The sequence below is a fragment of the Alexandromys fortis genome, unplaced genomic scaffold (assembly GCF_014885135.2).
Source record: "Alexandromys fortis isolate MF-2015 unplaced genomic scaffold, M_Fortis_MF-2015_v1.1 scaffold_127, whole genome shotgun sequence".
Lineage (NCBI taxonomy): Eukaryota > Metazoa > Chordata > Mammalia > Rodentia > Cricetidae > Alexandromys > Alexandromys fortis.
This window is the reverse complement of record NW_026068006.1, coordinates 2,194,118-2,323,530: the sequence shown is the minus strand read 5'-3', so window position 1 is coordinate 2,323,530 and position 129,413 is coordinate 2,194,118. Positions and strand designations below refer to the sequence as shown.

Genomic DNA, 129,413 nt, shown 5'->3' with positions numbered 1-129,413 from the left:
TCTCTCTCTCTCTTCCAGCAGCTATGACTTGCCAGGAGCTCCTTAGCTAGAGATGGGACTCCCTGTCCACCTCCCCTCTCCATGCTGGGATTATTGGTCCTCATCGGGTCTCATATGGGTTGTCACACTGCTATGATGTCACATGTGCACACATGTGTGTCCAGGAAAGCTTCAGTGGGTCTCACATGGGCTGTCACAGCGGCTGAAGGTCACGTGTGCACACTTGTGTGTCCAGGAAAGCTTCAGTGGGTCTCACATGGGCTGTCACAACGGCTGTGAGGTCACGTGTGCACACTTGTGTGTCCAGGAAAGCTTCAGTGGGTCTCACATGGGCTGTCACAACGGCTGTGAGGTCACCCACTACCTCTCTCTTACCATCTTTCCTCCGCATGTTTCTGCAATGATCGCTGAGCCTTGGAAGGTGAAGGTGTGATATGGACGCCCCAGTGAAGACGAACATCCCATAGCTCCCTCTTCTTGCTCCTCTCCCAGTTGAGAGTCTTGGTTGTTCTGCTGTCACTGCAAACAGAAGCCTCTCTGGTGAGGACTAAAAGACACACTAAACAGGGACAACACTAAGTCCTTGGGAGCCAGTAAGGGTTTTATCTTGTGTATTGGGACTTAAGCCCAACCAGAAGGTAGTTGGTTGCTACACAAATGTTTGAGTCAATATTGTACCAGTGTGCGTGCCTTGCAGCTCAATCATTATTTAGTTCTCAGAGTTCACAGCTAAGCGCACGATGCTTGGTTTTTCTCCTCCAGTAGCGTGAATAGCAATTCCCCACCTAGAAAGGCTAGCCAGTAGGGAATGAAGCTTCTGGATGAGCACCAGCTTGACTTCTCCGTGTTCTTGGATATAAGTGTATGGTGTCTTCAGCAATAGGTCTTACTGCAACATTTTTGAGAGTAACCAAGAACATCATCAATACATTTTAATGCTGGGGGTAGGGTCTATGAGATCTCATTGGCCAATAACTATAAAAATGTAACCCATTCCTGACACTGGGCTTTTTGTTTGTTAGCCTATTGTATATGGTAGGGGCATTGCTACTGCATTAAAGGTTAACTTCATTTTGACCCTTTTATTGCTGTGTATGCATATATTTTAAGGAGCTTCTTCCATAATAGTTTTCTATATGACTAATGTTGTCTGTTCCTCGCGGTATTCCCATCTAATCCTTCCCCCTATCCCCAACTCCATTTGAACCCTTCTTATTCCGTTATTCCCCTTAACCCTTTATAACAGTGAGATTTTCCTCCCCCCAATGGTTCCCACACAAGGCCCCTTTAATAATTTCCTGACCCCTGAGGAATTTCAAATGAAATACATGTATCTGAAGATAAAGGCTAATGTCTCCAGACAAAGCAAATGCTCACTCAGCATTTGTCTTCTCGGGTCTGCACTACCTCACTCAATAATTTCCAGTCCCACCCGTTCACCTGCAAATTTCATGATTCCCTTTTTCTTAACTGCGCAATAATATTCCACTTTGTAAATATAAAATATTTACATTGTCCCTTCATCAATTGATTTATCAGCTATACATATTATAATTAGTAGCTAGATTATACAAAAAGGAAGAAAGGAAGGAAGAGGAAGGAAAGGGAAGAGAAAGGAAAGAAAGGAAGAAAAGAAGGGAGGAAGGGAAGGATGGAAGAAGTGCAAGAGGAAGGAAGGAAAGGAAGACAGACAGAATGAGAAAAAGAAAGAGAAGGAAAAAAGAAAGAGAAGGAGAAAAAGAAAGAGAAGGAGAAAAAGAAAGAGAAGGAAATGAAGGAAGAAAGAGAGAGAGGAAAGAAGGAAGGAAGGAAGGAAAGAAGACCAACTCCCAAAAGATTCTGAAGCCCTGTCAGTTTCCCTGTAATTCACTATGTGGAAATAGCATCTTCACAGATTATTAACATATGAGTATTATTAGGATGGACACTAACATAACTAATGTTCACACAAGATGAAGAAATATGGATATAAATAAACCCACCCACAAGTGACACAGAGAGCTCACTACCTGCAAATGGGGGGAGGGGAGGGGTGATGGAAGTTACCAGAAGCTAGAGAAAAGCCCAGGCAGTTAAAAGGAACCGATCCTGGACATCAGATTCATAATGGATTTCTAGCCCCAAAACTCAGAGACAGTAAATTTCTGTTGTTTTAAGATCTTAGTTTGTAGCGTTAATGGAAACATTAAGGAAGTCATTCTTCTGGACAGGGTTAAATGGCTAGTCTCCAGCCTCTGCCAGAATTCCCATAATCCATTTCACCACCTTGGAGGGGTGAGCACTGACTAATGGACAGTCTGTCCCCACAGCTCGCGGCTCTCCCTGCTTCCTCATCTCTGATGATGCAGTGCACCGGGACATGGCTCCTTCTGCTTCCGTGTCGCCTTTTGGGCCATGACTTCTGCTTCCTTGTCCCGTTTTGGGACATGGCTCCTTCTGCTTCCGTGTCGCCTTTTGGGCCATGACCCGACTCCTCTTGCTTCCGAGTCCCCTTTATACTTTCCAGGTCTCTGATACTCGTTTACTCAATTGCATACTTTTAATAAAATTGCAGTTTATTTCCGAAAAGACCGCTGGCTGGAGCTGGGCATATTCTTTAGTGGTAGAGCGCTTGCCTACCCTAGCAGAGGTATCTGATTAAGAGGTGAAACTTCAGAGATCTTAGACAATCTGGGACCTGGCTACTTCATGATGCTGCACATTCTTGTCATTCACTGGTGTCTACTCTTGAGAGCTGAGCCTCTGTTAAACCTCGGGCACACCAAGCTTGCCTACTTCACTCAGTTGGCTTTCCTGCTCCTAAGGCCCTGCGACCACGTGGCTCACTGCTCTAATCTTCTAAATGGTCGTTCCTCTTGAGGCCTGTGCCTTCCTTTCTCATGGACGTCTGGTACAATCTGTATCCCGCTGTTATCTGCCTCCCCCATTAGAGGAAGTTCCAGAGCAGAGTTTGACACACAGGTACTGATTTAAACAGTGTGTGTGTGTGTGTGTGTGTGCGCGCGCGCGTGTGCATGCACGCGTGTGCACGCACACACATGCCAATGAATGCTGTGGTACCTGTGTGACTTTAATAGGACAACTTGTGGGAGATGGTTCTCTTCTGTCCTTCAGGTCTCAGGGACCAAACTCAAGTTATCAGACGTGGGGGCAAGGCTCTCTATCTGCTAAGCCATTTTACTGGCCCAGGGACTAACTGTGACAAGAAAGATTGAATAAATCCAGCTGGCTACCCTGCCATTGTGCCAGGCCCTGTAGCTGAACTAACACTCATCTATAACTGTTAAATGATGTGTGGTCTTTCTCTGCGGAGTCACACTGTAGTCTGCCATTTCATTTGAAAAGATCTTTTAATTCATTGGAAACCTCTAAAAAAAAGTGTCAGGTCAAGTGAGATGGCCAGTGCGTAACACTTATTGAGAGTGGTGGTCACAGTAACGTACACAAGACCAAATTAGACTCAGTCGGGGTGATCAAAAAGAGAAGCGTCTAATTCCCGGGTCTGGCGCTTATTGCTCATTCACACATGATAAAATTTCTGATGGCTATCAACAATGCATGGATGAAAATCAATGCAGCGTGTTCACACTTCTTAAACAAGGCATAAGGGCTGAAAGTGAGCCTTCCGACTTGTCTAGGTATGCAAAGGGCTCTGCTCCCCTGCCGCAACCTCCAATGAGGCTTTGATCTTAGGAAACACCCCAGTGTTGATCCTTGACTCCTAAGAAATTAGATTGCTGTTGAATATTACTTTAAGATGTGTTACATTCGTTCATGCTGTGAAACATTTGTTTAATGATGCAAAAAAATGTGTTGCATTCTTTTATGTTGCATTTGTTTAACTCTGTGAAGCTGTGTTACTTTGCTGTCTAAAACACCTGCTTGGTCTACTAAAGAGCTGAATGGCTAATAACAAGGCAGGAGAAAAGAAACACAGGACTGACAGACAGAATAAATAGAAGGAGCAATCTGGGGAGGGGAGGGATGGAGGAGTGAGAAGAGGAGGAGAGGAGGACTTCAGGGGTCAGCCACTCAGCTATACAGCAAACCCATGCAGTAAAGTAAAGAAATAAAGAAAGGTATACAAAAATATAGAAAGATAAAAGCCCAGAGGCAAAAGGTAGTTGGGATAATTTAAGGAAAGTTGGATAGAAACATACTACTGTATAAGAAAGAATAAGCCTCCTTGCAACTTATTTGGGAGCTGGGTAGCGGGCCCCCAAAAGAACAAAGATTAAAAACAACCAAACACATTAGATGGTTGATTTGCTGGGAGCAAAGTTTTTAATTTGTCTTCTGAGGGAAACTATCAGAAGTTAGTCCACCTGTGAAACAACAGTCAGGTACTGTTTAGAAATTGCATCATGCCGGGCGGTGGCGGTACATGCCCTTAATCCCAGCACTCAGGAGACAGAAGGAGGCAGATTTCTGTGAGTTCATGACCAGTGTGGTCTACAAAGTGAGTTCCAGGACAGCCAGGGCTGTTACACAGAGAAAGCCTGTCTTGAAAACAACAACAAAACAAAACCAAAAACATCCCTACCACCACCAAAAAAAAGAAAGAAATTGTATCAGTGACACAAGGAATAAGCCCAGTGTCCTATAAGGAACCTGATTACTTGCCTTTTGTGATGAATTGCTCATGGGTCAGTTCCAGGTGCATGTGTCAGCATGGAACAAGGGAAGGAATGGAGCTCAATTGTAAAGTGTTTGCATGTATGAAGCCCTGCAATTTTTAAAAATGATTTCCTCTCATACAATATATCCTGACCACAGCTTTCCCTCCTTCTACTCCTTCCGGTTCCCCCCCCCCCCCCCCCCCATCTCTCCCAGATTCGCTCCCATGGCCCATCTCCTCCCAGAAAAGAGCAGGTCTCACAGGGACATCAACTTAACAGGGCACAGCAAGATACAATAAGACCAGGCACAAACCCTCATATCAAGGCTGGGCAAGGCCACCCATTAGGAGGAAAAGGGTCCCAAGAGCAGGCAAAGGAGTCAGAGACACCCCCACTTCCACTGTCAGTTCCCCAAAACACCAAACCGACAACCATAGAGGACCTAGTGCAGACCCATGCGGGCTTTGCAATTGCTGCCTCGGTGTCTGCGAGTCCCCATGAGCACTGTTCAGTTGATTCCAAAGGTCTTGCTCTCCCCTCTGGCTCCTACAATTCCTCTCCCCCATCATGTGTGAAAGGCGGCCTGTCTGATGACAGCTGAGGCCTCAGTCTATAAGAACAGCAGAACCCATTAGGAATCACTTCGTTGTGTGTTGTTTTGTTGTTTTTGTTTTTATTTTGGCCACTTCTGTGTTTGATTCTATCCTGAGTCTCTGGAAGCCCTGAGATTGTACTCTGAGCACTGCCTCAGGCAGGTGTGATGGGTCTTCATTTGTAATCCCAACATTAAGGAAGTAGATGCAGAAGGATCCGTAGTCACTGTTATCCTTAAAGTATACAACCATCCTGAGGTGCATGATACTTTGTCCCAAAAGGAAAAGAAGGAAAAAATGCCTGTCTCCTTTTGATCATTTATAAGTGATCAGCATTTTGACATTTAGGATCTTAGCCTATAACAGAGGCATCATTTTGTAAAACCCAGTACTAATTCACTCTAGGTGCCCTTACCCTGGGAGCGCACTGCACAGGAAGGCCTGCCTGACACTACTTACATCAGTTTATCGTTTCAGAGTGGGCGTGCCAATCACTGAGATATGATTTTAGAGGGATCTTCATTTTAGGGTAAGACATTAAACTAAAATTTAGGAATAAATCCCTAAACACATTCTAGACAAGGTTCTGGGATCCAGATCATATGGAATTGTGCCAGTGGCTTGATCATGACAGAACTCATCTCAGGAACTCCTAGTGGGAGAGCTTAAAACCCATGTGGGATTTAGTTTATCATCAATGATTTCTAAGCAGGAAGAATGTTAGATAAACCATGTGGAAGCTTAGGGTATGTTCACTATAATAATATGTACACCATAGTGCTTGACAGTGTCCGTGTACACAGTGGTGCATAACAGTGTCCGTGTACACAGTAGTGCATGACAGTGTCCGTGTGCACAGTGGTGCATGACAGTGTCCGTGTATACAGTGGTGCATGACAGTGCCCATGTATACAGTGGTGCATGACAGTGTCCATGTATACAGTGGTGCGTGACAGTGCCCATGTATACAGTGGTGCGTGACAGTGTCCATGTATACAGTGGTGCGTGACAGTGCCCATGTATACAGTGGTGCATGACAGTGTCCATGTATACAGTGGTGCATGACAGTGTCTATGTGCACCATAGTGCATGACGATGGTGCCCATGTACACAATAGTGCATGACAGTATCTGGAAAAGGGGTTAAGTTTGGCTCCAGGGCATTTGCTTTAGCTGAGGGGTAGGCCAAATGTCTCAGTGGACTCTAGGTTTATTCTAACAGGTCATTTGTGTTGCTTAGAAACTCTAACTTCACATATAAACTGTAATTAAGAATTCAGGGGTTGAAAGGAGCAAGGCTCACCTAGCCACTGATACCACTTCCTAAGGAGTCAGTTACCAGCCTCAACCACCACCAACTTTCACGGGAGCTGGCGAAATATGTGTCCAAATATGGTGAACATTCCCCTATTGCCAAAATGGGAAAACAGCCTTATCTCCTCATCACGTCATCCACCAGGAAATCAACTTCCCTGTTTAGTAACCAAATAGACAAAAAGCACATTTCGTGTGTGGCTCCTGGGAGGCTTATCCCAGTGACAACTTGCGAGCCTCCAGTAAACATGAAATCACAGCTCTTGGTAATGTCAACATCGCTCTAGGCAGAACTTGTCCTCTTAGGGGAAAGGTGATTTTATTCGTACACAGAGCTACGTGGGATTGTGCTTCTGCACTTTGCTTCAAAGACTAAACTCTTCCTCCTCTGTATTTACACACCAGAAAGTTTGTGCGTGTGTGTGTGTGTGTGTGTGTACACGCACGCATGTACTTTATAAATGCACACAAAGCTACAGGTATCTCCCAGGCGACTTAGTCTGGGGTTACAGGTGGTCCCTCAAGATTGTCCTACCTAAGTCCGCTTGGAGAAGGATTCAGTTGTAGCCTGCTCTGGGATACCGAACCCTACTAGTACAGTAGCTCCAGGAACTTCAATTAGGACCCGTGGGTGGCCCCTCAACCTATACAAAAACCTACAACATCTGGGTTCCTCTCTTGTCTTCAAATCTCGGGGATCGTTGGGGATCAGCTGCGACTGTCATGCCTGCAGGAGAAGGAAAGGACAAGCTCCCAGCAGCGGTCTCCAGCCCACGGAGTCCATCTCTTTCTGGGCTAGGTAACCAAACCAAGACCAGCGTGGGCGAAGCCAGGGAAAGATCCCTCCCTTCTCACCTTGCGTGGTGCCTTCTTACTCACAGGGTCCCGGAGCCTCAGCCCGGTCGCCCTGAGCGGCAGCGAGGCCCCCAGGCACTTTCGGCCCAGGCTGGGCAGTGCGACTGGGCCACCCCCACCCCGGCACGGTGGCGCTCTGGGTTCCGAAGCCCGGAGGCTGGCTCTGAGGGCTCCCCGCCCCCCTCGCCCGTCCCCTATCCTGCCTCCGGCCCCCCACCCCTCGGTCCCCGCCCCGTCGCAGCTCGAGGCCACCCTGGGTCCCAGCAAGCGCTAGCTCCCGGGCCGGCTGCCCCCTCCTCTCTCCCCCACCCCGCGCGGGGGCGCGCGAGCGGTGGTGACGTCAAGGGGCGCGCGGTGGCAGCACCTCCCCGCGCGCTAGTTAAAAAGAAGAAGAAAAGAGGGAGCGAAACATGAGAGGCTGTGTGAGAAGCAGCAGCCGCCGACCGAGGAGACCTCAGCATCCTCGGGAGCCCAGCTCTGGCCCTGCCTCCGCCCGGCCCGCCGCCGCCGCCGCCGCCCTTTCGGTTCCTGCTACTGTCTCACCTAAACAACTCCCATTGAGTGGACCAGCGAAGTTCCATGACTGTCTTCTTCTCTCCTTCCTCCTCCTCTTCCAACTCCTTCTCCTCCCACTTCCCAGCCGCTGCGGAAAGCCCCTAACCCAACTGACGCTGGCAAGGCTGCGGACAGTGTCATCTGCACTTTATCTCGCGGCTCCGGCTGCCCTAGGGCAAAGTTGCAGCGCTCCGCATCTTTCTCCCCTGCCACCTCCCTCGGCCTCTGGAGCGTCCCGCCGCCCCGCTGCACTCCCCTGGAGCTGCGCCCTAGTGCCCTTGCTGGGCAGTGGCCTTCCCCCCTCGCCTCCCCATCCTCCCGCGTCCTGCCACTGCTGCTCCGGGTAGACGATGCTGAAGATGCTCTCGTTTAAGCTGCTACTGCTGGCCGTGGCTCTGGGCTTTTTTGAAGGAGATGCCAAGTTTGGGGAAAGGAGCGAAGGGAGTGGAGCGAGGAGGAGAAGGTGCCTGAATGGGAACCCCCCGAAGCGCCTAAAGAGGAGAGACAGGCGGATGATGACCCAGCTGGAGCTGCTGAGTGGAGGAGAGATCCTGTGTGGTGGCTTCTACCCCAGAGTATCCTGCTGCCTGCAGAGTGACAGTATTGCATTGGGGCGTCTGGAGAACAAGGTAGGCGCTCGCAGAGGTGGCTCGCTGAGATGCTGGTAGCTGCAAGAGAGGCTAAACTCGTTTCCATAGCTTCTATAACTTTTCTACGATGGTTAGGCGTTCTCCGTGTGTGTTCCTGGGAGGTGTGCAGATAGCTCTCCCTCTCCTGGAGTCTGTTGTGGGGATGTTGGTCAAACTTGCCTATCTCAAGAGAGACGTTTCTGAGGTACCCGCGTCCTGGGCTGGGTGAATATGTTTTTTTTTTTTTAAATCGGGATTAACAGTATAGTTTGGATCAAATCGAGCTCTTGGTGAGGTGGAACTGTAAATTAGGGTAGCTGTGGTTTCCGGTTTATTTTTCTGGGGTAGAAAAGATTTGTTCTGTTTTCTCCACGTGCTCTAACTAGTGAGCGGCTTGGATTCTAAAGGTTATCGAGGCACTGTTGGTTTATGATCCCCAAGCCCGGGCTGCTGAAGAGTCTAGCTTGAATGACAATGGTTAAACCAGCGGAAGGGAACTCCTGGTGTGTTAAGAACTGGGAGATTTTGTTGGAGCCTCCTGCTCAGTGGTTTCTCCGTCTTGTAGCATTAGAAATCCAGGTTTTCGCCGGTACAGCGTTGTCTAGAAGGATCTTGTCTAGAAATTCATTTTTTATGAGTGATGGACATATGCACTTCCCATGCGTTGATTAGTTTAGCCATGAAGTGTCTGCCCAGTGCGAGATGTCGTTGGTCTTGATTCTGCATGAGATTTTTTTTTTTTTAACAGGGATTGGCTGTGTGCCGTCTGTGGGATCCTGTCATTAGCAATCACTTCACGGGGGATAGACAATCAGGTGTCTCTGCTCCCCCTGTCTTTGCCCATTTTAACTTTAATTAAGAATTCCTCTGTTACAACCCTGCAGTTGTCAAGGTCTGAGAGACTCGGAAAACTTGTGCTCCACTCTTGCTGGCTCAGGCTTTTTTTAAAAAAATGCCCAGGCTGAATCTAATTTTTATGCTCAGTTCACGGTAGACTTCACCCTATTATCATGTAAACAGCTCCTGCGAATCAACATATGTGTCTGGGTGGTACCTCTCACTTTGTTTTGTAACAAAAAGCCATATTGCATCATTTAATTTGCTCAAGTCATGCAAATAGGGAAAAAATCAATAGGACAAAAAGGGGTCGACTTATCCTCCTCCCCACTAAACTGCTGCCCACACACAGCGTCCTGTTGCTTATGGCCAAAGACTAACAACACCACCATTGTATTTGTTAGTTGGTTCACTAATGGGTGAAACTAGAGAACATCATTCTCTTTCAGTCCCCAGCTCTGTCCAAATGTTCATGCCTTTTGAGGGAGCGTTTGTCTAACTCACTCTATTCCCAGATGAGCGGGAGCTGTCTTGCTGCAGGTTTCAGCTGCAGCCCGCTCTTTATTCTTACCATATGCAGCAGTAGCCTGAGATGCGGGAACAGATACGCCAGCATTTTATCCGCAACAATGTCATTAAGCCCCAGCCTCCTAATTGAATGAAGCTACAGAAACAGCTCAGTCAGAGCATCTTAAAGACTTCACCAGGAGTCCCCACCCCCACCCCCAAGGGGAAGCTCGGAGAAAGGTGTAGAAATATTTACTCACCGTGGAGTGTTCCTGTGTTAGTGTATGCTGTGATTATAATGAGGATCCGGAGACTACTGACCTCTTCCAGAAATGTGGAATGCAAACTTTGCTCTTACTATAGTGGAGAGAAGGGACAAAGGGGCAGACAGGAGAGTTAATAATCCTTCAGAGAAGCTACAATTTAAAAAAAAAAAAAAAACAATTCTTTAGGAAAGATCTGCCATGTTAGCTGTGCATATTCTTGTCTAAGCTTTTCCAGTCTCCTGCAAATTCCAGTTCCTTTGGAAAATGTGTCTGTATCAGGCTGGATTCTGCAGGCTCTGCCCCTCTATTGCAAGTGACTCACAAGCAAACAGTACCCCAGGTACCCAAGGCAAGAGACTTGCTACAGTCATGCCCATGGGTTCTTGACCTGTGTTCTCAAACTTTCACAGTTTAAATACAAGTGTTTCCCTTTCCCCCATAAGTCTTCCTAAATTATAACATCTGTTAGGGTTCATTTCATAAATGTGTGTGCCAGAGGGATGATGGCACACACCAGCTGAGTCATTTGTTGTTGTTGTTTACAAAAAATTCCAGAAAAGATATTTGCATTTCTGCAACTTTTCAGGAAAAGTACTACAGTAGCTTTTCATCAGAGAAGAGATTTCAAAGACAAATAGTAAGAAAAAGGTCAGAAGACTGAGCATGCTCTGCTAAGAAGTTAAATCCAGTTGGTAGGCTAACAGACTTTCTTTGGTGAGCTAAAATTAAGTTCAATTCCTTAGGCTCCATACTAGGTTCTTATGTTTGAGTTTCCTGTAGGTTTTAATAATGTTAAGAAATGTAATGAGATTATTAACTATGATGAGACATGAGTGATACCAACATCTAGTAGGTTATGTTGTCTTAGAAATTTTGCTGCAGATTCTAAATATAGCATGCTAAAAGAATCTATTTCTCATTAGCCAAGCTGAGTCTACAGCCCACCAAAATACCCCATTTCTAAAACTTAACTTGCAGAGTCTCTCCCCCCCCCTCTCTCCCTGCCTTGGTGGTTTCACAGCCAAAGCTGTCAAGGAATGGGTGAAGAGTAACTGTTTTCAAGTGTGCCTTTTACAATCATTTGTTTGCTCAGGCTCTCCCCGGGACAAAGGCTATTGTTGAACACATCCAACTAAACAAATAACTCATCCTGGGGTCCCTTTAACAGCTGCCTTCGTACAATGATCTATTTACATATTAGCCTAAAATTGAAACTGAACTCTTTAATGACATAATCCAGCACTATAATCCAGAGGCGCGTGTGTTCTGCCCTACAGCTGAACAGTCTTGGAGGCATGGGATATTTTAGAGATAGCTTTTCTGTGGACCAAGTGATCTTAAGGCAGCATCTGAATATACTGCCGCGTATTTTATACTTTTATCCCTTCATGAAACCCATGTGGGTGCCTCTTTGTGCTGATTTCTCTGTTGATGCGCTGTAGCTGTGGGCTTTCTTCTGTCCCAGCACTTACCTTTCTTCCACAGATTTTACTTTCTCGTGGCTGAAGATTAAAGGACAAGCTGCCAAACATTACAGACGAGTCCTAGCCACAGCTTCAGTCCTTCCTGGGCTGGCTGTAATCATGTTTGCAAGTTTTACACGATTTCCAAAGTATATTTAGCTAAACCACTAGAACTTGATGACTTTGTATTTGGCTTTTAAAAATTGAAACAGGAAATTAACTTAAATTTCTTCTTAAGATTCATGGCAATGTGAGGTATTAAGTTAAGAACCTGTGTGCTTGGCATACACGTGTGGGAGGGGAGAAAGAAAGAAAAGACGGGGGGGGGGGGTATCACCACCCCCCACCCAACACACACACCAGAACTCATCTGCCTAAACCAACGCTGTTGCTTGGGCTGAGTCAGTTTAATTGACTTCAGCAAGACTATTGGTTCATTGAAACCAAAGCCAGAATGATGGCTCTATCTATCTTCAAATAGGTGTTTATATTGCAGACCTCACACAGAGTAAAATGTTACCATCCTGCTGGGCCGGAACAGCGGCAAACCTTAACAAGAATACTATTCTACTTGATTTCAGATAATTTATTGAATCCTATTTGTGAAACTTTTGATGAGGAATCTTGTGGGCAGGACACATTCCAAAAATTGTAAAAGACAGAATTCTTTAGGAACTAAGAGCAAGCTCTTCCCAAAGAACAGCTGGGAGAGAACATGGGACCATTCTGTGTCAACTATTTAAAAAAAAAAAAAAAAAAAAAAAGAAAGAAAAACAAAAAACTAGAAGCACGAATAGTCTCCATAAAAGCAAAAGGTAATTGCAGCCTAGTTTTCAGGCAGCAGGAGTTGGCTTCGGGTCCCCACAGTTGTTTAGGTCTTGGAGGGCTGCTGTATGTGAAATAAACAGAGCCAAGCGGAGCACTATTCATATTGAATAGATCTGGTGAGGATTCCAGGCTGGACAATAAAAGACATTGAAAACATTCTTGGAATGCAAACCCTAAGTATCTGGTGGATGTTTTCTTTTACAAAACTTGGACCATTTAAGCAATTGTCACTTAAACACACTGATAAAAATTAAAATATAAATGCAACCATGATTAATAACTTTTGAATACTCTAAGTAGTTATAATACACATTTTTTTTCTGAACTTGGGCAGCCTCTTTAAACTGTTGAATACTTACCTCCATGCAATTTGTTTTTTAGGTTACCTTGTCCTTTTGATCTAGGGCTTTTATGACCCTGTGATATCATAATCCAGAAAAACAGAGGCTAGATTCTTTACTCAAATCAGCTCGACTTATAAAAGAAATACTTATTTTAGAGAACTAAACAATTTTCTAAAATTTCAAACTTTTAATTTTAATACATTGTTCCAGAGAAATATTCAAGCAGATGCCTAGCTGAAAACGGTATAAAATTCATACATGTTATGGCATTTTAGAGTGTGGCTGGGAGGGAGATCAGTGATTGATTTAGATAGCGTTAATTTTATTTCCCAGATATTAGGCTGATATTGTCCTCTATATTTATTGAAGGGTTCCTCAAGTCAGCTTTCTAAGTGAATACTGATGCTAAGATCTAGTCTTCCTACAACTTATTAATTTGAAGGAATCATCAATCCTCCAGAATTAATCTTACTAAAATAAAGGACATATCATTGTAAGAATAGTAATAAAAGTCTTCTTTTTCATGAAAATTCACTACCTACTATACAAAAGCACTTTCATTAAACCCTGTGTTTATTCATGCATATAAAATGTCTAAGGAACTAGCTAGAAAGTTTTTCCTGGCTAAGATATAATGAATATTAAAAATGGGTCTTAAGCCCATTTGGTTCAGTTTGGAATATTTTTATAGAACACGCAAGTGTAGGAACTTGCGTGGTACCAAATGCAGATTGGGAACAAGCAGAAATTTACCAAAATGCTATTTAAGTACAGTTTTGAAAGCCTGTTAGAGGCTTTAGGAATTAAATGGATTTTTTTTTAACCCATGACACAAAATAAGCCACATCTTTAAATTACACTTTGGACACAGTTGGATAACAGTGTAGAATTTTCAAGGTAAATATGATTCAATATATGCTCTGGGGTAGAATAAATGAATCAAACATTCAACAGTCCATAAACATCTCAATTTTAACAGCACAAGGACAGGATCACACACTTGGATCTGCAAAGGCAAGAAGTGCTTCCGTGTGTTCCCTTCTGACCTTTGTCTTTCCACCCTGGCCTCAAAGATAACGTGTGTTCTTTTGAAAGACTTTATATTGTGACGTAGTCATTCTTTTTTTTTTCTCCCTGAATTAGACTTTTCTACTCACATGATCAAAGGGGTGGGGGCTAAGAAAACCCAACAAAGCTCATTTTTCTCATGACTAACAAGATGTGTTTCTGATTTGTGGCTTTCAGATCTTTTCTGCCACCAACAACACAGAATGTGGCAAATTACTGGAGGAGATCAAATGCGCTCCTTGCTCCCCACACTCTCAAAGCCTGTTCTCCTCACCCAAGAGAGACGTCCTGGATGGAGATCTAGTACTTCCGCTCCTCTGCAAAGACTATTGCAAAGAATTCTTTTATACTTGTCGGGGCCATATTCCAGGTAAAAGGAAAAATACATAAGTTCAAACATTGCCAAGCCTTATAAGATAACTCCTCTTTAAGGCTTGTTTACAGGAGTTGTAAGTTGTGCTTCACGTTCCTATTTTACTTAATAGTTGACTTTTCCAAAGTCTTATGTTTTATTACTGTGAAAGAAAGTATTACAATTTCAGATGACAAAGAGCACACTAACTTCGTTCTAAGTTAATATCTTGTTAAATACTAATACAAATGGTAAGTTTTTTGCACATTGGATTATCAGTATAACTTTATACATGCTGAGTTATTATCAGTAAAACCTCCTTTTCTTTTTCTCCCTCTGAATTATACCCCATCACCAACAGATATTTCTTGTTGGAACCTTTTTTAGCTATCAAGGCCACTGCTTCCAATACACAGCAAGTATGGGATAAGAGGGTGCCCACTGGCTTTAAGATATATCATTAGATAAAGTGTGACTAAGAATGCCCCAAATAACATGGAACCAAGCAAGTATTTTCACATCAAATGACTAATTGACACCTTAATAGCACGATAAAATGGTGTTTTCTGGACAGAGGAGAAAAACTGAGCCCCGGAAGAACTCTCCTGCTTTAGCCAAGCTGTATAAAGAGAAGACGACAGAATGACCGTAGAAACTCTTCTGCACGAGGTGACAGAAAGATACCTGGTCACCATCACATTTTAGACTCTAAGAAAGAGAGAGATCCCAACATGGGCATCATCAGAAGTTTGTAACCTGGGGAAGGGAAGCTCAGTTGTAAACTACCTGCCATACCATCATAAAGACCTGAGTTCAAATCCTCAACACCCATGTGAGGGGGGAAAAAAGACGGACATAGACATACACTCATTTAACCCAGGGCAGGGATCGTAGAGACAGGCCAATCCCAGGAGTTTGCTTCAGAGTCAGTTTGGTTCCTTGCAGCTGAGAGTGACTGAGGACGATAACCTGTGTCAGTCTCTGGCCTTTACATTTATGAGTACACACACACACATACCCTATACACCAACAGACACACACACCCATACACATCAGCAGACACACACACCCTACACACGAACAAACACATACATACCCTACATACCAACACACACACACATACCACACACACCAACAGACACACACATCCATACACATACCATACATACCAACAAACACACACACCCTACATATGAACAAACACACACATATCCTACATACCAACAGACACACACATATACCACACACACCAACAGACACACACACCCATACACATACCATACACACCAACAGACACACATACCATACACATACCATACACACCAACAGACACACACACATAACCTACACACCAACAGACACACACACATACCACACACACTAACAGACACACACACACATACCCTAAACACCAACAGACACACACATATACCTACGCACGAATATACATACACATACCCTACATACCAACAAACACACACACACATCCTACCCACAGATAGACACAGACACGCATACAAATACCCTACACATGAACACACACACATGCACCCTACACTCCAACAGACAACACACACACCCTACACACAAACAAACACACACATACCCTACATACCAACAAACACATACACACACACCCTGCACATGAACAGATACACACACATGCACCCTACACACAGACAGACACACACATTTATAAATTGTGTAGTTGTAATCATGGAGGAAGAACATCATTTAACAAGACAGATTATTTTTAGCTAGTCCAAGTTCACACATCAATCACTGCAGTGAACCATTTATAAAACTAAATAGTATTTAAGAAAGAGATAAGCTTTAAGTACAGTAGGATGTGACTCAGATAATTCTTTGAAAGTGCTGTATACATCTTAAAATTTTTTGGCCCACAAAAATATAGACAAAAAAATAAAACTTCCTTATAAATAATAAACACTTTAGGTCTGCTTGATCCCTCTGCATATAGCATGACACGTACCTAGACGAAATGGATGTGAAAATATTATTGTTTTTATAAACTGTAGCTGTGTTTCTGACTTTTCTTAAACTAGCTGTCCCCCTCCCCCCTTTATCACATTCCTCGATGCAAAGTGGAGCAGCTCCCAGTAGCCTCAGTGGCCCACAGAGACCAATAACAGATTGGAGAGCTTGGGGTGGGGGCTAGCTTAGACCTCTGCCTTCACAACCTTAGTTACAAGTGATCCCAGAACTTGGCCTCTTCATTTCCTTTATTACTGCGCTCACAGACTCTTCCACGGTGGCCTTTATATATGCAAAGTTATTTAGCATCCCAAAGAACAAAACAGGTCTACAAGATCAACTGAATGAGGCCAGCAAACAGCTCAGAGCCCGAACTGCAAGCGCATCACTTCCCAGATCAGCATATGTGGTGATGAATGACAAATTTATTTTTCTACAAAGTTTGTGTATGTGTAAAACTGCTGAAGTGCATCAAGATGTCAAGTGCTCTTCGTGGCCACCCAGGCTGCCTGGAAAGATAACCACATGAAAGCTGCACTCCTGAGGTAGAAAAGGCAATTAGGATGCTGTCTAAAGACCCAGAGAGACTTTCGCAACAAACCAAAGGGACCGCCCTTCCTAGGTCACATGCTGATAATCATTTTAAATATTTGTGTCAGAAGTGAGCTGTAATAGCCCACTTTTTGGAGCATTTATGCTCATTGATTTAGTAGGCAGCTAGAGCCCTGGGAGGGAGGCCCACCCTCCCTGATGAGCAAAGCCGGAGCCCACCCATCAACCTTGCCGGAAGCCCAGCAGTGTGTCTGTTGTTCTAGAACACCAGGGCTCTAGAAATGGTCGCAAGAACAACTGGGTAATCATGTCACCTTAAGTCTGTTTTATGCTCTACCCTTCTCAGAAATGCAAACCTGTGGGAAACAGCTACTTGGAGATTCCATTTCATAGGAAGTGTGGTCAAGGCCGGTCAGCTGCTCTCTTCTCTCTACAGACCAAAACCCTGGAGAGGAGGAGCCCAGAGAATGCGTTTTGTAAAAAGAAGGAGAATTCTGAGTGGGATCCTGAGAAGGCAATTTCAGAGATTCCTTTCCTTCTCCTGTACTGCTCAAACCACGATACAAAGTACTTCATTGCCTTGGCTTTAAGAAAGCATGACCATGTTAGAACATTCCTGGAAACTGGAAGAGAGTTCATTTCTAGAAATTTAAATTCAGAAATGATCAGGTTCTACTTATTAGAAAGAGATTCAAAAGTAGTCAAATTGAGTATACTCTAGACTGTTAATCAAAATGTTCTCCATTCGTGGACTTTCTGAGAAAGATAACTGCCTAAAATTTCTCCAGTGCCAAGTTGCATACTTTTATGGACCTTTTCCTTAGTCTGAATGAGCAGAGTAGATCCTTTTGATTCAGGAAAGCTGGTATAATACACTCTGAGAAAGGCACCAGAGACACCCACCGGCATAGCTTTATACTTTGTACCTGTTTAGCATAATAATTTTTATCACTTTAAGACAGTCCTGCCCCAGCAGTAGGTTCCAGTTGTTGGGAAAGGTCTGCACCCAATTAGTTCAATTGGTTTAATCCTGTGGCTAATGAGGCCAAGGTCAAGGGTTTGAGTCCATTGAGTTTCTCCAGCCCTGATTCCATCAGATACCTAACACGTGTATCTTATTAGTCCCAGGGAGAGAAAGCTAGAGGGACGAGATGGATATATTGAAAGCCTTCCTTCCAGGGACTCAGGGGTTCTTCTCCTATTCAGTAGCATGATGGATGAACCCAGGGACACTATCGCTGCTCTTGAGTACATCATGAGAAATGAAGCTAAGACATACAACACACTCTGGACAGTGTTTTTTTTTTTCCGAGTCAGTGTTTTTACATGGTTCTCTGTGGGACAGCAGCACCGCTGGATTCACCATCCTGGAAAATGGCTACAGACCTGAACACTTAATTATTTAAGTGTTATTTAACCAAGGGTTTAACAAATACAGCAGTTGCAAGGATACTCTGCGTTTGTAGACCCGCTGGGCTAAACACACATCTTCAGTAAGAGTCTCTCCAGTGACTTCTTAGAAACTAAAGGTGTGTGTTTGGTCAAGAGTCCATGCATCTGGATACACAAAGTTTACGAAGATGCATTCTAGTTTAAAATTAATATAGTCGCTTCAAAAATGAGTTCTCGTGTCCTGCTATTTATCTGCAGCTTGCAGTGCTCTTAGAAGTGAAACCAGCCATGGTTCCATTCATTCCCTTCCAAGATGGTCCCAGTTTGCAGATACGCAATCGCTTTTAAAGCAAACTTGAATTTTCCTTTTGTTATTTTTGCTCAAATAGATTTGTTTTTAGCACGTTAGCTTTCAGCTGGGTGCTTTTTTGCCACTGAAGAATGAGGAGAGAGCGGTTATCTTTTGTAGTGATTTTCCAACGAGGAGTGAACTCTGTGTTCCTTTCCGTGTCTGATTGATGCCGGTGGATCTTCAAAGGAAGGACACCTCCTCATTGCCTCTCCTGAGGAGGATCCTTGAACTGCTATGCCTCTTTTCCCATACCCTGCATCCCTGTGCACAACCCCTGAGGGCACACACAGCTCCACGCACCCCTGCGTGCACAGCCCCCTGGAGCTACACACAGTATACCGTTTTCCTGTGTGCACATGCTCCCCAGGGCACACCCAGTGCACACTGCACACCCCCTGAGGTCACACACAGTACCCTGCACCTCTGTGTGCACACCCCCTGAGGGCACACACAGTACACACTGGACCCCTGTGTGCACACATTCCTGAGAGCATACACTCCTGAGGGCACTCACTTTTTCTGGCCTTCTTCCCCAACTTAAGATATTTCCCAACACACTAGACAGAAATTGCTCTTGAAGTCTCTGTTGGCAATTTAAGGGTCATACATCTTACCCAAAAGTGAGATCAAAATGTATCCCAAGCTTTATGGTGTGGGACTCTTATACCCTAAGGCTGGTTTGTTTTGAGGTTTGGGCTGACCCAGGTCAAGCTCCCTGGAAATGAGCTTTGAGTGTCTTGCAAACTCCATCGATAAGCCTTGCTTGGCCGAGCTCCAAATCTTGTTCTTAGAAATTCTTGCAAAACCTGAATTTGTTAAATAGTTTTCAAACTCAGACTAAGTTACCCGATACTTTTATCCCAAGACTAGTAGGCATAATGAAAAGTCCAATTTGTTATGTAAAAACCGAAACTTCACTATGGTGCACATAGGAGGTGAGAGGCATCCTTCCTCCAGGCAAACAAAGGCTCTCACCTGATTTGACTCTGGGAAGCACAGATCAAGCAGGGGTTTGTGCTACTTGCTTCTTGTTTGTTTGCAGTGATCAAGCCTGGACTTTGAGTTGCTGGACAGGTACTCCAGCAGTTATTTCCCCTGCCCAGATCCTGATGGAAACATACTCAGAAAGCAGAAGTCTCCAGGATACAGAAGAGACCTTATTGACAAGCACAATAAAGCCAGCATCTTATTACCTCAAACTACAGTTTTCAATTTTTTTTCTATAGTTTTCCTCAGGTCTAAAGCTTTTAATTTTACATTCAAGGAGAGGTGTACTTTCAAAAACATCTTTGTGGGCTTAGGGAATGGCTCCGTCAGTGAAGTGCTTGCGGTACAAACCTAACAACTGAGTTCAATCCCCAAAACTCGTGGAAACAGTTGAGCATAGAGAAGTGGGCCTATGACCCTCTTGGTAGGGAGACTGAAAGAGGAGTCTCCTTGGGCCTCCCTGGCTGGTCAGTATCATGGAACCAGTGAGCTTCACATTCGATGAGAGACTGTGTCTCAAAATCTAAGGAGGAGGAAAAAACCAGATGTTTTTTCTACATCTGTGTTCACATACACAGGCACATGAACACACACACATCCATACATCCACATGTTCACCTACACATATACACACATGCACACACACAAGCATACAGATACACCAACAATTTAAACACGAAAGAGAAGAACTATTTTTATTTTGTCACCCGTTCAGTACACCATGTGATTTTGTTTTGGTTCAGGGGTGTGTCCGATTTTCTCCTTAAAGAGACAGAAAAATCATTTAAATATATTTTATCATTGTCCCTTAGAGAAAATAAAAGTACAGTAAAAAGGTTCAAAGTATTTGGGATAAGAGGATTTCTCTTAGCAACAATTCCTTGCTTGAAGACTGCACAGCACGTCATTAATTTCATGTGGGGGTATTTGTTACATCCATCAGTGCATTGTGTTTAGACAACCGGCGGACAACAGACTATCGCTTTTCTAGTTGTCATGGGTTCTCTTTAGGAGAGTATTTAGAACTGTAGGAAAATTAGACTAATTAGTGATGGGATGAGCTCATATATACTTCCTGTGATCAGTGAGGCGGCTTGAGAAAAGTAAGTGCAGTGAGAGTAACCGTGGCTTTGACAATGTGCCCATCATGAGCCTTTCAAGTGGTTAGCCCAGGGGCTGGAGAGAAGCTCGCTGGTTAAGATCCCTCATTGGAAAGATCTTTCAGAGGTTCTAGGTTCAGTTCCCAGCACCTACATTGGCAGCTCCCACCTGTCTATAAACTCCGTTTCCAGGGGATCTGATGCCCTCCTGACTGCCTCAGGCTCCTGCACACACATGGCACGTGTAAGCTCATGAGGGAACACACATACGCATCATACGAATGGATAGGTCAATCTTTTTAACTTACCCCGCGAAAGGAGATTGCACTTTACTGGAATTCTTAAATGTGTTTAAAGGAGAAAAGGGAACCCCAGCCCTTCCCCGGTGCCCTTTCATAGTGTCACACCTGGTTTTCTCCTGTGAATATTCACATGCTTTCTCAAAGCCCTCTTAGGGCCAGATGCCCAAATGAGCTGGTTTGACTAGAACACTTCATGGTTCTAATGAGTCTTTCTCCGTGTCTGTTTAAAGGGCTTCTTCAAACAACTGCTGATGAGTTTTGCTTTTACTATTCGAGAAAAGATGGAGGCTTGTGCTTTCCAGATTTCCCAAGAAAGCAAGTCAGAGGGCCAGCATCTAACTACCTGGACCAGATGGAGGAATACGAGAAGGTGGAGGAGCTCAGCAGGTCCATACACTTCGACGGTCCTCTCTCTCTCTCTCTCTCTCTCTCTCTCTCTCTCTCTCTCTCTCTCTCTCTCTCTCTCTCTCTGTGTGTGTGTGTGTGTGTGTGTGTGTCTCAATGCTCTTTACTCCTAGAGAAAAAATGAACAGATAGATGATTTTGATGCTCACGCCCGGGATCCACAGACTGCACACACATTAACTTCCCTCTCCCTCTTAGTACTTTGTTCCTCTAGCATCACAGCTCAAATGCACTTAATACTCAGACTCCTAATCCTATGTTATGAGCTTGGCTTCTCCATGACTCATGGGAATTTTATGGGCACAGTGTTCAACTTGGATTTTATGATTGTTGTTAGCTTTATCGCACCATGGAAATATTCAGCACGTTTATCATTAGCAAATCAGTTTTTCTTTATATAAATGGATCTTAGAACTTTCTCCTTAAATGCCTTCTCATAAGAACTCATTATTGTGAGGAAAAGCAAATTTTACTTATAGTCACTGAAAGATGAGCTAAGGCCATTTCAGAATAGACCGTTGGGGTTTTCACTTTTCTTTCTGAGAACAGGATAGCTTGCTATTTTCCATTGAAAAGATAATACAAATTAACCAAAATAATCCTATTACAGGATGCCTGTCTTAGCAGCCCTTTCTCATTTCTCAAAGAAACCATTGGTTCTTTGAGGAAGTGAATGCATTTGGGGAAATACACTGTGCACATCTGTTTGAGGAAATGAATACATTTGGGGAAGTATATTGTACACATCTGTTTGCACCTCCATCAGGAGAGCTGACTGGTCTTCTCTGATTTGTTTAGAAAATACAAACACAACTGCTTCTGCGTGCAGGAAGTCGTGAGTGGGCTGCGGCAGCCTGTGGGCGCTGTACACAGTGGGGATGGCTCCCATCGCCTCTTCATTCTAGAGAAGGAAGGCTACGTGAAGATCCTGACCCCAGAAGGAGAGCTTTTCAAGGAGCCTTACTTGGACATTCACAAACTTGTTCAAAGTGGAATAAAGGTTGGCTTTTTCTATTTCTTTATCTTGTTCTGATTGTGTGGGGGTTATCTTAAATGCTTTCTTCTTCACTGGAGGTTTATATTTGTAATAAAATAAAGACTATCTGAAAGAGAAAATAAGGAGGTACCTTAAGAGATCAATAATTACAACTCAGGGACAATGACATCTTTGTTTGATCTACTGACTATTGAGAAATATAATCAGGTGGTATTTTGTCCCTATATAGTGTTTACATTGAAAATAACTTTTGCTTTTAGGTCTTCATTATTGGGCATAAAATTGCATATTACATATTCACATTTCTGAGTACAACAAAGATGTAATTTTGGACATTGTAGTTGATTCTTTTATTATGCCTTTTATTTGTTTGGGCCATGAAAAAAAATGTTTCTTGTACTGACTTCTTTGTACAATGTTTTTTGCAGGTAAGTCAGACATTTTTACTCTAAGCATACCCATCACTTTCTTTCCCTCTCCTAGTTTGAATTCTCCAGTCAAATCCCCTAGGTCTGTAAGGAAACTGTCCTGAAGCCCACATGATGCGACTAGCAGACACTGTTGGCAGGCAGAGGCAGCGCATCAGCTACAGCTATCCAGACTGAGACACACACACCAGCTTGGGGGTGTCAGTGACACAAAAGTCCTGAGTTTCGGAAAGAACTGCTCGTGCTTTTCACTGTTCACCTGGAAATAGAACTCGAGGTTTACATTCTGAGACTCAGAGATATGGATTCCTTGATCTGCGTCTCATTCTCAGTGGGGAGACCACACTCCCAATATCTGCTCAGTAAATATTGGGTTAAAAAACAAAATGAGCCAATGAGGACCCGGTAATGCTAAGGTCAGTGAGGTCACAGTGATGCTGGGGTCAGTGAGGACATGGTGATGCTGGAGTCAGTGAGGACATGGTGATGCTGGGGTCAGTGAGAACACGGTGATGCTGGTGTCAGTGAGAACACGGTGATGCTGGGGTCAGTGAGAACACAGTGATGCTGGGGTCAGTGAGAACACAGTGATGCTGGGGTCAGTGAGAACACGGTGATGCTGGGGTCAGTGAGAACACGGTGATGCTGGGGTCAGTGAGGACACGGTGATGCTGGGGTCACGGTGATGCTAAGGAGAGTGAGGACACGGTGATGCTGAGTCACGGTGATGCTGGGGTCAGTGAGGACACGGTGATGCTGGGGTCACGGTGATGCTGGGGTCAGTGAGGACATGGTGATGCTGGAGTCAGTGAGAACACAGTGATGCTGGGGTCAGTGGGAACATGGTGATGCTGGGGTCAATGAGAACACAGTGATGCTGGGGTCACGGTGATGCTGGGGTCAGTGAGAACACGGTGATGCTGGGATCACGGTGATGCTAGGGTCAGTGGGAACACAGTGATGCTGGGGTCAGTGAGAAGATGGTGATGCTGAGTCACGGTGATGCTGGGGTCAGTGAGAACACGGTGATGCTGGGATCACGGTGATGCTAGGGTCAGTGGGAACACAGTGATGCTGGGGTCAGTGAGAAGATGGTGATGCTGAGTCACGGTGATGCTGGGGTCAGTGAGGACACGGTGATGCTGGGGTCACAGTGATGCTGGGATCAGTGAGAACACAGTGATGCTGGAGTCATGGTGATGCTGGGGTCAGTGGGAACACGGTGATGCTGGGGTCATGGTGATGCTGGGGTCAGTGAGAAGATGGTTATGCTGGGGCCACGGTGATGCTGGGGTCAGTGAGGACACGATACTGGGATCACAGTGATGCTGGGGTCAGTGAGGTCACGGTGATGCTGTGGTCAGTGAGAAGATGGTGATGCTGGGGTCAGTGAGAACACGGTGATGCTGGGGTCAGTGAGGACACGGTGATTCTGGGGTCAGTGAGATCACGGTGATCCTGTACATGAAGGAACTATGTGGACTTGTGATGTGCTGATCATTTGAGACATACTTGGTGGAATAAGTAAACCTTAAGCTGGCATCTAGATCAGTAGGCACACCCTTGCTTAGCATATGTGAAGTCCTGGGTTTAATCTCCAATACCATAAAAATGAAGCAAAAGAAAACAGACAAATCACCTTACCAGCAAGATGCCTTCTCAGGCAATGTCATACAAGCCCTGAACCCCAGAGTGGGAAGAACAAACTCCTGGACATTGTCCTTTGCCTTCCTATCTGTACCAGTGCACATCCACACCCACGTCCACGCCCACAGATTAATAGCAAATGATGTATCTAATATGATATACATGTATCTCCTTTGCCCTGGGGCTATCGTTCTGTATAGATGGCTAACGTAGTATTATGAGGTCGCTGGTTCAATCCTTAGTACTGGGGAGGGAGATGAAACCCTTCCTTTCAAGCGCTCCTGTGATTGCAGCGTTTGGGCGGCCAAGTCAGGAAGATCATAAATTCAAGGCTGGTCTGCATTAGACGGCGAAGTCCCGTGGTTGTCCTTGTTTATCATTTGTATTATTTTTCTCAATTTTTGTTATTTTTAAAGTTTCTTATTATTCTGTATGTATGGGTGATTCGCCCGCGTGTATGTCTGTGTACCACATGCATATGCATGCCTGGTGTCTGTGTAAGCCACCACCTGAGTGCTGGGAATCAACCTGGATCTTTTGACAAAGTGACCATAACTGCTGAGCCATCTCTCCAGCTGCCACTCCTATCACACCATTCCCACACGTGCGCATGTGTTTGTGCATGTGTGTTTGTGCATATGTGTGTGTGTTTGTGCATGCATGTGCGTGTGTGTGTTTGTGAGAGTGTGTGTATGCATGCATGTGTGCACGTGTGTGTGTGCGCGCGTGCATGTGTGCGTGCGAGTCTGTGTGTGCATGTGCGTGCATGTGTGCGTGCATGTGTGCGTGCGAGTGTGTGTGCGTGCAAGTGTGTGTGCGTGTGTGTTTGTGCATGCCTGTCTTTGTGCGTGCACGCGCGTGATGAAGGGGGGGGGAAGGTGGAGCCTTTTGATAGGAAACAGCTTGGACACCAGGGCAGACTGTCTGAATAAACTATTGTTTGGACTTTGATAGTTTCAACTTTTCCCCAAAGGAAACATCCCTAGATTTTACAGCAGACAATCTAAAGCAAGCATTAATGGGTTAATAGCTTGTGTTCAATCAATATTCTCTGAAATGGGTCTTGGTAGCTCTCTGAGGTGTCACTGCAGAGCAAAGACAAAGAGTGACTAGGATGCTTGCTATTCACCGTGGTGGCTTTTCCTCCCATGAGTAAAATGCGCACTTGCTCAGGAGACATGCAGCAAACATGCTAGAGCCATCCTTCGTCCCTCTGCTGATTAGAATCAACTGCAGTTTAGGTTCATACACACCTCCTTCTGTTTTTTTTTTTTAATTATTAAAATTAAGTGATCTTTTTCTTAGAAACAATTTTTAGCTTTTATTCAAAGCAACTTTTAAATAACATTAAAACCAAATCACACACACACATTTTCCTCTACTGTATTTTGGGACTTTCCTAAGATTTGTGAGCTTTTCTCAAAACCTTGCCTTTGGGGGCTGGAGTGGCAACTCAGTGGTTAAAAGCACTTGTTGCCCTTCCAGAGAACACGAGTTTTGATCTCATCAGGTCAGTTGTCTCAATACCATCTGTAAGTCTAGCTTCAGAGGACCTGACGCCCAGGTCCGGCCTCCTTGGTCACAGGGACACAGTGCACGTGCACACATACACACTTTGTAAATTTCATTAAAAACTTCCTTTTAGATGTTCTATGGAAATTAGATGGAATCTAATTAGTCTTTTAGGATGGCTCCATCATTCTAGTTTCAACACTGTAAGCAAAGTCGTGTATCACTCCGGCCGATGATTATTCTCTTTTTGATTCATTCATCAAAAAATGTTTCCGAGTAGAATATATGCCATAAATATACATTCTCCGTTTTGCTGTAAAACATACTTTCTAATATTTAAAGGTATAGTACATTGCTTTCTCACACTATTTCAATAAAACGTTGAGCTTAAAAGATACATATGATCAAAAGTAGCTATAAAAAGGGCTCGGAACCCCGGAAACATTGCTGCACAGAGTAGTAAAAGTGATCATCTTATTTCTACTTCAAGTTAACTGCCCAGAGAACAGATGGCTGCCTTTAAAGTCGCAATTACTTTGAAGTCTTCCTATTTCAAATGACACGCGTTCATTGGGATAGTGAATGGAAGATCCAGTGGGCTATTCTACTCTGGCAGGGAGACATTTCATATTGCAATAAAATTGCCCAAGGCAGGGCATCCCAGCCCAGGGGTCTGCAGTGTGTTTGTACTGGAAGTCTCCAGGAATTTTGCGGAGCATGAAGAAATCCTGTTGACTTTGGCATCTGAGTTTCCTGAGGAGCCCCAGAACTTCTGGGGTTTTAACATAAACTTCGGACTCCATTATGCCAGCGAATGGCTAGGACATGACGTAAAGGGTGGCGTCTTCAATTCTGTTAGGGTTTGTTACTAATGATACCACAGGGATAAGCAGTCTGTCCCTGAGAGATTTGAGTGTGTTTAGTGAGGAGTGAGACCACACTCTGATAAAGCAATTCGTGCTGCATGTGCCTCTATCTTTCTCTCTGGGGCTGAAAGTGTTAAAAGGAGGCAGCTACTGGTATAATGGGGTGGACGCCACCACATTCATGAATGGATCATGAATTATACCACTACTTGTTCTTGTGAGTCTCTCAGACACTTAGGAAACAAAGATATTTCGCAGCTACTTCTCAGGCTTCTTTGATAACAGGGATAGTTAGCAAACTTAGGTGTGAATTTTGTGTTTGTTTACAATTATTCCACATAAATGATACAAGAAGGCTTTCCACAAGTCACTTGACATGCTGTTTCTTTTCTGTTCCTTCAGTGAAGTCCTGCGTGGTGGCAGACAGTCATTTAACTACAACACTCAGATCTCAGAATTAATAATACATTCTAACCCAGCCTCCACCAGCCCAATTACATGAAAATTAGAGAAACTGCAGTGGAGAGCTAAGCCACATGACATCAATTAATGACCCGTGGGAGTCAATCAAATTAGACATAAAGAAGAATTCCTGATTACAAGACTTTCTGAGAGTTAGTGCTGGCTACGAGAACTCTGGAATATTCTCTCTTCTAATTATCAGTTTAGAATGGATAGTGATTTCTAACCCTACAATTAGTCAATAACTGAGATGCTAGGGACCACCCTTCTCCACTTGGGTCCTGGTGTGTGTGGTGTGTGTGTGTGTGGTGTGTACACTCGTGCCACACAGGTGCACATGCACAGGTGTGCATGTCCAGCGGCTAGAGGGCATTGGGTATCTTCTTTGATCACTTTTCACATTGGTTTTTTGAGACCAGAGCTCTCACCCAGCACAGCGATCACTGATTGGCTAGGCTTGCTGGCCAATGAGCTCTAGGGATCCACCTGTCTCTGCTCACACAGCTCTAAGGGCACAGATGGGTGCCGCTGTGCTTGTATGTAGAAGCTTTGTGGACAGCAAGAGTGAGATCAAAGCCTCCTGGGGGGCTGACTACGTCCGGTTCACATGAAGGTGATCTGTGAATACACAAAGCCCAAGCTAAGGAAGAAAGTTTTCTGTGGGAAATAATCCTGGAAGGTACAGTGAAAGACTCAGTCTGAAATGCAGTTTCTAAGCCCGTCACTCGTCCTAACACGAGAGAGCTGGGGAGCAGACACGGAACTCTGCATTGTCTGACCTTGTGCACACACTCTGTTACTGTTGGTCCCATGGACAAGTACACTCTGTTCCAAAAAGACAGACCTTTAAATGGCCGGCCTGTGGAGTGTTTAAGCTGCTTCTCTCTAACTTGAGCCAGAGCTTCTGAAGCTCAAAAGCAGCTTCCCCTGTCTGAACTCAGAGATGACAGACAGCAGGTCTCGAGACATACTGACCCAAGAGCTTTCAAATTTCTGACCCCAAATCACAATGATTAGAGTCAGGCTCAGGCAGAATGCTTTCCTGCATTGTTTTAATGGTTGGCCAGTTTCACAAAGGGTGAGACTCAGTTTCTCTACCTGGTCGACACCCAGGTTCTTCGTCCGCCAGGATCACTGAGAGCAAATGGCAGAGCGCCAGTTGTCTTTCCCCTGTGTCTTTTGTTACTCATGCTGTGCGTGTGGGTCGTCCTGTTAAAGAGAGGGGAAGTGTTAACTACGGTCGTGTAAAACACTTGACATGGAGTTTTGAGAAATGGTATTTTTTTGTAATTTGTGTGTGCATGTTTGTGTTCATGTGTGTGCATGGACACATGCATATATATGTGGAGGTCAAAGGACAACTTGCAAAAGTTAGTTCTTTCTTTTTGTCACGTGGGCCCTGAAGATTGAGCTCAGGTCATCAAGCTCGGCAGCAAGCGCCCTGATTCGCTGAACCATCTCATGGGCTGACATCCAGCTTTGAAAAGAGTACTTTTTAAAAAGTGCTATTTTTAAAAGATCCACTATGTTCTTATTTTTATTTATTTTCTCCATGTTAGAATCTGATGCTTGAATAGTTGCAAAATTATTATCATTAGTGTTCATGTGGTTTGCTGTTGCCTATGTAAATCCTACTTGCAAAGGACCTGGACCCTGGAAAGTACCCTAACATAATCTCACCAGAGTAGCTTACACTTCTGGGGAACCAGAAGTCAGCCACGGCCTTGCAAATGTGCAGAAGGAAGGAGCAGTCTGCACCTGACCCCTGCAGGGACCTGGCAGGCATCACTCACCATGTGGCTGTCATGAGCGGTCAGTGGACAGAGAGGGCCACATCCTCAGCCCGCAGCTTGCAGCATGCATCGGAGCTGAAAGACTTGTCTGTCACTGGAGCAAGTGTCATTGGACCCCTGTCCCTCTCTGTCTACTTGGATCCTCCCTTCAAAAGATGCTTTTGGAAGCGATCCTTTGATGGGGGAGGGAGGACATAAGGCTGATAACTGCTGATTGTCCGGGTGACTGAACCCATTGAGGTAGGGCTCTTGAGATACCCAGTCCTAGTGCCCGGCAGTCCCAGGAACATGTGGAGGATGACAGAGGGTGTTTTTGGGGCCAGCCCTGCCTGCGTCGCTCCTACCTTGGAACTCACGCTCAGAATCCCCAGCATTTGGAGTTTGCTGAAATTTTCATGTTTTCTGTCATTGAGTTGGAATCTTATGGCAGCCCCTGAAACGTTGGTGTATCATTGCTTGTGTGATAGAATTCAAAGCAGAAGAGAAAAAGGCTCTGCTTTTGCCAGTAGCGTTGTGAACATAACTCATCTGCCTGTGCCCACGCAGCAGTGACTGGGCCATGCGTAGAAAGCATCAGTTCCCATGTTTCAGTTCAAGGGAAAGCACACATCCCGCTGAAAGAGGGCAGCAAATTATATTGTAAAACATTACAATGGGGGCATTACTATTCTGAGAGGTCTTTGTATACTGCCTGTTATTTAAAGAGTTTGCATTTTTTTTATATGTTTTTAAGATAGGGTTTCTGTAGCCCAGGCTAGCCTCAAACTTGTACCTCTCCTGCATCTGTCTTCCAAGGTGTTGAGATTACAGATATCAGCCAACACATCCGACTTCATATTAAAAGTTTTTGACATATCAATTACTACCTATAAGTTATTAAACTGCACCAGGAAGAGAATTGCTATGGTGGCAGAAATAAACATATTTTTAATAACCATAAAAGTGGTAGACAGGCCGGGCGATGGTGGCGCAAGCCTTTAATCCCAGCACTCGGGAGGCAGAGGCAGGCGGATCTCTGTGAGTTCGAGACCAGCCTGTTCTATAGAGCTAGTTCCAGGACAGGCTCCAAAGCCACAGAAAAACCCTGTCTCGAAAAACCAAAAAAAAAAAAAAAAAAAGTGGTAGACATTGTCTTCCCCAAAGACTCACTTTTAAGCACCTTCTTTTTTCATTATTTAGAAATCTGGTCCCAGACCTGATTTAATTTGTTTAAAATGGAAACAAAGTCTTTACTACCGTGGGTTTTGTTTTGTTTTTGTTTTTTAATCAAGGCAGTGTCTTTACCTTATTGGGTATTGCTGGTACTTTGCATCAGAATGCTCTGAACCCTATGAATAAAATGCTGTTTTCATTTTTTAAGTGTTTAATTTAATCTCATTTGAAATCTAGTACCTAGTATTTTTCATAAAACAAAAAGACCCTTGTTCCAAATTGAGCATCTCAGATCCAAAAATCTGAAATCTGAAATGGTTCAGAATCGGAGACTTTGTGAGCTCTTACACACTAGGAAGTCTCAGACTCTGAAACTTTTTCCTGCACAACATGTTTGTGTTCATGTGTGTGCATGTACACATGCATATGTATATATGTGTACATGTTGCAGTAAAATTACCTTTTATGAGGTGCTGTGGAGATAGCTCAGTGGATAAGCACTCGCTGGGAAAGCATAGGAACCTGAATTCAAATACTGGAAGCCCCGTGTAGAACCGGACAGAGAGCAGAGACGTCTCTGAGAACTTCTGTAAAGAGGAAGAGGTGGTGGTTCCTGTGAGCTCAGGGATGGCTAGCCTGGCAGGCAAAGCAGGAAAATGGGGCAAGGCATGAACTACCTGTCCCATTGAGAGGACCTTTGTAGCTAGAAGAACGTGTGCTGTGGTTTATGCCTGCTTGAGTCAGTTTCATCTGTAAATTCTGGCTCCTCATGCATCCTGTCTTAAGCTAGAGTGTCTCCTTGGTGACTGAGTAGAGAAGGTATGCTTTCTCCTATGCGTTAGATGAGGCAAGTTTTTTTTGTGAACGTCTTCCTATTTACTCAAGATTTCAAGAGTCAATCACGAATCTGATAACTCCTAGAGTAATCAGGTGAAATGAGGAAATTCCAAGAAATATGGACTCTAGACACAGCCTCTGTCACCTTTGAAAGGTATCAGCTCCGAGCATGGGTCTGCTGTCTCCTCTAGACTCTTGACTAGAACCAGCAGAGCAGAACGCTCAGAGATGTTGGGTGTCAGCCTCCCACGGCCTATGACCTCATGAAGAAGACACAACACCAGAGCCGTTGTAAATGGTAGATGATAGCGTGCCTTTCCCTCTTATAGCTAGCCAGTGCATTTGTATGTTGTGTGTGTGTGAGACCTAAGATCTACCCTTGCAGCAAGCATCAAGTACACAGTGTAGCCTGACACTGTAATCCGCCAGCAAACCCTGATGTCTACACAGATACTCAGTTCTTTCCTTTTAAGCACTTTTTTCCCTAAGTCATTACACAGATTACCTCTGCTGTCCCTACAGGACCCCTGTGGGGAGCTATTAATATGCCGTCTCCCGGATAAAGACACTGGGCCCCAAAAGTAAACGATGTGAGATAACACAGCTCCAGGCACCATCGCCAGATTTTAGCAGCGATGGAACACTGTTGAGTTCCAACCATGACCCTGAGCTGCTCTCCTGGCTTTGATGAGCCAGAAGTAGGGCTGGAGCAGGTCCGCTGATGGTCGGCTGCGGGGCTGAGGGCCTAGGACCTAGAATCAGGCAGTAGGTTTGGCTTTTGGCTGTTGCGCTGGACAGGCTGAGCATGCCCCCCGTTGGTTCAGTGTCTTCACAAAGTACCCGGGAACAGCTGCATGCACAACTCATAGAAACACGAAGTGCTTTGTAAGCCTGAGCTAGTACCATGATCTGCGATATTACCATGAAAAGAGGGCCCGGGAAGAAAGGATGGCAGCCCCTGCCATGACTTGGGGCTCTAGTGACCGCTGATAACTCTGCTTTGTGGTTTTAAAACAACTCTCCCTTAAAAGATGTTCGATTGATATGTATGGAAAGTTTCCAATGGTGTTATCATTTGTGTCAAAAAAATGATGGTTCTACACAGATACATATGGAGTTTTTCCTTACCAAAAAAAATAATAAGCCTGGGATGTGTCTTCTGAGAAAAAATGTCTTTTGAATGTGACTCTAGGAGCTGGATCAATAGCTCAGTGGTTACTCACATCTGCTGCTCCTCCAGAGGCCCCGAGCTCAGATCCCAGCACCCACTTCTGGCTGCTCCCAGCAGTCTAACTCCAGCTCCCAAGGATATGGCACATGCTCTTTTGGACTCCGGGGCAGCTGCACTGATGTGCCCATACCCACATACAGACATACTGATTCATACATAGTTAAAAAAATAATCTTTAAAATTCAGAAGAGAACTATGACACTAGAGAAAAAAACGCCCTCATTTCTGTAGGCTCTCATTTGGACTCTAGATGATGGAGAGGCAGACCCTGCATGCTGGGATCCTCAGAGCACATGTGTGGTGGGGACAAAGCACTGTGCAGCTGACCCAGGAGCCTGACCTGTCATCGGGACCTGCTGCTTTCACAGGTTTTCCTCGACCTGGCTAGTCTAGTAGTGTAGGATCTTTCCTGTCTTTACTTTGGAGCAGGCTTTGTGTCCGTCTGCCTTAGAGTCAATAAATCATGGGATTTGCGAAGGAAACACTGAGACTGAAAACTAAGAAGCACATACTTTTGCCCTTGAGTAAATACTGCTCGGAGCACAGGTTTAGGCTGTCAGAAAGGGTGGGGTCGTTGGCTCTAGCTGCTTTAAAATGAACGTATAATGTCATGTTACAATGACTGTTTTACTCAACTGGTTGGGGTCTTAAAGAAGGTCAATAAAACCCTTTAAAAGAATGTTTTACAGCCAAGCAATAGAGACAAATATCAGTAACTGCAATGAAATGGGCTGGATGCCCAGTAGAAGAATGTACAAAAAGAACGGCCTTAGCTACTCCCTCTCCAGACCTTGACCGTAGAAGCTGCTGTTCCCATCACTCTCACTCAGTGTGTTAAAAGCCACCCCAGTCTATAAGCAAATCCTCACTTTGATGTTTCTGCACTCCTGTGATCATCTTTTGAGTTTGCATCTCTGGCATGTGGCTTCTCAGGGCTCTCTCTTGTATGTGTATATACACACACATATATATGTATATATGAACATTTTATCAGTGTATTTGCTATCTTCACCAAGCATGTACAAAATATTTTCGATTATTGCAATGTTGCCTTAATTAATGTAATTATTAATGATCTCTATCAATTAATTAGTTTTTAGTTTTTTTTAAGATCGTAAAATCTGAGATTCTGCCAAACTATCATAATATTGAAATTGTCAGATGTGGGGGTGTATCTGAAGTATTTTTAAAAACCTGATTATTGGTTAGAAATAAAAATCATCTTTCCCGTTTTCAATCAACATGTGCTTTAAGAGTTCAGGTACCTGTTTATGAGGATTGTTTTACAGTGATAATCGTGCAGGAGGTCTCTGAAAAGCGTGTCTGAACCATGCCATTTTCTATCCACATGTGACTTCATGACAAGGCACCTAGTTACAGTTGTGCTCAAAGTTACCACCACAAAGGAGTTCAAACGTCAATCCTCTTATCTAACAAGTTTCCATTTCACTCTGCTTGGGCATGCTGCATCCAGTTTAATCATTAACCTCATCTACTCGCATACAGACTGAGGCTTCAAATCACAGGAAAACTCTGAAAAATAATTTAAGGTAGTATTCATTACCCTGTTTGTTATCCCTGATACATGGCTGAGCAAGGAAAAGAGCTGACCCGCGTTCATTCACTCACTGCTAGCAACTGAAACTGTTTAATTGGATTAGAGAACTGAACCTAAAAAGCTGAAGCTAACACAGAAATAAAGCTGTGTCCAGCTTCATCCATGGCTCCAGAATTCCCAAGAAAAGAACATTCAGTTCAAATATTCAACTGTGGCTATGTTGTCTTTCTCTTCAAGACTAGCCAAATTGTTTACTTTTTCTTTTTAATTCTAATAAACTGTTTTTAAACCACCCTCTTAGCCTAAAGCACCTTTGATCCAAACAGGATCAGGAACTTAAATCAGAGACATCTGTCCTCGGGCTATTTCTAGGTAGGGCCCACATCTGCGCAGCAGCCCCGGGAGCCAGCAGTTGGAAGCTGCATGAAGGATGTCTGAAGGCGGGTGGGGGCTGCATCCATGGCAGAGGGTAAGATACCCAAGATTGGAGATAAAATCAGGGAGAGGTGCTGCTCTTCAGAGGGTTAAAAGGGGAGCCCATTTATTCCTGTTAAATGCTAGACTTCCTGAGAAAGATGCAGGGAGGAAGCAACCATCTTTTGTGCGCAAGTGTGAACACACCTGTTCAGGAAAAGTGAGGCAGAACTTGAGCCCACTTCTCCCCCAACCCCCAGGCGCACACAGGTCACCAAACATCTGTCACAAGTCATCAACAACTGTCCTGGACTGAATTCAGCCGCTCTCTCCTCCCTGGCCTGGGTCACAATTACAGCTTCTCTTTATGTCTCCAGGAACTTGAAAGGTCAGATCACCTCAGGATGCTAATAACGTATTTATACCCATCACCCTGGGGCTGACCTCAGGTTTCTGTGAGATCCACCATAGTTTGGATAGTTCCTTAATTGCAACCTACAAGGTGGCCTCTCTTTCTCGGATTTCTTTTCTTCAGTTTCTTGGCTTTGAGCGTGTGTGTGTGTGTGTGTGTGTGTGTGTGTGTGTGTGTGTGATCTTCTGGGCAAAATAATAGATAAATGGAAAAAAAAAACAGTCTCGTAGACGTGATGACGAGATGTTCATCTTTCCTTGGGATCAATTATTAGAATTTCTTCTAAAGAGACGCCTCAGTTGATAAAGGGCTTGCTAAACAAGCACAGGACCTGAGATGGATCCCCAGAATCCACGTTAAAAAGCCAGCTTGTAGCAGGCATGGTATAGTGACTCGAGCTTGTCAATCTCAATGCTGGGGGGGGCAGAGACAAGTAGACACCCGAAGCTCACTGGCCAGCCTGGCTAGCCAGCGATGCGACACCACAGATGGTTCTTGGCTCTAAAATACTGTAAGGAAGAAAGCCGTACAAGTTACAAGAGAATTAAGGCCAAGAGATATGACCTATGTGATCCACGTTGGCCTGGCCTCAGAGAAGGTAGTTTCTTTCTTCTGATTTAATGATCCAGAAGAGAAACCTAAGGCAACACTCCCTCAGGCAGAGCTCACTGGGCACCTCACATGCTGTCGGATAGCACATACCACCTTTCTGTGTGCTCATTGTTGCTCAGGGTGCTTCTCAAAGCCCGGGTACCTCAGCCCGGCCTGAGGCTTCAAGTTTCAACTAACAATAGGGTCATGTCTTAAGTGTTCAGGATAGCAACACAATGATTGTCCAAACCTGGATTTGAAGGTGAAGACACTCCATGACCTTTCCATGGACAGGGTTTAGCGTGCTGGGGGAAGGGACTGCGAGGAGAGCGAGAGAGTTTGCAGAGCCAAGCAGCTATGGGCTGGCGGGCGGGGTAGGAAACACACGGTAGATCACCCTGGGTCTTATTGTGAAAGTCTTGGGCTTTTTGCTTACAGTGAAAAGGGGAATTGCTTCAGGCTTTCCACAGAAGAATGGCATGATCTGAATTGATCTTTTTTTTTTTTTTTTTAAGACAAGATCGGTAACAATCATGTTGGGAGGAGACAGAGAAGGGCAAGAGTGAAAACAGGCCTTGGGGTCAAATGCCAGCTTCTATCTACTTCCAGCTCTGTTCAAAGGGCTTTGTGTCCATGGCTTCACCAGCTTGCCCCTGCCAGCCTCAGTGATTAACCTGGGAAATGGAGTCATTAATAACTATGGTTCTTGTCAGTTTCTCCAGTTATGGGGTTAGTACATAGAGAAATATTCAGATACTTTTCCTGTTAAGCATTTGATGCATTGCACTTCCTGAATTTCTATTTCCTTCCTAAGACTCTTAAGGTGCAATTTTTAAACTGACTGTTTTAGCAACCTAAAATGTTTGCTGGGATCCAGGAAGATGTTTTAGATCACAGGGAAATATCAGTTGTTCAGTGTTTCCCTCTTGTCAATGCTAACTCATAAAAACACTGACTGGTACCCACAACAGGCTGAGATACCCGTGCCCATACTCCTCTGGGGGAAGAAAGGTACAGTTAAAGACAGAAGAGTGTCCCAAGCCCAGATACACCGAAGATTAAGTGATAATCAAATCCGGAAGTATACATTTCTCATAAGGAAGATGCAAACAAGCTGCTGTTGGGAGTTTCTGACTTTTTAAATTGCCCAATAATGCAATTGTTTCTGAAAAACCTATAATTCACTCTCAAAAGTAGAGTATTTCCAAATATTCTCAGTAGACTCCCAACTCACTGGCATTTGAACAAATAATCTCAGCTTAACAAACCAGTTTTTTAAATCGTTTGTCTGTTAACCTACCAGGAGCAGTTTCTTCTCCTACCTGCTTGGCGTCTACAGAAGTTACTTGGGCTGGGGACAGAGGAAATGAGTTGTGGAAGCTGAATGTGCTTGAGGGTGCTGCTTGCTGACTTTGCTTACACACTTACGGGTTTCTGTGCTCAGCGTTGCTTTGAGAGGATTCCCCTGGTGCCAATTGACCTGACTTATTCCAAAACAATTCTTTGTTTGGAAAGAATAATTTTCATTGTGGGTGTTCCTTGAAATTGTGCGCCGAGGCCCTGTTATTACAGAGAGGAGGACTGTGCTCTCTGCACTTCCATTCCCTGGCTAGATTAGCACTGTATCTCACACGCAGAGTCAAATAATCTGTTTTAATTTCATCCCATGCACATATAGTTCAACTTGAAACAGTTTTTTTTAATGTGCAAAATCCTTCTCTGCCTAATATTAAACCAAAATTTTCATATTTAACTTATTTTTTAAAACTGAAGGCAGGAGACTTGTTTCAGTCACAAAACAGCTTTTCTTGCAAATATTCTTTTAAGTTGGTTTTCTTGGATTGCGTTAAATGGCATCTCCACTCTCCTTTGAAATCATGTGTATGCACTTTTCCCTGGAGTGAGAGGGGAAGAGACTGGAACAGGAAAGTTCAAAAAGGCTTTAATAAACTTAGCCACTGCATTCTTTTTATTAGGCAGTGTTGTCTGTTGGGATTTCTGCAGTGTTTTTTTTAACCCCAATAAATCAATTAACCAATATTCATTCTAAGATTTAATTTGGTGAATAGAATATATGTGCTTTTCATCAGGGGACACATCTTTTTAAGTCTGGAACCACCACACACAAAGAATTTAATTCTGACAGACATTCATTCTCAACATAAATACTTTGGGGCCAATGGTGGTCCCCACTTAATCATACCTCTTAAAAGTAAATTCCAGAAAACTTGAAGCTCCCAGTGACCCCTGGTAAGGTGAGTTGTCAGTAAATTACTTTTATGATGTGCCCTAGGGAAGCAGGTCTGCCAGGATTTGGGGGGGGTCTTCTTGCCTAGAGGGGGTTTGGCCTTTTACACTGTCTGACCTTCCCACTACTAATTCCACACTGCTGGCTGTTAGCTGCTTTGTTGGTTATCATAGAAGAAGAGACTTACATACCAGGAGACGCGTTCACTGCACGCTACTTACTCCACCTCCAGATGGAACTTGATAGTGAACATCTGATTCTGTGATTAAATTTGAATACTGAACATTGAATGATCTGAAATTAGAATTGAGCTGGGAACAGATTGGGGTAAATTGTGACTGCCTTGGGTGACAACAGGAGACAGCGGCCTTGAAGTCTGTCCCTCTCGTTTTTCCCAATTTGAAGTTTTTGTGATGATCGATCATTGATAATGGTCCTGACCTTCCTAGACATCTCACCACTGAGCTCCTGGGCTTTCTTCTAAGGCTTAGCTTAGCAAATCTAAGGTTGCAGCGCGACCCACTAAAGCATTCAGTTGGTGCGTTGCAGCGCGACCCACTAAAGCATTCAGTTGGTGCAGGATGTCTGACTCTGCGTTTTCTCGGTGTGTATCCAGTACTCATTCTTAACTCATCTTTAATCTGCCTTATGGTTAACATCATGTAGTCGAGACGCCCACATCTGATGCACAGTATAACATGCACAAGAAAGCATCGCTGAACCTCCAAGTGCCATACAGTCAAAAGCTTCTCAGCTGCAGAAAATGGGCCATCGCCAGAATTAAGGGGGCTGAAGTCTTGATAAAGCATATCTATACCGCCCAAAGGCTTCTCGCTTTGGAAGGCATTCATGACATGTCTAGTTTCCCTCTGTCTATTAACCATATTTATTAGTGAGTCACTATGGTGTTTGCAGTCAAACCTCCAGGAAAAATGGGGGAGTGTAAAGAGCTGTCCCCAAAAGGCTTTCATAGAGAACAAGAACCATTCGGGGGGGGGGGATGTAGTATTGTAACATAGTTTTGGTATTTTTTTTGTACCCTGTGGCTTGGAGGTTCCCATTTTCTAACTAATGATACTGGGTTCCATCATGTGCAATTCAATTAACTTTGGCAAACCAGTTTGACACGTTTTAATTTGTCTTTAGTTGTAATGGGATGATTAATGCGCTGCGAGCTACTCTGAGTGTAATGTGCTCGTTACTTCTTTACGTTTTGAAATATGATGGGTGGTTCTGATCCCCGGAGTCAGTTAGCATGCCTTTGCTAGACAGCTAATGTTCTTAGTAAAATCTGTTCTTATTTACTCGGCTAAGTGAAAACAAGAGAAAGTTTGAAAAGCACGAATCTTGACTCTCTACCCGGGAGATGTGTGTTTTCATTTACTCTCTAACCATTAGGGAAAATATTTCAATTATTCATTTGTTTTTTGAGTAATAGTCTTTGTCACATTCAAGCATGTTCTCGAAATTAATGCTAAATCTACTTAAAAAACAAAAACATTCAAAACCAAAAATCTATTTTTTTTGTTTAGTGACTATGTATGTGTGTATACGGGTGTGTGCATATTCTTGGGTAGTTAATTGTGTATGTGTGTGCATGCATATTCCTGTGTGTGAGAGTGGTTATATGCATGTCATAGCGTTCATACAAAGGTCAGAGAACAGCATCCGGTATCAGTTCTCCCCTTGCACCTTTCTGAGCCAGGGTCTCTGTTGTTCACAGACTTCCCTGCCTGTGGGTATCCATGATGTCCCTGTCTTGGGGTCCCTGTTGGTCATTGCTGCACACAGGCTATACCTGTGGGTGTCCAGGATGTCCCTGTCCCTGCCCTTTTATCTCACTGAGGAAGACTGGGATTACAGGCACAGGTTACCACATCTGAATTTTGCTTGGGTCCTGGAGAATTGCATTCAGGTATTCACACTTGGACAACACACACTTTATCCACTGAGCCCTCTTCCCAGCCCTTATGTGGATGAGTTCTAAATAGGACTAGTGTTTATTTTTTTTTTTAATGTAGGCAGTGGATCTTTTTTTTTCCTTTATGGATCTTTCTTCCTGAAAGCAAGCCTGTATTGTCAATATGACTTTCTGAAAGCATTTTTCTATTTCTGTCGGCATACGTGATATAAGTTATCTGTCACATCCGTTCCTTCTAAGGGAGATGGTTAATTTGTTCCCATGGAAAGCTGAAGGAACTGGACCTTCAACTTTATTGTCATGGCTGTGACTCCTTGTCACAGTCTTCCCCTTGATCATATCAAATGACAAGATAACTTTCTTTAAAATTATCTTCTTATCCATGGACGCTGTAGTGAGATACAGAAGATTGTTAGCAGATGGTGGCTGGAAAGCCACTTTCTGTTTGAGAAAAAATTCAACAAGAGCTATGGCATTCAGCTTAGTTGGATAGTTTGTTTTCTAGAGGTTTCTGTGTAGGGACTTACTAGATATTGTCCATGTGTTCTATAGCTCTGCAGAAAGTAGCTTGGTACAGGGTTGTCACTCAGTGGCTCATTGCTTTGTTCATTGGTAGAGTTGGTGAACAACTGACTTACTTAGCATCTGATAAATGAGCCAGTAACACTGGGGAGAGCCCAGAAAACGTGTCTGTATTTAGTGATACATTGTGATGAGTTAGGTGTGAGACTTTTGGTAAAGATGTGAATACTGGGAAGAGAAAGGGAGGAAGGCAATGGGATCATTTAAAGTTGTGTCCCAGGATTGCTTTAGGAACAGATCCAAGTATCTCCCCATTTGCCTGTTTCTTAAAGACAGCAAGATTGTCTCATTGTTCCCTGTATTAACCTGGAAAATAGTAACATACATAAAATTTCCATCTGCCTTTAAGAATGGGAACTTCTCATTAACTGAATGGTTTGATTAAAACTGATAAATTGAAAGATGCATGGTGAAAAATGTCACAACTTTGTGACGGAATCAGGAGATGTCCAAACAATGTCCTGTGTTTTTTAGTTACCTTTCATTGCTATGATCAAGGCAACTTATTGGGAGCTTCCAGGTTCAGAGAGTGAGCTCGTGGCCATCACTGGGAGTGTGGCAACAGTGGGCAGACATGGTGCTGAAGCAGAAGTTGCAACAACCATCATAAGGCAGAGACAGCTACCTTGGAACGGTGTGGGTTTGTGAAATCTCAAAGTCCACTCACAACGATACACCTCCTCCTTTTGGCTACTTCTGAGGCGTTTCTGAACTTGAAACTTTGGACTTTAAAACACTGATGTCAGTTATGCATTTCTCTTGCTCTAGGGATGTCCAAGAATTACCAAAACATGGTTACAATGGTCGGTTCTTGGAAATTAGGACTATAGTCCAACAATTAAATAAGATTTGTCATAAATTATGCCAGCTACTTCCACATGTGTGGACCAGTGTGAAGGATGTTTAAGATGGAGTGTGTGGTAACGACTTCAATTAGGAGTCAACAGACAACAGATGGAATCTGACTCACTGCTTGCCTTTCTAAATAAAGTTTCATTGGGACACTTACATGATACCCATGGCAACTTCTGTTCTCAACAACAAAGCTGAGTAGTTTCCATAGAGATTCAGTACCTTCTGAGGAAATCCTCAATCCTAAACATTCACTTTCTGGCCCTTTAAGGAAGTAGTCACAAATACACTCTTCTTTGAAGTGATGTTGTCATAAATCTTTGAAGACACTAAAATAACATTTTAAGGGATATTTGAACAAAATTATAGAAACTATAAAAATGGTAGCATTTCTCTACAAATTTTAGTATGATCAGAAAGAATCCAAATTTCTTTATGGACTATATTCTTAGGGCTCTGAAAATTTTAGAACATCATTACCATGGGTTTTTATTTTTTAATTTATTTATTAATTAATTAAAGATTTCTGTCTCTTCCCCACCGCTGCCTCCCCTTTCTCTCATCCTCCCCCAATCAAGTCCCCCTCCCTCATCAGCCCAAAGAGCCATCAGGGTTCCCTGCCCTGTGTTTTTTTTTAACTTGCAGGCAGTTGTAGTGATGGTTCTCCTTTAAGCCCAGCACTTGAGAGGCAGAGGCAGACAGATCTCTCTGAGTTCAACACCAGCCCGGACTGCATGGTGAATTCCAGGACAGTCGGAGATACATAGTAAGATTCTGTCTCAAAAAAAAAAATTAATGAACTTATTTATTTTGGTCGCACATGTCATGGTGCATTGTGAGGTCAGAGCACATGTGGGTCCTGGGGCAGCAGGGAATTTACCTGTTGAGTCATCCTGCCATCCTATAGGACTGCTTATGATGGCTGCCAGAGAAGAGAAAGTGACGTGGATACTGGTAGCGTGCTTTGTGACTGTCAACTCTAAAGGACCTGGATACGATTTATATTAGTACGTATCTAAACAGCATAAATGTGTGTATCTGTATACACAGGTATAGAATTATAAATATGTAATATACATACAATCCAGTTAATTATCTTGGTATGCTAGTGGGAAAGATAGCAATATCTCCATGAAGCCAACAACGTTGGCATGACTTCTCTCTAGACCGTAGCTTGCAGCAGTACGGGAGGTTGCGCAAGCATCTCTCCTCACATCTGCGCATTCCCGTGCCACCTCAGGAGCGGGACTGGACCCACGCCGTTACCTGCACACCGTCCTTAGCACCCTTGTTTCACAAAACTGACATTTTTTATCTAAAAGTACAGTTTTGGAATTTCCTCCTCTGTCTAAGCTCAACAGTTGCAGCATAAGTGAAAGGGTTCTGCTTAGTTTATCTTTAACTGTAGAACTCGGAGGGACGCAGGAGAGTCTGAACAGTTTAACTGTTTGTAAACCAGAACCGAAGCTACCCCAAACAGCACATTTGTGACGCTAATTTTTGTAGGTTTAAAAACGGCAATTCCTTGCCTGTGACACGTGACATCGTTAAAGTGCTCTTGGGGTGCCAATGAAATGACTAAGACTAAAGTCGTTTTTAAATTGAGAGATTTTAGATGACTTGAATATAGCATCTTAGGCTTAATAAAGCAATGCCATGGCTAAGGCATCTTTTGCTCTCCCACCTCCTTCTTCTGCTCCATTTTGTCATCAGGAAAATCAAAGTAGAGCTGGAGAGAGCTCAGCAGTTAAGAGCACTTTCTTCTCTTCCAGAGTACCTCAGTTTTGATTCCCAGAGTCCATGTCTTTCAGCTTACAACTGCCTGTAATTCCAGATGTAGTATCTGATGCCCCCTTCTGGCATACCCATATGGCATCTGTTCACACCACACACACACACACACAAACACACACACACACACACAGAAAGAAGTGGGGAGGGGGGAGAAAAACTAAGAAAGGGCTGTATCAAAATTAGGAAGTACTATCTTGCACAAGCCATCTTGTTTCGTTTTCATCTAATCATCTTGTTTTTCAGCATCATGGGGCATGCATTGATCTTACAAGAAGCTTTACTTATACAGTCAAATTTGAGTATGCCTTAAATTAGGCAGTTCACTATATTAAGCCCAGACTTTCCGATCCACCCGAAGTTTCCAGTAAGTCTGATTTGACCTTTGTATAAAGACCACCTTCACTAGGTGACTTATTTTTGCTGCCCTCATGGGTGGTCGCATGAGGCAGATTTCCCCATTGAACTGCATAAAACTTCCTCTTTTGCCAACCAAACATTACTCTGGGATGTGGCTTGGAGGAGCCGTTTCTCAGTGCCGTCAACAACTGCTTTCTTGGAGCAGTTTCCTGCTGCTGAAGCATGGAGGTAGCTCTTGGGCTTGGCTTGAGTCATGTATGGCTTGGTTGAGGAAGCAAGTGTGACTGGCCGACCAAATTATAGTATAATATAAGATGTAATTAAGTTCAGTATCCTCCCTAAAGACTTTAAAAAGTATCATTATGACACCAAACCGAAAGAAGAGGAATTTCCAAGAGGAAATTAGCAAGAAACAGTCTTTAGGAAAATGTTGCAAAATTAGAAAATAATAATAATAATAATAATCAGTAAAAACACACTAAAATTATTCAAGAATGTAATCTATTCTGATACAAGTTTCTTATCTGTGGTCCTGAGTACATTTTAGTTCGTAATTTAAAAAATCAGCTAAGAGGGGTGAAGGGGTGTCCAGAAATTAACAATGCTATTGGAATTGGGATGGAGGGTTAAAGTATGTTAGAAATTTTGAAAATAAAGAGAAAATGAAAGCAGTCCTAAGAAATGATTGCGTGGGCATTGGCTCTCAGGTGATAAGGATGGCACTGGGCGGTTACAGTAACAACTGAGACTATCAAGCTGCAGACGTAGAAACTACTAAAATGTGTCTGAGGACAAGTGATTGCAAAGTGGGGGTGGAGGGAGGAAATGAGAGAGTCCTTTGCCAGCCCCAACCGGTCAGAACCATCACAGCCAAACCATGCACATGCCTGCCAGCCTTCTGGTATGGCTAATCTGAGCTTTATGTTCAGGGACAAGGAGGCTTGGAGAACATGTGTGAGTACGTGCGTGCTAACGGAAGGATGCTTTGCTTGCACTTTGTCCCAAATGGTTGTTGTTCAAGGTCGTGCTCTTATCTCTTCAGGGCTCCGTGACAGATTTTCTGAAAGAGATTTCATCTTCAGGTCAAGGGTAATTTATGTTTTCGGTAATGTGCGACAGCATCGTCACTCCGTGCACGGTGACTTTGAATTAGCCTGTGTCTCACCGGCTACAATCTCATGATGAACATATTAGTACTTATGTTTGCTGTCTAGCTTTCGGGTATTACAGACATGGGTGGGACAGCTCCCAAAGTAGCCTGTGTCCAGGCCAGAAGCTACATTACAACGAACATCACTTCCCAATGAGGAGAAGACCCTGGGGAGAGAAGGATGGCCACTTTCTATGCAGGGTAGGACCCCGTGGGTTGTTCTAGTTCAGTACCCTAAAAGACTGTATATGGGTCCAGCAAGATGACTCACTGGGTAAAAGGTACTTGCCACCAAGCTTCTCAATGTGAATTTGATCCTCATTTATGAAAGAGATAAAGAAATAAAATTTTTAAAAATTTCAAAATCTGAATTACAACCCTTGACAAATCTACCCGGATGCAGCCATTCCTCCACAGTAAATGACCCAGGGTAGCTCATGTTATATGTCACACAACATAAACTACATATGCTCCTGCAACCTGTAGGCCACAGGGCAGACACTCCTGGGTTTAACATGTGGGCCTGTAGTGTGGCCTAGAGACATGGGAAGGTCGCACACCTGGCCTAGCTTAGAGCCCCCTTCCCGATGCTGCTGTCTGCTCCACCCCGCCAACCTCTCAGAGGACATCCCAGCCCTCTGTAGGAGAACCCAAAAACATCTATTGTACTTCACTGAGCCTCTGTGCACAGGGAGGCAATAGCTCCCAAGTCTCTGGTTCCAAGTGAATTTGCTCTAGACCAGAGGTTCTTATCCTCTGGGTCTCAAGCCCTTTGGCAAGTGCTGATCTCCAAAAATATTTACATTACTATTATAAAAGCAGCAAAATTACAGTTATGAAGTAGCAACAAGATAATCATACGGTTGGGGGTCACCACAACATGAAGAACTGTATTAAAGGGTCACGGTTAGTATAGTAAGGTTGAGAACCACTGGCCTAGATGAAGCAGATGCCCTGGGTCTTCTCATACAAGCAACTCGAATGTTCATTTGACCTGTAGTAAAGGGCCTAATAATGGCTGTGGTAAAGGTCCTAAAAATGTCTGTGGTAAAGAGCCGTCCCAGTATTATCAGAGGCCAATGTGATGCTACTTTACAGTGTGCTTGTATGTGTGCGTGTGTGCATGTGTATGCACAAACATGTATGTCAATGCATGCTTGAGTCTATGCATGCATGCAAGCATGTGTGTGAACATGTAATATGTGTATGCACATGTGTGAGTATGTATGGCGTGTGTTCATGTGTGTGCATATATGTGTGTGTGCGTACGTGTATTGATACACTAAACCAGAATGTTAAACCTTTCTGCTTCTCTAAACCACATCAGATGAGGAATTGCCTTGGTCCACATGTTAAACCCAGGAATATCCAGTCTGTGGCTATAAGTTGTGAGAGCATACTCTGTTTTTTTTTCTTGATAGAAACTAATACTGCTTCTTGTGGATGTACCACTGTATTCCAGAGATCTTCTACTAGGCCCTTCATTGTATCCTTGCCACTGTCCTATTATCTGGGTTGTACCAACTCAACCCGACTTATAACTCATGTTCAGAGAAGCTGAGATGGCCCCAACAGTGCATATAGTATAGCAACTAGAGAGACCAAGAGTAAACTCCTGTCAGTCTGACACCAATCATCAAATACAGTCAAGTCAATACTCAGGCCACACCCAGCGTCTGAACGCATCTGAAGAATCAGCACTGACTCCCAGTGTGCCGTCTTCTAGGAACACTGCATCAGTGAATACAGGCGCAAAGCATGGCGGTCTGCCCTGTGGCCTACAGGGCAGACAAACAGTGCATTGCTGCTGCGGCAGAAAACCAGCCGCCCTTGATCTGGCCTCGGTCGGCAACGGGAATTGTTCCGGAAGTGTAGTCTGCTGGAAAAGAACCCAGCCTCGTGCTCGTTTGACAGGGTGGCCTTCTGCAGAATTAATTGGTTTGCTTTATTTTGTTTTGTTTGTTAATTCCCAAACAGACTACAGTTGAATTCCTTCAGGTCTGGGGAGAACTTCTCACCTGTGCCCAGATAAGACTTTTCCCATCCTAAATGAACACCGAGTTTGGCCTTTCTGCCGTTTGGGAGGGGCAGTCAGGTTATCGTGCCTTCGAAAGGGACTAGAAGAAATGGCTCTTTTCTCTTTTGTTCTCTGGCTTTGTTGGTTTCAATATTTCAAAAGACTAATCACAAAGAGATCATTAAATATCCATGAAACTGTGGAAACCGGTAGGTGCTAAGGAACCCTGTCAGGTGAAACAGTAAGAAATCGGGAAACATCAGGACAGGGTCTCCCAAGCAGTAGCACGCTAGAACATTCGCACAAAACTCAGCTCCCCTGCATCTACCATTCAGCTTACATTACTGTGACTGAGACAGTGAATCTGTGGGTGTAAAGGGGGCGCATCCAAAACACGTCACTGGTGTGCTCATTTCTCCGAAGATCGTGATCCATGCCCCATCAGTGGGCACTTAAAGCTCGATTTTTATATACACAATTCATTTCAGCGATGGATAAACACCTTCTCAAGAATTTGAGGTGCAAAATTTGGAGGGGGAAAAAAACACCTTTCATAAAGTTCTGGATTGAGTCATACAATTAACTCTGCCCACTGTGAAAAAAACCACACCTGTGCACGTGCAGTTTGCAGAGATAGTTTGATTTCCTGGGGCTGTTATTAATGTGTTTGCTTTCACACCAAACTGCTCCTTATAACAAACAGAAAACCCCACTAAATTTAACCCAAGCTCTGAGCAATGGAAAGGCATATAGATGATGTCGTGCATTACAAATATTTTTTGCACTTGCTGGTTTATTTCTAAGGAAATTGTGCCGATGACATCATAATGATGACTGACTTTTATTAGTGTTTTGCTCTAAACCTCCAGACCAGGCGTTATAAAGAAAAACAAATTGTCTGGTGTTATCCCTTAATACTTTGCATGAGGTCTTCTAGAGACATTAGTCCCGGGGAGCGCTTCTGGGATGATATGTCACAGGATGTCTTCTGGAGACATTAGTCCCGGGAGCGCTTCTGGGATCGCCCTACTATGCCAGTTCTCTTTAATGTTTTCATAAGACACAACAAGGAAGCAAAGCGAAATTTCATAAATTTTGGAATGCAAACTGACGGCTGTTGGTTTTTGTCTGAACTCCTCACGTTTCTCTAGACACCAGTTTTCACTGACACTTCTTCAGCTTTACACTGTTTCCACAGCACTCTCCCTTGTCACACCGGTTTGTACAGTTTAAACACACTGCTTCCACAAGGAGCCAGTTGGGATTGCTGACACTTTATTTTTACTAACTCCTTGCTTCCGTGCTTTTTCTTTTGTTAGATCGCTTTATGGATTCTTCGAGAATTTCAGACATTGTGTTTTAATCGTATTTACTCTAACTTCTTCCCCTAACGCCTCCCAGATCTAACACCGTCTTTCTACCCGCCCCCAGTTTTGTTTCTTCTTCTTTTTCTTTAGTAACTCATCAACCCCAGTTTATGCTGCCCATGTGCCCCGGATGTGGGGCATCCACAGAGCAAGTGAGCCTCCCAGGAGCCCCACCCTGAAAGAAAGCTGAATGTCCCTCCTTCGGAAGCCATCCATAGTTCCTCAGCGGGTGGGGACTCAGGAACCTCTTGGTATCCCATCTGGGAATGTCGTCCGGCTTGGCCTTACACAGCAACCCCAGGTGCTCTCTGAGATCACAAGCACAGACCTCCTGCTGTGTGGGGAAGACACCCTTTCGGTCCAGGCCTCTGGGACTCCTCTTCGGATCTCACTACCCTCTCTCCCCTGGATAGTTCCTCAGCCGTAGGGAGGATCTGAGATGCCCCATTTATGGCTGAAACTTATTCTCTGATATTGACCAGCTGCGAGTTATCTCTTAACCACGGTCTGAGAGCTGCACCATGGGTAGAGAGATAATGTAGAAGGCAGTTTGATAGTAGGCCTGCTCAGAAGAAGAGTAGCATTGGGTTCACCACCGCCGCCCTGAGGCCATGAGCTGCTCCCTGTGGGTTCTGGGCCACATTTCCAGCACCTGACATGTGTTTCCTCCTGTAGGGCAGCAGCCCTTATGTTCAACTGGAAAGCAATTGGTTAACCCTCATGACAGCCATGCCTCTACTGGCCTATTTTGTCATGCCAAACACTATTGTAGTTGCCAGGGTTTACAGCTGAGTACAACTGCTATTGACATTATTTTAATTGATAAATTCTTTTGAATGATTTTATTTGACATGGTTATATTTTAAAAGAGAAGCAATGATGGGGTAAAATACACGCATATATAAAATAGAATTATAGATTTTACCGCCTTTTATTCACTCATGCTATTATTACCCGAATGCCCAAAACTGCAGCAATCAGTTGCTAAGTCTTGGATACAGTCACAGAGCAATAAAATGTGGCTTCCCTTCGAGACTCTCTCTTTCTGTAAAGGGAGATGGTAGACACAACTAACACAACATGATGAGAGTTGAGTGGTGTCCTGGGATTGTGTGGAAAGTACTAGAAAGGAAAGAGAAAGACATGCAGAACCCTTGAGTCTAGACTTATAAGGGAAGTGGGAGCTGACCCTTAAGATACAGAAAACCCGTCCCACACTTCTGAGAGGAGCAGAGCTGATTGGCTAATGCTGACAGCAAGGGATCCAAGTGCTAGAAGCTTCAACTTCGGTTTCTCTGTCCTTTGCTGTACGGTGGGTGCCTTGTGAGAGGAGCTTACAAAGGCTAGGCAATAGGAAAAGAACCAAAAGCTTAGGAGTGGGTTATTGTTCCAAAGTTAAACGACCTGCAAGCCATGAGGCAAGAGTTAAGGCAATAAAGTGCTGCTAGAACACGCATTCTTTCCACTGTGTCCACACACGCTCGCAGCCCTGAGATTCACCGCGACCCAAGAGCGAGAGTGGAGAACACACACACTTTTATGCCTTCTCGTTTTCCAAAGAAGGGCGAGAGCTCACAGACAGACACGATTGTTGTCTTACTCCAGTTCTACGAGGTGCCGTTCTAAGAGGGGCTGTATCTTTTTTTCTGTCAATCTGAATACACAATCCAGGCAGACCTTTCCTGAGCCCTTAGACTAAACTGATCCCCAATCCTAGTGCGCCTTCCCATAACAGTCTATATTTACCTGTAGAATTCTTTCTAAAAGTGAATTGAGCATTTATTTATAACCATCTTTCCTTAAAATCTGACTTCCCAGCTAGAACAGACTAGCCCAGGCCATGGCATACGAGAATAACTGGAAATTGTACTAAGCACCAGAATGTGTCAAAGCCATCCCTTGGTCTTTCTGTGAACCACCTCACAGTGATTCACAAGGTAGGAAATGCCCGATGCCCTTGTTTGTGGTATGTTGAAAACACAGGGGTTCTATGCACTCCCCCAAATCAAAGGTTTGTAAGTGGGAAGCTGACAGTAAACTTTGGTGTCTGAACCCCGAGTTCATGCCCTTCAGTGTGGCAATCTGCATGACTAGGAATTTGGTGTCCAGGCTGTAGAAGCAACTGGTTTACCTTATCACACGGATAACTGAGGGAAGGGCTAGACTCCCAGGGCAAGCTCTGAGACGGAAGAGAATAAACGTGAACGAGGCCCTGGGTATTGAAAAGAGGAGATGGTGCGTGCTAGGAAAATGAACACCGCATTTGCACTGTGGTTTGGTAGCATAAACTCTTCTTCCTCCTCATGGGGTGCTGGGAATTAGAGTGCCCAGCATCCATTTTCTTCAGTTTTGTCCAGATTGCCTCATGTGTGAAATAGTGAACATACTAGAAATAAGTGCTTGCCTTTCACTAATTCTTCCCTCTGTTAACTGAGAGCAGTGTCATGTGATTAAAACGTCAGCAATTCCTGCAAACCGGTCCTGGGGTCCCACATCACATTTTCCCCAGCAATGTTGAGAAACTCTAGGGAACAGGACTTAGTTCCACTGAGAACTGGCAGAAGTCCATGAAGACAGTGGACAGCAAACTTCTATTTCAAGTAAAGACTCTGCTCCTCCCGTTGGTTCTTTTAAAACTTAGGAAATCTAGGGGGTTGGCAAGATAGCTCAGGGAGTCAAAGAGCTGTCTACAGAAGCCTGATGACCTGAGTTCAATCCTTGGAAGTCATGTAAAGATGAGAAAGGACAGAACTAGTTCGACAAAGTGGTCCTCTGACCTTCACATGTTCCCACATACCACCTTTTCTCTCCCCTCACCACACACACGCACACACACACACGCACGCACACACACACATACACAAACACACAGACATACATACACAAACATACATACACACATATACATACACAGACATACATGCATACAGAGACATACACACACATATGTACGTACACAAACATACACACACACATACATACGCACACCACACACACACTAATAGTGATAAGAAGAAATAGAAAACATCCAAGCGCTCCCTTTAGACTTTCTTAATGAATTCTATTCTAATTCTAGTTTTTTTTTTTTTTTTTTTTTTTTTTTTTTGGATAGTTTGGAGCCTGTCCTGGAACTCACTTTGTAGACCAGGCTGGCCTCGAACTCACCTGCCTCTGTTTTCCGAGTGCTGGGATTAAAGGCGTTGCACCACCACTGCCCAACCATGATTTTATATTCTTTAATCTAGACTTTATCCAAATTAATATACATATCACTCCCACACATATTAAAGATACATTTATTTGCAAATATTCATTATTTCTTTCATCCAGAATTAGTATAAATACATAAATACTAATCCAGGGTTGATGGTGTGTACAGCTGAAGCAGGAGGGGTTTAGCCTGGGCTACACAGAGAGACTGTGTCACAAAAAAAGGTCATTAAAAAAGAATTAACATAAGTACATAAGACACAAAATATCAACCACTTTTGCTCAATTTAGACAGAGGAGGCACACCATATATATACATGTAATATGTATATATATATATATATATTACAGTAAACCAGTCAACATGGAGCTGTATAAAAATGAATGTTTCTCCTTTGGTCCTTCTGTTGTTGTCGCTAGAACCCTGCAGTTTGATTCTTTTACAAAATGGTGCTTCATGATAATATCAAAGAGCAAGCAATTTTATTTTGCTACTTTGGTAAATTGCAAGTTTAATTGACACATAAATCATATTTGTTCAAACTCTAACTCAGAAAATAATTTTTAAAGTGCCATAATTTTTATGTGGCCTTGAAGTTCCAGCAATCTGTTATATAACTTTTCAAGAGAGGTCACTTGAAGGGAACCTCATAGTTCCTTAAATTTATTAGTGTTCCTTGGTGGTCTAAACTGCCGGGGTTGTTTTCTTCAAGGCTCCCTTTTAAAGCAATAATCTCATTTAATTGCTCAATTCTTGTTCTCATGGAAGTCAGTCGGAGCTCTTGTTTAGAGTCGCAGGAGGAAATGCGCAATGGCAAAGAGCGTGGAGGCAGGACGAGGAAAGCCGGGTGCACCAGCCTTAGATCCACATCACGATGGGAGATAACGCTTCTGGCTGCACAACCCCTGTATCAGCCGCACTTCATAAAAAGCAGGCATTATAAACCCGAAGAGTCGGATTCATTAAGAGCAATTTCATACCCTTTGCTAGAGTGGAGCATTTATCTTTTGTATTGTGATTTTTCTTTTTGCCCTTATTGAAAAAGCCTTAAATCTCTTCTTTTCTGGCAGGAAAAAAAAATTTTTCCAACTGCACAGATATAAATCACATGAAACTATGAAAGAAATATACTTTATAGTCCTGTGTCTAATGTTGAAACCCCAATAGCCAGACTTCCTGCCTCAGAGATGCTAGCGGTGAACGCATCTTCACCACTCTCTTTATTTTATCATTCTCATTATAAAAATCTAATATTCCAAATCATTCAAAAAATTGACTTTCATTTCATCCTTACATTCCTGATGCTTGTGAGTTCATTAAAAGTTTGTCTTTATTATAGACTAAGTCATTCAAAAAACAAACAAACAAACAAAAACCAGCTTCAAGTATTAAGACAATGGAACGACACTTCACCCATGAAATAAAATGAACTTGAACCTAGGCTTGTTCACTCACACAGCCTTGGAAATCCAAGGTTTCAGAATCATGGGTACAGGGACAATGTAAACCACATAGCCAGTTACAAGTCCCTCTGGGTTAATAGTGAAGCTCTGCCTTAAATAAATTAATACATAAACAAGTATATACATACACAAATGGCAAATATATGGAATCACACACACACACACTCACACACACACACACACACATATGGAAGTATAAAAGAAAGTCTGAAGAAGTTAGCATGTTTTCTAAATTTTCTCCTTTATCTCAAAGGAATTGTTTACAAACAGGATTTGCCCAGTATTGTGAACCGACAGGGTCTTACTCTGACTGCCCTGAGTTCACTGTGTTCACCAAAGATCCCTCCACCTGCGTCTGCCTCCAGAGTACGAGGACTAAAGGCATGAGCCCCCACACCAGGCTCCACCTAACAGGGTTTTTATTAACAGCTAATACTTTTGAGAATGGTCCTAAGGAGAATCCCCGAGGGAATGAAAGAAGGCAAACTGATCCCTCCCAACCATAACCAAGCAATGTTCATTTCATTCTGTTACATAAGCTAACATTCTGACACGTGAATTCGTTCCGTGGATGACAGCTCTGCCTTGTAGGATCTCGCAGTCTTCTTAAGTTTATTGTTGAATATCCAACTTTGAATCTAAATTTAGTAAGTGTGGAACTTCAATAAGCGTGCGCTATGCTAGTCAACATGGTCCACAAGTCATTTTCAGAGCTATGTGCCACATCAGAAGTGTGTCTTCTTCCAGCACAAGTCTGGGAGCACCTTTTATAGAGGACTCCTCTGTAATGTGTAGGAGACACCATTGAGACTCACTGTCACTCTCCCCAGAGAACACAGCAACGTTGGAGTGGCTCCAAATCTTCTCTTTGCTTACTAAATAATTGCTTTATGTTTAACTTCAGAATTCATACTATTTTTAAATGATACTATTTTTTAAAAGCTCAACTAAATCCCTACAATGGTCCAGTGTATATGCCTACAACTCATTAATAAACTACCATTAACACACCCACCTACATCTCCTGAGAAGAGAGACAAGGATTTATCATAAGTAAATGGGGGCCCACTGTTGAATAGAAATTGGAATCTGTCTTTCCATGTCTGCAGTTTTGTGAAGTCCAGGCGTCCTTTGGATGGCTCCAAGCAAGGCAAGACTGCTCCCCGTAACACACAGCTTCTCGTAAAAATAAATGGAAGCTTCACGTTCTTTACTTCAAAATCACATTCTCCCACTGAAAATTTTATCTGGAGAATGATTGAATGCACCATGGAGCCTCAGTTTTTTTCTGCCCTTGCCATTGCTGTGCTCAATTCAAGCATTGCTTTTGGAGGTCAGTGGCTTGACATTCTTTATCTTCCCGAGTCTCTGAGCAATCTTGGATGGCTATTCTCAAAGAGATGCTACATGAACCTCTAGGCCCCATCAAATGACCAAGCAAATTCTACCATGAAATGATCTGTGAGTGTCCTACTCCACTGAGGCGAGTCGGTGGAACTAGTTTGTGTAAACGGTCGAGGTAAAAAATCAGGAAGACACACTTCTTCCCCACATGCTTAATGGGTTGCTTGTTTAATCATTTTACATCTTTGGTTACTTCTTCACTGTGAAATAATGAAGGACTAGGATTTGGAAATAGAGGAATAACGGCAAGAGCACAATAACAATGCAGGGGAAATGAGCCTAGGTCTGTGAGTCGTTCTGCAGTGGTGTCCATCGGCGTTGAGCAGCTGAGTGCCTACATCTCTTCACACCACAGCAGCCATGGCAACAAACCACCAATCATCACTTGGCCTTGGTAAGATTGTTTACAGCACAGCACAGAAATGACGCAAGGCGGGACTTGTTCTTCTCTGCTAGTTTCTTTATCAGTATAGTACTACATTGTTAAAGATAATAAAGAGTGACATTGGAGAGAGGGTGTCACCAAAGCTTAGTTTTATTGTACATTACTTGGGAGGAGGTGCTGGAGAAATGTAAGACAAGTTTAGTTAATCCTGCCTTGTGCCTCCTTCTGCTGCATCATGGTTCCTACGCCTTCAGCATGATAAAATCAATAAGCAATGTAAATATTTTTCATGTTTAATTCTGTCCATGTAGACAATTTTTTTCTGTGTAAATGCCTTATTTGTTTCTTCTATCTCAACAAAGTTGACATTCTAGCTTCCTTCTCTTTTGACTTTTGAAGGTCTGTATTTAAAAAATTAATTACTGTTTTCCCAGAGAGAAAAGCATTTTTTAAAAGATAACTAGATGCATATATGACTTATAAGTTAAAAACAGCTGACTTCAGTTAAACTGCCACCTATTAGCTAAAATAACTAAGATACAACGTCCACCATTTTCCGCTGTAGGACTGATAAACCTAAGCCAGGCTATTTCAAAACCTCGGCTCCTGAGCAGTGAGTGCGGGAAGGAAAGCTAGCCCCAGCCCCGTGTCTCCTTCATTTTAGGAAATAGTTGGTCACAGACTATGACAAAGGTTTTCATTTTTTTTGTCCTCCAAGCAGAGATGAGCCCTAATCTTCCATTTCTCATGATACATTCTGGACAAATTCATTAATCCCTTGTCCAAAAAGAACAAGGGTACCAGTGAAGTCGCACCAAGCCCTAAAATTGCTGTAGAGTTTAAGCTAGCCCTCACGAGTCCCTGATGCCATCTCTGGGACATGGTAAAGGGCGCAGCACAGGCTACTGTTGGGACATGTCTATCCAGGGAGGTGAGAGCACACCTTCAAGAAGTTTCCAGCCTCAGGGAGAATTGTTCTAATTCCTATTTTACATAACTGACATTCAGTGTGTTTAACAATGTAATTACCCAATATTTTACCCTTTTACGGTTATCTTAAAAATAGCACGAACGTTTGTGTGTGTGTGTGTGTGTGTCCGCGCGTGCGCGCGCGCTCTTTGTACACAGAGCCTTTTGTGCAGACTAAGCATACATTCAGCTACCAGTGTACACCCTCATTCAGAAATACCTAAGATCCAACATGTACTTAGCCTGTAGGTCATAACAGAATAATTTAGTGAACTCTAATGCTTTTCTTTGACAAAATTCAAGTCCTCACTTCCCCTTACTTTTCAATCCCATGAAGTTCCTTTACTTTGCCTTATAATTTTATTTAGTTTTATTTAGCCTAAAATCACAGAGTAAGATCTTTACTTTCCCTAACTGGCACCGACATTTCTAAATCTTTCTTCAGAAAAATGTGTAACACTGTTTCTGAGAGGAGCTAACTCTTTTGTAAGCTTATTGTTTTGTCCCTCTATCTTTACAAATATGGGGATCACAAAGCTCAAGCATATTGAAGCCTTTCAGTTTTTATTAATGCTTTTGCAAACTGAATTTCAGAATGTCTCAAAATTATTACCAAGTAACATATATTGAGCCAAACAGCCCTAGTGTTCAAGCCATTTCCTGGCATAACTTAAATTCCTATGGCACATGTATTAGCAATACTATGGCACATGACCACGACTTGGACATGGGAATGGGAACAGTGCCTTCATTTTCCAAACACCTATACTGCGTCAAATGCAGCCTGGGAAAGACCTGGAAGTATAAACATAGTTTAATTCTACTTGACAAGCATAAATTCAACAGAAAATAAATCCCAAACATAGGTACATAAAGTATTGTGATATACATTTTCAGTATCTGAATGTGCACTTGTCTCCATAGGTTTCAAGTGTAGGAGCCATGAAGCTGAACCCTGTAAAGTCAGGGTTCTGAGGATGGCCCATGCCCTCTGTGGAAGCATTTTCCTCCCTGGACTCTACTGTTGCGGAAGGATTTGGTTTTGGTTTATTGTTTAAGCTGTATGTGTATGATTGGAGGGGGACATGTGAGTGTGGGCGGGGGTGCATGTAGAGAACACAGGACAGCTTCACATGTGAGTCCCTGCCTTCTACCTATTTCATGACAGGGTCTTATTCTGTGTGTTGGCCTGCAAGCATTTGGGGATGCTCTGTCTCTGCTTATTCTGAAACATTAGCACTGGGATTACATGGACCACAGCTAGCTTTATGTGGGCTCCAGGGATTCAAACTCAGGTCTTCGCACTTGCTCAGCAAGCACTTCACCGACTGAACAAGCTCAAAAGCTCACGAGTTGTTAATGGAGATTTTGTTACATAGACAGAATGGGTTAAATCATTGGCCATTGGTGAGTGAATTTAGTCATCAGCTCCCACTCAGGGTGGGAAGAAGAGAGCTGAAGGCTTCAATTCTCCAGATGTGTGGTTTTCTTCTCTGGCCACTGCCGGCACACCTGACCGGCCTAGGGGCTCCCAGTAGTCAGACCGTTAGCACGAGCTCAGGTATAGTGGAAAGACTGCTTTATAAGTAAAATGACGCTCCTGTCACTCGGGAAGTTCCAAGAGGTTTGGGGGCTCTGAGCCAGGAACTAAGACAAAGACAAATTGTGCTTTTTATTATGCGTGGATTCCTTCCTGTAAATTCGTTCAAGATCCCTCTGCGATTGGCTCTTCTTCAGGGATGAAATTACACTGTCAGAATTGCTGAAAGACAGTGAGTGCTTTCGACCTTTCCCAGAAGGTGTAAAACAAACAAAACAAAAACAAAAAGCAGTATCCTACAGCATATTTCAAAACTGAGAACAAAGAAAAAGAATATAGAACACAGTTTTAGGTGCCGAAAATGCTAAGATTTCCCACCAGGCAGGACCTCCCATACTTGGTAGTATCTCCCGTGTCATGACGACCCACACAGCACAGGAGTTTTGCTCCTGATAAACGCAGGCACACAAGTTTCATTTGCCCACTGTGTGTAAAACTGTCTTCTCTTTCTCCCTCACTTCTGATGGCTGCTCTCACTCGTTCTGAAGATCATCAGGACTATTTCTACCATGGCAGCTACATTTCTAGGTGGGCCATGATAGTTTCCTTCCGAACCTTTCAGTGAGTGTGCAAATAAATTTCACCACTTAGGGGCCATGGCCAAAAAGACTTAAGTTTTAAATGCTTAGGGTCAGGCAGATTAAACTGTTTCTGTGGTTTGACCCTGACCAAAATATGTCCTCATTCTTATGATTTGTTACCTAACTGTCAAAGGAAAATTCGGGTACGGAGGGATCAAGAGTGCAAACCCACACAGAGATGGGAGGCTGTCCTAGGCCGGATATCTGGGCAGGCTTTCGGTACTCATGAATTTCTGAAGGCGGAAAGCGAGGCTGGGAGGACTGGATGGGTGGGTGTGTGAAGATTCAACCTGCCATTGCTGTCTTTGAAGATGGAGGGAAGGGGTCATAGATTAAGGAATGTAAGAGGCTGGTAAAATTGGAAAGGAGGGGACCAAATCCCCGGAGACTTTAGTAAAGAAGGCAGTTCTGCCGACATTTGCATTAACCCTTGAGACCCCTGTTGAATCTTCACATCCAGACCAAGATGACAGATGTGTCTTGTTTCCAGCTGAAGATATAATCTGCTACTGTGTTTGGGAAGACAATTCTAGAAATAAACAAATAAATAAATATAGTTTAAAAGTCACTTGTTTTCTCATTTCTACGTAGCAGAAAGTTCTTTACAAGAAGCCATGTTGGTTGCTAGGTCCTCCTTTCCCTCTCATTCTGTGTAGCGTGACGCGTGGATGAGTGAGTGACAGCTGATAAAGGAAGTGAGAAAGTCAGCGTGACGCGGTTTGGAGATACTTAAAATGTCACTCTTCTGTCCCGCCGTTAATTCTCAGAGATTCCCTTGGGATTAAGGGAACAACAATTTTACCCAAGGCTTTCGCTCCCTTCTATGCCCTGGCATCATGTAAGAAAATGGCCTTACCATCTGTAAAAACTTGCCTAATTCTTCAAGTCATTTAGATGCTCAGAAGTCAAGTTCTTTCTTTTTGTTACTAAGTCTTGGAGTTGCTAGGTCTGTGAGTACCTGAGGAAATAAACCTTTGGTGAAAAGATGGCCCAACTGTTTATGGACTCTCTGCAGCTCCTGCTGTTTGGAAATGCCCGTTTCTAATGACGTAGCACGGTTTCACCACTGAGAAACATTAGCGTCTCAGAGAGCGAGGTAGAAATGAGACACTTGCCTCCGTGTCTGCTCTTTGAGGACCAGGAGGCCTTATCCTGACTGCCAAGCAAAATCTGACACCGACTCAATAAGCATCTCCTCAGGAGTGTTAGTTCCTAATTATCAAGGCAGTAATAATTTCTTGATTATAGGTGTACTTATGTTTCCTCGCCGTTAGAGCCATAGGCCGTTATGGATGGTGAAGTCACACTCATGAAGGCTAAGCCTTATGTGCTTAGGATCCTCTTTCTTGCTTCAGTTTTGCTTTGTTTAGCAACAAGAGACTTGGATAACTCAAGCCAGTCTCAGACACAGTATCTAACAGGCACTGGCCTTGAACTCCTGATCCTCCTGCGTCTATCTCCCAAGTGCTGGGATTATAGGCACGTGCAACCACCCCGTCTATAGGAACCTTTTTAAAAACTAAATTAAAATGTCCATGCAGTCAGCACAATAACCTGCCCCTAAGGTACCTCGCCCTAATCCCGAGACAATGTGAATACCTCAGACGACGACGAGGGCTCCAGAAGCCCAGTTAGTTATATATCAAAGGACACTGAAGAAAAACTATGCAAAAATGAGGAGTGATGCCTCCAGCTTCTGGTTCCGGTTCCCCGTTGCATGGTGCTAAAACACTCAAGCCTGCAGTCCCCAAAGGGGATGGAAGCAAATGTAAGAGAAATAAAGACCCAGAATAAACCAAGTTTACCCCATATTGAAAGTAGAGGGAGGGAGTTAGATGATTCAGCAGGTAAGAGAGCTTGCTGCTCTTGGGCAGGATCTGGGTTTGGTTCCAGCATCCACAGCTTGTTCCCCTCCATGACTCCAATTCCAGGAGATCCAGTGCCTTCTGACATACACACACATCCATGCAGACAAAACACTTGCACACATAAGATAAAGATAAGTAAGTCTAAACATGTTTCTAAAAAATATAAAGAGAATGCTTTTTGTAGATGACATCACAATGAAAGACAAATATTTCAAAATTTCCCTTAAAGCGAAAAATTTATTTTGTTATAATCATTTTAGGGAGACCTCTCTTTTCCAAATGGACATTTCATGTTATTCAAAGAAGAACACTCTTCCACAATTTGTTAGAACTTTGATCTGCTCCAAAGGGTAAAGTTTATCCCAACATTACAAAAGAAGAGCTGGTCTGCTAAAATCTTAGTATTCAGCTAAGGGTTTGAACCTCTTACACTGTGGCCCTGTGAGACGGCTCCCCAGAGCTGAATGACCAGGAGAAGGACCTGGAGAAGCTTTTCTGATGTACCTGGAAACATGGATCAAGCTCAAGATTCCAAACAGATTAAGGACATTGTTTTCAACTCATTCAACAATCCTATTTTGAATATCTACTTGTGGTCGGTGTGGGGCTGTCCAGACTTGCTCCACTACTGAGAGCTGAGGAAGGAAAAGAGCCTAGCCTGCTAGCCCGAGGCACCAGGCTCTAGCCAGAGTAATGAGTTTGTCCAACCTGAAGCCTAGCATGCTATCACAATCTTATTTAAAATAGCATGAGGGTTTTCTTGTAAACTTTTTCCTTCCTTCCTTCCTTCCTTCCTTCCTTCCTTCCTCCCTCCCTCCCTCCCNTCTTCCTTCCTTCCTTCCTTCCTTCCTTCCTCCCTCCCTCCCTCCCTCCCTCCCTCCCTCCCTCCCTCCCTTCCTTCCTTCCTTCCTTCCTTCTTTTTTTAGCTTGACTGGAAAACTCTCACACATAAGCTTTGCCAAAGATAACCCTGTTTTGCAATATCAGAAGTATCTTGCTCTGTTAGCTTCTGGTTTGGGTCTCATGATACAGTGTGCACAGTCACTTGAAGCACAACTTGCATACGAAGTTTCTGTAACTAATCACGAAGCCCAAAGTTCAATGTGAGGATTTGAGGGGGAAAAAAGTCACTGCCATGCACACAGGTGATGATCATCATTTTGGACATTGGCTAATAGATTTTCAAAGCATGGTGTTAGAAGCCAGACTCTTTCTAAATGGCCCAGCTCCCTGGATTTTGAGGCTTCCCTCCACCCTCCACTCAGTGAGTGTGCTCGTACCCTTAGTTAGCTCAGCTCATCTTAAACAATTCATTCGCCTCAGATGCTCCCGGGATCAGTTTTTACCTCCAAGCATTTCTGGAGGGAGCTCATGGTTTCCATTCCGTAAGCTCTGAGCCTTACAGCCACCCATCACGAGGGGAAGGATGAGAGGAGTAAGAAGGAACATCCGTGAAGTCGACAGAAGGCTGGTTGTTTCTTCCTGCTGAGCCTCTAAAAGCCGTGTAGTGGAGTTTCCGATAGCGGGGAGGCAATGAGGCTCCGGCACCGAGGGAGAACAGAAGGAGGCGGTGAACCCACACAGTTAGAGCTTGGGTGGGTAGGGCGTGTGATCACAGGAAGAACAGAGGTCTTAGGAACCTGTCTTCCACTGTCCCTCTGCTGGGACAGTGTCTGTTAGTGCCTAAGCTGGACCATGTCAGGGACCTGAGACGTGCAATATCTGAAATATCATGACTCTGCCATGAAGTCAACTTTCGGTGCCAATAAACATGTCTCTTCATGTAGACCTCGAGAAGCGAGCCAGACCTCAAAAGCAGGTTTCCATTTGAGAGTTCACTCATGATTTGCTCATAACATATTTTAATTTAGACAACATCACTGTCAAAGCTAATTCAGGTGAATCACCTATCAATATTTCAGTCTCCTGGTTCAGTAGGAGTTAACAGACTTTCCTAATGCCTGAGCCTTGGCTGTCATTAGAGACAGCCATGAGATTTTTGCAACACATGAAATTTTCTCACCAATATAGTTATGAAATTTTTTCTTGGAAATGACTTAAGTAGTCAAGTTTCTAAACCAATCAGAACTCAACTTCATACCAGAGGTTATTTGAAAAGAGCAGATCCTACATCCTAAATGAATCAAATGTCAATTGTGCGCTTGAAAAATGTTCAAATTTTTTATTTTTATTTTTTAAAAAAATGTATTATCTGTTTCCTTCCCATTTCCAACTCATTGGGTTTCTGGATTTGGCACTTGGCTAAATGTCTGTGGTGCTCTGGATTCAGGGTGTAAGCCATGTGTTTCTAAAGTGAACAATGGCCACGCCTGCTTGTCGATTTGTGTGTGGCCCTTCCTTTCGCCTGCTAATGACCATTCATTCCTTCATCCCTGAAAAGCAACAGCTCAGTCTGAAACGTGCTGCTCTCCTCTCCGGGCTGTGTTTCTGACTCTTTGATTAACAGCGACAGAGGACTGCTTTCAACCAACGCTTCCTACAGTGACCGTAGCCGCCGGGGAGGCAGGCAGGCGGCACTTAGCCTGTCCCATAGTTTTAGAGAGAAGTCTTAGGGAGGACAATGAATCACAGACAGAATCCCACCTGTGGGCTTCCTCTTGCAATCTGTCAGAGTGGTTAAAGTGTGCAGACACCCTGCACCCAGATCTGAGTTATACATCTCAGCTTCGGAGTCCTCTAAGAGCCAAGGGATATTTGTCTCCCGATGATGAGAGGAGCAGAACACCAGCACAGAGTCCGCATTAAAACCATCATCACAGAACAGAGGCGCATCCATAAATCATAGTCATTAGCATCTGACTCTAATGATTAAAGTTAAAGTCAGGCATATGGCGATGTGCGAAAAGTTAACACTTCAATGAATGAGTCAGTACTCACAGGACATTTCCAGCCAGAGTTTTATTTATGCAACTCTCAAAGTCTCAATATTTCAACTTTGGATGCTGTGTAGCCAAGCTCATTTATTTCTGAGCCATGAAACAAATCAAACAAGGTTGATTAAAAATGAACTTTTATGCTCTCAGATTGATGGACCATACCAATTGCACCCAGATCTGTTCTGGGCTGGTGACCGAGGCTGTGGAATGGGACCGACAGTAGACCATTGTTGACCATGACCCTGCAAAGAGGTTTTTATATTACCGATTTCCCCCCGTTTAACACTTCAGAAGCTAGTTACTCACCATATTTGTCAAAGCAGACGCAATGCTAAAAGCGTAAATAGGGGATGAGCAATTGTAGAATTCAGTTTCCGTGGCAGGATGTCACTGCCGTGGATAACGCACCAGGCTTCAGAGAAGAACGTTCACTCACTTCCTAGAGTGTGGAATTTAGTCTCTGACCTACGTCATTTCAGATGCTTTCCTTCCAGGACGGGCCCGCCTAGACTACCCGTGGGATGCAGCAAATGCTAAGACCGTATTGAATTTCCACAAGGTGGATTAGCAGAAAATGAAGATAAAATGCCTTTCTATTTCCGAACACAATGACGTTTTAATTGCTCTAGTATTTGGCATGTCTAATGTATACAGTCCTTGACGTCCATGCAATAACAAAGGAGGGCTGTTTGAGATTTTTCTTTTATTTCCGTTCCTTTCTCGTGTTTCTCCCACCCCCCACTCTGGTCCTTCTCCTTGCTCTCCTCATCTCTTCATCTTTTCTATGCTCTGTGTTAGGATGCATGTAAAATACCTCCTCTCTGTATAGATGGCCAAGACTGCTGCTACCTCGCTGTGATGCGCAGACCACCATCGCTGCGACAGCTGATGTCATGTCGATGCCTCCGGGTGAAGCAAAGGTTTATACATTACACAAGCAATTTAACTGCTTTCTAAACATATTGCCATGACAGTGGGAGCTGGCAGCCAGCACTGTGTTTTAGGTTTTGGTGAGCTGGATTAGAAGTAACTGTTGATTGTGAAGTGTTTTTATTTGTCTCCTATGCCCTGAAAGCAACCTCGTAACCCAGTGAAGAATTCTGCTCTGCCCAGCTTCCCAAGATTACCTGTACAAATCTCTCCACTAACATGGCCTAAGAGTGCCTAGATAACCGCACAGACAATTGTCTTGTTCTTAACCTTTAAAGAGAGCCACATAGAGAACTGTTTTATAATCTTTTTCTGTGCAAGTAGGCAAAGGAGGAAAGGAAAAAGGTCGGGCAAAGATTACCCAGAAGAAAGAAAGAGACTTTTTTCGGGGGTCCCAGTTGAAACACAATAAAGAACATAATTAACTTCACAATTTCTTTGTGTTTTTCATTTGATTGCAGGGAGGAGATGAAAGGGGCCTGCTAAGCCTTGCATTCCATCCCAATTACAAGAAAAATGGGAAGCTGTATGTGTCTTATACCACCAACCAAGAACGGTGGGCTATCGGGCCTCATGACCACATCCTTAGGGTTGTGGAATATACAGTGTCCAGGTATCCCTAACTAATTTGATTGGAAGCCTGCAAACTCTGCCATATTGCTTTCTCTTCTTCATCTCTTCGCTATTTAGAAATGATTGCCATGAATTGGTAGTAATTAAAGCAGAATCTTCTCACGCCATAAAACATGTGCATGTATATGTTTGTATGTGCATACGCGTGTGTGTGTGCATGTGTGTGTGTATAAGGGAAATTAAGTAAAATAATATCTTTGGTACTTTTTCTCAATTATCTTCAATTCAGTAATGTTTCGAAAATGTAGAAATTATTGTAATTTTTCAGTAATTTAATAATTCAGTAAAATTTCAGTAATTTTTCAGAGTAATTGATTAGCTCTGTTCCAAATGTATCTGTACACTGCTCCTTCTCCGGTGAATTCACATTATACCTGAAGACTCATGGCGCTTTCTCTTCCCTCACGCAGGAAGAATCCCCATCAAGTTGATGTGAGGACAGCCAGGGTGTTTCTGGAAGTGGCCGAGCTCCACCGAAAGCATCTCGGAGGACAGCTGCTCTTTGGTCCTGATGGTTTTCTGTACATCATCCTTGGGGACGGTATGATCACGCTGGATGACATGGAAGAGATGGATGGGTTAAGGTAACAGTCTGCTTACCAACAAGTACTCTTTGGCATCAACATAATTCCAATGCCAGGACGTAGGCTCCAAGCCAGCGACTAGAAGCTATTGCTGTGGTTATTTTATGCTAAAGGGTCGCTTTGCTTTGTCCTAAAAGTTATTGCTGCAAAGGCTGCCCTGCGTCTTCCCCTGGGCCCAGCAGCTGGGTAGTAGACGTGCCCCTACACTAATGTCTTGAGGACATAAAACACATCACCTGGCAAAGACGATAAAGGACAGATTAAAAAAAGAAAAGCAAGGCGCATACTGTGCCACATCCTTGGCCACCTCCATCTGTGCCCAGACTGCCCCTGGTCTCACTCCTTGCCATATGGAATTTGGAACTCAAGCAATTTTGAGTCCAAAGAGGGGACGGTTTCTTTCTCCTTAGAGCAACGTCACCCCAGGTATGCAGATGAAACACACAACCTGATCATGAGGTACTCACTGCCCTCAATTTCTCAGTGATTTCACAGGCTCCGTGCTGAGGCTGGATGTGGACACCGACGTGTGCAGTGTGCCTTACTCCATACCACGGAGCAACCCCCACTTCAACAGCACCAACCAGCCCCCAGAAGTGTTTGCCCACGGGCTCCATGATCCAGGCAGGTGAGGACATCTGCCTATCCTGTCCCTACGGAGAAAAAAAAAAAAACTTGAGAGAGGAAAGACACAAGCTCTTAGTGGAGGGGAAGCACTGTTACAAGCCCTTTGGCTTTCTTCCTTTAAATACCTCTAAGTTCTATTTTCCTGTTGCCTTAGTCTGTTTTGTGCCGCTTCAACAGGATGCCACATACTGGGTAATTCACAAACAGTAGATGGTTTGGGGCTCACAGTTCTGGTTCTGGGCAATCTGAGGCTCCAGTGCCAGCACCTACCTGCTCAGTGTCTGCTGAGAGACTTCTTGCTTCCTCCTTTCACAGTGGAAGGGGAGAGCAAAGGGCAGGGAGGGAGACAGAAAAGTTGCCAAACTCTTCCTCTTCTGGGGAACTCACTCCTAGGATCACCAGCCCCCTCTCACAACAATAGCATCGATCCATTGCTGAGAGTAGTGTTCTTGTGATACTATCAGCCCCTAGTGGTCCCGTCTGCCCTGCTGACTGTAGAGGGCACTGGGATGCCAGGATGTGAGCCTCGCAGGTATGTTCAGACAATGGCACGTGTGTTACACAGACGTGGTAGGTAACGTGTGTGCTCTAAGGGCTCTGTCGGGATTGTAGACGAGAATCACAGGTAAAGTACAGAATGCTGCCTGGTGCCTCACACACAGCAGTTCTTACTGCCATGGTCTCACTTAATACAAGACGGTGGGGTGTTAATTTGCAAGGAGTTGAGGTAAATGTTAATGTCTGTCATGCTTAAAATACTTACTAAGGAATTCAGGTTGGCGGTTTTCTGCGTATACTATAATGAACCATAAAGAAGAGAAAACTAAGAAGTCTGTAGAATGAAGGGTTTCGGGCACCTTAAAAATTCTATGACCAATAACAGAAATTCTCTGATGAAACCCCTTCCAGCCTGGTCTGTCATTCAGACTGGGGGTATGTGGCCACGTTCATTCATTTACTAGCTTAGTTATTATTGCTATTTAATGTTTATTAAGTGTTCACTATGTGCAAGGTGAATATTTCTCAAACTTTTTATTTTTATAATCCCTCATGCCCTTCATCTTCCCTCCATCAAAGCCCGAGTCCACAGTTCATTTCCTTTTTGGCATCTCCACAGATCTTAAAATCTGTTCAGCAGGGAATACTTACGGTGGGGTCAGGATGTGGAGGAAACTGTCACATTCCATTCCTATAGCTCAGAACGCACACACCACAAAGCCGCACTTTGAAGTGAAGCGGCCTGAGTCACCACCCTCCCTCCAGAGCGGTCCTGCAACCGTCCTGGGGGTCCAAGCCTCAGTGATGAGGTGCTCTCCAGACCCTTTGTGTGGCAAGATGCCTGTGCCATGGAGCCCTGCTTCCTCTGGCAAGCGAAGGCTAGAGAAAAATTCTTCTGTATTCTGCTTTCCTTGCAGAGACTCTCAGACAGATAAAGATTTAATGAAGAGAAGACACTAAAACCATTACTGGCTAGTATGCACCCCCTGCAGGGTACTAGACTAGGTACTCCTCTTGTGGTGTTCTGGGTAACTGACCGTGCAGCACCTTTTTAACTTTGTGTGTGTGGTGTATAGACACACCCATTCTTTCACATGTAGAAGGTAGAGCCCAGGAGGAAGTCAGGTGTCTTCCTCGACCATCCCCCTTCATCCTTTCCATTACTTTTAGAAACAGATGTGTTCCTGAACCTGAAGCCTGGTATTTCAGTGAGCCTGGCTGGGCAGCAAGCTCTGTCTTTTCCAATAGCGACCTCACACACACACACACACACACACACACACACACACACACGATTTCCAATACTAGAGGTACAGGCTGGTGTTGTGTCTGCCCTTTCTGAGGATGGCAGGAAATCAAACTCAGGTCCTCTTGCTGGCACAGCACACATTCTTACCCCCGGATTCATCTCCCCAGCCCAACATCTTCTTTTTTAATTTCAAGAATAAGTCCTAGGTTCGCAGTAATGTGACCATAAGGTACAAAGAGCAGTGGTAAGCCCTGTGCCCACATTGACATAGGCCCCCGCCATTGTCATCATGCCCAGTAGAATGACTTTCAGTGAACAGCTGATGAGACGGAGTTGGCACATCAGTGATGACGGCAGCAGCCACTCTGGGTGGTACGCACCCTGTGCCGCTTTTAGACACATGCATGGGGACAGGCGCCCACCATCTTAGCCTCAACTTAGTTTCACGTCTGCCTCCTTTCCACATGAGAGGCTGCAGAAGTCACAGTCGCCAGCAGCTCACCTCAGGGAATGCCGCCCCTGTCAGCATGGTCGCTGCTGCTTGTTGGAAACGAGTCAAGCTTCTTTTTGACATAAATTCTCCCTCTTCAAAAAAAAAGGTACTTGAAGGAATCGCCTCAGCCAACGTGGACTAAAGTTCCTCATTACGTCACAACAGCCCTGGCAGACTGTGCTGTGTGAACCTCTGAGGGCAGCCGGGGTATTGTCTGTACAGCTGCCCCAGCTCCAGCTTCTCTATCAGCAGTGGGCTGATTGGAGCCCTCAGCGGTTTTGTTTTATTTTAGTAAAGGTATTTGCCTCTCTGAAGCCCCTACTCTCACCATTTAACAGTTTTCATTTTTCAGTGGGTGTGGTTTCTAAGGTAGTTAATGTATTTCGTTGGCCCAAACAGCAGTTTCAGTGGAATGTTTTTTGCCGCTGGGGACAGTTGACAATGTCTAGAGACAGTTTGGGATTTCACAATTGGGATGAGAGGGGGTAAAGGCTGGACCACACTGCTGTCATCTAATGGTCAAGGCCAAGGAGACGGCTTAGAATCCCATAATTCGTAGAATGGTCCCCCCTCACCCTTGGAACAAGATTACATGGTCCCAACATGTCAAGAAGCCTGGTTGTTTTGTTTGTTTGATTGATTGATTTTTTTTTGGCTTGTTTTGCATTTTTGAGATTTTCAGACATTGTCACCAGGCTTCATTCTTTCTCCAGTCCTAATCCCTTATTCACTTATGCATGCCAGGAATATTGTGACCTCTTAGACCTAGACTAGGTAACAGGAATGTAGTGACCCTTGGCCCCTGCAGAACTCCATCAGCGGTGAGAACCACAGGGAGACTCTGATCTCCACATTAGGTATGGGGGACTTGAAGACAAGGTAGACGTAAAAGATCTCTGTCCTCCATGTGTGTGCATGCCAGCCGTGTTTCAGTCCCTGGGACGCAGAGTGTGATTTGTTGCGCTATAGCTCCCTGAGTATATCACAAGGTGACCATTCGGGGACTGGGTAAAGGCACATGCCACCAAATGTAACATCTGAGTTCACCCCCAGGAACAGAAGGAAAATAAGAAACCAACTTCCACAGATTGTCCTCTGACCGCCACACATTGCACACTATGATATGCGTGCGTGCACCTACGGTATATTAATGTATGTAATTTTTTAAAGTTAGTTTTCCATGTAGGAAAGAGCACTAGTTCTAAGGCTAATACATTACATCCATTGTGTGGCATAGACGAATTGACGAGCACTGATTCATATTTCCAAACTCTGCCAAGGTGTTATGCATGAGGTAATCCTTCCTGATAGGCTAACAAAGGCCTTTACAACTATGAGAACGTTTATTAGAAGAAAGATAGCCAGAAAAAATGAAGAAACACACTCCCAGGTCATTAGCTTCAGTAGGGTAAACAAACATATCAGATGTTTCCTTCAGTGGTTTCAAGAACATCCCAACTAAATTGCTCCTAGGATCCTAGCCAGCCCACAGAGCAAGCATTCCTTTCACTGTCAGGAAGAGACCCCGGTAGAGATTAATGAGTATCTGTCTCCTTTGTTATGTAGATGCGCCGTGGATCGACATCCCACTGACATAAACATCAACTTAACAATACTTTGCTCAGATTCCAATGGGAAAAACAGATCATCAGCCAGAATCCTACAGATAATAAAAGGGAAAGATTACGGTGAGTCAAGCTTATGGAGGCTGGTTTAAGGTGAAGACTGGTTTTAGTATATTAATTAGAGAAAACGAGGGTTTGCATACTAAACATTCAAGAAAGCATAAAAACAGTGGCCCCTGTCAGGCCAGTGAGTAAATTGCTCTATTTTAAAGGTTCAAGGACTCCTCCAAGCCCTGAGGGCTCCTCCACTTAATTGCCTTTTCCCTGGATTGCTTGGTTCCCTGTAGGTTCAAATCATTTAATAGTCTCAGAAGTCAGTGGCTTGCTTTGTGCTCCTCTGAGACTCAGGATGAGGAAGGTCTCTTTATTCCCTTTATATGGGGGAACTTGTCTTTGCATCTTATATGCAGAGAAGTAAGCTTAAAGGTAAGAGATTACTGAACATTCTGAGCAATTAGGAAAATAATGTTTCTAATAAAAATAATTTTAAAATAGGTTTCTTTTAGAGAAAACAAAGTAATTGACTTGTAAAAATAAGTCATGGGAATAAAATGTTTGAACGTTATATTTAATAACATTATCACTGGAGTATTTACAGAGAACTTAGGACATAAAGTTGGATAATGAAGTCCGAAACTCAGCTGTTTTCCACGCTGTAGTGAGTACTCCTGAAGGCTGCGTGATAGTGAGCGTTATTGTGACTTAGGGAGCACAGTAGATTGAGATTATTAAATTGATTGCTCCTTCTATTTACCCATTCAGCAGGGCTGTTTATTTTAGCACTGGGAATGGGCAGCTGTGTGAGTTCATGCCGTATCTGCTTATTTTACTTTGTTTTTTTCCCCCTAGGTATTTTTCTCCCTCCCTCCCTCTCTCCCTTTCCCCTTCCTTCCCTCCCTTCCCTGCTCCTTCTCTCTCTCCCTTCCTCCCTCTATGTGTGTGTGTGTGTGTGTGTGTGTGCACTTTAAAAAGTCAAATCAAATAATAATATTGTTTGGAAAAACATCTAACAAGACACTAACTAGTTCAATGGGTTTTGGCTATACCACGAGATTTAACTAAACTCTACTAATTACATCAACATCCAGACAAAACAGTTAGAGGAATAACAACCTATTTTTCATATTTTAAAACGCACCCGAAGTGCCCACAGCTCCCACTGTGAAGACGTCCACAGAACTACTGAAAACTAACAGGCACTGTGACAGCTGCCTTGAACTGAGGGGGACACCGGGGTACAGAAAGGTTAATTGCCAGACAGAATTGAAGGGCAAAGGGTGGATGTCAGCAGCCTAAGCCCAGTGTTCATCACCTTCTTCCCGCTCTGGGGCACCTAACACCTGTGCTTTCCGAGCTCTGTTTCAGCATAGGCGTGAGAGGAGAAGAGGCTAACTGTTTGAAAGGACTGCGTTGCCCCAGAAGTGCCTCCACAAGGGGCTGCTGATTGTGGCTGATTTGACTGGTTTTCCATAAATGCATGAGAAGAGGTCCTCATGAATTTGTGTGAATTTGCCACATGCAAGGAGCATCCTGACTCTGGGTTTATCAACCTTAGAGTTCTATGACCAAAACTATCGCAGGGCCACAAGTTAGATACCACTCACTGAGAGATTGTTCCGACGAATACAGTAAATGAGGGCTTAGAAACCTTTATGTGCTGGGCTTTATTCTTCATTCAAGGGCAAACTTTTAAAACTTTTTAAACATTTTATATAATTTCATAGGTCTGTTTGGTTTACCAAACATAAGCAGAACCATTTTTACAGATGTTTATTGTTCAAAACTCAAGTTTTCAAGTATTTTGGTTCTGTAGTAAATAACAATGATTTCAAAATACCTGGATTTGGCCGGTGGTGGTGGTACACACCTTTAATCCCAGCACTTGGGAGGCAGAGGCAGGCAGATCTCTGTGAGTTCAAGGACAGCCTGGTCTACAGAGTGAGTGACAGCCAGGACTGTTACATAGAGAAACCCTAACTCGAAAAACAAAAACACCTGGATTTGAGTGATGTTGGAATCTTGGTGTCTCCTGGCTGATAACAATAGCAAGCTCCTGGTGGGCATTTTCAGTTCATTAAACTTACGGTTTGATACTATTTTAACAGAGTTTCATTATTTTTATAAGTATACCTGTAAAGAATTTTTGTCTTGCTTTTTGAAACACAATTTGGAATTAAATCATTGTAATTCTCATTAATTGGTCTGTACCACTTTTACTTCTGAGAATGTTTCATTTGCTCTAATGCTATTTTTCTTTTCAGAAAGTGAGCCGTCACTTTTAGAATTCAAGCCGTTCAGTAACGGTCCTTTGGTGGGCGGATTCATCTACAGGGGCTGCCAGTCTGAAAGACTGTTCGGAAGCTACGTGTTTGGAGATCGCAATGGGTACGTTTCCCAATGCCACAGTTTCTTGTATTGCTTGGCACACTACCAAAATATTTTCAAGCGGCTGTGGCCCGCAAGTCAGACCTTGGACACACGCAAATGTTATGGCTTCCTGTGTTCCGTCGCATCTGGAAGCTGAATTGAGGAGATGCTTCTAAAAACATTCTTCAGTAGGCTCCATCGGTTCGATGGGATAACGTTAGAAGGCAAAGCGGTCTTGTGAGGGACTTCCCCCTTATTCTGACTGTTCCCTTTATCCTCAACCTAATTCTAAAACGTGTTTTACGGGATTCGTGAAAGCTGTTTGAAAAGTTACCCCGGAAGACTGAGAATTTTGGTAGTGCCAAGCTCTCAGGACCTTGCGCGTGTAATTCACCTACAGAAGTAGCTACTACAAAATAAAAATGTAGCCTAAATTTTCAAGGTCTCCTGGTGGGTAATTATAAGGAATTGATGAAACCCTTGCTGTTGTCACTCAGGCTTGGCTGTGTCTCCCCTGTGCTCCACCCACCCTTGTCACGCTGATTTCAGCAGCACAGCCTGAGGATGAAACCTGCCTACCTGGGAAGAGTCCTCTCCAGATGGAGGAAGGGGAGGGACTTTCTCCTACTTGGGTCTCTCTCTCTCTCTCTCTCTCTCTCTCTCTCTCTCTCTCTCTCTCTCTCTCCCTCTCTCCCTCCCTCCCTCCCTTTCTTTCCCCCCAAAATAGGGTTTCTCTGTGAAACAGCTGTGGCTGTCCTGAAACCCACTTTGTAGACCAGGCTGGCCTTGAACTCACAGAGATCTGCCTGCCTCTGCCCCACAAGCAATGAGACTAAAGGTGTGCGCCACCACTGCCCAGCTTCCTACTTGGATTTTTCATTGCCCTTTTCAAACCCCATCTTGTCTTGAAGTCCTGTATCCTCATCTGGTTTTCTTTTCACAGTGTTCCCATATAGGACAGAGTATATTTTTCCCTTGAGAAGTGATGGACAGTCTGGTTTGACAATTTCTCATTGCATTTCACTGTAGGTTTGTGGTGTGTTTTGTTCCAGGAATTTCTTAACTCTCCAGCAAAGTCCCGTGACCAAGCAATGGACAGAAAAGCCACTCTGTCTGGGTACCAGCGGGTCCTGTCGAGGCTACTTTTCAGGTCACGTCTTGGGATTTGGAGAAGATGAATTAGGTACTATATCTATTACACCATGAAGTTCTAGTTTCACTCCTTGCTTGGAAAACTTTGTTCTGCCTTCTAGAATACCGGTGTCTTCCTTCATTTGTTGGAAATGTGCCCACAGTAAAGGCGATCTCCACAGAATCCCAGGATGGTACAGTCAGACCTTCCTTCCCATCATCCTTCCCCAAGGATCTCTATAGCTGGTTTATAGTTTGGAAATATTAAAGTAATAAAGAAGAAAAAACCCTAAGTTCCAAAGGGAGGATGTCTCCATACCTACCGACACTTTTCACTGCGCACTATGACGGTCCTTTTATTTCCGACAGAAAAACCGTCTCACTTGTCATGTCTCTTTAATATATTTTAGAAGGGTAGATTCTGAAGCTAATTTGCCCTCTGTATTGTTAACTTATTTATTTTGCCCATCTGAGAATAAAATTTGTGCAAGATAATCTGAGGGCTGGAGAGCCTTGCCCATAGAATGGAAATTATCTTACTGACCATTTATACAACAGTATTTTTAGCATGCTTATCAATATATGGAGCTTATGTGTATGTTGAAGACCTCATCACATGTCCTGGTACCACTGGGAGGTGGTGGCACCTTTATCAGGTGAGCCTCAATGCCAAGAAATTGATGCTCTTAAAAAATGTTTTTAGACTTATTTTATTATTTTATATTTATGCTATTTTGCCTGCATGTATATATGCATATAATATACATGCTTGATGACTGAGGAGGTCAGAAGACGGTGTCAGATCCCTGCACTAGAGTTTATACATGGTCATGAGCTGCCATGTGGCTGCTGGAATTTGAACCTAGGTCCTCTGCAAGAGCAACACAGCTGCCTTAACCTCAGAGCCACCTCTCCAACCCCCAAATTGGTGCTCAAGGCAGAACCTTGTTTCTCTGTATCCTTGCTCCCTGGCTGCTGTGAGGGCAAGGGGTATCCCTTGTCATGCACTCCTGCAGTGGTAGCTCCCAAGTCACAGAGTCAGGCTAACACATACTGCAGTCCCTAAAACCAGGAGCTAAACTCAAACTTCCCTCCACCAAAAACAAAAAGAAAGAGAGAAACACGGAGCCTGATGAGCCTAAGGGAGTTGTAATTGGGGTATGATTAATGGGAAAGTGACATTGCCCGCTCTCCACTGCTTTAAATTACAGAGTTCAGTGTAGCTTGTGTGGGGTTTTACTTAACTACACCCTAAAAATCCATGAGGACTATGCTCCTTCAGCTCAGAAATGAGTTTGAAGGCGTAGAAAGAAAGAATGTTTCTTTCCTGAGTCGGAATATTCTCTCTATAATGAAAAGTCCGGGTTGATTTCATTTGTACTTTAAATGGGGGAATCAGAAGAAACAGTGGAAATGCTGGAGAAGCATGGGGCATTTGTCTAGTTTTGCTCCAAAGTGAAAGCATTTTTTCCCTAGACAGGGTTCCTCTGTATAGTCTTGGCTGTCCTAGAACTCGCTCTGTAGACCAGAGTGGCCTCAAACTCACAGAGCTCCGCCTGCCTCTGCCTCCAGAATGCAGGGATCAAAACTGCATTCCACCATCGTCCAACATTCAAAGGAAAGGCATTTTATGTCTGAGTTTTTCTTTAATGTGCTTCCACCCCACTCAAGGGAGTCAGAGAGATACCTCTTGTTTATAAGCTCTGTAGAATAATTTAGATGTTGTTGGCAGACATTATTAATTTTGAGACTGCCTAGGGCTGTGGGTGGGCATCGGGGGTAGAGTGTTTGACTAGAACACACTCAAGGCTCTGAGTTTGCCCCTAGACTTGACAAGAAAGAGGTGGAAGGAGAGAAAGAAGATAGAGAAGGAAAAGAAAGGAAAGATGGGACGAACAGGAAGGGAGTGGGGGTGGAAATGAGGAAGGAACAAAGGGAGGGACTTATCCAAGCAACCTCAAGAGAAGGCAAGAAAATTCGGCTTGACCTAACTTAAGCCATTTCATTCTTGAAAAAGAATCACTGGGTAAGAATAAACCTTCAGAACCAAGGGAGAGACAAGGATCCCAGGGAGGAGGTTGTTGGCTGTGGTTCAGGTGAGAAACAATGTCCTCCTGAACAAGAGTCGTTTGGGAATGGGGAAGAGGTGACTGGACTCAGGGTACAGTGCAGAGGAGGATGTGTGAGGTGCTGTCACACCTGGAGGCAGAGCATCTTCCTGGGGATGAGGGGAGACCCATGACATCTGCGTGGCTCTGATGTCGTGCTATGAATTCACTGTACTGTTTCTCTTTTCATCAGGAGAAGTATACATTCTATCAAGCAGTAAGAGTATGACCCAGACTCACAACGGAAAACTCTACAAGATCATAGACCCGAAAAGGTAATTTCTTTTTCCTTTTGAGTCCACTCAATATCCATTCTCCAGTTAGTTTAGTTCACTCAGCAGTGTTATAGAAGAGACAGCGTTTGTGATAGGCTGGAGCGAACGTTCTACCCTTCCCACAACAGAGGACTGCACTGACCTTGACGGACTTGAAAAGCTCATGCATATCATTCTTATCCATAGAGAGCTGGTCTAGACTTGTGGAATCAACATTCCGGTTAAAAGTCAGGGAGGACAGTGGCTTCAGCTCTCATGTTAGAAAAGCAACAAAACCTTTCATTTTGAGAAAACGAGACATGTTCTAGCAGACATCGTCTTTCTTAGCACGATTCCTGTTAGATAAACAAGATAGTCTATTTTAACAGCTCAACAAATGAGCCTTGTTTCAAAACTCACAGTTCCTAGCATTCAGGAAGAGTGTTTGACGGGGCAAAGGAAAACTAAAGGAATATTTTGTTACTCACTTCAGCAAAAGGAAGGTTGGACATTTTCATATTTTAAAGAGTATATTTTGATGGCTTAGTAGATAAAATGTTGCCCTGAAAGCACAAGGACAAGAGTTCAGATCCCCAGAACCCACGTCAGTGTGGAGTGGGCGAGGTGGCTACACACTATCCAACATTGAGGAGGAAGACCCAAGGCAGCCCCAGGGCAGATTGTCTGGCTAGCTCAGCCAGATGAGTTCCTGGTTCAGAGACCCAGTTCCGGTAAATGAAGCTGAAAATGATCAAGGAAGATACTCAGTGTTAGCATCTGGCCTCCTCACACACATACACACATGTGTGCATACACACATATACCCACATACATGTGAACAAGCATACACAGATATATGCTTAAAATACGTGTGTGTGTGTCCTGCTGCTGTTCCCTCCCTAGCTACCCCTCTCAGTGTTGGCGCCCACAGTTCTCCCGATGTTACAATCATCGTGTATCAGTCATATCTTTCAAATATGAGAGTTGAACTTCCAGAAACTGTTAAAATTACACGCAGCCACGCGGATGTTGTCCATACAGACCCTAATCATTCTCATAGATACAATTAGTGACCAACTAACTAATACTCTTTACTCATCAACACCGTGCTGCAAACTTCAAACTCCTTCGAAGTCTTTTTCAAGGGAATCAATTTTAAGGATCAGAAAAGTTAGCCCACGGCATTCAGCTCTTACAATCATTTGTAAATTGTCGATTTGTGTTTTCCTGGGAAAGTCGTGGACTAGTGACTGGTCGGACTACCTTTTCTAAAACCATAAAACATTCCCTTTCCTGAGAAAACTACAGGTTAGCACTGGCCACTGCACAGCAAGGAGAGCCATGAGAAACGGGGCGCAGTCTCTGTCCCCCGCTCACCGCTGAGAGCGTGACCTCACTCCTTCACAGTCAAAGGCATGATTCCGTCAGTAGTGGCAGCGGCTACTCCTCTTTATGTGTGAAATCGGTGTCTTCTTTGAGAAAAGAAATGAAAAGCTATCAGACACCCGGGAGAGTGCTGAAACTGGCAACATTGCGAAAACAAAGCAAGCCAGTGTGAACCAGTAACACAGAGCGCTCGAGTGACCTGCAGCGCAGGCGTGGGATTTCACCCAGACCTATGGCAATTAGTTTCCCAATGGTCACTGTTGCTCCATTATGCTGTCAGGATTGATCAGCTTCTGAAGCTTCCCCTAGTAGGGTAATGAATTCCCCCTACCTTGCCCGCAACCCCCTCCACACTCAAATCTCTCTTGAGCTGGATTGTTTAGTCTGTTGGTGAGTAGAGGTGAATTTTACACCTTTTATCTATTATTAGGATCTAATTATCAGGGTTGCCATGAGTGACCTTGGCTTTGTGATCCTAGGGCCCCCTCTAGTAGGGTGGTCTCAGAGTGACATACCCAAAGGCCTGGCTTCTCATTATTGGCCTGTTTCTGGTGATTCATGTCATGTGTGGGGCCAGGGTTAAGATCTGTGTTTGCTTTGCCGAGATGGGGGAAGTAATAGAATCCCGAAGACCCATCCTCCTACACAGGCGGCAGCGTATTCTAACTGAAGCTGAAGCGGGTGGGAGAAGCTAATGTTTTCATCAGTGTTTGTTGGGAGCCTCTTACTGTTTTGATATGAATGCCAGTGATTATTATTACAGTGTTTTCCCAAGAGGGACTGGTATATAAGCAGATACTCTAGACAGACAGGATTATTTGGGGGCAACACAAGTTAATTGTTAGCATAGGCATGCTCAAGAGGTCAGGAAGAGTAGAAGTATTTTTCTAAAAGAAAGTTATTTTTCCAAGGAAGAACATCACCAAATTTAAATATTCGTATATATGCATATATAGTTATTCCTTGTTATTTCAAAAGTCTAATTCAGACTGAACAGTTAAGTTCACTATCTTCCTATAGAGAAACCCTTAGACTTCTTACAATATTTTCAAAATAGCTTTCATATGCCAACTGATTTATGACCCTGGAAGAGAAAAATACTAAATTGCAATTTGTTATATTTTTATATAAGGTATCATGGAAGTTACATACTTATCATAGTATTTATACTATATTTTCTTACACACACACACACGAACTTAGAAATAAAATGTAATAACTCTTAACCAAATTTGGCAAAACCTATGAGGTCCCAAGATTGTCACTCCAGTTGGTAAGAACAGTTTGGTCTAGGCTGTAAACTGAAGAATCATTTTGTAAGTTTTAATTTATTTTCAGTGTAACAGCTCCTTAAAAGAAGGTGTTTCAGAAAAAGTAAAGGCCATTAAATTTTAATTAATTAACTTATAAGTTAGTGTATAAAATAATGGGATTTCTTGTACATTTTATACTCATATATGTATTTGTATGTTGCTTCTCTCATTGCCTTTCTTCCGTCCCCTCTCCCCTCCAAGTGGTCATCATTTATAATGAAAATTTGGAAATAAAAAACATCCAGTTTCCCTAAGTTATCTAGGGAAGAGATTTCCCTGGGTAGACAGGACAAGAATTGATTTGTCAGGACTAGAAAGGTGGTTCTGAGGTTAAGAGTGCTTACTAGCTGCTCCTCCCAAGGTCATGGTTCAGTTCCCAGCACCCAGTTGGCGTCTCACAACTGTCTGTAACTCCAGTCCCAGGGGATTCAATACCTTCCTTTTAGCTTCTGTATGTACCAATCATAATGAAGTGCATAGATATACATACAGACAAAATATCCATACACATAAAAATGCTATTTTTACAAAAAGTCAGGCAGTGATGGTGCATGCCTTTAATTCCAGCATTCAGGAGGAAGAGGCAGGTGGATCTCTGGGAGTTTGAAGCCAGCCTGGCCTACAGAGCTACTTCAAGGACAGCTAGGGTTAGACACAGAAACCCAGTTTCGAGAAACCAAAAAAAAAAAAAAAAAAAAAAAAAAAAAAAAAAAAAAAAAAAAAAAAAAAAAAAAAAAAAAAAAAAAAAAAAAAAAAGATTTGTCTTTTGCCAAAACACTAACCACTTCAAGGATATCTTCAAAGTTGGGAAGTTGCCTCCTATGTCAGAATGGAGTTTGGATCAAGTCAACAGCTCAGTCAATTTTGGGTCCCCAAACTCTCTTGTACTCAGTTCAGTGTGCCCCATGATCTGCCCTTGGAGGCTTCATCAGCTGACATACCAGGGGGCAGGTTAGACTCATTGAGCATACAGTTTGGGCAGTGGATCTCCTTGAAGCTGAACAGCACATGGATTGCTGTTGTGCTGTGTCCTGGGCCCATCAGAGACTTGCCCATGACCATTGCCTCTTGCCTCTCACCTCCATGGCTTCTGACGTGAGATGGATAGTGTATTTAAAGTGTATTCTAATCTCTAGTCTTGTCAGGCCTCATTCTTGGCATTCCATAATCATTTTCAGGTGATTTCTCAACCTTTAAGTTTCTCTCACTTCTAAAATTAGGATGCAGGTGTCCACAGAGCTTACCGAAGCTCTGAACAAATGCTCTCGGGGCGTCATTCCTTACGTGCTTGCTCTTTATGAACTCTTCTCAAACCTAACCAAATGTTGGGGTGGGGGGGCAGTGAGGTGGCCCAGCAGGCAAAGATACTTGCAGCACAAGCCTGATACCTGAGTTCGAGTCCCATAATCTAAAGACAGAAGGAGAGAAGGCAGTCTACAAAACGGTTCTCGGAACTCCAAATAGGAACTGTGACATGCAACCCCGCACACTCAAATAAACGACTGCATGAATAAATAAATAAAATGGAAAGGAACCAGGGTCAAACACTCTTTGGCAATAGGGGAAACTCAAAAGTCTGACACAGGTGACTTCGAAGTTTTACCACTGTAGAACACAGGACTCCAATTTTGTTTCAAATGAACTTAAACCAAAATGCCTTTGTTTTGACTTTGAGATGTTCCCAGGGCTAACTGTCCAGGAAGGTGGAAGGCCATGCTGTTCCTGTTGCTCCCTTTCTCTGAGTCCACTCTTCCTGTATTTCAACACCTTGCTTAGCTCTTCTCCAACCAAGACACGGGGACTTTCCCTTTAAGAGATCTATAAATCAACAACACAAATCCCAAGCTTGAGAGGTCACCCTTCGGAAGGCTGTGTCCCCAAACTCCTCTAGGACTATTATCAAAACCTATTTCTCTGCTGCCTCTCCACGCCCATGAAGTGCCACTTACTAACCCTGTTTTGATATTTTTTTTTTCTTAATCACTTCATCCTACCTAATTATGCAGGATGCTAAAGTCTTGCTTAAAAAATCACAAGGGTAAGCCAGTCCTATTTGCCCTTTGCGCATGTCTGGGAGTCCACTGGCAGCTCTGTCATCCTAAAGAAACTTCTGCATCATAGAGCAGCTTTCGTCCAATAAGCCAGTGGAGTCCCAATTCATCAGCCAGTTTTATGCAAGTGGCCCCTTAAGCTGATAAATTCCCACAGTGCCTGTTGACCCAGCTGCCAAGTCCTCTTGCGGCAGGTGGTGTTTTCGTGGCCACCCTGACAGTAATACAAACTGTTTAGTGGCTCCATTGACCTTGTAGCTATTAACTGGGATACAGGATCCACAGGGGACTAGTTCCCAAACAGGGCGGAATTTCTTAACACTAGGGGTCATGAACAAGTATATGCCCTATAAAAATCCATCCAGCATGGTCAATTTGAAGTCTAAAAGACAGGCAAGCATTTTCCACATTTTTGCTATTATTTTTATTATGTATATCAGATAACTAAAACTGTGTGTACACTTATCTCCCTGCATTTCTTTTCATTACTGATAAAGTTAATTTCATGTATAGTTTTAAAAAAATATGTCCTTTTGGCTAGCAAATCTTTCTAAGCTGCCATGGATCATCTGAAATTTTAAAGATGTTTTATTTTTCAAAACAGGCAAAATCAAGGTCAAAACTTCTAATGAATGGATTATCGTGGTTGCGTAATCTATTGTAACAACTTTGATATGACTAAAATCTTCTCAAACTTTAACAAGATTTGTGTATGTGTATATGTGTGTATTTACAGGCAGACTTAGACAGACATGTTTGATCCCTGCAGTGCTATAATGTGTACATGTGTGTATTTACAAACATACTTAGACACGTGTGATCCCTGCAGTGCTGCCCATGTGTACATGTGTGTATTTACAGGCAGACTTAGACATGTGTGATCCCTGCAGTATTGCACAGAACTTTTACCTGCTTCACAGCAAAGTCTTGCATAACCTAAGAAAAACTAATATTGTCCATGTTGTTTTAAATACTGTTTGGGTCCTATTTTTGAAAACAATCATGCCTTTATTCAAAATGATGACAGATTTATATTTATAAAATGCTAAGCTAATTCTGCTTCTCCCCCTCTTGAAGTTTCCCCTGATTTTGTAACCATCACGATGAATCTAAACTGCTTTCCTAGCTCTGTTAGTGCACAATTAACTGACCAACAAGAACTGGAGATGTTTACAGTGCACACACGCCCCCAAGCCTTACCCTTGGGGGATTTGTTTCAAGAACCCTACCGGGTGCCTGCAACTGCAGACGGAGTCTACCCTGTGAGCATTTCTCCAGCACACGCCCATGGTAAAGGTTAACACAGAAGTTAGGAGCAGAAAGAGTCGCAGCAATGACTCACAGTGAAGCAGAAAACTTGTAACAGTATGCTAGAATGGCCGAGTTTAAAGCTTTACTGGTTCATTTCTGAAATTTTCCATTAGCATTTTTGGACCACTGGAAACAAACAAACAAAAAAAAAAACCAGAACGCTGCTGAAATAACTTGATTTTTTTATAATTATGTGAAAAAAGTGAAATTATTAAGTCAAGCTAATTAGCATATCCACTAGCTCTCATACTGATTTTTATGGTAAGAACACATATAAATATATCTATATATTCCCTATATCCTATAGATTTGACATATAACCAAACATTCAAAGGAATTTTCCATTTTATTCCATTATAGTCTTTCTTAATCTATCAATTTTGAATGCTGGACCATTAATCCCTATGATAAATATACAACTGCCATGAGATTTTGACTGAATTGCCACCTACAAATGGCTTCTATTTACAAATACTTAAAATGGAGAGTAAGAATAATGAAAAATTTATCCTTCAAAAATGGGTTCATTTACTAAGAGCTCAAGATTCTTAAAGGCATTTTTAAAATTCATATATCTTCCTTTCACCACCAGCTCCCTCTGGCTCGGTGCTAGGACCTGATAGTATTCAATCCCCTGAATATCTTACGTTCTTATTCTATTTTTATTTTTATTACGTTATCATTAGTAGTTGCCTTAGTGATCAGGTGAAAATAAAGTCCGAGTTTCCCACCCCTATGGGGACCCTGACTTGGCTCTTTGATTTTTCCTTCCTCCTGAGCTCAGAGTTTCACATCCATCACAGTTTGGTTGTGTGTGTTTCCAGTCTCCCCGAAGGCAGCGAGCTAGCTTCCTGCTCTAGTTGTGCTCTTAACTGAACTGCCAAAACTCTCTCCCAACCTCCGATCCTACGATAAATCTGGAACTGTCTAGAGTCAGGAGGCTGTAAATGTATCAAACATCTATGGTAATTTGATAAACTTGACTTCCCATCTAAAAGCAAATGGTATTATCATTCAGTTTTAACTACTTTGCCTAGAGTAAGAAATGTTACAATTTTTGTTGATGGTGGGAGCAATGGGCTGTGGCCCAGCTCCAGCATGGCTATCTTTATACCAGAAATAACAACACACAAATTGTACTCTTTTAAACACTGCTTGGCCCATTAGCTCTAGCCTCTTAATGGCTAACTCTCACATCTTGATTAACCCATTTCTAATGAGTGTAGCACCATGAGATGCTGTGCTGTCTTACCGGGAATATTCTTAACCTGCATCCATCTCAGAGAGGAGAGCTATGGCAACTGCCTCCCTTCCCTTCTTCCCAGCATTCTGTTCTGTCTACTCGGCCTACCTAATTTTCTGTCCTGTCAAAGGCCAAGCAGTTTCTTTATTAATTAACCAATGAAAGCAACAGATAGATGAATGACCCTCCTCCATCATTTTTTTCTTTTTAGTTTTTCAAGACAAAGTTTCTCTGTGTAGCTTTGATTGTCCTGGAACTCGCTTTGTAAGCTAGGTTAGCCTCAAACTCACATATATCCACCTGTCTCTGCCTCCCAAAGAATATTGGGATTAAAAGTGTGTGACACCACACTCTTAAAAAAAAAAAAAACATGATTTTTACCTCCTAATTTTCCCATGAAAATAGAGAGGCTAATGATGTAAGCTTTGGTGTGAGAGATTCCCATGCCATTTTAGATATTTGTGGGATCGAGGTAGTGACCAGACCATAACAACATTATAGGTGTTAGTGCCACTCAGCCCTCTTAGTGAGCGTGTCAGGAAAGTTGGTGAGTCCAGGCTGTGAGGGAGAAGCTTTAGACCCCAGGAACCCTCAGACTGCCCAGACCCATTTTGTTCAATGTCCTTGAATTGAAGTCTACCCTCCCCGGGAGCACTTGTCGGGGACTCAGGAATGACTGAAACCTGGAATAGACTCAGGGCCTCAAAAGTGTTCAGGATCTCCAAAGAGGAGAATGCTGATAAAAGCCAAAACAAAAACAAAAATAGCCTCTTCCTGTTCACACAGACCCCATATCCCAAGAAGATGGCTGTTTCCCGGTCACACAGGAGAGTCCCTCTTTGTGTTGAACCTGGGCTATGCCTATGCTCCCGATGAGGAAGAGTCCTCACAGCCCAACTGAATTGATAAATTGTCAAGGGCAACTTCAAAATTGGTTACACGGTGCCTGTGGATGGTCACACATTGCTGGCCATCCTTTGCTCTCTAGAATTCTATCCTCATGAGTGCCCTGTAAAAGAAAAATGTGACACTTACTAACCAGACTGAAGACCATCATAGGAAGAAAAGCAACTTCTGTGTGCATTGACCTTGGAAGATGACACTAGGAACAAGGTTTTCACAAGATAGCACAGCACTTGGGGGTCATTTCTCTGCCTTGATTTACACAAATGGGTAACAGGCAGATCTACACCATCATAAGCAGCTTCCCTCTCCTCCCCCTCTTGAAGCAGAGGAGCTGAGACTGCCTTTAGACACAGGGAGCAGTAAGGTGATTGCAGGGTATCACACAGTTGGGAAATCCACTAACCCACAGGATTAGCCGTCTTGGCATAGCAAGATGGCTGCCAAGAACAGACTCCACCCAAAGATTATAAAGCTTTCGGTACGGAAGCTCCTGAACACACTAATTCATAATGACTGCATTCATTGCTTCTGGTTAGGAAATGGCCCCCAGTTAGAAGAGCTCTTGACTCTTCCTGCTATCCTGCTAGCTGCCATAAATCGGAGCCTAGACTGTGAGTAACGAAGGTTTAGACAACTGATTTCTCTTAGCTGTTGAGAATGGGAAAACAATGGAAGAGGAATGGCTTCATAAATGTGATGATAGCTAGGAGAAACTTTCCATGAGCTCCGCATGACTGTAAGTGACTGGAGTAAGGCAGTTCTTCTATCCCCGCCCCTCCAGAAAGTCACCAACAGAAGCCATGGGACTACCCAATCTGCTAAAACCTCTAGTGGGCCAGTATTTTATATGTAAGCTGCATTTAAGGTCTACGTGTCCGGTTTTATAAGAGAATGGATTTGAAATGTGTATACTGTTGAAAAAATTAAGAATGAGCCTTTTTTGGTGAAATGCAAAATGGATGTCAACACTACTCACTCAGAAGGAGAGGATTCCACACACGCTGACAGGAGATGTTTCATCTATTAACTTATTTCTTCATTCATTAAATTACATGGCATTAAATTAAAACCACCCCAAATCCCACTACCCAGAAACAACCACTGCTGGCCTTTTCTAGTCACAGAAAGTCAATACAGACAGTGTGTGTTGGAAATGACCTATGCTTCCCATTGTCCTTCCTCATCAAAGAAGTGTCCAAACCTTTGCATCACTACACAAAACTAGCCACAGCGAGTTTCTGAGAAAAATGCCTTAACTTTATGAAAACAGTATTTTATAAATTGCAGACTGTTGGACAATTTTCTGTGATAGCCCCTCAGTGTTTTATTATCTGTCATGTCAGGAGATGAGGAAATATGTTTTTCTGACTCAAATTAAGCTTAAGAGCTGTGGGGATAGCTGTCATCACATAGACTCAGTGTATTTTTTTTTTTTATTGCAAGGCCAAATACACTGTTGGCTATATTTTCTGTTTTGAAAGTTACTTCTGACTCCATTCAGTAGAACTCAGAGTCCAGAGGCTTAAAAAAAATGATTGTTTAAAAGAACAGAACTATTCAAATGATTCTAACTAGATTATATACTAAACACACAATTTCTAGGCCAATGAAAATAATACTTGAATTAGTTGCCATATAACAGATGTACACTATCAATTTCTGCTTAGCTGTCCTCTAGGTATAGCTAGGCGGTATTTATGCACTACCTTGTCCTCCTCCTCCTCCTTCAGTCCATGGAAAGGAGTCTGTCTACTTACTGGAAAGGAGGCTGGAACCATAGCAAACATCATGGGGAGAGGAAGGAGCACATGACTTTACCAAAGATCTTTGTCAGACTTGATCACACATCGTCCTAGAGAAATGAATTTAAATATGTTGGCTTGCCTCTTCTCTGGAGAAGGAAACAAATCCCTGTCTTCAGGATGTGCAGACCTTGACATTTTAGCCTTTGATGTTCTAATATTGTAGCTAGTATAAAAGCACATCATTTATATTAGTATATATAATGCTATAATAATATATATAATAAACAAATGTAACTATACTATAAGTAAGGATTGTTAGGCAATAAAAATACAGTAAATTTGGGGGGTTAGTTTTATGTTGATGACATAAAAGTTTATCAGTTGGTCAGGGTGTGGTGATAGACACCTTTAAGCTTAGAACTAAAGAAATGGAAGCAGAAGAATAATTAAAAAATCTTTGATGGCTTAGCTTTCTCTATAAATGACAATAGTGTAGAACAATTCATACAAAATACATAAAGTTTCACATAACAAATGATTTATTTGTGCTTGTTATTAACATTCTTTCTCTTTATAACAGGAGTTAATTAAATTATTACATACAAAAAATTAATTTGAATTTTTTATATAATTCATAAAATCTCCATTCTATATACCTTTCTTTACATTAATAGTTTAAATTTTTACTCAGTAATGTAAATATTCACCTATGCATGTATATTAGGATCTCTTTTGAGGAGAATGAATCAGAAGGCTGTTATCTCAAAATAAATACAAAATGATCCGGGTGCATTGGCGCACAACTGTAATCCTGGTAACTGAGAGACTAAAGCAAGAGGTTTTCAGTTAAAGTCCAATCTACAAACCAATCTGAGGCCAGCCCGAACTACAGTGAGACCCTTCCCCAAAAGGCAAGAAAGACAGAGACAGAGAGATGGGGAGACCCTGCCACAAATGGAGACAGAGAACAAGAGAAAGACAGAGACAGAGAGAGACAGACAGACAAGAAAGAGAGAGGTACTAAGAGGCCCTGCCCCAAAAGACAAGACTGTAGGGGACAGAGAAGTGCGGTCATGTAGTTAAGCAGAAGAACATGCACCTAATGTGTTCAAAGCCCTGGGTGTGACCCCAAGAACCATTAAAAAGAAAGACGAGAGAAGGGAACAGAAGGGATTCGTTCCTGTTTGTTAGGCAGCCAGTGTTCACTATGACAGACATAGCCAGCCCTGGGATATTGCCAGCCAGGCCAATCACAAGAAGGAACTCCCAGGTACTATCTATAAAAGTGTTTGTGGATCATCGTGGAAGGAAGCTTCAAACTATTCATGCCCATCTATTTTTAAAAGTGCAGTTTGAGTGCTGGCAAAAAGGCTCAGGGAGTAAAAGCCCTCGCTGAGCCAGCCTAATGGCATAAGCGTCGTCCCCAAAACCATGGAAAGGTGAAAAGAGAGACCTGACATCACAGGGTTGACCTCTAACCTACACACAACCATGGCACATGCACACCCATACACACACACACATATCTGCACACACGCATGCACACAAACACACATACCGTCAAATACCAATTTTAAACATTTAACATTACAGTTTCTAGAATTGTAACAAATACAAAAGAGCTATATTCTTCTTCTTGGGTTTTTGTGGAGAACTTTGATGGTAATAAAGTTTCTTAGGCTACTTCACATCACTGGTGTGATTTTCTGTTCTCCTGAAGCTGTGAGTTGACTGTATCACTTGACAAAAAAAGATCTCTTTTGAAAGCAACAAACATCCTTGGTAAGCCATAAGATCACTCAGTTTCATCATACTGGTTTTCAACTGATGTGCTATGTCAACTCTTGTTTGGGGTGCAGACCTTTAATGCCTGAGGAATGCAGAGTCACGGTTCAACCTGCACAGACCCTGACCTCGGATTGCTCCCGGCTCTGTCGCAATGGCTACTACACCCCCACGGGCAAGTGCTGCTGCAGTCCAGGCTGGGAAGGAGACTTCTGCAGAATTGGTTAGTATTTCTGTTATCATCTGGGACACTGAAAGTGGCCCTTGGTGCCTGAGAAACTAGCATCATCAATCTCTAGAGTCATCTAGTATACAGTGGCTGGCGCTTTATGATATCTCTGAAGGTACAAATGAAAGCTTTCCTGTTTTAATATGGGCCGTTCATATATTTCAGGTAATCAAAAGCATAAAAGATCTTTAAATGACTGGATCCTTTCACAAAAAAAGAAAAGAAAAATGAAAACAGCACACAACAGAGTTACATTTGCAGTGTTCACACCACTAAAGAGTTAGCGCTTGTTAAAGTCCTGGCCAAGTGCAAGCATTTTCCAGACACCCCACCAATGCCTACTCTAGCTTCTCAGCTTGCATCTCACTGCGGCATGCTGGGAGCAGAGGTTCTCAGGGTGGGGAGGGGGTCTGGCTAAAAGGGGAAGACGCAGTTCTCTAGGCACAGTTAAACACTCTTCTACTCTGCTCTGCCCCTGTGCCTCGTCATAAAGTGCGCAGCGGCTCAAAGGGACCGAAGCACATCTGTGTGCGAGGCTCTAGCCCCTCGTGTGAGATTCCCTCCATTTAGTGCTATGTTAAATGCTAATCGGTGTGAAGTTAAGAAAAATGAATAAGGGCTGGAGAGGTGGCTCAGCGGTTAAGAGTACCAGCTGCCCTTTCAGAGGTCCTAGGTTCAATTCCCAGCACCCACTACAGAGGGATCTGATGCCCTCTTCTGTCCTGCACACATACAGAAGGACAGAACACTCAGATACATAAATAAATAACAAAGAAAAGTGAATGAACTTAGAAACTTAAATACAAATTCAGAAAGGTGTGTGCACGCATTAATCAATAGTGATCTTGGCAATAATCAATAGTGGTCTTACACAGCAAAGTATACCCTGCCAATGAAAACCAAAATCTAAATTAATATTTATTATTTCTCTTGACACATAATTGCTGATTTTTTTATTCTAAAGATGTATTCGTTTCAAGATATATTATAATTATGACTTGTCCATCTCCCACATTGCCTAACAAAAGCAATCAATACTTAAGAGTCATATAGACAGTACATATTTTAGCTTAAATTGCTTTTGCCATTTCATAACATTACTAATATCTGATTAGAAGTAGAGCGACAAATTACAACTCAGCAGAATCCAGGTAGCTATTTAGAACAAGAACATCCACTCTATGGACCAAGTCCACCTCCCTCTTGGTCAGTTGAGCATAAAATTAAGAATCAATGTACAAATGCAATGATAGTCATGTGCCTGGATATTTTTCCTCACTTCTTTTTGTGTTTGATATGTATTCCTCTTACCCCCTTGTTTCTTCTTATAGCAGCCACTTCTGTTAGCTTCATTGCACTTTGTCTAACTGCTGTGTTACCTCGAACAAATGTAGCTTAAAAAAATATTTTCTGAGCATCTTCTCTGGGCAGCATGCTTAAACTGGGGGTGAACAAATTATGTTAAGTACCAATACGTTATACCACAGGCCCTCTGCCAAGCTCTTGCACTGAGCCCAGGATGGGACTTCGGACATACTCAGAGACCAATGTGCCTGTTCATCCCGTCTTAGCATGGGAAGCAGGGATTGCCAGGGAGACCAGATGCCGGATACTGCATGCAGCTTCAGTCCCAAACTGACTTTATTCCAGTGTCACAGTGCAAGTGCTCCAGCTGGTGTCCCCTTTCTCAAGGCCAGCCTCTCTCCCTCCCATGTGTCCTACCCTGGAGGAAGGGATTGCTGTTGGCTGAAATGCCCCTTGGAGCAGGAGCTGAAAGAGCTGACATTTGTGTTAGTGCCAGTTCATCAAATGACCGCAGTAGTTTCTCATGAGCCCTACTTCTCAGTGTGCTGACACCGGACATTTAGCTCGGTTCCTGTCCCTAAAAACCTGCATGTCTGGAAACTGTCCTGCCTGCATATTTCTCTGCCCACCATTTTGTGACTGTCTTCCGCCTTCTTTTTCTACCTTTCCTTACTAATCAAATACTTGACCTCATCCGTGGATGGCTTCTGACGTGAAGATGAAGAATACTCATGTTGTTTTCTTTCTTGCAGCCAAATGTGAGCCAGCATGTCGTCACGGAGGGGTGTGTGTGAGACCGAACAAGTGTCTCTGTAAGAAAGGCTATCTTGGTCCTCAGTGTGAACAAGTGGACAGAAGCATCCGCAGAGTTGCCAGGGCAGGTATTCTGGATCAGATCATTGACATGACATCTTATTTGCTGGATCTTACAAGCTACATTGTATAGTTTCTGGGACAGTCTGAGTATTGCTTCCTGGTGGGCATTTATTTGATCTTGTCATTAAAACGAGAGACTCTCCTCCTGCTACACGTTCCCGTGAGTTCATTCTCTTTCAGTAACTTAAAAGCAATTTCCAGAACTGTGCAGATTTCAGTGTGTATGTTGGCCATTTTTTCACATACACACGTCCACACGTGTGCACACACACAATCCCCAAACTCAAGGTTTTGGGTTGGTTTTTTTTTTATTTTTTAATATCTACTTCCTAGTGTGGACTGCGTCACACAGAAGGTCCATTGCGGATTGATCACAGAATGTTTATGGCACCAGAAGATATGCTTTTAGTTCCTGGGAAATTTCTGTCTATGATTACTACCGTCAACCATAGTAGGCTTTTGAAGTGTTATTGTGCAATGTGGTGGAAATATTTTTATATTAAAGGTTTATAATAAGAGAGCATGTTTCTAAACTCCTTGGTGAATTTCTGAACAAGCAACTTGATGTTAGGTTGTCAGCTTCATTCCGTGTCTATTACAGAATACTGTGCATTTCCCGTTTTATTTGATAGATCACTCTAGCTACTTCAGCTTAACCTCAGAATGGTTTTCAAATGTTTCATGATTAAATCAGAATGACCTATTTGAAAAGGCAATCTTCCTGAATAGACCGCTTCTATTGTATATTTTGTGTAACGATAGGCACTGGGTTTGTGTTACATATTGATATTTTTTATTTCATTTTTATAATATAGATATCACCTAGATGAAACACCTTTCCCCTGTCCTGTAAAATACTAAAGTTACATTTTCACCAGCTTAATTGGAAAGAAGGGGAGCAGGAAAGCAAACAGCCTCTAACGTGCTGTGGATCTAGTCTAGCAGTGTGTCCTTATGCCGCCATGTAATCACGCTGGTCAGACGGAAAAGCAAGGAAGCAGCCAGTCCTTCCAGAGCTCCAGCATTGCGCACTCGTGAAGTGCTTCCGCCACAGCCAGTCTGTCAGTCTGAGGGATTAAAAGCTTATGGCGTGCACTCTGAATCCACCCTCCATGGAGAATGACCTGCTCGTTCATAGCCAGCTCAGGTTGTGTAAGCTGCCAAATGCAGATTCTTAGGATCCTCATTCTTGACATCACAAACTCCCAGTGCATAGGTCCCTTCAGGATGCTGGGACAACCCCCTTTGGTTCTTGTCTCAATCAATTTCCTACCAAAGAAATAATGTACTCTAAACTTAAATTACAAGCATCTGACAGGCATTTTTCTTACTGGTTTTCCGTTTGCCATCTTTCCACGTTTGGGTTTTGACAGTGTGTAAGGGTTTTTGTACTACTGACTGTGATAGGCACACACCCTCTACCATGACATCCATTCCTCTGGAATCCAAATTGTAGAATCATATAAGTGCTCAGCACTGGATGATATTGCACACAGGCTCCCCACCCTCGGGAATATGAGTCTTAATCCTGAAACACGAACAGCAGTCTCCCGGATAGTAGTCCTCTGTTGTTTTCAGGGAGAGAGTTGCAATTACATTGTGGAGTCTAAGGAATTCTAAGGAATCCACAATGTAGAACAATTTGTTGGCTCCACTTACTCCTGTCTTCCATATATGATTACGTGGGGTTCCAGTGACCTCATACCAATGGAAATGGGTTGAGAAATCTTGGTGCTCAGTGAACAATAGCCTGCATTAAAAACTGCATGCATAATTGTGCACAATTTAGCTGCAATTGACAGTCTATTCAGAGAAGTCTTGCGACTAAACGAGCATGGAGACCACATTGCCCTCTCACCCCAGAAAAAGGGTGGTCCCTGCCATCGCTCCAGCTCTCCGTTGGCCCAGCACTGTGACAAATCTCGCAATGAACCATGCAGTAGCCTGCATCTGTAGGTGAAGAGCAACCCCTTGTCTCTGTGGCTTTCTCTTCTTAGTCCTTTTACTGAATTCCATCACAGAAAGGTTTACAATTTAAACAAAAGGGAAAACTGCCCTGACCACCATTTTTGTAAGCAGACCTTCGTATCAAATCATCCTTTATTCAGCACGGGTGACACTGACAGAAGGCAAACGTCTCATGAGGCAGCCAGCTGTCTAAATCTGTCAAATCGTACAGTTTTATTACACATACCTCCCCCCCCCACTCACAGTTTGAGCAAAAACAAGAAGGATACCCCTGGAAATCCAGCAACGTCTTAAAGCCCAAGTGCTTCTTTTTACATCTTAAAGAGAGGATGTTCCATGGGTAGGCATTCTACTCAAGCAACCTAGACAGGGCTTTTTCACATAGCTCTCTTTCAAGTGACTTAGAGATGTTATTGCCTTTCCTATAATGAGTTATCCAAATGTAATACCAAATTCTCTTTATAGAAGATAGGATATTTAACCCAAGCAAAGGGTCTCTTAGACTCCATTCTTTCTGTCCTTAGGAGGAAAGTAGATAACAATGACTCTTGATGACTGTGTGTTTTAGACTACATGACCAATTCCAAAATTTTCTTTGACCTCTTCCCTGAAGTTGTTTTTTAAAATATATGACTGGGGATTATCATAAATGATTTGTGAGAGATAGATGGGAATTGGTAAAAAAAAAAAAGTATGAGCTAAGAAAAATAAATGTTTAATAAATGTTTAATCATTTAAAAGTCAAAATCTACCCATCTAACAGAGCACACAATCTAAAATGGAAGAATGTCATTTCTGTGAACACTGCTGTGTATGAAAAAGAAGAAATAAACAGTTACTATCCCCTGCTCATCCTAGATCTTAGCTCCAGGTACCAGCTGAGTGTGAGGTAACCTTCCTACCAGTATTGCTGCCAAACTTTTGCCCTGATTCAAAGCACATAAATCAATGATAGGAAAACTAAATATCATTAAATTGCAAAGGAGGAACATCTAGGCAAGCTCAGTGATGGCAAAAATGTTTTTTGTTCATACCTTTTCATGTTAGGTATTGAAAGATATTTCGCAAGCTTACTCAGAAGTTTCTACAATTTAACTGATCAGTTTCATGAAGGATGGGCAAAGAAATCTATGCATGTCTACAAAACCCAGCTAGAAAACTATTTCCTTATCATTTGCATGCCTCTGAGTAGTGATGGCTTCCCTAGTGGCTATCTTGGGAACGGCTACAGAATAACATACTGTCATTTTGTTTGTTTCTGACCTTTGTTTTAATTATCTGAACCACAAAGGATCCAACAAGTCTACGCAGGGTCAGAAGATGAAGTAGGAGGTGGGCTGTGCAACTGAGGTCTTTCCAAGCACACACCAATCTGCTAGGAGCCCCTCTTCTTTCTCTTAGCACAGGAGAGAAGCCCAGGTTAAGTTGGTAAGGGGAGGAAGTATGCCAGTCAAGGAGGTATATCACTTTACTTTTTGAGCCTCTATCTAGAATGTTACCTAAGATTTCTCCACCCTCACCCGTACCTTTCTAGCATCTCTCTTTGGATCTCTTCTTCCTCCACTTCCCTGCATTTTATGATGGTTTCCCTAAACAGATGCACCACATATGCCTGTCATGACATTGTCCTGGGACAGATACCTATACATTTTGCTGGGACTTGTTTTCCTTTGTTTTCTCTCCTGGAGCCACGCTGACTTACATTCAGTATCACTAAGGAGTAGAGAAATAGCAGAGCAGGCTGGTCTGCTGCAGTCATTGAAAGAAATGACGAAAAGCACACAGATCCATCAGCGTAGCTGCCCCATGCCGGTCTTCCAGCAAAGTCACTAGAAAGAGGAGGAGAGCCACCATAGTAGAAAGCTTGAGATGACAGGACGGACACTCCTAGCTACTTCCTATCAAAGTGACAGCCATCTCTACAGAGTCTACTTTGAAGAAAACTATTCCAAATCCATTTGGCAGGAAACTAGTGTCTTGGTGATGATGACCTCAGACACTTATCCTCCCTGCCATGAGGTCTGTGTGTCAGACAACTCAACCAAATTTATATGCCCAGAAAACGAACACATTTTTATTCCCTGGGGAAAGTGGTGGCACTGTTTCTGGGAACGTTGATGGATTCCCATCAGCAAGCTCCCCTTTCTATATGTGAGACATGCATCTGCTCTGTCTTTCTTTGTCACACCAGCACAAATGGGCCACACATCCGATTAGAAATAGGACATGAAATGAGATACTAAGTCTAAGAGCAGACACATCCTAGATGTTGAGAACATGTTCTTCGAGCCTGTCAGGTGCGGGTCTTAGCAAGTCCTGCCTGTCTTCCTCGGTACCTTCTCCTCTGAGTAACTTCTGGAATGGGCTTGAGGTCACTTTCTAGAAGAGTACAAAGTACTCATGGGAAGATTAAGTAGCAGCCTTGGGGAGATTTCTTCATTTATGAGACCGGCATTTCCTTAAGTTGTATTAAGTGTGAAGCCAAGATCCACCCATTCTTTGCCTTGTTTTCCCATACACTTTATTTAGGGCATGTATCAGCCACCTGAAAAGACACAAATAAGTAATAGATTTCTTGCATCAATAAAAAGCCTTATACCTAAACCTTCTCGTTTGTTTCTGTCAGTCAATAGTAAAATTTTTAAAAGCGGTACTAATTCAGCATTCATTCTAAGGTAATGTTTCATGTCCATCACAAAGTAAGATGTCATTGCTTATTCAGGTTTTCTTTTCTGAATATCTATTCTTTATAGATTTGAAATACATATATCCACGTCCTGGCAAGTAAACATACCTATATAAAGTATATTTTCTCAGTTGGCTATCATTCCTTTAAGTAAAAAGAATAGCTTTTTCTCGTCTAATATATATATATATAACTAATGTATATATTTAATTTTTCTCTATAGTATATGTATATTATATCTCAATAATATATATACACTATATATTATGATGGAAAATTCACAGTGACCAAATAATATAAGTTTTTTCTTCACAGTTAGAGATTCAGTCTTGAACATTTCTCTCTGGACTGAAAGTTGGCTAATCAGTTGTTTCCATTCACACGAATGAGGGGTGACTAGGCTGGGGATGGTCTGTGCCAGAATAAACATTGGATGCTTCTTAAACCCATAATCTTAAAATCTGGGCACGACTTTTCTGGAATGAACTAAGAATCCACGTTCAGAGGGTTCATTTCATCATATTAATTTGAAAAGCTAAGCTGACAACCTGGTGATATAAGATATCCCCCATATCTTTTTCTGCTCAGAGGATGTGTATGAACCTGCATGCTGCTAAGAACCGTGAAGTAATAGTCATACTGAAGTACTGTAGAATTCGGGAAACTTGATTCTCTGGGACAGACTAACAGACTACTATTTAAAATAAATCTACCTAATTACAATGAAAAAAATTATTGAGTCATGACCATAAGCACAAAAGAATTGTAATAGGAAAATCTGGTGTCCTGTTTGGATTTATCTGTGATTGTTTAGTTTTTTGTTTAAGTGTTAAGGGGTGGTTTTGTGTTTGATTCTTCTCACATATTTTGGTGTTTTGAGTTGTCTATTTCCCTCAGGTTATTGACAATTAAAGCGGTCTGTCCATATGTTACAGGACATTTCAGAACCAATCCATCCTCGGGTTTCTGTTAATAAGAGGCAGCAGATAGTAGGAACGATTAGGAAGCCCAGGTGCAAGTTGAAAGGATCAGGACTAGGCTAGATTTCTAGAACATTCTAAAAATTAATATGCATGGCTACTGGCTCACATAATCCTCCGCAGTTTGAACTAATCTGGTTTCACTAAATCGGTCTGTAAAAATATGCAGTTTTCCTTGATTCAACCAGCAATCTATTCATTAATGCAATATAAACGCTGACGTGCCTCATATAATCTCCCACTGTTGAGAGGCAAGGGCATCCGCAAGGACAGGGCTGGAGGTTCACTGGGATGATTAAGATGTCCAAAACAAAAGAGACTTTCACTCCAGCTAGCTCCAGCTTGCCTGGGCCTTAGACCCCAGCAGCGATGAGTAATACAGATGGTCTCAAGTACATCTCTATGTGTCTGTACATGTCCACACACCCGTGTATATATATATTTATCTATCTGTACAAACACTACATATGTATACACACTATCTATGTAATATATAATATATGTATAATGCATATAAATTCTAACAAGTGTATTTGTGTTATCTTGAAAAGTGGTAAATGCAGAGAATTGGCTTTATTGTTGATCTGTGGATTTAATGTTTTTTAGGTGAAAGGATGTTTTAAGTGTATAATGTCTTTTCTTAATTTAATATATTTATGTAAATGCATGCCTGAAATTTGATTAGATTGGCTGTGTTTTGTGTCTTAACATGATCAAATGTATTAAACTTTATCTTATGACTTTATGTTATGTGCCCTTTCAAAATTTGTTTTTATTTTAAACTTTTAAAAAGTTCCTCCTAAGTTTTCAGACTGGTTGTCATACAAATACTGGTTTTGAAATAGTCTATACTCAAGCTACTTGTAAACGTTATTGTCTTTTGTCATTATTTATGTTCTAATTTTAATATTTCCCATTCAAATTATACCTAATGTCAGGGTCAGTTTCATTGTGTAGCTATATTAGGCACCAGAAGATAGGTCATTGGTCTACATTTGTTCTAAGTTACGACTGACCTAAGTAAACCTAATCCTTTGAAGTGTGAATTACTGGTCAAGTGAAAGCTAAGACAGAGAACGAAGAAGAATGTGTGTGATGCAGGGCCCCATAGTGAAGGAAGAAGCACGTGGGGACAGGGAACAGGGCTAAGGCAGGTACCCCCCAACTCTGTGGCCTTGTTATCTGGCTTTTACCTTAATTGAAGCAGATTTTTTTTCTTTTGTCAAAAGTCCGATTGGTAGAGCTAGAGAGATGACTCAGTGGTTGAGAGTCCTGACACAAAGTTGATCCCCAGGACCCAGGCAGCAGCTCACAGCCATCTGTCACTTCAGTCCCATGGGCTCCCACACCCTCTTCTGACTTCCAGAGGTCCTGTGATGCATGTGGGCACATCTGGCAGATAATCACGCATACGTGTTTTCAAAAGACTGATGAGTGAATTTGAGCTGATATTAGAATGATGTGGGAGTGTCGTATATCAATCTGTCGATTTCATTGGTTAATTAATAAAGAAACTGTTTGGCCTGATAGGTTAGAACATAGGTGGATGGAGTAAACAGAACAGAATGCTGGGAAAAAGGGAAGTTAGGCAGATACCATGCCGCTCCTCTCCAGGGCAGACGCGATGAAGCTCCGACTTAGGCTAGAATCTTCCTGGTAAGTCACCACCTCGTGGTGCTACACACATTAATAGAAATGGGCCAAGCAGTGTTTATATGAATACAGTTTGTGTGTTGTTATTTCGGGTGAATCTAGCCGGTGGCTGGGAGCCGGGCAGCAGGAAGCAGCCTGCAGCTCCCTTCTACATTAGAAGAGCAATCTACTTACATCTCAACCCACCCCCCATGTTCCTAAATAAACATAGCTCACTAGCTTCCTGAATGGCGGCTTTTATAAAAGATTATTGCTAAGAGAATAAAACATGTAGTAAGATCCATTCATAAAGCGGCCCAGAACTTAGGTTGCTTCCTAGAAGCTCAGGCAAAATGACATCAGGAAAGCACCTTTTAGCTGGTTCCATAGGGACCCAGGAAGCACCAGAGACATCCTTCGGTCACTTTTCTTCCAGCTGTTAGAGCACATCCCCCTGCCTCAGCACACAGAACACGTGACTCCTGCATGTGTCTGCCACATTTTGAATCCCTGACAGACCTCAAAGACTTGCTATATACACAAGTAAAATAAAAAAGTGTGCACACAGTCAGAGATGGAAGCTGTCTTTCTTTTACTGATCTCTCTGGGTTCCTCCTGGGTCCCTCATTTGGCTTCTCAGCTCTGCCATCACTGGTTAAATGAATTCCTTGCTTGAAATTCCATGATCTGTGAACATCTAAAGTTGCTTCCATGCTGATTTTAAAGCTCTCAATTGATACATACGTTAACATGTGCTTTAGAGAGGGGTGGGAAGCAAGATGGTGCTCCTCCATGAGAATGGGACATGGCAGGGTAGGACTGTAGCTAAGCAGCAGGGTGCTCGCTTAGCAGGCTCAAGCCCCTCCCTGGTTCCATCCTCAGCACCACAAAAAGATGAGAGTAGAATAAACGATGAGAAGAAGAAAAGAAGAAGAAGAGGAGGAGGAGGAGAAGGAGGAGGCAGAAGAAGAAGAAGAAGAAGAAGAAGAAGAAGAAGAAGAAGAAGAAGAAGGAGGAGGAGGAGGAGGAGGAGGAGGAGGAGGAGGAGGAGGAGGAGAAGGAGGAGTCAGAAGAAGAAGAAGAAGAAGAAGAAGAAGAAGAAGAAGAAGAAGAAGAAGAAGAAGAAGAACAAGAAGAAGAACAAGAAAGAAGAAGAACAAGAAAGAAGAAGAACAAGAACAACAAAAAGAAGAAGAACAAGAAGAACAAGAACAAGAAGAACAAGAACAAGAAGAAGACATGAAGAAATGTTCTCTGGGATGTCATAAGAATCATCTGCTCTCTTGAACCCCAGTATGAACACAGTAAGATGAGGTTAGGAAAATATGGAACCTACTGAGGGCAAAGGTGCCAGTGGCCATCACTGAGGATATTTGCACAGGCTATATTCGTAATGCAACTACCAGCTTCAGTTTTCTCTGGGCATACAGTCAGTGTGACAGTTTTTCTAAGCACTTGCCCCTTTACACTTACACTTTAAAAGAGAGAAAAGAAAGGACATTTGGGCCTGGGGAGTTGGCTCAGTGGTAACATGAGTTAGGATCCCAGCACCTACATAAAAAGCCAGGACACGACTACACACGTCTGTAACCCCAGCACTGGAGAGACTGAGACATGGATCGTCAGCCAGCTTAGCTGAAAAGGTAACCACTAGGTGCAGAGGGAGACCTTATCTCATAAAAATAAGGTGGAGAGTGACATAAGATACCTCCAAGTTAGCCTCTCTCTTCCACATTGTATGTGCGTGTGTGCACATGTGCACACGCACATATACACACACTCACTCATACAAGCACACTCATGCATAGACACACTCACTCATACAAACACACTCATTCATAGACATACACTCACTCATACACATTCATTCATATGTACATACACACACTCATACAAACATGCGCACTCATACATACAGACACATACACTCACATATGTATATATACACAGTCATACAAATACATTCACTCATACACACACATGCTCACTCATACACACACGCAAAGCAGATTTGAAACTGATGTCCTATTTCCTGAGAAATATAACCTTAAATACCAGCCACAAGTTAGTGTCTCATTTAAAATCTACCTTTTTTTCCTATTTAGCACTCAAATAGGTGTCTCTAGAGATTAAATTGTACCATCCTTCAAAGAAATGAAAGGATAAAAATAAGGCAAACACTGTGAATGAAGTATTTCTAATGTGTTTTCATAATTTGATTTATAGTGCATTCCTATGCGCCATTTTTTATAATTAACAGAATTTAAAAGGGAAGGGGGACGGGGAAAGGGAGCGAAAGGCTGGGTTGGCAGTGACTGTGAGGCTCCTTCGGGGACTGTGCCAGCATCAGAAGCCGCTTGAGCTCAGGCTTGGAATTTAATAAGGTGCTGTCAGAGTCCTCTGACATATTTACAACCTTGTAATTAAGACCCCTTGATGCAAAATCCATGTGCTTCATGGAAAGCGACTTTGCTTATCTTAGACACTCTGCTCCATGATCTCCAGCTACCAGGAGCCATGCATGTCAGGGACACTGGCATGGACCCTCGGGGAAGGCTGTGAGGTGCAGATGTCAGGTCTGGATCTCGAATGGATTACCCGGTTGGTGTTCTTACACCTCTCACTACACTTGGGAATCAGCTTTCTTCTGTTAAGAAGAAGAAAACTAGGTTCCTTCCAAGCTGGGGCTGGGGAGACCCCTGCTCACTCAAGTCTAAGAACCTGAGTTTGGACCCCCAGCACCATACAAAAGCTCATCATATCAGGACACGTCTATTACTCCAGTAATAGACTCTGATCATGGTCAGCAACTCCAGACAAAATAGGCAAAACACCAACCCCCAGGTTCAACGACAAACTCTGTTTCAATAAATAAGGTGGAAAGACGGCTGAAGAAGACACTGAATGTCAGCATGCCTTTACAGTCAAGCATGCTTCCCAGAAACATGCACACACACACACACACACACACACACGCACGCACGCACGCACGCACACACACACACCAAATGCACGTATAATAAGGTTAAAGGACATCCTTATTCATCTCCCTCTTCTTTCCGCCCCTCCCCCACAGTTCTTCCTCCCTTCTGTGGGTCTGTCTTTGATTTCTCTGGGTTTGTCGCTATTGCTTCTCCCATCCTAGATGGTTCATTCTGATTCCCTCTCATGTCCTATCGTGTCGGATCTGTGCTTTTTATTTCCTCAAGTTGTCAAAGGTGTGGTCACAGAGAGGCAACAACAGCTCCCTCCAGGGTCCTTCACGTCCACTTCGCCTCTGTCAGTTATAACAGGTCAGAGAAAACTACAGCAGAGGGTCCCCTAATAACCTAAATCCTCCACTACACCCCACCCTGGAAAGCCTTGATAAGCACTCAGTAGCTCCAAGCTAGGGACAAAGCCTTTAGTTTGAATCCCTTTCCAGATCTGAACTACAGCACAGTGCAACCGTAGGTTCCAGGCTCGGGCTCACAAAGTAGAATATGTGGTGGTACTAAGTCAGTGTGTTGGGGACAGCTATCAGGATCCTGGTTCTGGAAAGGACTGCTCTTCCCAGCATAGAATGATGATCCCACAAACATGCAATATCAATATGCTGGAGCTGGTCTCGCACCTGAGCTAAACTTATGCTGGGTTGCACAATAAAATGCATGATTGTTGGCGTCCAGCCTCAACGGGATTTGCATGTTCCAGAGTAGGGGTATGAGGATTAGAAACACCAAGCAGGAGGAACAAAGATATGAAAGAAAAAGAACAAAGACACAGAATAGAATCGGGAGGGCAATCCAGCGAATACTGAATTTGCCTGCATTTATTTTCCATATGCTTATATACCCCAATCCAAAAAGGGGAAAAAGAAAGCAAAAGACTGCTTTAACACAATACAAAAAACAAACAGAGCAATTCCCCGCTTCAGTGCCTGAAGCATCAGAAGCATCACGTAACTATATCCTGAGTTAAGTATTCTGTTGTTTAGGCAGAACATGAAGTGACCACAGCTTAGACCAAGCATCCTGTAGGGAGCCACTCTCTGGGTCAAGGCCCCTGTCATATCCTTGAAGGATCGGGAATAGGCTTGAATTCTCTGACCTTTGGTCCAGGCGGAATGAACCCACTTCTGTGGGCCCTCACATGCGAGCCATTCATTGAGATCAGCTTTGAGTTGTGTTAGTCATGCCAGCAGGATGTAGTATCAAGAAGGATTCTTGCTAAGAAAAAAAAAGCTAAAAAGGTAAATATCACCACAAATTAATATGCTTAAATGAAAAGACAGGGCTTGGAAAATAGAAGTCAGACTTTCAATATCCTTACAAATGACTTTAATAGACCTTATTTTGTAGAGTTGTTTTAGGTTCACAGCAAAACTTAACGGAAGGTACAGAAATATCCCCTCTGTACATATGCACTGCCTGCACCAATATCTATACTTGCTGCCCAGAAATTCATTTGTCACAACAGATGTGACAACTGACATAATGTATCCACAAGTGGCACATTGTTCCCCTCATCCATGGTTCACACTAAGGTCTGCTTTTGGTATTCACATCCTAGGGGGGTTGGAGGATGGGGCGTGACAGGTACCCACAATGACAGTGTAACACAGAGCAGTTTCACTGCTGCGCAGAGACTCCACCCACTTATCCCCCCTCCACCAAGCCCTGGCTGTTGTCACCAGCCTGTTAGTATCTCCATTGTTTTGCCTTTTCTGGGATGCTTTGTGCTTGGGCTCATGCAGCACGAAGCTGCTTTGGGTTGACTTTTCTCTTTGCTGTGCCCATTTAACTTTCTTCTGTCTCATTTTTATGACTCAACAGCCCATTGCATACTCACGCCCAACAGTATTCCATCATACATCTGTATAACACAATCTATTTATTTTCCCTCCCACTGAAACGGACCGCATTCGCTTGCAAACTTTTGGCAACTATAAACAAAGAGGTTACACACATTTGTGAGCAGGTTTGTGTGTGTGTGTGGGGGGGGGGGTGTTTCTGGGCTGTTCTGGGTGAATACCTAAGCATTCAATTGCTGGAGTATGGCCATGAAGCACATATAGTTTGATAGGACGCTGCCAAACTCTGCTTTTTCATGCCTCACCTGCAATGTTTGTTCCTGAACCAGTGAAACGCGTCAGTGGGTAAAGAGGGCTGAAGTCAAGCCTGCTGACCTAAGTCGGCAGTCCTGGGCCTGGTCACACGCGCATGCACACATGCGTGCATGCACACACACACACACACACACACACACACACACACACACACACACTGGAATGGGGGTGGAATCAGTCAATCAATTGATAAATATTATTTAAGTAAACAGCAGTTCCTGTGTTTTCACATGTTGGCCAGCACTTGAACTGGCCAGTGTGCACTGCGTTTTCAGAAAGGGGGGTTTATAATTCTGCTCTAACACAAAGATATAATTATGGTACTCAGAATGGCAAATATATCTGGAAAGTCAAAAAGATGCCAAGAAAGCTCGTTTTGAAGGGGATACAGACGCCCCAGTTATCTGTTGTAGAATTAAGACCTTGTCACAGGTAATCTGCCTCTAGGGAAGCATCGTTCCTTAGAAAGAGCATTTGAGACACACCTACGGCTAGGTTTAAATGTGCATGTGTGTGCATTTGTGCGTGTGATGTGTATGTGTGTACATGTGTGTATGTGTAATTAAACCTTCTATTGAATACATTTCAAAAGTAAGAAGAAATATATTAAACAAATTTAATGGTTCATTTTCTGTAATTCACTACACATCTATTATTCCAGCATATACTCAATATAAAAACTTAATAAAACACCTTACATTTGTATAATAAATAAGTCCTTGAAAACAACTGCACATTCTACATTGACGGCCCATCTCAATTTGAACACTAAATTTTCATCAGAAATATTTGACTGCTGTCTAATTGGGAACTTTTTCACTGAAAAAAAAAATAGATTCACATACACTCAATACCATAATCATGCCCAAAAATTTTCCAACTGATTATAGAATCAACTGTTCCTTTTTATAGCTAAACTATTGAAAATTAAGCTATTTACATAGTCCATTTAAGGTAAAAGTAGCCTCCTTCCTGGGGCCTGATGACCACGTGTGACAAAATGGCTTCTCAATTAGACATCAAAGCTCTGGAGCTTTGGTTCTCAACCTTCCTAATGCTGTGACCTTTCATATAGCTCCTCATGTTGTAGTGACCCCAACCATAACATTAGTTCCATGTTACTTCATAACTGTAATCTTGCTACTGTTATGAACCACAATGAAATATTTCTGGAGATAGAGGTCTGCCAAGACGTCACCTCAACCCACAGGCTGGCACTGCTGCTCTAGAGCCGAGCACACTTTCTGGTCACCTGCCTCCCAAGGAAAGAATAGTTAAAATACCCACAATTCAAAGTCAGTCCTTCATTTTTCTGTCACTTCACAGAGCCACGGTTGCTTATTTTAATGTCTGTCCCCGAGGGCTATGGAGAGAAACAATCATATTGGAAGGTCACAGTGCAGGCTCACATTCAGTCTGACCATGCTCCATTATTTCTTGTCCCTTCTCGGATGTGTGACGATAAACATATTTCCTAGCCTCCCTAAACTCTCATTTCTTTATCTTAAACTAGAGTCATAATAAATAGTGACCAAAGGATAAAAGTTCCTGTAAGAAGCCCAGTATAGTTTCTGCATATAGCTCGTGGTAAATACCTGTTAGCCATTATTAGTAAGTAGAATACATTTCATTTGGATGACCAAACGTATGCAGCCCGTCTTCAAGATGGCATTTCTTTTCCCTAGAGGGGGCTTACTCACTTATCTGTGTAACCCAATATCTCCCTCTAGTGCCAAAACCCTTGAACTGCAGGCCTCACTACACCTAGAGAACAGGTAGTGAACCAACCCCCCCTGCTTCCTCAACCTCAGACACCCTTACCAGTTCCCTTAACAAGTACTCATTTTAAATCAGTGCTTCTCAGAGTTCATCCCCACCAACCATTAACTGGGTCATGTTAGACTGCAACTCGTGAAGCTCCCAGGACAGAGTAAGATGACTTCTCTTTAGAGAGAAACTGCCACAAGGTTAGAATAGAGAACTGTGAAGCTAAGTGATATGCTGCCGTCTTTTCTCCCGAGAATATGTGCGAGAAGAAAGACCTGAAGACTCGCGTAAACTAAATACACCTGAACTTTAAAAAAAAGATGGCGTCAAAGAGAACAAGCTCTTCTTCTAGAGCACATTTCCAGCAAAAATAATAGGAGTATGGAATATCATGACAATTCTTCCACGCCGTTGACCTCACAATGTGTTGACGTAGCAATTCTTACACACTCTTGACCTCACAATGAAATATTATGGCAATTTTTCCACCCATGCCCTTGACCTCACAATGGGATAGCATATCAATTCTTCCATGCCCTTGACCTCACAATGGAAACTGAGGTCAAGTGCTAGTCTTGACCTAATGTCTTCTTAAACTGTTTCCATAGTTTGTCTCACAGTCACATGGACCAGATGATGGTTTGGCAGGAAGATCCTTGACCAGTAGTGGAAGAATTCAAGTTAGCTTCTGAGCATGCCTGGATTGGTGGCCTTTCTGGTATCTTTTTATGCTCAAGAGACATTGAAACACCAGCGTCCACAAGACAACATCATTAGCACTTCATTTCATTTTTGGCAGAATGAATAGACCAATAGCTGTCACATTTTTGCCAATATCAAATGAGATAATACAATGAAGGCATTTTGAGGACACAAAAATGGATTTGCTGAAAGTCTGACAGATTAAATTGGCCTAGATTCTCATAGGCAGAAGAACTAACATCAGCTCTTTCCAGTTAGGACAAAAAGGGGAAGGGGATTTGAAGTTTATTTAAATGGGCCCAATTAGTATTTTCTAAGCTAATTAAGGGCACAATGACTTAATTACTTAAAATTCCTGGATATCTGTGTTGCCTTCTATAATGAGATTGCCAAGTTAATGACTATTTTCATCCTTTTCAGATATTTATTGCTGGTGATGAGTTTGATATACGGGCACAGTTGATCGGTAAGTTTGCCGTTATCTGGTTAAAGAGTACTGCATTCCCAACTTTGGTATAAAAAAAAAACAGAGTCCATAAAACATGGTGAGTATCAAACAGCAGTCACGTGGAGGCTCCCTTGCATTTACCTCACAATGCCTGTGATATTGCTCAGGCAGGGTCTTAAAGTGTCTAAATTCATTTTCAACATCCTCTCTCACGCATCTGTGCGAAGACCAGCCTCCACTGTTTCATGGTAAGAAATTACCTTTTTTGCCTCTTAGAAGGTTATTTTTTTAAAAAAAAAAAAAAAGTAAGATTTTAAAAAAGATTTATTTTAAAATTATGTGCATGGGCGTGTGAAGGGTGGAATTATGTGCTTGTGGAAGTCAGAGAAAGCATCAGATCCCCTGGCATATGTGTGCTGGAAACCAAACTCTACAGGAGCAGCAAATGCTATTAACTATCTCCTCAGCCCCTTAGAAGCATGTTTTAAAGTCTTTTTCTTCAACTTGTTCTGCCTTAGGATCTTATAGCAATGGGCCCCCACCAATTGATCACCCTCTCTATGACACTACATGTTTTTGTATATGTATGTTTCTGTGGTGTACAACCCATGCGTATTTGTGTTTCATGTGTCCATGTATGTGCATGTGTGTGTGCACAAGTGCAAGTATGCATTGTGTACATACGTGTGTGCATGCATGTGTGCGTGCATGCATGTGTGTATGCATGCGTGCGTGTGTGTGTGTCTGAGGCAGGGTCTCTCGCTGAACCTATAGCTCATCTAGGCTAGTCTGACTATCCAGCTTGTCCCAGGGAGTTCCCGTCCCTGGTCCTCACATGTTGGGATTACAGGTAGGATAACCATACCTACCCTGCCTTTTTCTAGGGATCTGAACTCTGGTCCATATGTTTGCATGGAAAGCGCTTTAACACCGAGCCACTCTCCAACCTCCTATCATACTATATGTAATGCAAAACACTTAACTGAATGCATTATAATCGCTACACATGTAAAGGATGTTTAGGAGAAAACAGATGCAAAATAAACACAGTCCTACATTTCTACACTGAAAAAGAGTCAAGGAAGATAGGAGGGGGAGAGGATGGAGAGAGAAAGGAGGGAGGAGGACATTTACGGGCTTTTTTTTTTTCTCATAGAGTTTGTCTTTCCCTTTACATAATTACACCCAGCATTGGGGCCAGGAAACGCTGATTTCACTGCATAGTCATGTGAAGAATACTTGTGCAATCTGCCACTCAACTGATAGAGGATTTACTGGAGACCAGACCGGCCTTATTGGGAAGATAAAGGTATTCAAGGCAGGACCTTCAGTCTCACAATGCTTAGCATCCAAGAGGAGAAACAATATCCAGACATGCAAAGAAAACATTATTAGTGTCTAAAAGTACTTAGCAGGCAAAGTGAAATTTTTGGCTTATATCCAGTCCACTTTGGTTATTTACTTAAGTCCTGTGTTTGGGTACTGGGTCAAGAGAAACCACGGCTGAGATTCCAGGTGAGATTTTCCTTTAGTCCGTTAGATGAGGCCAACACCATTTGTCACTCTGGGTGTTGCTAAGATTCCCTGCTATCGTCATATGCCATAGGCAGCCTGCTGGAGCCCTGGGCCAGCAAGCAACACCTTCCTACAGCCTCCCAGCTTCTAACTTCAATGTCTTTGTCTGTTTACCTCAGGTCCATTAGCACTGCCTTTCTTTGGCTGTTTGGTGCATAAGCTACTTCACTGAGATTTAGGAAAGTTGAAGGTAGGTAGCCTGGACCGGTAACTGTATGGCTTCTGCACTCTGTTGAAACATAGTGTGTTCAACTAACTTAGGATAAAGTCAGATTTTCCAGGGAAAAGACACATGAATGCTGCCACAGACGAAAACCTGAAATCCGTGTTTTCTCAAGATCAGCACCCTAGTCTGCTAGGCTGACTTCACGGTCCAATCAGCTCCTAGCCTCAGTGTGGAAGAAGAGCAATTGTTTGTGAAGAAACCTCATCTGGAAGTTCCCACACAAGATCCGCCATCACTGTCCTTAGGAAGGTGCTCCCAGAGCAGTGTGCACAGCATCCCTTCGAGTGGCCCATCACACCCCTCACTGGCATTCAAAAGTCCACTTGGAAGATTTTGCCTGGAGTCATTCATACTGGATTCCGCTTGTTGAACAAAGCACTTGTGGCAAATGTGGTAGAAAGACGGGCTAAAGAATGGAACTGAAGTCAGGAAATGTTCATAAACTTGCTCCTTGTCCAATACCTGAAAAAGTATAAGGTAGTGTAACTAATATATAGCTAGGCAATCAATAACTAATAATCCTCAGATTAAGTGTTGTAGCAGAGAATTTCTTTCACATGCTCACTGCCTTGAACTGGAGAACTCAGAGCAGGAGACGGGGATGAAGCAAGCGGGGAAACTCCAAGGGGCAGGACAACAGCATGGGCTTCTGGAGCCTTAGAAAACCCATGAAGATGCTAAAACTGGTCTTGAGACCGTGAGACCACAAGAGAGAGATTTCTTGCCATCAGCCCTGACTCTATTCCTTCGCTTACATACTTGAGCCAGTAGAACATCAGAAATGTTGGTAAGTGGCTTTCCTGGCTGGGTCAAGAAAATAATGCAATGTCTGCATTTTGGCCACAGGAACATTTGGCTGTTGAAGACTTCAGTTACTGCGTAAATTGTTGGACTGCTCTAAGCTCATGAAACTATGAAGATACTAAAACTGGTTCTTATGGAGAGACCACGTGATTGACAATGAAGGGTGTCTATGCTGCCTAGACGTTTCAACCTCAGATTATTTTAGCTCCACTCTCCTCAACTGAAATTGTGTGGGAGACCCAAATCGAAGGGACCTAACCACACCTTCAATTTCTGTCCCAACAGATGGAATGTGAGCCGGGCATAAATTACTGCTTTTGATTTAAACAACTCAGATTGAATGGGCTTTCTCCTTGCATGGAAATTGGCAAAAGAACAGTTATGAAGGAGACGAACGGGATGATAAAGGACAGTTGCTGGGAGCAAGGACCACTCTAAACAGGATGCCCCAGAAATCACAGCCTGGGGGAAAGATAAGAGGAAGTCACGGAAATGCATCCCAGGAAGAAACCAAGACCCAAAGGGAGAGAAAAAATTTGTGCACAGGTATGGTCTCAAAATAGCTCCAATAGTGTCAGTGAATGGAAGAATGAAGCTGGACACAAAGGCAGGAGGTGAATACATAAGGCCTTTGGGAATTGATAAGGACTTTGGGCTTCATTGTAAGTGCAGGGAAAGCCCTTGGATTGTTTAAAGCCCCTGGAACCCTTAAATCCACACCCATCACTCCAGATGCTTCGGCTCCCTCATCCTTTCTGCACTGTTCTTGACTTGTGGGAGCCCAAAGAAGAGGCTTCCAAAATGAGATCAAATGGGTAGCATCCAGAGAAAGTATACACACAACCACACTCACCATTTTCTGCCCACATTGCTGTGGCCCTCACCTCCAGGCCTCAGGGAGGAGGAATTCTATCCTCACAGGGTCTCCTGACCAGCAGGGCATCTTTCTCTAAAGCCTTTTAACATTACACTCTGGGCTTTTTTTTTTCTCTGTAATTTTCATTCCCAAGGAGTTTTGCCTTGTAACTCTCCATGTTCATAGCCCTTGGTGTCTGGAACGGTGTAAGCCGCAAAAGACTTACTAAATATTTGATTAGGAAAAAAATGTACACATTTAGCAAACTGTAATCTAACCTTACCCTTAACTGTAAATCTTGATAAACCCCTCCCAGTGACACTTTTAGCTTTTAAGTCTTCATTTAATTAGACCCTGTCGCAGTTGGCTTTTGTTTGTTTGTTGTTTTTTTAACAACAGTTACAAGTCTAAAGATACTCCGAAGACTTCTAGCTCTGTGTACAAAGAGGTGGTAGGAAAGGGGGGGGGGTGGCAGGTGAGGGCAGACGGGGGGAGGGGGATGGGGGTGGGCCGGGTGGTCGACTGGTTCTTATCATAACTGTTTAAATTTCATTTACATTTTTCTCTGGGTTGCTCAGGTCCAAGACAGTGTTATTTGATGTTAAACACCTGCCTCTCCACACAGCACCGCAGCCAGCTCTGCCAAGAGCAGTATTGATATTGCTGCTGCACAGAATTTAGAGAATTGTGCAGTGAGGCCCAAACGTGGCCACCATCGGCTCCCTGTGGTTCACAGGATTCTGCTCCCACAGCGTTCTAGCGTGCCGCACTCTGGGACTTTGGGGCTCCTGTGCTGGAGCAAGCTTCTCAGTGTTCATGTGTCATTTGTCTGTGCTCTCTAGCCAACGTGGGTCCCTGTTCACTGTCTGACAAAACCCCAGGGAGACGAGTGAAGCCTGGGCTCAACGGCACTAAGCTTTGGTCACTGGCCACAGTCAGAGTTGTCTTCAGCTGGAGGGCTCCCTCCTGGGACATCTAAAACAACCCACAAATTTCATAACAAACACAGGGGAGACCTTAGAGCAGTGCTTCTCAACTCAGGGTCTGTACTAACCACCTGGAGTCGTGAAAAATACAGATCCCAGTGCCGTATGTCAGGAGTGGAGCGTAAGGCTGCATGCCAAGATCGTGGGAACAGACCAGACTGGTGGAGGTCAGACTCAGATTCTCCATCCTGTAGTCTGAGCACAGGAATTCCAGAGTAGTTGTCGGGGCTGCTGAGATGGCTCCACTTGAGGACCTCATTTTGGACCCCTAGCATGCCTGTAAAATGCCAGAAGGCGTATGAGAGCATTGGAGAGGTGGAGAAAGAGAGGGGGAGGAGGGTGGAGGGACATGGAGAGAGCTAGATCCTTGACAAGTCAGTCAACCTGTGAGTCCAGGTTCAATGAGAAGCCGTCAAAAATAAGGTGGAGGAACAATTGAGGAAGACACCAGACATCGACCTCTGGCCTCCACGTGTACCTGACACACACACACACACACACACACACACACACACACACACACGAGAGAGAGAGAGAGAGAGAGAGAGAGAGAGAGAGAGAGAGAGAGAGAGACAGACAGACAGACAGACACAGACAGAAACAGAGAGAATGACCTCTGGCCTCCATGTACACCTGCACACATGCACACATGCACACACACATGGGAGGGAGGCATGACTTCATGTCCAGCAGTATCAACTTTACCTGGAAACTTGGTAGTAAGTTCAGACCATTGGCCCCTATGCTGAAACTCCTGGATCAGGATCACCTATTCTAGAGGTCCCAAGGGGGCTGTTTTCTAAAGGATGCCTCAGAGAATTCTGACTCAAGGTTACTGACATCCAACAACAAAGATGTAATCAAAATACCAAGATAGGGATCGAAGAGCTTCAGCTATTGTCTCCAGACTTTCTTCTCATAGTCAAGGGCTTTGCAATCAGGCTGTTTCAGATGTAGCGATTTCAGCTCTAGATCTACAGTAGAGTCCCTCACCAGAGGACAATGGTTACATAAAAATCCCCAGCAATTACTTCCTTCTAAAAGATGAGTTCAGAGTCAATAGGGTGGCTCATTTGCTAACGGATCCTGCCTCCCAGCCTAACAATCTGAGCTCAATCACTGAAACCCACTTGGTGGCAGGAGACAACCAATTTCTCCAAGTTGTCCCCTGACCTCCACATTAGCACTGCAGTGTGTGCGTGTGTGTGTGTGTGTGTGTGTGTGACACATACAATAAATGAATGAACATGTAATAAAAAAGGACAAATTTCTTCAGCCTTCATTCAAAAGCCTTGAACAGTGTAATATGTGCTTAAGACAAGTCATTAGAACCTGGAGTGCCCAGGTCACAGGATGCTGGAGCTCGGAAAGTCTAGGCCCATCTCTGAGCATCCGGGTCATCCCACTTCCGTGGGGCTGTCAGACTGAAACACCGCAGGCACAGAACCCACTTCCCTCTGCTCAAATAGAGCCAGGCAAGTGTGCAGCCTGCTAAAGTGACTGGCATTTTAGGTCAATAAGGCTAGTAATAATTATGCTGTCTTCTCCCCATTGGCTGGAAAAACATCTCAGACCTCGGACTTTTAGCCTAATTCCCAGAACCGCCTAGACCACGTTAATTGTCTATCACCTCTGAAAGTGCAGAAGGGCAGGTTACCCCACAGGTCACCAGAGAAGGTGGAACCTGGAGCCTGTCCAGGCCACGTCACACCACCTGGGACTCCTGTGAACCGGCGCGGAACACTCATTTCTACGCCGGTTTCAACTTTCACAACGGGGACCACTTCGCAGTTTCGGCTTTAGGAGTAATCTCGGAGAGAAATCCATAAAGCCCTACTAATGCCGTCTTGACTGTAGCTGTTGAGTGGGCGACGGGCTGCAGTTTGAATAACGCTGACGAGGATCGTGCTAGGCGGCTGGGACGCTCTTCCTCCGAGGCCTCGAAGCACCCTGCCCATATGACCTCACTAAGCCTCACGACAACTTCTGAGACAGATACGGGAAATATTCCCATCTCTATTTCTCAGGAGGAGAGAGAAAGCACCGTGGACTATCGGGTGTCACTCTGAACTCACAGTGAGCTCGAGACTCACCAAGAGCAGCCGGAAAGGTTCCAGGGGTTTAGAGAATGGAGCTAGATGAAGGAAGGAGAGAACCTCAATAGTGACATAAGCAACATTGACTTTGGAGAGCACAGGATTGCTAAGAAATAGAAAAGCGCCGACTTTTAAATGCCATGCCTGGGGTTGAACGAATGAATTTGGGGTGTTCCCATTTTGTCTCAGAACACAAATCTTGCAGCCCCGTTTGTACTTCTGGCTGTCGGGGAACCGGGTGCCTCGTTGCTCGTCTCCACCCCAGTTCTTCTGCTCCAGAAGCCCCACTCCCGGGGCGGCGTGGGGGGGGGGTAAACTTCTGCTTAAAATGCTCACTCCGTTTTTCCTTGTGGTCCCTTGACTCCAACTTCTCCCCAGTGCTGCCTTTGAAATCCACATTTTATTTACTCAGCAATTGCAGAAACTTCCCCAGGAGGTCATTGGGGATATTATCAAAAATACCTCAGAGATCCTGAGCCGGTAGGCTAACAGTTAAAATTACTTAAATCCCTTAATTGCCCTCTGCCTCCCCCTTTTCCTCTTCCCCCTCCCGTCCATCTCCTGAACCACTTCTTCCTCCTCCTCCACTTCCTCCTCCTCCTCCTTCCTCTTTCCTATTTGAAACCGTCAAAGGCTCCTTGACATGCTTGGCCGTGGACACGGAACGTATTTTCTCATTAGGTTAATTAATGACTCTGCTTGGGTGGCATAATTTGCTGTAAGTTTCCTTTTAGAATTCTGTCATAACTGAAAAGGATCTTATTTTTGTTATGTTTTGTGGTGTCTTTAAATTTTTATGACTTCTACTTTGTTTAGTCTGTGTGTAATCCTTCTTTTGAAACCTAATGTCCTAGAAAATTTACAGTTTTCTCTCAAAACCATCACTTTTTTTACATTTTACAGCGATTCCTGTCTCTTTGGTTCCCACTAGAACTTCATCTAAGTCTTTAAGGTGTGAGCCACAGCTCGGGGAATTTATGATTACATCGGCAGCGTAAACTCCCCAGGTGTGATGTATTAAACTTGACAAGATGCTGTTCATTAATCTCTGAAATCTAGCCAGGTGTGATGTAGTGAAGGGAGGCTTCCAACCAGCGCGGCTAAGAAGGGCCAAGCTGCCCCACTGGAGAGGATTCCTTCCCACTGCTGCCAAGGCCGCCTGGGTGGGGATGGGGAGAGCCAAGGAGCTTCGCCTCGCCAACGGTGGTGTTCCCTGTCTCTGCTGGCGCCCCTACAGCTCTGCAGCTCTTCTCATCTTTCCACACATCTGGTGATTCAACAGATGTTTATTGAGAGCCTACTCTGTGCCAGGAACCAGGTGGGCTGGGGAAGGTAGTGGTGGCAAAGGGGGCACCATTTCGCATGCTGTGGGGGCTCGTTACTTGTCTGGCTGTGAAGAGGGCTGTCAATGCACCCCTCCTCGGTACCACTCCTTTTATGCCTGTGTGCCCACATGAAGCGTTGATGCTAGCTGACCCCCATCACCTGTGAAGAGCCGGGGAGCATCAGTCAGTCCTCTATTATCTGTGAAACTTTTCTGAAATTACTCCAAAAATTTTTTAAAAATTCTTAAAATAATTGCTTATAAAGTAGGATCCATGAAAGTATTTTTGTTTGTTTATTTACATTTTATGTGTATGCATGTTTGCTTGCATGTATGTATGTTCACTATGTCCAAGAGAGGCCAGAAGAGGGCATCATATCCCCCAGAAGTAGAGTCATAGACTTCAGCTGCCATGTGGGGTGCTGGGGACCGAGAGCAGCAAGTGTTTGATGCAACTGGGCCATTCCCTGGCTTCCAAAGAATGAATCTGCTTTGTTTTGTTTTTTCTTTTTCTTTTTTGAGACAGTGTTTCTCTATGTAGCCCTGGCTGTCCTGGAGCTTGTTCTGTGGACCAAGCTGGCCTTGAACTCACAAAGATGGACAACCTCAGTGCTGGGATTAATGGCATGCGCCACTACACCCGGCCAAAGAATGAATTTTTAAAGTTACTAAAGTTAACAAAAAGCAAATGATATGAATATGAGAATTAGATTGCCCCCGGTGACAATCAAATGATATGGATAAGAGAATTAGATTGCTCCCGGTGACAATCAAATGATATGGATAAGAGAATTAGATTGCCCCCGTGACACGCTACATTCCGCCTTTCTTGCAACTGTGGAAACGTGGATCTGGAGACCTAAACTCCCCAACTGATATTCCGCAAAGGACAATATTCTCACAGGATTTTTTTTTTTTTTGCCTTTTCTCGTCTTCCACACCACTTGCGGTTTGTCATATCAATATTAAGATTTCCTAAGCATGAAATAAAAAGACATGAATAGAAGAACCATCATCCTCAAGATGAAGAAGAAATACCTGTCAAATCAGTTCTTAGTTCTCCTGCTCTTAAGATCTTTGCCTCCCTTCTGCCACCTCTCTCTCTCTCCCCCTTTTTCTCTCTCCACTCGCTCTCTCTCTTACACACACACTACCAGTGGGCTGCCCTAAATCATGGCTAAACACACCCCATTTGTTCCCCCCCGTCTGCACGTTCATTCTGCATTTTTCTGTTTAGAGCACATAAGCACTTACAGGGGCAGACTGTGGCTACTCCTGGTCAGAGCTCCATTCAAGAAGACCTGACTTACAGTCTAACCTGACTAGTGAGGTCTGTTAGACTGATTATGTTGTGAGGTGGTTACATCACACACACACACACCTTTTCAGAGAGAATTTTCTGTTTCAAAATAGAAATGGTGGCGCTGAAAGCAATATTTTCTTAGCCAGCCGGATGCTTGAAAAGATAAGGGCTCTGAAAACCACGTGCACACCTCTGAACCAACTGTGGGCGGCCAAAAGGACTCCATCAAAGAGTAGAATTAGCTTTTCACACCCAAACAGTGCTTTGTTTAAGATGAAAATTTATGCCCATCTAGAGAAATGGGTCACGGGGTTAGACCCCTAGAACTGAGAGGATTCTTAGAGATCTTTGAATGCCATTTTATCTTATTACAGATGGAAAAGGGAAGTGAGGCCTGGAGTTTGTGCCTTATTCAAGACCTTAATGCCTAAGCTCAAAAGCAGATACCAGATGCTAGGCGGTCTGTCTCCTCCTTCACCTCCAATGACCCACCTTCCGCAGCCTAGGACCTGGAGATGCTAATGTTTGGGCTGAAGAAATGGCTCAGCAGCTGAGAGCGCTTGCTGTTCTTGCAGAGGGCCCACATCAGATGGCTCACAATTTCCTGTTACTCCAACTCTCGGGAATCTGACACCCTCTTCTTACCTCCATGCACATGCATGCATGTGTTTGTACACCCAAAGAGATACACAGATGCGTGCATAAATAAAAATAAATCTTTAAAGTGTTTCCTCATGTCTCATACCTTCTTTACACTGGATAGTATGGGCAAGCACTGGGAAGTCCCGTGAGTACACACTGGTAATTGTGGAGCCAATGTCAACCTTTTCTACACTGGGAGATAAGAAGAATGTAGGCAAATTTTACATCTGCCCGGGACAGAAAGATGGTTTTCACATGCCAGAAAATGTACAGTTTTATCCTTTCTGGTTCCATTACTTTCTCCTGGGGTACTCTGTTCTCTCCAAGAATCTGCTTTTGAAGATTCTTTTCTTTCTTTGGGAGTCTCCCTCTCTTTTGAAAATATATACCAGTCAGCAGGGAGGACTCATTGAAGAACAGAGCCCAGGCTTCTAGCAAGGCTCTGTGAATGGAAAATGAACCCACACCACCCGAGCATGGGCCAAGAGTAACAGACCCAGCCAGCCCCAGCACCCTCTCGACATCGCCAGCACTAATGCTTCTCATTTCTCGCTTTCCTTGCAGAGGAAAATGGGGTGTCCGGCAAATCAGACCAGGGGAAAAAAATAACACCTTCACACTCAGGGCAACATTGCCAGCCTGTGCCACAGACATCCCATTCGTTGTTGTTTGGCAGCAAACACAGCTCTTGAAACAAGATGCAGAAGACAGGTTGGCGAGAAGATGTTGGTCAGAGATGGTTTGTGATTATTTCTTTTAATTCGTAGTTGTACAGGCTGAAAAATATCACTGTGACTCAGTTTTCTGCAGTAATCCTAGCAAATCCATACACAATATTTCCTCAAATGACTTCAAGAAATGGATCCCCTGGTTTCCCACAAATTATTTTAATAACTTGCACCCCCAATTCAATTGGTATGTATCATTAATTGGTAGAAACCCGACAAACTCAAGATTCAGTATTTCAGTGTTTGTCCAGGGAGAAATTGCAGAGTGCGATGTTCCAGGCTGAAAAGATCATTCTTGATTGTGTTCCTAATTCCTACTTGGCATTTCCTCTCTTCCTAATCAGAAGGAGAGCACTGGGGGACAGGAAAAGAAAAATCCCACCTTCCTGATGATGTTGGCTTCCATCCTTCTTGCCAACCAAAAGCAGCAACTGAGGGGCGGAAAAGGATGTCCTCCTGATGAACCAGACCTTTGGATTCAGTCAAATGACTTGGGCTTGCATTTGTGCTCTTCCGTGAGCTCAGTGTGTGTCATCTCTGGGCTATCAAGATCCTTATGGCCTCCAACACACACACTTTTTAATAAATATGAACAGCCTCTTCCAGGCTTAACAGTCTGACTTTGTTACCACTGGCATTAGATTTTTATCAAGTAGGCAGGAGGACCTTCAAAAATGGCTACTGTCACATGTACAGAGAAAACACAAGCTTATATTTGAAGAGATAGATACTGTGGTGGTTTGGATAAGAGTGGCCCACAGATTTATAAATTTGAATGCTTAGTCAACAGGGAGTGGCACTATTTGAGAAGAACTAGGAGGTGTGGCCTTGTTGGAGGAAGTGTGCCACTTGGGGTGGACTTTGAGGTTTCAAAAAGCCCAAACCAGGCACAGTCTTTCTCTTCCCCTCCCCCCATCTTTATCTCTATATCAGTTCCAAAGCCTTTCCTCCATGCATTCTCTGGACAAAGTCCATACAGAGTTATGTACGTGCAACAATTTATTTAAAGTGTCAAGTGAAGGCTATTCGGTTTGGTGAGTACTAACATAAAGTCAAAATAAGAGAGAAAAGAATATTTGTGTGTGTGTGTGTGTGTGTCTCGTACAAGTTTGTGCGCAGGTGCACTTGCTTGTGAGTGCATGTTAGTGGCCAGAGGTTAATTAATACCAAATGTCTCCCACTATTGCCCCCCCACCTTTTTTTAGAAGCGGGATCCTTCAATGAATCCGAAGCTGGCCAGAGAGTCTCTGAGATCTTCCTGTCTCCTCTTGATACTGAGGTACACATGCCATCTTGCCCACATTTTACATGGGTGACAGGGACCCAAACCTAGGTCTTCATTCTCATGCAGAGATTCCCCTTCAATCCAAAGCCATGTCTCCAGATCCTATTCATAATTTATATGTGAGTTAATAAATGTATTATCTTCTGGTGGAAGGTACAACCAACAATTAAAAAGTCACAGGAATATTATTACCCATCAGATTGAGTGGACTTCTTGTTAATTATGTTTTTCCAATAACTCTTTACCTACCCAGGCTTCAAACCAGAATGCTTCCAGGGCAGGAGAGGCAGGCTCTCTCCTGAAGGACTGTCAGGAGCAGGGCCTTAGCCATGTGTTACACATCTTATGTCTCATAAACGTAAGCGCTGCAAAGAGACTTAGAGAAATGCCCCGGGGCCTTGTTTTCACCCATAAAAGGATCTTTAACATTTCCTGGCTAGGATGGACACCCTTCATCCCATCCCTTGTCCACATAAGGGTACCTTGGCTTCTCTCCATGCCCTCCTGTCTTGTGGAAGCCAGGGCAGTGGGGGACAGGAGGAGACTCCAGGTGTCCAACTCTGTGGGGATTAGAACATCTTAGATTTCAAGCCACCACCACTCACCTTCGCTCTCTGTGACAGGCACGTCTGCTCTTTCTGCTGCCTTCATGGACACGCTTACAAAAGAAAGCACCTGTCTAGGAAAGCCAGACATTTACAGCAAGGCTGGGGAGACAACAGATCTCATTCGGGAAGTTTCGGGGCCTGAACTTTTCCAACAGCTGTATCTGCGCTATACTCAGACTTCTGTGAGATTTGGTGTTGAGAGAAATATAGTGCTTGTCTCTGCCTTGGAAACACATCTGAAAACCTGCCACAGTCTATAGCAAGGGAACCAGAGGTAAACATTTTATAGGACTTGGAATTCTAGGCCTTCTCCCCTAAGGAAGGTTGAAACACGCTAGTAAAATGAAAAGTTTGCCTGAAACCAGATTCTTCTCTGAACACAAAAGAAGATTATCATTTCAAGCATTTTCCCTCCTTGGATTTAGTCATGAATATTAAGTATTGGTACCTAAGCGCCAGAGTGACAAACCCAAGTATAGACCACCCAACAACTTAATTCCAAAGGATTATTTCATGTAACTCAAGCTCTGTTTATCCGCGGGTGAGTGACGCTGCCCACAACTGCCTGTAACAAACACTGGCAGGCTCCATGGCAACTTGACCCTTTCCTTTCTCACCAGTTTATTTTCAGAGAGATGGGAAAATATTTCCCACTTGTAGTTGACGACATGATTTCCGAAGTAGCTTGCCTAACCTTCAATTAGCCAAGACCGACCCAAATGCCACTCACTCACATGGAACCCTGAGCCAAAAAGATCATTATTCAATATTACAAAAATCTAGCAAAACATCTTTTGAATTTGGTGATGCACAGGTCCACAGAAGCAGTTCACTTTCTCTTACCATTTTAGGATTTGCCCTCCTCTAAGAGGCATTCCTTTTATGTCCTTTTAACCCTTCTTTTGCCATCAGCATCCAACATCCCAGCCCTCTTACATGAGTGTCCCCATCCTCCTCCCTGGCCATGTCAAGGGGAAGACAAAGATACAGCTTTTCCTCTCGAAAGCTAAGAGTGTACCTCTCTTTCCTCCTGAAAACACGAAAACACAGATGTTGAATCAGTTCTGTGATGGAGACAGGATGCCAGAGTGAAAAACACACCCTTAGAGTATTGCTTTCCTGGGGGAAATAAACTCCTTTTCTAGGAGGAATGTGAAGCCAGGTGACCGGAGAAACCCCGGGGCAGGAGAACGCTCAGCAGCTTGATCCGTAGCTAATGTTAACGAATGTAACTGTTCTATTCTAAGACAACTTTCCGGGACACTCACGGTAACGTTGCTAAGGTCTTGCGGCCTGGGGAAAGAAGTCAATCAACTGGACCCCAGGTAGCCTATCAGACGGAGAGGCCCTGAGAAAAACAGCTCCTGTACCAAGAAGACATCTTCTGGAAAGTCCATGGCATTGGCTTTGGAAATGAATTACAGGCAGTGTCGAGATTAATAAAAGGGGCCACTTGGTTTGTCCTTGTTCAAATGCCTCCCATACAGGACGAGAACAGCTTGAGTTCAAGCCGTGGGAGGTGTGGATGGAATCCCCAGACAGCTTGTGGCAATCATCATGTTCATCCGCTTGGGTTGACAGTTTTCAAAATGGATTCCTCAGTGTTAAGAAATCAGCCACATTTCCACCAGCTTCCCTGTGAAGGAGTCTCCGCTGGGCACTTAATTAATCCCCCAAAGGCTCAGCGGGAGGGCCCTGTTCAAAAGGGAATTCTTTAGTAGGCTGGGGGAAAGATCTGGTGTGAATAAGAAGGTGGGTCATGAGTGGCCAGACCTCACAGATGGCCACTGTGTTTCTGAACAAACTTCATAATGAGTCAGGCCAAAGGCCGTTCAGAAAACCTTTGTATAAAGCTCTGTTCGTGGTGGAGATCTCCTGTGCCTGCTTGGTCCCCGTCACACCAGCAGATGCCAGTTCCTTGGTGGCCCAAATTTGCCTGAATTTAGAGGAAAGAATTTGCCTCCCTACCCTCTCAGCTGGGACCCAGGAGTATCTCCCGTGGACAAAGATCATAAATGGTGCGTGCTTACCGCACACTGAGAATGAATATTTTCCCATGATAGGAATCCACTAAACACACTGGTGTGTGTCAAAGGATGCTGTAGACTCCGCTGTACACACTGGGAAGTGCACATGGTGCTGAACAAATGCTACTGACTCATTCTAGAAGTCCAGAGCTAATCAAAAGGAGTTACCATTTACTTCCGGTAGAATTACAAGTCTAGAATCCATTACTTGTGTCTTCTGTTCCATCTCCTATCTGCTGGCAGACACTGCGGATAAATCATCTACATGACCATGTGTAAATCTTGACATTAACATGCATAAATTACTTTGAAAGGAGTTTGGAAAGACAATCTTACCACTCAATATTCAAGAATTATGCCCTGTGCTTTTTCCAAACTTCCCATTACTTGTTCAGCTTTTTAAAACAAATGCTCTTATTTACAGAGCTCAATTTGATTTCACAAAGAATTTATTTCACAACTTCAGGCCAAAGTGCTTTTCATAATTTAATTATTAGTATTGCTACATTCAAGATGGGTTTTTCCATCCGTCTTACAGAATAATAATTTCCTAAATGTGTTTTTAAACAATAGGACCTTTAAAACTCATTCCACAGAAAAAAAAGAAGTGTATAGTATCCAAGGAATGGGAAATGGATTTTAAACGGTGGCTAATTGTTGTTTTATCATTTTTGTCAGTCATTCCTAATGCTTTTCGTGACGATTTCTGTGGCTACATGACCTTCTTCCTGAAATAAGTTAATGAGAAAGCAGCAAGCGAGCTTGAGATGTGCCCTGTAAGCTGGTAACAAGCCTCCTTCAGCGGGAAGGAACTGATGTGGGCACGAAGGAAAAGGGACATTGTGGCTCCAGTGACTGTATCAGTGAAGATAAAGGAAGGAGTGGATAGACCCTTCCGTATTTTCTATCTGATTCAGACGACAGCTGCAGAAAGCGACAGTTTGAAACCTGTGTTAATAGTTACACAATGTCGCTATTAACTACGTAAAGAATCCACAGAGAAGGATGGGGCAAAATACTTGTGTGCTATTAAAATTAAATTGGGATTATTTTGAAATAAATCGTTGTACTCTAGTGGCTTCCCCAGAAAATTCCTTTAAAAGAATATATAATTAAAGAAATTGTAAGGGCATTCAGATGATATACTAGAAAATGGGCATCTTATTTAGCACCAGAGGAAGAAGACAAAAGAGGAATAAAAAAACCTTGAAACATACACAAAACATTAGAACACAGACACCAATTAGTAGTGACTGCATTAGTTATACATGAATTCAACATTCCAGTTGAAATGTAGAAATTGGAATAATAAAAGTTTTGTAAAAACAACAATATGCTGTCTTTTAAAACACACTTAGGGGCTTGACAACAGGTGTCGAATCTCTGACACCCATATAAAGAGAGAGGAGAGAACTAACTCCCAAAAGTTGTACTCTAGCCTCCACTCCCAAACTCTGTCATGCATGTGCCCTCAGCCACACACACATGCACACACACATACACACATGCACATACGTACACATGCATGCACACACCAAACAAAAATTCCAAAAACTTAAATTAAGACCCAACTTCATCGAAATTAAAACTAATGAATTAAAGTACCTCTCAATTAGCACATGTGTGTCCTAACTAGAGGACACCAAAATACATCAAGCAACAATTGATAAGGTTAAGGAGAAAGCTAATTCAACAAGAATCACTTCCATTAAGACAATAAAACCAAAGACTTAACATTACAAACCATCTGCATCTCAGATCCAAGACACTCCATCCAACAAGAGAAGGATTCATATTCCTGACCGAATGTGAAAAAGAAATCTCCAGATTAGAACATATTTGAACATAAAGTAAGCCTTGGTACATTAAAGGAATTGACCTTATACCAAGCATGATCTCAAGTCACAACAGATTAAAATTTGGAATTAATAATAGAACAAAATTTTAAGATTTCGGTAACATAGAAGTTGGGAAATATGATATTTAAAAGAAAAAGTCACACGAAAAGTTTAAAAACTTTGAGATAGATATAACCAAAACACAAAATTATACTGCACAAAACCCAAACTCTCCCCATCAGACGCCTTCCCCAGCTATGTTTCTGTCTGTCGGTCAGTGCTGCCCTCAGCTCCGGTCAGAGAAGTTTCTTTCTGCCCTGACTAGAAGTTACCACACAGATCCTGACTGGCCAGAGTGCGGAGGTAAGTGACTACTGAATATGTCGCCTTAAGAGGGCATCATAGCAAAGCCTCCCATGGCCCAAGGACCATCGTAGAAGATGGGCAAAAGGAATGTCAGAACTGAAGGACACAGAAGAGAGTTGCAGAGTGTTGTCTCCCAAGCGTGGCATGGCCGCTGCCCTCGTAAAATTGCGGGAGCTATGACCTGCACAGGCCTACACAAGATTAGGTTCATCAGCATTCTGTCATTGTGGGTACGGCAGATCACAAGGCCCACCTGACCTGAGGATTTTTAAGCAGCTAGTGTTGGGGTGAGGAAGGCTCGACAGTCCCGCCCCTCCTTGAGGAGCTACTAGCAGTTAATGGTTGCTGGGAAACTGGGGAGAGAATTTTTTCGGTGATGGAACCACTGAGAAGATGCTCATGCTCCTCCAAATAACCCTTCACCCATACAACACAAATGAAACTCTTTGGGCAGATCTAGATAAACAAACAAACAAACCAATCAATAATGGGAGGTTAGCTGAGAAGGGAATGGGCTACGTGGAAATAAAAGAAAGAATAGAGGGCAATAGAAGGAGGATATGACCAAAGCATTGGCGTAGATGTCTGAAAATGTAATTACGAGCCCTATTATTATTATATGTAGTTAATATATGCTAAAAAATAATTTTAAAAAGAGGAGAAAGCCAGTCGAATACAGGACTTCCTTCTTCCCCATTCTTCCCCATTAACCCCCAACACCATCTGTCTTCAGCTTTTGATACACCATGACTATCTGCCTCAGGCTGCTGCTGCCTCGCCTTCCCCACCACGGTGGACTGTACCCTCAAACTGGGAGCCAAGACGGACCTCCCTTAAACGGCTTCCACAAGGTATTCTGCTGGAATAATGAGAAACGTGGCTAATAGAGGTAGGCAGCACAACTGCTAACATATGAGGAAGGAATACGGTGTGTTTTCATGTCAACAGACTATCTACCTAGCTCCATGGTGAGGAAATTTGATATGTGTACAGTATGGATGAATCTTGTGCTAAGTCAAAGAGGCAATATGCAAAAGGACATGTACTGCATGCTCCCTCTCTGAGGCAGTTACGGTAGTTAAATTCACAGAGACAAGAGAGCAGCAGCTCCCAGGGGTTGGTGGAAAGAATGTAACAAGGCTTTGCTGTCTAATAAATGCAGGGTTTCTGTTGGGATCATGAAACAGTTCTAGACTTGGATAGTTACATGCCCGTGCAATAATGTGGATGCATTTAAGGTGGCCAAAATATTAAGTTTTACAGTATGCATATTTTACCATAATTATAGAGAAAGAAATAATACACTAAAAATTTTAAATGTTGGGGGAGAGTTAAGAGGGCTATGTATTCTATTGGTCTCTTTACAGAAATGCAAATCCAGCAATTTGACCAATCAAAGGTCATGGATAGGATGGTGTAACTATGAAGCCTCTACTTAAGTTTGAACCCCAGGAATCAAAAGCATTATCCTTGTCCCATCTCGTGCTTAACCTTCCTGTTTAACTGCTTCATTCTCAAGCCAGCTCTCCATGCCTGGGGCCCGAGATAACCACTAGAAACTTCTACCTTTATTGGGTTTACAGCTAGAACCTCTCTAGGGTAAGAGAGCCTCATTCAGTCAAAGGTCATGGGAAAGACTTGAGAACCGTAAAGTGCATATTGTAGCTGTGATAATGCAACGCGTCTGGCCAGGTGAGCAGGCTAAGAGAGAGGTTCAAGAGGTTCAAGAGCTACAGCGTCTGACTGAGAATGAAGGAGGCTTCCCTTGGAGAACTCTGGCGTGCTAACGCCAGATTGTCCTGTCTCCACACCTCCGCCCTCACCGCTCAATGCAAGCAGTAGTATTTGCAATGAGTAGTTGAGATTCTCTACCTAAAAACTCTATGGCTGCAAAGGATTGATGATGGGACCACAGGAAGACAGAGTCCACAGGTTCAGCTCTCAGTGTACCACCTTCCAGCCCCTATCTCGAAGTCTGGCCTGCGGAAGCAAACAATGTCTAAAGAAGCCATACTTTCTCCCATCTGTTTTACCAGAAGTCAAGTTGCTGGGACTGTTATCAGATCATCTCTTGACTTTCTTGGACATGGGGTGAATTGAATGCACATTAAGTACTAAAATGTACTTGTCTAGTTTATAGAAATCTGAAGAACTTTTTCCACAGAAATATGTCATGTTGTGTAAGTGTGCACACTGGATTTTCAGGTCACCTATGGCAGAATGCCTCTGACTATGTGACTTCAGCAATAGGTGAGCTGGGTGCTGAAGGCAGAGTTCAAGGTGGATTCCTTCTGAGGCTTGTCTCTTGCTTTGTATGTGGCCACTGTCCTCCTAACTTCATATGGCCTTCTTTCTGAGAATCTGTAAACCAATATCTACTCTTTATAGGGACATAATTTAGAAGGATTAAAGTTTACCTTACTGGTTTCATTTTAACTTAATTACCTTCTTTTAGATTCCATTCTGAGGGGCACTGATTTCAATATACCATTTCAAGAGAGACACAATTCAGCCTCTTCACAGTGAGCACCTGTGTAATGTGTCCAAAAAGGCAAAATATGTTAGAAATAAATGGTTTTTCCATCACCTTTCTCTCCACAGTCCACAATATGGGCTACAAATAGCATCCTTTCTTTAAATTTGAAGATGTAACATTATGGAATGGGCTCAGGATCTTCTGTCAGAAGAACTCAAGAGAAGAACCAAACTCCTTATCAGAAAGGAATTTGTACTCTCTCTGAGTAACAAGGCCAGGTTCTTGACTACATTCCTGTCACAGTCCAGCAACGAAAGACATTCAAATCTGATCTTCAGTGTCCACAAAAAATATTAGCCAGCAGGGCTGGTGGCCCTCACCTGTCACCAGGGGATCTGATGAGACTCCTGTGTTATATCTGAAGATTGTGTCACATCCTTGTCTCTGTGACTCAAGTGGGAACACGGCGGCCAATGTACTTCCTCCTATAGATGGCGAGGGGAATTATGAGAAGTTCCAATGGTTCGAGAGTGTGCTGATAGCATGATTTATAACCAGTAGGACCAGTGTGGCTATGTCCAGTGTTAGATTATGAATAGACTAAGAAAGAGGCTCTAGCTTTGCACTACAAACCAGCGCCATTGGAGAATCTCAGTGACGTGATGCTGGAGCAAGCATCTCACTGAAGAGATGGGTGGGATGGGAAGACACACAAGTGAGTAAAGAGGCAATAAAATGGATGCACAGTGGCCTGCCAGTCGCAGAGATCAGCTCCTTGCCGCTCTGCACCTCTTTTGTATGTTGATCCAGCAGCTCCATCTTCTCTTGCCCCTCTCCTGGACTAACTCCCAGCCCATATTTCATGGCTGGGAGGTCGTGCTGAGATTTCTTAGGGAGACAAAGTGACTTCGCTTCCTGGTGCAGGTCACCAGGCCACAGGGGCTATTATTGTGGCTGTTGTTTGTTACTGGAACTTTCCCCAGTCCCCATTCTTTCCCATCTATGGCAATCTGGGTCCTATTTCCCTTTTCCCAGATGCACTTGCAGTTGTTGTCTTTTCCCAATCAATCTCCAGATGTTGTTACTTAATCATTTTATTTCCAACACATTTTATCCTTTCCCGAACTTCTGCGAAGCCCCCTTCCTTCCCTGCCACCCTCCTGCTCTCGCCACCCCAACCAGGCTGATTCCTGAGAGCTGCTACAGCTCCTCTAAATCAGCTGGTTCTTCCTTGCTCCAGCCAAGCGTACCCAGCTCTGAAGAGAGAAGGAATGGCTGACTACAGGAGGACCCTTTCCGAATGGACTCTCAGCTGATAGCCAGATGCTGTTGAGGTCTGGCCGACTATTGTTTAAAATCCCTGTAGGGAGGAAGAATGCTTGCTGGGGTTCTGGGACTAACCCACAGTTTGTTTTAGAATGTTTTAAAAAATAATCTTTTGTGCAAACATCAAGCCAATAAGCCAAAAGTGCTTTTTGTGTTGTTGTTGAACAATATGAAGTTGCAATGCAGTCTTTCCTTGCTATAATTCTTTGTACATTTGATATTATTTGGAAACTCACATAAATTAATTTTTAGACAATTGAAGCACCTATTTAAGTTCTAAATCGTTGCAATTAATTAATCATTTTTGCATAAGCTCTCTTTAGAATGCCTTGCATATCAGTGTATACTGATTGTAACAGAATGCTTTCCTAATCATCTGGACAGAATATTCTAAATATTAACACCTATTCCCTAATATCTATGAAGTGTTAAGACTAGGTTTTTAAATCTTGGCATCATAGACCTTGTAGGTCAGATAACTTTGTTGTAATATGGCCTGTGCAATGTAGGACGTTTCAGCATCCCTAACTTCTCTCCCATAGGTGCTGAGAGCACCATCCACTGTGTGTGTGTGTGTGGGGGGGTGATAACCAGCAACTTAATAACAAAGTGTGCACTATCATCATGCACTCTAAACATCACCACAGGGGCCATAATCAATTCAATAAGAAAACCATAATCAATGCAATAAGAAAATAAAGCAAAATTAACAAAAAAATGATAAAGATTGGAAAAGAGGAAAAATTCCTTATTTGTAAATAATGTATATAGAGAAAACGCACAATGATATGCCAATTATTTGAATAAATATAAATACATTCAGAGGGTCACTAGAAATGAAAGTAACATACAAAAAGCAATAGGATTTACTATCCCCAAAATAACTGGAAAATAGAACTTTAAAGATACTGCAAACTACCTAATTATAAAAATCAGGAGCTGAAGAGATGGTTCACTGGTTAAGAGCATTTGTTGCTCTTGCAAACGACCTGGGTTTGCTGGCAGCACACACACACATGGCGGCTCACAACCACCTGTCACTCCAGTTCCAGGCATCCAGCACCCTCTTTGTCCTCCATAGGCACAAGGTTTGCATGTGGTGCTCATACATGCGTGTAGGCAATACTCATACACATAAAATCAAATAAATAAACCTTTTTAAAAAATTAAGTAACTATAAATTAACATAACAGGAAATACATATAATTGAAGACTACAAAATAGTCTAAAGCAGTTATAAAATCAAAAGGCAGTGAGTGAAAACACTGAGAGACTGTTCACGTTTCACCTTTCCAAAATTTATCTACAGATTCAATATGCCATTCTCACCAACACATAAGACTTCCCAACAAAAAATAAACAGAGAAATACGTGAGTTAAATGATATCTTGGATCAAACTGACTTAATAGAACATTCCATCCAAATGCTCTAGAAGAGATATTCTTCTCATAGACCATGGAACTTCCTCCAAAATAGATCATACATCAGGACACAAGGCAATTCTCAACAAATATGGAGAAACTGAAGCATTCCTTGCATCTTATCTGATACAAGTGTAATATAAAGCAACAGGAAGAGAAATTTTAGAACATACACAACCCATGGAGACTAAGCAACACACTACTGAATGATGAATGGACCTTTGATGAAATTAAGAAAAAAATGAAAAAGTTATATAATCAAATCATGCAACATAGCATACTGTGGTGAAGGTCTTCAGTAGGCTTACCTGCTTCCCAGGTCTGCTCAGTGGTGTGTTCCCAGGGAGTGTCTGCTGGTGTTTGAGGCTGGGATACTGGGATGAGTGGTGGGAGGGAAGGTTGGAGGAGAAGGTCTTTGAGATATGTTGGGGATAGGATCAAAGTAAAGGGAGACTACAGCAGGTTTCCTGCTACAGAGCTGGGGGTAAGACTGGGGTAGAGTACTGGATCTGGAGGAGCAGAAGGAGAGGGGGTGAAAGCTGAAAGATTAGAGAAGCAGAGTAGCCAGCTACTAGCCCTTATCTCTATGAAATCCTCAGACCAAATGGGGTATCCTGTCTCTACAAGTCCTCAGACTGAAAGCCTTGAGCCCCTGTCTCCTTAGCTCTGTCTCCTCCCATCTTATATTCCTCTCTCAGCCCAACCATATCCCTTCCTGTCTCCACTTCCCTGGTATTAAAGGTGTGAGCCACCACCACTTGGTTCTGTTTCTTTTTTAGACTGGATCAATTTTGTGTAGCCCAGGGTGGCCTTGAACTAACAGAGATCTATCTGCCTCTGTCTCCCAAGTGTTGGGATTAAAGGATTGTGCCACTACTGCCTGGTCTCTATGGCTAACTCGTGTGGCTAGCTCTGTACTCTGATCCTCAGGTAAATTTTATTTGTTACAGTACTAACAAAATATTACCACATTTCTCCTTTTTGTCTAAAATTAAAAAAAGGTTATAACTAATATAAAAACTATATACAATGAGCACAATAACTATATATAACATATACATGTAATAAATACATCAACAGTGTCTAGTCCATTTGCATTTGACAAATTCAGAGAAAATATTCCATTATCTAACCTACCTTGCTGCTTTGGCCTATGGCAGGGTAGAATAGAGCTAGGTGAGAAAAGTAGACTGAATGCAGGGAGAAAGAAGGCAGAGTCAGGCAGAAGCCATGTAGCTGCCCAAGAAGCAAGATGTAAGATAATAAACCACAAGCTTCATGGTAAAATATAAAATATTAGAAATGGGTTAATTTAAGATATAAGAGCTAGCTAGGAATATGCCTGATAGTTGGCCAAACAGTGCCATAATTAATATAATTTTGTGTGATTAATCAGGTCTGAGTGGCTTGGAAACAAAAGCACAGGCTCCATTTACATATAACTATCTAGTCTTCAACTCCATCAGAGACCCAAGAAAGAAATAATATTATCTGAGTAAACAGGAAGCGCAAGCAAACAACTTTCAAAATTGTGAGAAATGACAGAAACAGCTGGCTGCCTTGACAGTCACCCAAGGTTCCTCTGCAACATTGAAGCATCCATCTTCAGTCTATGGCCTAGCATATCTGTTAGACTTTTCGGTGAAACAGGATATTCTGAAGGGCTGTCCTATCTTGTCTTGGGAAAGTTTGGCAGTCCTTTCTTTTGTGTTCTGCTTGTTTAATTAGGATAATCTACTCTCAGAAATTGAGGCAAGAGCACTTTCTTGCCCAGTGGCTAATTTTTGCCATAAAGAAAGTGAATTCATATGGAGTTTCTCAGTGCCCATCATCTTTTTTGTTAGTAGATTGGTAATAACAGGAGCAAACAAGTCTCATTGTCCAAAAAAAAAAAAAAAGAAGAAGAAGAACCTATGTTATTAAAACATCTTAAATGCCATATTCTGTAGATCTCTAAAGTATTTGAAGATGACCTACCTACCCAAAATATATCTCTGTTTGACCTTGAAAATATACCGAATGTGACTACAAGTTTGACTGTAATATATGACTGACTACTAACTTGTATTTCCTAAATAGTTTGTAATAATAACTTTCAAGGACTATAAATTTGCATTATATTGTTAAATGAGCTATATAGGTACAATACCTTGAATGTACAAATGTATATAGAATATCTTCTAACAAAAATAACCTTAATTTTGTATCAATATGCAAAAATTTATATCAATGTAAATATTTAAAACTAACAGTTGCTTTTTGGTTTAAAAGTAGATCAATAATCTACCTTTTATCCTATTTCTATATCTCTCCTTTTTCTTTTCAAAGTAGATTTAATAATCTACCCTTATATCCTATTATATCTATATCTTCCTTTTTCTTTTCAAAACAAGAACCCTAAATCTAAACTTTTTTGTTCAACTTTCTTACTGACCATTACCAATAACAATTTGTAACCAATCCCCTAAACCACAAATATTCATAACCCACTGAATGACCAAAAACCACCCACACCACCTCTTGGTAAAGTGGGCATTGTGTTCTTAAATTTACTTCCTGCTGTCTGGGGAAAATGACATCTTTAGGGGATCCTGAAAAGAAAATTTTGGGCTAATTGTCAAGTCCCAAAAGAGGCAACTGTATCATTTGTTGTCCAGCCTCTGTATAATGAGAAAGTGGAGGACTGGCTAGAGCAATCTGTAAGGCTGGATTGTCTGAGCTAGCCACCTCAAAGTTGTCCTGAGCTGTTTGTAGTCCAAAACTGATATATAGTGTTTTCAACTTAGTGGTATTATTATAGTCTTGGTGGAATTATCATTGTAGGACCTCATCATCTTTTTGGAGACTTCAAGGTCGGATTATTCCTTTCTTGGTAATTTTTCCCAGTAGTCCTCACATTTTCTTTGGATGCTTATTTGTCCAAAGATCTTTAAATTCCTCAAGGTAGTTATTTTCATTTTCTTGGAAAGACAAAAACAAAACCTTCCCTAACCCTAACTATAGGAATTTTCCTTTCTGGCAAGTTATATCTGATCAAATGAAAAGCATTTGTTAGTTTTATAAGTTAATTTAGAGTGAGTGGTCTCACTGTTTGATAAACTATCACCTCTTCTAATCAAGAGATCTCTCTTGCTCAAATCTAATCTTTGTCCATTTTGATTTATGGTTTCTCCTGAACTTTTTGTTTTATTCTCATAGCTGCTTATCATCCAGAGCAGTATGGTTTCTTACGATAGGCATTAGGTTCTTTAATTGCTCTGGGAAGGAGTTTCCTCCACAGTGACAGGAAATGACTGAACTGAATTTGACATGGGGGCCTGTGAGAGACCCCTCAAGGTGTTTCCTGACAGCAAAGGTCTACCTTGACTGTTCCTTGTTGATCTACATTCATTAGTCCAATGCCTACCCTTGTCATGCCTTCTGTATAGAAGGGGTATTCTTTTTGCATTATGCTTAGAAAAAAACATGTTTCTAAGAATGCCCTCCTTCAATCCCCTTTTAGGTGACCTTGTTTTCCACAATTGAAACACTTGATGTTTTTATTTTTCTTCAAACCTCTGGAAATTACCTCTCCTACCCAAGCATCAACTTGATTATGAGATTCAATATTGATTGTGTTTCAGATCCATTCATCCAATGGTGCTGATCTTTGCCTTTATTGACCTAATTACCCTTTTGAATTATGTGTTGGCATTTTTCAAAAGTC

The 129,413-nt window shown here is 43.0% G+C and overlaps 1 protein-coding gene across 1 annotated transcript; it reads left to right on the top strand.

Moving 5' to 3' along the window:
* Window positions 1-8,279: 8,279 nt before the first annotated feature.
* Hhip (hedgehog interacting protein) lies at window positions 8,280-94,908 on the top strand. Its single transcript, XM_050161516.1, has 13 exons — window positions 8,280-8,564; window positions 14,055-14,247; window positions 21,140-21,296; window positions 22,113-22,314; window positions 63,272-63,423; window positions 63,854-64,027; window positions 64,512-64,655; window positions 68,461-68,582; window positions 70,781-70,904; window positions 71,939-72,069; window positions 74,319-74,400; window positions 86,194-86,342; window positions 88,406-94,908. The coding sequence occupies exons 1-13, from the start codon at window positions 8,286-8,288 to the stop codon at window positions 88,597-88,599; spliced, it is 2,103 nt and encodes a 700-aa protein (XP_050017473.1). The 5' UTR covers window positions 8,280-8,285; the 3' UTR covers window positions 88,600-94,908.
* Window positions 94,909-129,413: the final 34,505 nt, after the last annotated feature.

What these genes read in the sequence shown, in the direction of transcription:
- Hhip (XM_050161516.1), top strand. Translation starts at nt 8,286, where the DNA reads ATGCTGAAGATGCTCTCGTTTAAGCTGCTACTGCTGGCCGTGGCTCTG. An exon ending in GGGCTCCATGATCCAGGCAG is followed by an intron (nt 64,656 to 68,460) that starts GTGAGGACATCT and finishes TTTGTTATGTAG; the next exon opens with ATGCGCCGTGGATCGACATC. An exon ending in GTGTTTGGAGATCGCAATGG is followed by an intron (nt 70,905 to 71,938) that starts GTACGTTTCCCA and finishes GTTTTGTTCCAG; the next exon opens with GAATTTCTTAACTCTCCAGC.